Here is a 138,100-nt window from a genome sequence, read left to right as displayed (position 1 = left end):
TAAATTGTGCGTACCTTATGAGGCTGGAGGTGATGCCCTTATATAGGCGAGCTGTCGTAGGCCTCATAGAACACATTCGAGATCTCCGGCCCGCATAATCAGGAGTTCATTTCACGTCTGGATATGGACTTCGTGTGAGTTGATAAGGTTTATCGAATCTGTCCAATCCAGGTACGATAAGGATAAGAACCGCTAACGTGCGGCGTAATCCCAGAGAGATCGGAGACAGATGGCTAGCTTCTATAAGAGGGCTAGATGGCACCTTAGCAGGTCGGGACACCATAAGCTGCTCGGACCTCAGTCTTGTCCGAGGTGCCCGAGCTGACTGTCCTGTTGAGGTGTTCGGGAATGCTGAGTTGTCGTCTAATCATCAAGTCACTCCATGTGTCCGCATACTAACGAGTCGGGCCAAATTACCCCTCATCAATTATAACCCAAACGAATTTTATAAAACACCATCTCTTGCATACCAAGCATTAAATCAAAGTGCTTTTTACCCTTGGTAAACTTATTGATAATTTGCAAATCATCCACTTTCTTTTTCAAATCATTCATTTCATCATGCAAACCATTGTTTGTAGGTTTGGTCTGCAGTCAGAATTGGAATCGAAATCCTCCGGAATCAAAATCGGAATGGTCTATTCCCATAGTCTGTTTGGTTTAAACAGGAATAGGAATGATAATTAGAATCAGCAGGAATGGAATTTCATTCCCAAGGGAGGGGCAGGGAATGGCCATTCCCACAAATGGGGGAATCCCATTCAAGCAGGAATGGGAATGGGATTCTAATTCCGCCCAACCAAACAGTTGGAACCGGAATAGCCTATTCCAATTCTAGACCCCTATTCTTGCAAACCAAACGAGACCTAAAAAATTTTGCTTTTTTTTTATCTATCAATCTCAATTTTCAAATTATGACCAGATGATGCAAATGCAAGATTTTGTTGTTTTAAACATTCTACTTGCTTTTCAAGGGTAAGATTTCCAGCTTTTAAATTTTTGTTTTTCAAGACAATTGCATAGCTTTTTTAAGCAAATTTTGAAAAGTATTGTATAATTCATCAGAAGAGAATTCACATTCATTGTCACTATCACTAGATGAGTTAGAGTTACCCTCATCTTGGTTAGCCATGAATCAAATGTTTGCATTTTCCTCTTGGGATCGTTCACTTTCTCTTTCATTAGAATCATCCCAAGTTGCCACTTTAGCATGCTTCTTAGCTTTCTTAGAGTTTTTCTTTAATAGAAGACATATGGGTTTGAGATGTCCTTCTTCCTTATACTCATAGCATGCAACTCCATCTTTTTTTGTTCTTTTAACCTTTACTCTTCTTCATGACCATCTTGTTCTTTATGATCTTTATAAATATTTTGGAGAAGAGTGCCTTGTATTCACCATTAACATCACTTTCATCATTTTCCTCACCTACTCTTTCACTTTAATTTTGATTATAGCTTTTTAGTGCAATATTCTTTCTTGAAGTTGATGTTGATCCTATGTGTTTTGATGACAACAAATTCATTGCAAGTATGCAATTGTAATAACTAAATCCTCAGTTGAACTCAAGAGACTTAATGAAATAAATGACAATCTGAAGCACAAAGGAGCAATTAATTCAAATGATGGAATAAATATTGTGGGATGCTATATGAGAAAGAAGAAGAAGAAGAAGACATCAAACTCTAATGGTTCCTATTTGTTTTATTTACTTAAGAATTACCAAGACCTTAAAGACCAATGGTTAAATTAGATCAAAGGATTAGGCTTTCCCTAGACTTGATACCGAGCTAAACTACAAATTTTCAAGTATGGAGGCCTGAGTCAATTTCTAGACTCTAGGAGTCATCAACTAAAGTTTAATAATGTTGGTCATATCCTATAGAAGACTACCAACAAGGTAATAGTTAACTACCTATGACAACCGAGACTAGTGTCACTGAGTAGTCGACTACTTGTGACAATTGAGTATAGTGTTACACTGGCCCTGGCTAATAGTTGATTAATGAAAAAGGGGTATGTGACTATCCTTTATAGCCAAGAGCTAAAGTGTATCAAATAGTTGATTACCAAAGAGAAAAGATTCTCTCTTGTGAGTAGTAGTCAACTACCTAAAGCTATTAGTCGACTACAAACTCCTAACAAGGTTCAAGCAGTTGATTACTAGTTTAGTTCAATTGTATACTTCATACATGACAAATTTTAGGTAAGCGTTCTATAATGTTCGGAATAATCTCTAAACACTTCTAAGAATGGTTTAATACCTTCCCAACGGCTCTATAATGGTCATATGCTCTATAAGCATGATTCATGCCACGTATGTATAAGTTTGAGATGAAAATCTCAAGGAAAGTGAGTTGTGCTAAAGAGTAAAACATTCAAAGAGAGTAATCTTGTGAAAAAAGATTCTAAGCTAAAAAGAGTTTCATACTTGTAGAAAAGCTTGCAAAAGTTGTTTGTACTTTATTGATTATCTCTAAGAATCACTTAATCTCTTCCTATGTAGTGGCCTTTTAGTGTTTCTATTGTATTTGCATATTTTCCTTTCTAGAGGTTTTATACCTTAACCCTTCCTTCCTTAAATCCGAAAAGTTAACCCTTAAACCCTTTCTTAAAATGAATAGCTCACATTTCCCATCCTATTAGGCAACATGGCATACGCTTACCCTGAGCCATCCATGATCACATTGTAATCCCTTGCAAGGCACTTTGCACTTGGCCTTCTTTTTTTCTTAAACCTCCAATAGAATAAAGATAAAAAATATTTTCCTTTTTACACCCTTTCATCTTCCCTAAGGTCCTTTTGAGGAATACTCACCCACCTCCATCCAAACTATGGGGACATGGTAATGAAGAAAAGTTCAAAGTCAATTTAAGTCAAAGTTCTTTTTTTTTGGAAAAGTTCAAAAAATAGAAAACAATTTAAATAATGGAGAAAAATCAAACAGAAGTTAAGTCAAAGTTGTAATCCATCATGACCCCAATTGTCCAGTCACACAAGTAAAGTGATACAATGCACCCCTCAATAAGCCCCTAGGTGCCACTTTTAATTTGGGTTTTTCTATCCCTTTCTTTCTTCACGCAAGCCCTAAGCCATGTTTTGTCTTAAGGAAAAGCTCTCCGTAGACCCTCGGGTAACAAAAGCCTCAAGTCGAAAAAGATAGGCAGAACCACTATGAGAAACTCTCCCTTGCAAAAATAAAATAAAATAAATAAATAAATCTCTACAATTCTCGACAAGAAGGTGACCCTTGAACACTTAAACCACATTATCCTTTTCATAAATCCACAACCCTTCAAAGCAACTTTATATCCCATGTCTTTAAGCCTCTTTATCCCTTCTTTTCCAAACTTAAATCCTAAATCACATTTTGTACCAAATAAATCCTCTCTAAATCTCATCATTCTACCAACCACTTATGATCAAAATCAACCTCTTTGAGAACTACAGTGGCTTGATCCCATATCAGGTGTAGGTAGTCTACACCCTTGTTCTACACCCTACCAACCACTTATGCAATCATCAATCGCTTCATCTCTTACAATGAAAATCATGCATCTTTTCATTACAAGTGTACTTTCTCATCTTCACATCAGCATAATTGTCATCATTGCATTACATCTATCATACGAGTTCTAAGTCCCATACTCTCTTAATCGTCATATTAAGTGGCTAACCCAACCCCCAACATTAAAGCGTATTTTTTACTTCAAAACCAAATGCCCAAAGAATCATACATATTGATTTTTTTATGGCAAATATGCATGCTTTAGGTGTAGGAACCTGTTGGATGTCTTTTAATTATGCTTAACAAGGAATTATGTTGGAAAGATTTTTCCAAACTCAACAGTTTTTCTATGAAAAATATTTTCTCATTGAAAAAAAAAATCATCTTTCCTTTCTCATCATCTATTTATCAAATCATGCATCTTGGAAAATCTCAAGGAAATGAATAGTGAGAGATTTCATAATTCCTCTGTTGTATGGACAACTATAGTCTTAGACAGTCACACAAATGTGATGGGTGAGATATTCCATTTCAAAAACCCCTTCAAGAAGATCTGGGAATTATCCTATGTACGGAAATCCTTTGTCAATAGCCAAATGAGTGTTAGACAACTATAAGAGCATACCATAAGAGGAGATTCTAAGGGAATCCTTTTCAATCAAAAACAATAATCTTCTTTCAACCAACCTGCATTTCTATCATGAAAAGATTTTTTAGCAGCATTCTTTTGAAAACAATAAAGTCATTTCATCGCATTTCTACACAAAAATGGGTTATCTCCTTAAGCTTTATTGTTTGGATTATCATTCTTTTGAAAACAATAGACACCCCATTTTTGTGCCCTTTAGTTTTTTATAGCACTTCGAACTTTAAGCATGCTTTAACTAATTTTGTAACCGACCCAGGGGTATTTTTGAAATTTTACAAAAGTTTAGACATCTAGTTTAACAAATCCAACACCGCAGGCATGTAAAACCTAAACTTCCAAATCCAATGATACCAAGTTCACCCAAATCTAACGTTGTTTACCCCTTCATATTAAGACTTGAAACTAAAATTAATTATGATCATCCAATTAGAATTTTTTTATCATAAACCTTATCTCACAACAAGTTATAAATCCAACACCATAGGTACCAAGATCCAAAAATTCCATCGAAATTACTCAAATCTGACACCGTTTACCCCTTCATCTAAAGACCCAAAGCCGAAACTGATTCTAATCATCCGATTGGAATATTTTTTTATTATGAACCTTATCTCACTCTAAGTCAAAAATACAACACCATAGGTGCATAGAGTCCAAAATTCCAAATCCAACTATATTAAGATCGCCAAAACACAACATTATTTACCCCTTCATTTTAAGACATGAAATCAAAACCGATTTCAATCATTCGATTAAAATCTTTTCAATCCTAAACCTTATCCCACATTAAGTAAAAATATAACCCTATAAATACATAGATCTAATTCTAAGTCCAACAATGCCAAGATCATCCAATTTCGACACCATTAACCCCTTTGTCTTAAGACCCGAAACTGACTCGATCTGATCCCTTTGAAATCTTCTTCATTAAAAACTTTAAACTAAGGACCCACACGACCATATCTTGTTCCTAGTCTCTAGAACAATCTTCAAATTCAAAATTTACTACCAAATAAGTCTCCAATGAATCAAGCCAATCACCTAAACTTGGAAAATCAATTTTAAGCAAATTTATGCCTTTATTACTAAGACATTCCACATACTCTTTTGATTGATTTAGAGAATCTCTCACATAACTGCCTTGTCAACCCTCTTCCATAATTAATCTCCCTCCGAAAACACTTTAAAACCCATCCCTTGATTTCCTAACCAATAAACCCCAACTATAGATTCCTTTCTAGAATCCTTCTCAAAACTCTATAAATGCTTATGCTTTCTCACAAAAAAAAAAACACATTTAGACCTAAAAAGAGATTTCTCTAGACATTCTAATCTAGGGGAGAAATCCATGCAAACACACTCACGCAAACATTAACCACATCCAAAACATTTCCTGCTCACACTCCTTACATCCTTAGAATCCCTCCATATCAATTTAAAGTCAAGAAACCCATGGGATTGTGTGTACAAATCGAAGAAATGAAGACAAAAGCATTCTTGAAACAATAATAGTGCAACAAAAATGGTAATCCATCTAGCAACGTTTGCTATACCGCAAGGTACATATTACACCTAGTAAAAACTTAGAATAATTCAATAATATCTATGGAAGAAGACTCAAAGAACAAACAACAACAGGAGACACGCAAAAGATTGCATGAGGATAGCTCAAGCATGAGCAAGGTACATAGGTTGTAGGAGGTAACTTTTAGAGTTTCAGTCATTCTCATTTGTTGTTACATTCTCTAAGCATTATAATTTCTTTCTCTATTCCCATAATAGATGGAGATGATATTCTTCATTGATAGTGGTGCTTATTGCCAAACTGGTTTGCAAATCAACTTGTGTTTCATTTGTCACTACCTCTATTTAGTGTCATATGAATACTAAGTTGAATGTTTATCTTTGCAGTTTGTTAAATTAGAGTTTTAATAATATATATATATATATATGTATGTATGTATGTATGTATGTATTTGTGTGTTTCTACTTTCTTCTCAGTAGTCAACTAGGATCATCTTACCAACTATCCAAAGATGAATATGACATTATTAGAGTTCTTAATCGTTTATCGCATTTGCATTTTACATAGCTTTTACTAGTTTTTTTATTAATCTAGCAATCGTTTGGTGTTTCTTTCTTCTTTCTTTTTTGTTTTTCTTTTTCATTTATTCAATTTCAGATCAACTCTAGGCACAATTGTTGCATTAGATCCATTAAATTTTCGCACCAAGGAAAGCATCTACTATTATTAAAAAAAATGCATTAGAATAGATTTGTCACATGCCTTTTTTTTATTTTAGAGGATTAAATTCATTGTTTGTTTTGTAAAATCATGCATCCAAGTGGGTCCTTCTTTTACTATCATTACCACTGAACACCATATGCCTAATTAGTACTTGCTACATTTGGATGGTTAGGTAGTTGCATTGGTTTATAGTTATATCTACATTAGTATTGAATTATATTTACATTATCACCAAATACCATATATCTATATTTGCATTACCATTGAATAGCATATGGCATATTATGTTTGCATTTGTAGTTTATATAACCCCATTCTATTTTTCACCTATGGACCTTCTCATTCATCCATTTTTCTTTGTTGTTTACATTATTTGTCAAGTAACCATGTAGTCTGCCTCACTCCTTCCCATTTCAGCATATATCTTTGGCAATTATTTAGCATTTAGCCTCCATCATGGTATTCCCATTTCTTATTAATCCCTTTGGAATCAATTCTTCTATAGATAGCTTTCTATTCATTTAAAGATATGTTGGTTAATTATTCTATCGCTAACCTTTGTACTCTTAATACATGGATATAACAATTAGTTTTTTAAAACAATGTAGTGTGTGGTTATTTATTCTTTTATGCCCAAGATTGTTAACTTTTCCTTGAAATTTTAGTGAAATAGAGTTCAGTTCAATCGGGTACATGTGGAGTGCCTAACACCTTCCCACACCATACCTTAGTCCCCAAAATCGGGTACATGTGGATATAAATTGTTTTTCTTGTAAAAACCCAAGTTTCCATAAATTTTCAATTCCCAAAAATTTATCTAGCAACTCCATCATCATCTCCCTCCGGGTCAAGTAGCCACATCATCAACATAACACTCAATCTCCCTATGTATCACATCATGAAACACACATTTCATCGCTCTTTGGTACGTGGCTTGAACATTCTTAAGTCTGAAATCACTTTATAGTAAAAGTTCCCTATAGGTGTCCTACAAGTTGTATGTGGAGCATAAAGGTAATCATTCAATTTGATTGATTAAAAATTGAACTAAATAAACCAAAATTTTAAAAACTAAAATAAAAGAATGAAAACCGAATTGAAACTGAATTATAGGAAAATCAAAATAACCAAAACCAAAATTTTTAGTTCAAATTTTGGTTAAAACTAAATTTCATTAACATAAAGAGAGAGAGAGAGAGAGAGAGAGAGAGAGAGAGAAAGTATTAATGTATACAAATATATTATATATATTATAATATAATATAATATATGTTTTATATTATTACATGTTATACAACAAAATTGATTAATTCAGTTTTTTGATTAACCAATTTTCTAATTTTAAATTGAAATTGGAAATTCCAAAAACTGAATTAACTGGACCAAATTAATCAAAAATAAAAAAATAAAAAAAAACTGAAATGTCCGCTTCAATTTTTTCAGTTTTAACAGAATAATGCTCACCCTAGTAGAGTGTCTATGAATATCTAATTGTAGCCACTATAAGCATCTAGGAAAGAAAATTACTCATTTCTTTATCATTGCATCTATTAATATCTCCTTGTTTGCAAAGGGAATTCATTTTTTGTATAGGCTTTATTGAGATCTAGAAAGTCCACACAACACCTATAAGGGAGACAAAGACTTATTTGGAGAATAAAGATTTATAATTGAGAAAGTGAAGAGTAAAGTGTTGTGATTAACCTAAGTTGGTCATTCTTCTTCTTGACTAGGATGACAATGGCTACTTAGGATGTGCAATAGGTTTGATAAACTAACATTGAGGAGTTTTTATATTTCTTCTTTGATTTTAAGGGCTATTTCTAGCTTAAAAACAGGTTGGGAATGTTTCATTGGCTTGAGATTGGGATCTATGTATAGAAAATGCTTAACAAAACTAGGATCTAGCCCTAACATCTAGTAGTACGACCATGTGAAGATTTCTTGAAACTCTATGAGAAAAAGTGCTAGGTTTAGTGCAATGAGAAAGGGAAATGAATAGAAGATTCTGGGGAAAGATTGTATACATTTTATCAATTTTAATAAGCTAGTTTTGTGTTGCCCTTGCAACATAGTTGAAATGAGTAATGGATGCTTTTCACCCTCCCCTTCTATGATGTCAATTTCTTCTAAGGGTTCCTTTTAGTATTGTTCAAATCTTGCAAGTGTTTAGGGGAAAGTTCTATCTCATCATAATATTTTGTGAAATTGCTAGGCTTTAATTTGACCTATTGTGGGCATCTTTTATCTAGGTTAAATGTTGTACTGTAAAGTAAGGTTTCTTTTTGAAAGTTCAAAGTTGTTAAAGTTTACTTGGTTGATGTCAAATATCTTTTGTAGTTCTGTATTGTTTGTAGTTGTATGAGGGTGTAGCACAAAGATGCATTAATGCATGAATTGTATGCTATGATTCAATAAGTGATTATTGTAATAGTTAATTACCATGTATGAAGGGGAACAGGATGTAACATGCTAGAATTATCGGGAAATCATGGTGTGTGAATGTGTATATGTGTATGTGTATGTGTATATTATAATAATATTTTGGTGGACACAAGCAATTAATGTAATATGCAAAGAGAATTTGTCATATCAATGACTTTTTCTTTCTCTGGTTCATTAGTTGTATAGTCATCATCCTTCACCAAAGTGTAGTATGATTGGCCACTAGGATCAATCAACTTCACACACCTTATACTTTTCTTTTTCTCTACATAGGGGCTGCTTTCCCTCGGTTTGCATGATCCTAGCTTCTTCATCCTTGATAAGCTCAGTATAGTGGATGGAGTCATGTAGGTGTACCTCAGACTTCTCGAATGTCACCTTTGTCGCTAGAATCCACTCTACCCGTCCATTCTGTCTTGCCTTAATACATTGATGGTAAGTGGAAGGCATGAGTCAAAGCTAGTGAATGAGTGACTTGCCTAGTAGGATGTGGTACAAAGTATTTCCTTTAGCCACTTGGAATTTCTAATTTGTGAAGAAAGACCAAGGCTGAGAGTTAACATAATTAATTCCTTGGTGGTTAAAATGTTACCATTAAAATCTGTCACTTCCATGGGCAAACCAGTCACCAATTCATTTGTTAATCTCGTTAGGTAACATAAGGTTTACTAAACTCACCTAATAAATAAAGACCTGATGCATGTCAAACTCCTTCAACTTGGCTACAATGAAAAGTGGCTTGTACTACCACTGCCTCTAATGTTGTTATCATCCATAGAAAAATCAATTGTGCTTTTGCTACCAGTGTTGTTATGTACTAGGTTTTTGAAGACTTCTACCACTGCCTCTAATGTTGCTGCCCTCATTGTGTCATCCGCCTTTGCTTGATAATGAATTGCTACACTGGTTACTCAACTGAAATTGCGAAGCCAAGGTGTTAGGTGAGGCAGACATATAATTTACTGCACTTACCATGTTGATGCTTCCGCCTCACCAATGGTTGTAGGGGTTGCTTTTCACTTCTGTTGGCTTGCATTGGAGGTACTCTTTCAATTTTTCCTTGGCCATGAAGATTCTTCACAATATAAAGCATGTAAACTCATGTGTGGTGGCCTAGTGGATATCACACCATCTTGGTCCTTGATGGTCCCTATTTGGGTTTACATGGGGAGGGGATGGGGGCAATTCAATCACTCAATTTCCTATGAGTTTGTTCATTATTAAAATTACCTCACTCTTATTACATCCAAAGGAATGAGGGGTTGGGTAGGTCATGGGTTTTTATCTCTGTGTCGAGTATAGGGTCCTTGAGTAGCTCCAGTACCAATGCACTGACATTTTTCCACTACGTAGGCTTCTTGGTGTTAGAATCAAATCAAGAAGGATAGACAAAGAGAGAGAGAGAGAGAGAGAGAGAGAGAAGCTAGCAGTTTGTTGGGTGTGTCAAAATTGGTAGTCGACACCCAAAGAAATAATATTTATATTAAAGAAACATAAAAGGACAAATCTACCCATAGTATACAAAAGTTAATGTACAAGAAAGAAAGGTAAAAGTACAAAAATGGCCTTTGGCTAGTTTTCCTTGTTTCTACACTCCCCCTCAAACTGATTCCTAGGAATGAGCATCTGTTTGTCCATGAAAAATATATGCCAGGCCTAAGTTATTGCCTTTGTCAACAAGTCTACAAGTTGGAGGCCAAAGGACACTAAGGTAGAGAAATAGTACCCTTAAGAAGTAGATTGCAGATGAAGTGGCAATTAACTTCTATATGTTTGGTGCGCTCATGGAATACGGGGTTGGAAGAAATTTTGATTGCGCTCACAATGTCTGCATAGAGAGGAACAAATGGTGATGTCTCATTGAGGATGTCAAGTAGGAGAGCTCAGAGCCATATAATTTCACTACACACTAAGGGCATTGCTCTATATTCAGCTTCAGTGGAAGAATTGGACACAATAGGTTGTTTCTTTCGCTTCCATGAAATAAGGGAGTTACCTAACAATATACACCAACCTATAATGGATCATCAGGTGTCAAGGCATCCAACCTAATCAGCATCCGCATAGGTAGTGAGGCTAATGAGGGATGAAGAGGAGAAGAATATGCCATCTGATAAAGTCCCCCCCACACACACATACCTAATAATCCGATGGATTGGAGATAGATGTGGTTGCCTTGGGGAAGACACAAACTGGCTCACAAGTTGGACTGCATATGATATATCCGATTGAGTCATTGCGAGATAGATTAGGTTGCCTACTAGTTGATAATAAAGAGTAAGGTCTTCATGGGGAGAACCATCATCCTTAGAGATTTGTGAAAGAGGGATTGGAAAGGTCCTGTCTCTCTATTCTATTTCCCTTTACAAGGAAAAAGCTATCTCTCATTTTCTCCCATCTCCTAATTCACCCCCCTCTCCTTAAGTTGGGACTTTGGCCTTCGGAGAGGTTTGAGGGATGATGAACTTAACAGTGTTTCAGATATGTTGTCCCTTCTTGGCAGTGTCTTTGTAGGCCCTCTTAGTTTGGATGTGAGATTATGGTCCCCTCACCCAAAAGGCTACTTCACTTGTGCTTCCTTTTTTAAATCCCTTTGCTCTTCCCAGGGACAGTGGGGTTTTCCAATCAAGGAGATATGGCCTAAATCAGTTCCACCTAAAGTTATTATTTTCTGCTAGGAGGTGTTTTATAGAAAGATTAATACTTTGGACTGCTTGCAGAAGAAAAGGCCTTCTTTGTGTTTGTCCCCTAACTAGTGTGTATTTGCAGGGCTAGTGGTGAGGATTGCTCTCACTTGTATCTTGTTCCTTTTCTAGTGCTATTTGGAGTTGGATTTTCTCTTTGTTTGGGTGCAGGTGGAATCTATCCACAGATTTAAGTCAGCTTTTCAATCCTTCCTTTTTTGTGTGGCCTACAAAATAAGGAAAAATGATGTGGAGATGTATTAGAGCAGCCGCCTTGTGGACAATCTGGGAAGAAAGGAATGCAAGGGTATTCAAGGGAAAGGAAAGAAGCATTCAGGCTGTTGAGGACTGTATCTTGACTAGGGCCATTCTTGGTTAAGAACTGTGGACTTATTTCATACATTCTCCTTTGATGATATTTGGAGAAACTGGATAGCAGTGGCTAACGGCCATACAAGGAAGAACAGGGAATTCGCAGTGTGGGAGCCTCCGCCTAAAGGATGGGCAAAACTGAACTTTGATGGAAGCAACCAAGGAAACCCAGGCAGATCGGGGATAGGAGGGGTGTTGAGAGATAAGGAGAGCAACATATTAGCATTGTTTTCAGGCCCTGTGGGAATAGGAGACTTCAATAGAGCTGAGATGTTAGTGGCGGTACAAGATATTCAGATTGCAGAACAATTAGGAGTTCAACACTTGGTACTTGAAGGGGACTCTAAGATTGTTGTGGGATGGCTGATAGACCCAGCTTCAGCTATGTGGTGACACAAAGACCTGTTAAGGAAGTTCAACTGGCTCACAAGAAACATGACTATTACCTCTCTTTGGGTGGGAAGATCAGCAAATACCTTAGCAGATGGGTTAGCTAAGCAAGGGGATTCAAGGGAACATTTATTTTGGGCTGCTCTGTAATTTTATTTCTGGCTATTTTTGTTTTTTAATTTGATGTAATACTTGCTAGAAGAAGTAACAACTTGTGCTTCTTCTTGGGTCTCCTGTATTGCCTCATATTTCTGGTTTAATAAATTATAGTCATTCAGAAAAATATAAATTGCAAGAGGGGCGGCAGTTATTGATCCTCTCCTTTTCTAAATCTTTCCTTCGAATTCTTCTTCTCCTCTTCTCTTCTCTTATCCTCTTCTCCTTTCTCAATCTTTCTTTGTTAATTGAACATTAAAATCTAGGACTGATTGTAGTCCTATTCAACTACATGGTATCAGAGCCAACCTAGGAATTCTTATTATAGTCTAATATGGCCGATTACATAAGAGCTTCCTAGGGTTGGATGTTTCAGCAGCGTTTTGATCACCAACTAGTTCTTGGAGGTTGCTGACAGTAGAACCATGGAGATGTTCAGCAACTAGATCAGCAACGTTTTGATCACCAACTGATTGGAGGTTGCTGACAGTAAAACGCTGACAGCAGCGTTTTGATCACCAACTAGATCAGCAATTGATGCCCGAGGACTTGTAGAACCATGGAGATGTTCAGCAATCAGGAAGAATCAGAAGAGAAGAAATTTCAGTTTTAGGGTTCCAATCTTGGTTTGAAGGTGGTGGCTGATTTTTTCTGGGTAAGATAGTATCTTTTCTTGAGATCGAACCTAGGAAGTGTTTCTTTTTATTAGTCCAGGAGGTGCGGCTGGGTGATTTTGAGTTTTCTCCTCAGTTTTTTAGGGTTTCCTTCTGACCTACGACCAGTTTTTAGGGTTTCTAGGACTGAAACTCTACAGATTTGTTTGCTGCCAATTCTAGGGCATTCTCTTAGACCGTTTTTAGCTTTCAAGGGTGGGTTATTCTGCACTCTGAAGATTTATCAAGTATTTTCTCTTTTCTGGTTGGTGCCGAACCTACTAGGTCTGCTATTTTGACCTATTTGAGTTATAAGAGTTGTGTTTTGACCTATTAACTGAAAAAGGCTGATAGCAATGGAGTTTTAAGAACCAAGGGGAAAGTTTTTTGGGGGCTGGTGGTGCTGGTAGCATGCCTGAGAATAGTTTTCAGATTACCACTGTCAAGTTTGATGGATCAAACTAATTGGAGTGCCAATCAGCCATGATGGCCATTGAGGGTAGAGGAAAACTAAATTATTTGTTGGGGGGATGTGAAGGAACCAGCCAAGGAGGACCAAATATATGCCAAATGGGTTCAGGAGAACTATTTGGTAATGACATGGTTGTGCAACTCCGTGCAGCCACATATCAACCGAAACTATTTATGGGCAAAAACAACTAAGGAATTCATTAGAACACCTATTCATATACTCCACAACAAAATAGTGTAGCAGAAAGGAAGAGCAAACATATTGTGGAAGTGGCAAGAAGTATTATGGTAAGCTCCATGGTTCCAATTCGTTTTTGGGGTGATACAATTTCACGACAGTTTTCTTGATTAATTGGGTACCCTCTTGTGGTCTTGGATACACTGTTCCTTTTAGCCTTCTTTTACCCGAGGGGGAAATGTTTAATGTTTCTTGGATACATTATTCCTTTTATAGAAGTCTTTTTCCTAAAGTAAAGAGTTGATGGAAGCATAGAAAGGTACAAGGTAATGTTGGTTGCAAAAGGGTATACTTGGAGACTTTTGCACCAACGGCCAAAATGAGTTCAATTCAGATTCTCTTGTCTCTAGCAGCTACCTACTCTTGGCCTCTCTTCCAACTTGATGTAAAGAATGCTTTTCTCAATAGAGATTTGCAGGAAGAGGTATACATGGACCTTCTAGTTGGTTTTTATGGTGATGTAAGCAAAGGAAATGTATGCAAATTAAAGAAGTCCTTATATGGATTGAAACAGTCACCAAAGCTTGGTTTGACCAGTTTAGGGGTGCATTGATTGGTTTTGAATACACTCAAACCTAGTAGGATCATACCTTGTTTGTGAAGAGAAGGGGATCTTTGGTGTCAGTGCTAATAATATATATGGATGACATTGTAGTCATAGGGAATGACTTGGGTGAGATTGATGCTTTAAAGAGGAACCTACAGTAAGAGTTTGAGGTTAAGGACCTTGAGGAGGTAAGGTATTTTTTGGGTATTGAAGTGGCAAGGTCCAAACATAGGATCTTCATTTTCCAGTGAAAGTATGTGTCGGACCTATTACATTAGATAGGAAAACTTGGGGTTAAACCAACTGATACATCCATTGACAGAATCACAGAATTAATGCTTCAGATGGTGAGCTGGTAAAGGATGTTGGGAGGTATCAAAGATTGGTGAGCTAACTATTATAGTTGTGCATGACACAACCAGATAGATATCTCCTATGCAATTAGTGTGGTGAGCCAGTATATGCATGCCCTGTGAGCTAAACATTCCATTGACAGGATACTTCCCTATTTGATAAGACATCTAGGTAAAGGGATATTGTTTGTTGACCATAAACACTTGAAACTGGAAGCTTACACATATGCAGATTGGGCAAGGTGCCTAGATGACATGAGATCTACATTAGGAGTTTGCACTCTTGTTGGAGGTAATCTGATTTCATGGAAGAGTAAAAAGCAACTAGTTGTAGTCAGGTCAAATGCAGAAGCATAATATAGAACTATAACACATGGTGGTTCAGAGTTTCTTTGGGTTCAACCCTTACTAGGAATGCTTGGAGTTGATGCAGAGGAACCTATGATGTTGTACTCAACTACTCATAGTTTTTAAGGCACCAAGGCGAACCTAAGCAACAAGGGAGTGCTTAGTTGCCTAGTCAACTAAGTTCCTGCCTAGGGTGTTTCTTAATGTTTAAAAATGATAGAAAACAAGGGGCTGATCCCTTGTTTCTACTACAGGAAAAGAAGTGAAAAGATCGTAGCATGGAAAATATGGGGTGGAGCCCCTACTCTTTCCTTCCGAACATGAAAACACGAAAAAGAAGACTGAAAGATGGTGGATATCTGCCCTTGTTTTTAGTTCTAGAAATAGGAAGAAGAAGAAGAAGGGGTTGAGTCCCTGTTTTTTGTTCCAGAAGAAAGAGAAGGGGTGAGGACTCTGTTATTTTCCAGAAAAAGGAAGAAGAAGGGGTGGAGCCCATGTTTTCATTCTAGAAGAAAAATAAGAAGGGACAGAGCCCCTATTTTTTGGTGTTCTAAGAAGAAGAAGAAGACGGAGGAGGAGATGAAGAACATGCCTTCAAGGATTGGTTGGTGTTCTAAGATTTCAAACCTTGTATCACTTGAACTTTGTTAGTCTTCTTCAATTCTTTAACTTTTGAATATGTCAGGACCCTAATAAAATAAGCAACTAAAAATAAAAGATAATATTTTGTGAAAAAATAATAGAATGATATAGTGTATCATGCCTATATTAATATTATACACTAAAATATAAATAAGCATGAAAACATTACAAAACTTTGTATAAGTGGTACATAAACCACTTGGAGTTTGGGCGAGGCGAGCCCCAAAAAGTGACTAGACGCCTAGGTGTCGCCTTGACAACTATGGTTGTATTGTGATAATCAAGCAACAATTAACATTGCCCATAACCCAGTTCAGCATGATAGGACAAAGCATATAAAGTGGCCAGGCATTTCATAAAAGAAAGGGTGACATCTGGGGAAGTTTGTTTGCCATTTGCCATATGTTTCATTTGACTTACAACTTGTTTGCCATTTGCCATTTGAACATGATCTACACAAGTTGGGAATGCGTGACATTTTATTTGAGCAAAAGTATAATTATATTAATCAAAAGGTCCTTTGTACAATGAGAAGCTGTACAAAAAACTATCAGGAAGGATCTCAATAAAAGGCCATCCTCAAAAAATTACAATTAGATGTATCTTCTTTAAAATCTGTATGTATAGACAACCAACTTCTAACAAACCCTATTGCCATGTTGATGACCTTGGTTTTAGAGGAAGCTTTGTGTTAAAAAATCCTATTGTTCCTTTCTAGCCACTCAGCCCAAAGAATTGCCAAAGGAATGGAGGACCAGCAGACTTTTCCTTTGTCATCCCGGATACGTGCCATACCTCCAAGCATGCTTTCACTGAGGCAGGCATGCACCAATTTAAATTCAGGATCTTCAAAAAGTAGCTCCAAATTTTTGAGATAAACTTACAGTGTAAAAATAGATGATTAACTGATTCCATCTCCACACAACAAAGGCTGCATCTCAGGTCATTGTAGATAAAGCTTTTCTTCAGCAACATTTTTTTTGGAAAGGCATTTCTCTAAAGCTGCCACCCATACGCAAAAACTTTTGAGGGTGCCACTGTCCCCCAAATGGCCTGGCTAGGAAAAGGGATTTCATTCTCTTCCACTATAAAGCTGTAAAAGGATTTAACTAAGAACTCTCCTGACTTGTTCCACTTCTACACTCTTGCATCCCATGTTTGTAAATTTAAAGCCTGATTTTGGAGAAGATATAGGAGATTTCCTACCTGTTGAATCTCCCAATCATTAAATTCCCTTCTAAAAGGAGTCCAGCAAATGCTATTATCCCTCAGCACAAAGAGACAGCTACCAACACCTCTTGCACCTCTTTATCAATTGCCATATTGTACAAAGAAGGAAACAGCTCTTTGAGAGTCCTCTCCCCTGTCCAAGGATCTAACCAGATTCTGATCCTTCTGCCATCTTCTATTTTAAATCTGATTTATCTTCTGAAAAGGGTGGAAGCTCTATAGATTCCTTTCCACAAGCTGCACCCATTGGTCAAAGGGGGTGAATCACCATCCCAACCATTGCTGAAGGACTTTTCTTATCCTCAGATCCCCTTGTGATTGGGGTTTGCAAATCTGGCCCCAATTCTCAAAGTGATACTTGTGAGAGTCTTTCCAACCCAACCAAAGGAAATCTCTCATCTTTTTTTTTTTTTCTCTAAATTCTCCACTACCTCTGAGGGGATCAGAACGAGAGCCAAAAAATGAGTTGGAAGGCTTGCTAAAACACTTTTAATAAGAGTCACCTTCCCACCTTTGGAGAGGTACCTTGCTTTCCAAGTGGCCAGTTTTTTATCCATCCTTTCTAAGATTGGATTCCAAATGGCTTTTGATGTACATTTGGCACCAAGCGGCAGCCCCAAATAGTTTGTAAGTAGAATGTCAACTTTGCAGCCCAACAAATCAGCCAAACTCTGATATTTGAAACCTCTCCAACAGCTATCGTTTCACTTTTTGCTAGGTTCACCTTTAGCCCAACAAATCTGCATATTGCAGAATGGGAATAGTTGTACCATTAGTGATCACTTCAAAACCCTTCAACAGTTCCATCTCCACAACCTTGTCTACCATTTTACTAAGACCTTCCATCACTATTAAAAAGAGGAGTGGTGACAAGGGATCCCCTTGCCTTAAACCTCTCAAACTGTTGAAGTTGCCTCCTGCTTCACCATTAACAAGCACTGAAAATCTTGGTGTGGTTATGCATACTTTCATCCAGCTTCTCCACTTTGAACCAAAATGCATTCTTTCCAACAAATAGCTCATTGAGAGAACAAAAGCTCCTTGGTACTTGGAGATCAGAGAATCTATCACCTGTCTTATCTTGGTGGCCAGAATTTTGGACAAGATTTTGCATACACTGCCAACCAAACTGATTGGCCTAAAATCCTTCAGCTCAATAGCTCATTAGCTCCTTTCTTCTTAGGAATTAGGGATATTAAAGTTGCATTCAGTCTTCTTTCCAAGGCAGCACAATCATGAAATTCCTCTAGAACCTTTAACACATCAGCTTTAAGTAGCTCCTAGAATTTCTTAAAGAATAACATTGTGAACCCCATGTCTTCTAAAGCCTTCTTTACCTTTTCTTCTGAAAAGGGTTTTTCTAAATCTGAGGCCTGCTGATCTGACAGAAAATCAAACATTAAACCATCCACTTTTGGTCTTCTCTTGCAGGGTTCACTGAAGAGATCTTTATAAAAACCAACAAAGGAATCTGCCATGTCTTTTTCTTGTTCCACTGTTCGCCCACCAATTTCCAGCCTTTTTATGGAGTTGATCCTTCTTCTTGCATTGGCTACCTTATGGAAGAAAGCAATGTTATTATCTCCTGCTTTCAGCCACATAGCTCTTGATCTTTGTTTCCATTTAACTTCATTTTGGTACATTAGGGAGTCAAACACTTTCTTGGCTGTATTCATTTTTCTTATTTTCTCCTCTTCCATTAACCCACCCTCCTCCTCCACATCAATATCAGCAATAATTTTCTTTCATTCTTCCCTTTTTCCTTATCATTCTTCGATCTTTCCCATTGATAAGACTAAATTTTTCCTTTCAACCATTGGAGGTTTTTTAAAAAATACATGGCTTGCTGAACCTTCAAAGGATATTTCAGAGTTCAGACCACCAATTCTAGACATTTGCCACCAAATCCTCTGAATTGAACCAACAGTATTCCAATCTGAAAGAGTGAGGATTCTTTGTCAACCTTCCAGTGTCTAGTAAAAGAGGGACGTGATCAGATACTGCCCTTGGCAAGGCTTCCTGACTTAGAATAGGGGAAACTTCTTCCCATTCAGGAGAAATCAGGAATCTGTCCAGTCTGACTAGGGATGGCTTTTCCTGATTATTGGTCCATGTATACTTTGCTCTAGAAAGCACAAAGTTTATCAAATCCCACCTCTGAATAAACTCCACAAAACTTTCATGCTTCTATTAATTCTGAAACAGCCTTTTTTGTCTGCTGGAGTAACAATGGTATTTTCTCCCAACTTGAGGGGGAGTGTTGAGATTCAACAGTTCTTTGTTTCCCTTTTATTTAGTGTTATTGGTTAGAGTATTATTTTGCCCAAGGCCCAAAAGTTTATGTTTATTTTTTATGTTATTAGCAGCAGTCACCCTATTAAGGGCATATTGGTCATTGTATTCTCTTTTATTTTATACTTCTCCCATCTCTTCTTCTCCTTCTCCTCTTCTCTTCTCTCCAGGAAACTCTTTTCTGTCTTTCTTTTATTTCTGTTATCAAATTAGATTACAGTTCTGAATTTTCTACTGTTAACACTCCCCCTGAAGCCCCCAAAGAGGGAGCCACTGACCAACTAATGCCTCTAAGCCCCCAAAGAGGGAGCCACATTGTTTCTTGAATCATGACAATGTCTGGTCCTTCTGAACAAGTCCTTGATCAACCTCCTCCTTTTTGCACTCCCCAATCTTCTAAAATTCCAACTTACTAACTTCATGATACTTTAGACTACTAAACCCTAATCATGGGAAGGCTTCCTACTTTGTGCTCTTTCTCCTTTCCCCCCTTCCACTACAATATCACCTTCCACATCATATAACAACCTCTCCACTTCTGTTCTCTTCTTTCTTCTCCCTCTCTTTTTTTCCTCACTCTTCCTTGAGTAGACCTTCATCACCTCCTTCCCTTTCCTCAACCTCTCCTTCTCTTCCATTTCATTACCCATCGGAGTTAGCTCACACTCCTCAGTGATTTCATTCTTTACCAATCCTCCCTCTCCAACTTCCCTATCCTTTTTATAACCTGCCCCTTCTTCAGCTACTTCCTTTTCTTTAGCTCTTCAAACAGAACACTTTAAGTCCAGATTCTATCAACTTCTTCCCTTTCTTTCCCCTCTTTCTCCTACTTCCCCTTCCTCAATCACCAAACCTTCGTCCACCCCTTCTGGCAAAAGCAGGGCACCTGGATGGGTAACAGAAGTACCTGCGGTGGGCTCAACACCAAAACTGAACTTACACATGTACTTGGGTTTTGAGGCAAACAACAGGGGACCACAACCTTTATTTGGCTAAAGATTGAACAAGAAGGGTCAACCTGGTTACATGGAGGGGGTTTGTTGATCAGTTGACTCGGGAAAGGAAACAACTCATCACTGGAGTTGGCCCTTTTTAGCTCACCCTTCCCTGGACAGTCTGCAAAAAACCTCTGAGGAGAGAAAGGTTCTACTGTACCAACACCCATACTTTCGTTCAATACATGTAAAGGCTCCTCTGAGAAAGGGACGATGTCATGTTCAACTTTGGCTTCTGCTTCCTGTACTTTCATTGTGCTAATTGCTTTGTTTGGCCTATCCGGACTCATTTCCACTTCTTTACCAGAAGCAGCTTCAAAATCTTCCTTGAAGAGAACATCCGTGTGGAAACTATTGTCTTCTTTCTTAACCAGGGTGTTATCTTCATCAACACTGCCAATACTTGACAATTCATAGGAGTCTGAGTCAGAACTTTCATCACTTGAGTAAAATATGTGTTAGACCCAAAACCATATGGTATGAAAAAATAAGCATCGCATATTTTTCATAAGATGACATGTGTCAGATCTAAATTAGATTTATTTTAAATCCAGAATGACTCGTTTCCCCCAAAATACCTCCATATTCTATAATTGTATTTACTTTTGTTTGTTGTTTGTTGTTTGTTAGAGAACTCTATTAATTAAAAAAAAATTGTGAATTAATTAGTGACCAAGGCATTAATAATTTTAAAATGACTTCTTTAAGTGATTGCCTTTAGTCATATTTTATAATTTTTATAAAAATTGATAAAAATTTTGAGGGTCCATTAAGCCATAAGGAAAGAGTGGGCTGACATGGATCAGATCAAATATACCTTAATCCATAACTGATTTTTTTTTTATTTGAATCTGAATGTTATTCATCATATTTAGATTGCACTTGGACTGAATATGGAAATTGAACAACATTAATAAATTAAATAAAAATTATTAGAATAGTATATATTATTAAAATTAAACTAAATTCTTGGTACCATATATCATAAAATAAACTTGAAAATAATTTTATAAGACAAACTTACAACTCTCTTTAAAGAAATCAAGAAAAAAAGAGAAAAAAACTTACAACTCTTTTAATAAATATGCAACATTTAGACCAGCTTCACTGATACATTGATAATAATTTTATTTAGGCATAAGTACAAATAATGTTTAAATATAGTGCTGTCAGTGAGTTGGGTATGGTCTGGATTAGGATAGACCCAGACCTGACCTGATAAATGTAGAGAACACTGATGTGGTTCCCACTACTGTACTCGTATGACTATAGTCAGCAGTTAGTTGTTAGTTGGTAGTTATTCCAGTCAGTCTTTAATTATTAGTCTTTTATTTTTTGCCATGTAAGCAGTAAGAGTATTTCAGCCCTTTTATCTTTATTTGAGAATTAATATAAATAGTAAAGAGGGGGGTGGCAGATCTAATATCCTCCCTTTTTCTAATCTCCCCTTTGAACTCTTCTTCTCCTCCTCTCTTCTCTTCTCTTGTCCTCTACCTCTTGCTCATTTTTTCTTGTTAATTAAACACTAAAACTAGGACTGATTGTAGTCTTATTCGACTACAATAAATAAATGTACAAAACCAATTCCAAAATAGGGGTTGTAATTGAGACTACCAAATCTAACCTGACAACACTCAATTATGATTAACGGCTATACTTAACCTATAATTTGATAATTAACCTGCTTATTTGTTAAATTGACACATTTTTTTGATAGATAACTGGAAAAGATTTCATTCAAGAAAAAGGGAGCCCTGGAAATTGGCTCACTTTCTCCATGAAATTTCCGACATTTCAGCTTCTGTGAATTGCAGATTCAGATGGATTCCAAGAGTTCTTAATCAGATTGTTGATTCTTTAGTTAATTCAGGGATGAGGAGGTTTTTTTTGGTATGGTGCAACTGTGCAAGTAGCTTACCTGATATGTGATTTGCTATTTCTTTTTGATTTCTGTAGCAGTTCTGTTCATCTTCTCATGTACATCTCCTCCCCCACCCTTTGATTGAATGAATGTTTACTTCCCTCTTAAAAAGAAAAGAAAAGAATGACTGCATGGATAGTACAACAACAGCATTAAGCTGACACACAACAATACAACTAAATATAAGGAGACAATTTACACATCAATCCCTGGCCCTGGAGAACCTAATACAAATTCTTGCCTCAAGGAACCTGCTTTTGCTAAGGAATCAGCCAAACTATTTGCACTCTGAGGAACCCATTGTAACAAGCAACTCAAATGGAAAGCTAGAAGCTTTGCTTCTGTTACAGAAAAAAAAAGGGAATTTCCAAGGAGGATCAGCTTCAGTTGAAAGAGCTCAGATCTCCTACCCACAGCAATCCTACACACAGGACACTACAGCTGTACATTGGGAACATCTTCTGGGTTTACATGTTACTATTCATGGGGAGATGTTCCCAGTGTACGGCTGTAGTGTCCTGTGGGTAGGAGATCTGGATCCCTGTTGAAAGCCAAGAAATGACCACCTGGCAGCCCCTTTCTATAATTAAATCCTTCCAAGTGTGCTAGCTAATCAGTTTTAGACCTTGTATTACAGCTAGTATTTCTGCTCTCAATGAATTTCCAAATCCCACAGGTCCTGAAAACTTAGAAGTATTCTGCCTTCTTTGGATCTTATCATTCCTCCCACCCTGGATGCCCCCTGGTTGCCAAGACTGCAGCCATCAAAGTTAAACTTTAACCTTCCATCAGGTGGTGGTTCCCAGTTACCATTTCTTGTTACAGTCCTCTTACCTATATCTGTCATCACTGACCAGTCTCCCATGAGGCCTTCCATTCTGATGTCTTTAAATTAATCACAACTCATGACTCAATGAGCTATTCTCGCCTTGGTTTTTTCAATTAGGTCCTCGACCCTAATCTCTTTGTTGTCAAAGGTTCGTGCATTTCTTCCCTCCCAAATACTCCGAAGGATAGCTGCTCTTGTGCTTTGCCATAGCAACCTTGTTCTTTTTTATTTGCAGTCCATGACATTTTGCCCAAAAAGATCCACAGTGTTTTGAAGAGAATTGACAAAACAGAAACAGATGATTAGAATTCTCCACGTGGGGAAATGCACCAAGACTTTTGCTTCAATTTGAAGTCTGTCAGAAATGTTAACTATTAAAAGAGAAACTTCCCAAGAGAAAATCTTTACCTTTGGTGGAGGGGGAGGGGGCTGATCAGATTTCTTTATAAGGAAAAGGAGAGGTCAAAAGCATTTCATGAGAAGGCTCAAGAAATTTTAATAACTAGAGAAAAACCATTGGATGAAAGGGACCAAATTCTCTCATCCTTACCAGCTGTAGAGGAAGATGCTACAGGATGCTACCCTCTAATGATATCATTTTGTGAAGAGTGGGAAAATATGTCTAACATCTTAGTGTTTCGCCTTCACTAATATGGACTCTATTGTTGCTTCTTTGTTCTTTCTTTCCTTTTGAGTTGTAGTGCCTTTTCTTCTTATACATGATTTTCAGTTTTGTCACTGGATATATCTCTGTGGTGCAGATTATCCTGGTTACCCATCCAAAAACTGGTGATTTACAGGAACCGCTAAAGTACGTGTACAACTTATATGTGGAGTATGTTGTCAAGAATCCACTCTATGTTCCAGGAACCCCAATCAGGTGAATGCTTACTTCAGTGAACCTTGTTTTGGTGAATCCAAGTAAAATAAGTACACTGATAACAAAAACACAGAAGGTTTAACACATATGGGCTTTGGGAACCATGGTAATGCATGCTGCCTTTAAAATCTCCAGCTTAAATTGAACCTGATTGGATTAAATGTATATTTCATTTCTTGACATTCCATAAACAAGAAAAACAAGATTGGAAGATACTAGCAAACCTTCCAAAAGTATAGTCTGAAGAATGTGTTCTTGCATTATTCAGTGAGACTGATATTGGACATAGGAGGTCTCCTAAAACAGGATCAATCCTATCACTGCTCCTTCCCTGATGCAATGCTTAAGGAAGAAAATTCCTGAAATACTTCTTAACTAGTCTTTTTAGTTGTATCACATAGCTTCTGTGAAGATTTTGTGACTTGATGTATCTTATTAGTATAGTCCCTGTTGTACATTACATTTCTTGTATTCTTTATTCTTTTTTCTCTTTCAGCCCTATATGGGCATTCTTGTAATTGTGTATATCTTTTAATTTATAAGAGACTCTTTAAGGTGGGGGTCAATTATTCTAGACACCTCTAAGATTATTCTTGTTCTCTTCTCTATTCATTCAAGAGTGTTGACATGCTATTAGAGTAGGTTGCTCTCTGATCTATTTTCTCTTCTCTTGATCCTTAGGATTTACTTTGTTCTTTGAAAAAGATCAGGGCTGTTTTGATCAACCCTAATTGCTGTTCAGTCCACTTTGCACAACCAGCAGGAGAGATTCTATTAGATCTCTCTTGGAAGATCTTGGTTCAAGGCCAAACTTCAGATCTAGTGTCACCTAGACCTGATCCAGTCACTCTACAAATAGCAACTGATTTGGTGAAGTTTTTGGAGGAGTTTTGATCCTCTTCTTGGGGTGGCAATACTATATAGTTTCCTTTTTTTGGACTACAACAGCTTTGGACTTCAGACCTTCTACACCAGCTTGTGATCTAGGCTTTTCTCCCCAGTTTGAAGGGTTCTCTCAAGCCCGTTTTAACCCTACACTCAGTTTCTGGTTTGGAGTTTTCTGAGGACTGTTTCAATTAGCACAAGGTACCTCTTTGTTCTTGGAAAAGACGCCCGATATGTTGGTAAATCACAGTTTTCTCTCAATCAGCTGATTCAATCAACCTATAACCCTGGATCTGGTGTCCTCCTAGGGTTTTCTTGCTTTCCATTTAATTGTTTCAGATTTCAGATTGATATTTGAGAATTTTTGGATTCAACAATCCTAAAGCATGCCTTCTTTGGACTGTCAACTTTGGGTTCTTGATTGCTGAAGTTGTTTGTGGTATTTTTTTTGGAGTCCCTTAACTTCCTCTAGTGCTGGAATACTTCTCTATCCCCCTGGACTAGAGCTGACTGTTGCTGAATTTGGGTCTCTGATATTCTTGTGTCTGAACTATTGTTTCTTTGCTGAAATGGCCTCTGATAGAGTTGATATTTATTCCTATGAAACTGAATGGATCAACCTATGGGATTTACACGTTGTTGTAGCACATGGGAGTAAGAAATCTACTGGTGGTGATTCTTTTTTAAAGGTTATTCTCTGGCATCTATGGTTGATGAAAACATTCGACAACTAGTAACATTTGTTATTTCTTCTGCCTTTTCTGCTATTGGCTTATTTGGTAAGTTCTCTAGTTATTGTTCTTCTCCTTCTCATGTTTGGATCGTTGACTCTGAAGCTACCAACCATATGACAGGAGCCTACCCTAACCAACCAAGTAACCTTATTGAAATCCATGATAAGCATATTGTTACTGCCAATGGTGAACAACTAAACATCATTGGTAGTAGTGATCTGTCTCTTAAGCTTTCACCCACTGCGTCTTTCCCTCTTACCAAGACCTTTCTTGTTCCTAATCTCACTATAAATGTGATTTTTGTTGGCCAATTAGTTGAAGGTAACATTTTCACCTTTTCTCACGATGGATGTTTAATTTAGGATTAGAACACTGGGAAGGTGAAAGGAAGGGGCACAGGTTGGGTTGTTTGTTTGCATTGGAGTTCAGGAAGTCTTAAACAACAACATCATCAACTTATTTCAGTTCATCCACTTCTAGATCCTTTCTGAGTCACAAAAATAATGTTTAGGACTTATGGTAAAAACGTTTGGGTCATATACATGTTGAGAAATTAAAATTTTTGTTTGATTTAGGTCTTATTAAGAATAGAGTTCCTTCCTTGCAGACCTTTGATACATCTTGTGTTTCCTATTGTTTGAGCAAAAGTCATACTTAACCATTTCTTCACATGTTAGAGCATGCCACCTCTCCCTTTGAGCTACATAGTGATGTCTGGACTGCATCTGTCACTTCTCAACTTGGATACAAACATTTTGTATCATTCATTGATGATTGTACCAAGTACATGTGGATATACTTTCTTTGGCACAAATCAAAGGTGTTCTCAACATTTAGGTTGTTCCATGCTATGGTACAGGTTCAGTTTCAAGCACAAGTCCGTATTCTCCATTCAGATTTAGGGGGAGTATACATTGATGGAGGCTTTTTATCCTATTTGAAGAACCATGGAAAACAAATGCAACGAAGTTGTCTAGATACTCCTCAGCAAAACGGTGTGGCTGAACGCAAGAATGGGCATATCCTTAGTGTTGTGAGGATATTACTGCAGGAATCCCATACTCCATCTTCTTTTTGGGTAGAGGCAACCGCAACCAATACAACTGTGTTTTTGATCAATTATATTCCTTCCTTTTTTCTTGGTAATATGTCTCCCTTTCAGAAGTTGTTTGGTCATTCTTTGGATTTATTTATGCTTCATGTTTTTGGATGTGTGTGTGTTGTTCATCTTCCCTATCGTGAACGATCTAAATTTATGCCTCGCTCCTACCAGGAAGCCAGTAGTAGCCCTCATTGGAAGGAAGCCATGGATGCAGAAATTCATGCTTTACATGAGAATGACACTTAGGACCATGTGCCTGCTCTTCCAGATGCCTCTATTGTTGGGAGCCATTGGATTTACAACATTAAGCTGAAATCTGATGGTTGTCTTGATCAATACAAGGCTTGTTTAGTTGACCAGGGATATAGTCAAGAGTATGGCATCGACTATGAAGAAACCTTTGCTCTTGTTGCAAAGATCACCACAGTTAATGCTCTCTTAGCATTGTCTGCTGACCAATCTTGGACCATATGCTAGGTAGATGTGAATGATGCCTTTCTCCATGGTTAGTTGAAGGAGACAATCTACATGAAGCCTCCTCCTAGACACTGAAGTGATTCTTTTTTAGTAATTTGCCATAAAATCTCTATATGGTCTAAAACAAGTTCCCCGGGCATGGTTTGAATGCTTTTGAGATGTTGTAGCCAAAGTTCCTCTTATCACTCTCTCTTTGTTAGGCGGCAGCCTTAGGGTATTACCATTCTTCTATTGTATGTTGATGACATGCTATTAACTGGGAATGATGATGAAAGTATCCGTGAATTGAAGTTGTTACTTCATAATTCCTTTCACATGAAGGACTTGGGCCCTCTCACCTATTTCTTGGGTCTGGAAGTTCATCGTAGTGATCGCAGGTATTTTGTTTGTCAGCAAAAATATGCCTCTGACCTCGTTAAACTTACTAGTATTACTGATGAGAAACATGTTGATACACCTATGGAGGTGAATATTAAGTTATCTAAATCTGAAGGTCCATTGCTTCCAGATGCTACCTTGTATCTTGTGGGGTCTCTCATTTATCTCACTATGACTTGACCTAATATTTCTCATGCTGTTCAGATAGTTAGTCAATTTGTTTTTTCTCCTCGTCAGCCTCATATGACTGTTTTTCATTGCATCGTTTGGTATGTTAGAGGCACAACTTCTTAGGGATTGTTCTCCTCTTCCTCCTTTTTTTTTTTGAAAAGGTAAAGTATTGTATTTAATATCAAACAGTATAAGGTCTATACAAGAGGCTGTACAAAACAACATTAAAGCCCTCCAAAAAGAAATTCACCCTCAAAAAAGTACCAGAGAAAAATACATCTTTAAACACATTACAAATAGAGAACCAGCTCCTCAGCTCTTCCACTACAAAGTTAATAACCCCAGCCTCAGACTTGGCCTTCTGTTCAAAAATCCTGTTGTTCTTTTCTACCCAGGTTGCCCATAAAACTGCAGGTTGAACAACAAAACATACTAGCTTCCCTTCCTTGGACATTCCATGGACTCTCCACCCTTGTAAGACAGCAGGACTGATTCAGGCCGGCACCAACTCAGATTTATTGCTCTAAGGAAGTGCTGCCACACCACTGCTGTGAAACCACTGTATGAAAAGATGATTTGCTGATTCTGGTACCAAGTTGCACAAGGGATAATTCATATCTGATAAGCTGAAACCCTTATTGGCATTTCCTTGGTAAGATTTCTTTCTTTTGCAGCCACGCACTAGAAGAATTTAACTTTTAAAGGAGCTGAGGTCTCCTAAATGGCCTTGGATGGGAAGGGCTGGCTGTTACTCTCCAGCAACCCCAAATAAAAAGACTTGATGGTAAAACAACCAGATTTAGACCACAACCAGCATCTAGTATCCTCTGATAGCAGGTCTGGGTGTTGCTCTTGAATCACAGCATTTCAGCCACCTGATCCAACTCCCAATCATTGAAATTCCTTCTAAAGGCAGGAGACCAGACTATAACACCTCCCACCTGTGCAAAACAATCTGCAACTGACACCAAGTTGTCTTCAGCTGCATCATACAGTACAGGAAATCTCTCTTTCAGAGAGAAGTTGCCACACCAAGGATCCATCCAGAATTTCAATCTCCTACCATTTCCAGCTTTGTGAGAAATACCTCTAATGAAAAGAGAGTAAGTTTTATAAACACCTTTCTATGTGTGACACCCATAAGGTTGTTGTGACCCTCTTGCATCCCACCCATTCTCACTGAAACCATATTTTTCAGCAACTATTCCGTAACTCCTGAGTATCACTTGAGAATCTCCAGAACCAGCTTTCCAAGAAAGCTAGGTTGAAAAGTTTCACCTTCCTAATCCCAAGCCCACCTTGGGAAATGGGCTTACAAATTTTATCCCACTTTACCAAGTGGTATTTCGAGGAATCTTTCCACCCTTGTCACAGAAAATCCCTCATCTTTTTCTCAATCTTCACAGCCACCTCCGCGGGCATTAAGAGAAGAGACATAAAGTAGGTCGGCAGGCTAGATAGCACACTCTTAACCAAAACCAGTTTACCTCCTTTGGAGAGACATCAAGCTTTCCAAGAGGCTACTTTTCTATCAACTCTTTCCAGGATAGGATTCCAAATACTGCTTGAGTTACTCTTTGCCCCTAAGGGAAGACCAAGGCACAAGGAAGGGAAATTGCTTGTTTTACACTCCAAGACTTCAGCCAACTCTTGAAGATTAGAAATGGTCCCAACCAGTAGCATCTCACTTTTAGAGGAATTAACTTTTAACCCTGAAACCACATCAAACCAGCTCAGAAGAAATCGGAGATTAAGAACCTGATATGGGGAAGCCTCACAAAAAATAGAGTATCGTCAGCATACTGCAACATTGAGATTCTTGTACCCCCAGGACTGATCCCAAAACCCCAAATCAGCCCTAAATATGCTGCTCTCTCTGTCAATTTACTTGAGCCTTGCATAACTACCAAGAACAGCAAAGGTGACAGTGGGATCACCTTGTCTTAATCCTCTCAAACATCTGAACTTGCCCTCAGCTGCCCTGTTAATCAGGACTGAGAAACTAGGGGTGGTGATACAGACTTTCATCCAGTTTCTCCACTCCCACCCAAACTGCATTCTGTCCAACATGTAATTTAGATAAGCCCAGTTTACATTGATTGGGTGGATTGGACTTCTCATCCTTGGGTGCATCGATTTGTAAAACAAAGACCTGTTGGGTCTTATGCCTATGACCTGGCCCAAATTTCTCAGGGCAATTGCAACATAGGTTGAATTCGTGACAGGCCTGCATTTTGGCCCAACTAAGCTTTTAATTGGATCGTGGGCTGGGCATTGTTAGGTACTGGTCCAGGGCCTGGATTGGCATTCATAGTCAGTTTGCATTTGCCCGAGATACCGTCCTCCTTGGGATTAGTTTATAAATAGGGCCCATCATCTTGGTGACTCATCAGGTCCAACTGAGTTTCTCATGCAGCTTTGCAAGGCCGATGGCCACCATTACAGCAGTCAGTTGAAAGGCTTTTACCTCAAACTCGATACATCCTTCAAGCTGCTGACAAAGCAACCAACATGAGCTTTCCCTGGCCAGCTATGGATGCAATTCACCAGACATTCAAACTCGATTTGATATTCCCAAACATTGCCGATGTACTTCAGCTTGGTTAGGCTCTCGTCAAAATCTTCAAATCCTGTTGGGCTGAAATGGATACAGAATGCTTTGGTGAAATCTGTCCAGGTCAGGTGTGGATGTGACTGCTGATACCATTGGCACCATTGAATCGCCTCTCATCAAGATGAATCGAAGCACGAGTCACTGCAGTCCTGAAATCTCATTGAACTCAAAACATGCTCTGCAGAATAAATCCATGGAACTGGATTATCGCTACAGAAGAAGGAAACTCAAGCTTGATTTGTTGCCAGGTTCTTACTTCTGCCTGCTTAGATTTGCTCACACTTTGTCATCGTGGTAGACTGGGCTACCTTGATATCCTTCGTACTGGCTGAAACCTTGTGCAGCTCAACCTCGATCTTGTGCACCTGATCTTCCATGGTCAACGATCTGGTTATTTAATTGGACCAATTCTGGCTCTCATACAAGTCTGTTAGGTTTTCGATTTCTGCCCAACTCAGGGGAGCTTCGAGGGTCCCACCTCCAGAAGAGGAGAGAGAGGGGGGATAAAGGAAACTTTCTTCACTGACTGTCATTGATACCCCCTGCCTTTCATAGGCTTACATCATTTAGTTATAACTACCTGTCTGACCTGTGTACACATCACATGGTGCCTTAGTCCCCTGTCATAGACTTTGCTATAGTGCAGGAAGTTTGTCACTTTGGATGGCTTACCCACGTGGGCCTGGGCTGTGTCTGTGGGCTTAACATATTGCATCTACAGGTGGCAGTAAAGCCACAGTAGAGGGTAGAAGATAACTTCTATTTGATACTACCAAACTAAGAATCAGTTCTGTCTACTCCGTCTTGTTTTTTGTGCAGCATATATCTTACTACATTATAATTTTATTCTGTGCCCTATATCTTGAATGTCTCCTTTGTTTGGATTTTTATTTTATGCAGTACGATGATTTATTTCTGATATGCATGAATGTTGGTAAAATATAAAATGGCACCTGCTGAACAATTAAAAGTATGTAACAGATTTAGTTATAACATGGATAAAGGTAGCAACTCATGGCACCTTTGTGAAAGCACGTAAATGATGAATTTTAATTTTCTAATTTTGACTTATCTAGCTATATAAAAGATTTGAATGGAAAAGGATGTTCAGGCTGTATGTATTGCAAGATGCAATATTTTACTCCTTTTATCAGATAGTAAACTTTGTCAATATTTTCTTTTCTTTTCACTTAGAAGCCCCCCCCCCCCCCCCCCCCAAAAAAAAAAAAAAAAGAAAAAAAAAATTCCTAACCTAATAAATCTCTTATTACTTTATCTTTAGGTGTGACCTATTCAATACAGCTCTTGACCAATATGCCCGGAGCCTTGCATAATATACTGAGGTAATGCACAATTACTTTTATATGATTTTCACCATGTTCACCTTATAAGTGATTTCTGTACATAGATGACCTGTGTTTGTGTTTGTTGCAATGTATTCATATGCATGCATTTACTCATCTATTTACTTGCTCTGCTTGGATTTTAACTGACATTGTTGTCTTTTGTGGCATTTCCTATTGCAACTATTTTTAGCAATACATTCTGATTATTCTGTCCTACTTGAAGGTTAAATCTGAATCTGGTTGATCTAGTGCTCAGAATTTTGGTTTGTTGTGGCAGGATAATTACTCTCTTTCAAATTCCTCCAAGAATCAGGGATGCATCTTGTAAACACTAAAGGCTCCTTGATGTTCATCTTATTCAACGAACAGCTTTTTAAAATGACTTCATTGAGAAAAAAAAAAATCTTGATTATGGTTTCACTCTTGATGGGTCGTTGGGTTGTTTTTTATTCTGTGTGCACTTGCGCAGAATTCAATGGGTAACCATGGCCATATGGTTTACCAAATCTCACCCTCTTACGTAGGTATTCTTTTTTATTTGATTACTTCACTTTTTCACGATATTATTCCAAAGCATTTTTTAAACAAACTTAGTGTGATAAATGGAAATTATTGATTAAGAATGCAATAAAAGAGAAAAAGAGAAGAAAAGCCTGACGAATGACCCATTCAACAGGTCAAATGTTTTGGCGATTCAACCGGCTACTTGGTTATTGGGTTATTTGGGTCAGCACATTTTAATACTTGGCAGTTTACGGTTAAAACAGACCTGAAAATCTAGTTAGGGTGATGGTTCAACGGGCCTAGCTGGCCGGTTCAATTGTGGGTTGAAAGCATTGTTCCAAAGGCTGGGTTGGAGTAAGTTAGAATGAGCTGTAGATCCAGTTATGTCCACTTGGGTGTGGGTTTTGGTTAGCCCTCTAAACTTGGGTTTGGGCTTTGACTAGAACATCTTAATAGCTTATGTGGATTCCTTTCACAATGGATTTGATTGCTGTTTTTGGACCTTATCTCGCCAGAAAATAACCTACGTGGATAGTGTATGCTGTACCGAGGGATAAGGGACCACTTATTTGCCACATGGCAGGGAACTATTGGACAAGGATTTTACATCTATTTATCTATCTACACCAATGTGAAATGTTGGAATAGCTCCTCAAAGCTTCTGGACTTTTTCTTAATTGAAATACCCTTTTTGAATTTGGTCTATTTATTCTATTTTCTGTTTTTTAATTTCCATATTCACACTCCAATTCTGTCTTATTAAATCCTGTTTCTTATCATTAAGGCTCAGTTTGAGTTTGGAAAGAGTGCAAATACATACAAAATAATACAAAATACAAGGTTTGTACTCTTTCCAAACTGAGCCTAAGGCTCCATTTGGAAGGAGTACGGATACAAATATGTAGAATGTAAAATCTTATATTTTATATTATTTTATATGTATTTGTACTGTACATATTTGTATTTGTACTCCTTCCAAACTGATCCAATAATTAGATCTAATAGCATTAAAACCTATATTTTTTAAGACGAATTGGATTAAACTGGGTTGTTGAAGCAGCCTGGGCTAAGAAGGATTTGCGCCAATGAAAAACAGCCACAGATAAAAAAGAGTGACGGGTTCAGGCTTGAAAGGATGTGTAGGAGAAAGGATTGGCAATAGGTCAAAATATCTTGCACCAATAAGGCTGCATTTGGGCATTTGTTATTTTAAGGACTTATTCCCTTTCTACTGTTAAAAACTCAGTGTTCATAGGATGCATTTTAATCACAAAAAGGAGATAAGTCTTTAAAATAAAGAATGTCAAATGCAACCTAAGAGAGCTCCACGACCTGGATGGACTCTAACATAGACCTAAGAGGAATGAAGAATGATTAAAGCCTAACAGCAACCATCAGAAGGGATTGTGCCACACACATATTGGGCGAGACCATTGAAGAAGTTCAGATTTGTGCTCCACAAAGCGTGCCCTACATTCACATCTCAGCATGTATCAGGAACATCTCCCGTACTTGGGAGATGATTCCCATACACGGTCCAGATTTGTTGTAAGGAGCATGTGGGGTGTTCTCAATGGGGAGCAAATCTGAACTCTCGGAGAAGTTTCTATGTTTGGAACAAGTTTAAAATTTTGTGACGTATCGGCCTGTATCAGTCGATATGTATCATTCTAGTAAGTTTTCGGTACGGTACATGGTATCAAATTGAAGGTGCTATATCTATTCGTCATATCGGCCATATCATGCCCTTATCGTATCTGTATCGTTGAGTATCGGTGCGTTTTGGCACTGTATCGGTTGATATGCTATCGATACAGTAGCGTATCGGTCAATACAGTACGATTTTACTGTGGCGGAAACACAAATAAAACTGCCTTCAAAAGAGGGCTTCTAAACCCATTTCAGAAGTCCTCTTTTTTTTTCCAAACCCATCAAAAAGCTTTTTAACCTTTTTAAAGACTCAAATCTTGTAAAAATTTGCCAAAACATGTATAAATTTGCAAGATTCAACAAGTTTTTCAAGGTTGTGAAAAAATGAGTAAAACTAAATATGTTTTTTCAAATTTCTTTTACATTTTCAGTCAATGTTAGAAAAGATAAGGGGAAAGAAAGTGGTTTGCCCCCTACACCTTCGACTAGGGGGCTTCACCCCCCATCCCCCTTTTCATTGTAGCCTAATTTATTTTTTTGACTTAGGGGAGTCTTGCTCCGCTTCAATAAAACCCCCCTTTTAACAACTATTATGCATTTTTATTTTTCTTAATATACAAGTTTTTTATTAAAGATAAAAAAAAAAATGAAATCCCTCCTTCCTCTTTCCTCCTCTTAAGGAAGCTTACGCCTCTTGCATTCTGAACTACTTCATGCGTCTAGGTAGTGGAATGCCTCTATGTTTTAAAACATTGATATTTATTTATTTTTTTTATTTTTAGAATAAAATATGCAAAATAATTATTTCATCTATTATGTCTATAAATCCACTCAATTTTTTGTTACATATTTAGTTTTCTTAATTTTAATTTAATTTTTAGAATAAAACATGCAAAATAATTTCTTGATCTATTATGTCCATAACTAGATAGTATGTTTCTATTCCCAACTTCCCATTTATTGATTATAATATGTAAATGTGTTATTTTTATGCATAAATAGCTCATTTATGTCTATTTAGTGATATTGATATATATTTATGATTTATTAGAGTATTTATAGCATTTCCATGTGTTTTCATGCGTATTTTAATTATTCATCCGTATCCATGTGTATCCTGATACGTCTCTTAAATTTACCTTTCCAATACACAAAACGTTCCCGATACTTTGAACCTTGGTTTGAAAATTGATTAATTGGGATTGATTCAGTTTCAGGCCATCTAAGTCTAACATGGCATGTTAGGACACCCCACGGATAGCACACTAAGCTATATATTAGAAGCATCTCTTGTGCTCAATATCACCGATGGAGAGAAAGATCCAGACTCAGGAATGATTAGGTTGGATGGAGAGAAGGAAGAGAACGCAGGAAGAAATGTAATAAGGAATACAAGGGTAAAAGGTTTGAAGCAATAAATTCGAGAAGGAAACGTCAACCTAATTGATTGATTTGCATTTCTTTCCCTAGCAGCCTCACCCTTTGGCTTAGTAGCCTGACCTACAGAATTAGACATTTTGGCAACTCCAATAGGGAGGCTAGCTGTCTGATACGATGAAGGTTATTCACTGAGTACAGGCAAGAGCTTGGCATATATCAAACGGACGTTCAAGATGATGTTGAGTGTGGTGACAGCCCTCGAAGACAATTTCAATCCGTTCGCTATAGTTTTGAGGGCAAAAGACTTGAACCTTCCCCTCTCCCACGTCAGTAAAATGCCTGAAACCCTCTTTACCAGATCTGATTTTTTTGGGGCAATTTCAGGCATTTTCACTGTGCTCTCGCCGACGACACTCAGGTCAGCCATCCTCCTCTCTCGTCTTTGTTTTAAAACAATTTTTAGTGCAATATTTTGATTAAAACCGATTTTTTTATTTTCAAAGATAAATTCAAAATATTTGCTTGGGTTGTTTTTTGTTTGCATTGTCTATGTGATAGATTCCTATGCATGAAATTGTCATTTGTGAGGGCTAAAATTATCATGCGTGAAAAACATTGTATACATGTATGACTGAAGTGAAGGTTAAAATTGTCATTTGCATCAATATAAGCACTTAAGGGGAAAGTAGCTTACCAAACATCCCCACTCCAATAAATGCTTAAAAACATAATAAATGATTTTGTAAGTGGGTTACCAAACAGCTTTAAGTGATTGTTAAAATAAGTACTTCTAAAAAGTACTTTTAATAACCATTTAATCATCAAGCATGGCCTTAATTATTTTTTAAATTCTCAAAGAGAACCACCTAAACCAAAGGGGATTTCTATTTGCCTACACCTCGATGGGGAGCAATGTATAAAACTTAACCAAAAAGTCCCATCACTATAAAGGCAAAGGCGTTGAAGCTTTAACATAGGATCATAGCGATGTGGCGGGAGTGGTTTTAATTCATTTCAATAATCAATGAAGGGGCACAAATCATGTCCAAGGAATCCAAATGTTTAAAATATTCAATACAAAGACAGTACTAATAACATGAAAATAGAGCAATAAAACCTAAGCCTAGGCCTATAAATCAACTAAAAAGGTCGGAGGCAATAAAAAGATCAGTTTCAAAAATAGAAGCAAAACATTCAGGTAAATCAAAAACTTAAGCCACCTGATCACCCATAGCAGCTACATGGTGAGAGATTGATGATTACCACCACGCCCAACAAAAGAAAAAGGAAATTTTCTTTTTTTTTTTTTACCATCTAAAAAATGCTCATCAGTGCAAACCAACTCTCTGTCTTGCAATCTAACTTGTCTGAAGAAACATCAAAGATCAAATTCTTACAGCGGCAACAACATTCAAACTATGACTACAATGTAAAATCTGATTCAGATTTGAGACCACTTGCAGATAATCAATAAAAAATCTATTATCATACAAAATCTCAAATAATTAAGCTATCTGAAAAAGACAAGCGCACTCAACTCTTATTCCACAAAGAGAGAAAGTACTACTTATGCTAGAAGAAGCCTTGATGCAGTTGAGTTGTAGAGCTATGAAGCTGTTGTAGGCTTCTCCTAGTCATTGTTGATCAGTAGCTGATGTAGTGATTCTGCTGCTGTTTTCTACTTAATTTTTTTTACCAATGCGTAAAAGAGGCTCAGGGTTGTCTAGGCAAGTAAAGGTCTGCAATAGGAGAAGGCAGTTCATGGGTCAGAGTAGAACTAAAGTATACATTTGATTCCTTTATTTTCTACTTGAAACTTTGTGCTGTCAAGGAACCACTTGTCTTTTTTGCTCTTCCCTTTTCAACACACCTACAACAATAAAACATAAAACTTTCTTAGTGCTCTTTCATTTTATGGGTCCTTAGGGGGTTAGTCCTTGAAACCTTCACCTTACACCATTTTAGCATCATTTACAACTTTCCTATGCATGCATAAGATATATGACCATGTTTTCTACGCTCATAGCTTCTTCAATCTAGATGTTTTCATATGATATGAAGTTGATGCACTAGCATAAACATTAGATTCTTCACCTTGATAGCTAGATGATGCTTTCACAAAGTGGGTTTTCAAATATTGTTATTTCAAGGATTTATTATTCATGATGCGCGATTTGAACCCTCTCAGCTGGAAGGCAGCTCAGACGACAGACTAATACATGGCTGGTCGAACTGCAAAAAGAACAATATCAGAGGTCCCGAGTTGCTTTACCCGGTGTGGGCACTCCAATGCTTAAGTTAGCAAAGAATGTTATATCGAGTTGTAAGTATGAAAGTATGAGGGCTAAATTGTGCGTACCTTATGAGGCTGGAGGTGATGCCCTTATATAGGCGAGCTGTCGTAGGCCTCATAGAACACATTCGAGATCTCCGGCCCGCATAATCAGGAGTTCATTTCACGTCTGGATATGGACTTCGTGTGAGTTGATAAGGTTTATCGAATCTGTCCAATCCAGGTACGATAAGGATAAGAACCGCTAACGTGCGGCGTAATCCCAGAGAGATCGGAGACAGATGGCTAGCTTCTATAAGAGGGCTAGATGGCACCTTAGCAGGTCGGGACACCATAAGCTGCTCGGACCTCAGTCTTGTCCGAGGTGCCCGAGCTGACTGTCCTGTTGAGGTGTTCGGGAATGCTGAGTTGTCGTCTAATCATCAAGTCACTCCATGTGTCCGCATACTAACGAGTCGGGCCAAATTACCCCTCATCAATTATAACCCAAACGAATTTTATAAAACACCATCTCTTGCATACCAAGCATTAAATCAAAGTGCTTTTTACCCTTGGTAAACTTATTGATAATTTGCAAATCATCCACTTTCTTTTTCAAATCATTCATTTCATCATGCAAACCATTGTTTGTAGGTTTGGTCTGCAGTCAGAATTGGAATCGAAATCCTCCGGAATCAAAATCGGAATGGTCTATTCCCATAGTCTGTTTGGTTTAAACAGGAATAGGAATGATAATTAGAATCAGCAGGAATGGAATTTCATTCCCAAGGGAGGGGCAGGGAATGGCCATTCCCACAAATGGGGGAATCCCATTCAAGCAGGAATGGGAATGGGATTCTAATTCCGCCCAACCAAACAGTTGGAACCGGAATAGCCTATTCCAATTCTAGACCCCTATTCTTGCAAACCAAACGAGACCTAAAAAATTTTGCTTTTTTTTTATCTATCAATCTCAATTTTCAAATTATGACCAGATGATGCAAATGCAAGATTTTGTTGTTTTAAACATTCTACTTGCTTTTCAAGGGTAAGATTTCCAGCTTTTAAATTTTTGTTTTTCAAGACAATTGCATAGCTTTTTTAAGCAAATTTTGAAAAGTATTGTATAATTCATCAGAAGAGAATTCACATTCATTGTCACTATCACTAGATGAGTTAGAGTTACCCTCATCTTGGTTAGCCATGAATCAAATGTTTGCATTTTCCTCTTGGGATCGTTCACTTTCTCTTTCATTAGAATCATCCCAAGTTGCCACTTTAGCATGCTTCTTAGCTTTCTTAGAGTTTTTCTTTAATAGAAGACATATGGGTTTGAGATGTCCTTCTTCCTTATACTCATAGCATGCAACTCCATCTTTTTTTGTTCTTTTAACCTTTACTCTTCTTCATGACCATCTTGTTCTTTATGATCTTTATAAATATTTTGGAGAAGAGTGCCTTGTATTCACCATTAACATCACTTTCATCATTTTCCTCACCTACTCTTTCACTTTAATTTTGATTATAGCTTTTTAGTGCAATATTCTTTCTTGAAGTTGATGTTGATCCTATGTGTTTTGATGACAACAAATTCATTGCAAGTATGCAATTGTAATAACTAAATCCTCAGTTGAACTCAAGAGACTTAATGAAATAAATGACAATCTGAAGCACAAAGGAGCAATTAATTCAAATGATGGAATAAATATTGTGGGATGCTATATGAGAAAGAAGAAGAAGAAGAAGACATCAAACTCTAATGGTTCCTATTTGTTTTATTTACTTAAGAATTACCAAGACCTTAAAGACCAATGGTTAAATTAGATCAAAGGATTAGGCTTTCCCTAGACTTGATACCGAGCTAAACTACAAATTTTCAAGTATGGAGGCCTGAGTCAATTTCTAGACTCTAGGAGTCATCAACTAAAGTTTAATAATGTTGGTCATATCCTATAGAAGACTACCAACAAGGTAATAGTTAACTACCTATGACAACCGAGACTAGTGTCACTGAGTAGTCGACTACTTGTGACAATTGAGTATAGTGTTACACTGGCCCTGGCTAATAGTTGATTAATGAAAAAGGGGTATGTGACTATCCTTTATAGCCAAGAGCTAAAGTGTATCAAATAGTTGATTACCAAAGAGAAAAGATTCTCTCTTGTGAGTAGTAGTCAACTACCTAAAGCTATTAGTCGACTACAAACTCCTAACAAGGTTCAAGCAGTTGATTACTAGTTTAGTTCAATTGTATACTTCATACATGACAAATTTTAGGTAAGCGTTCTATAATGTTCGGAATAATCTCTAAACACTTCTAAGAATGGTTTAATACCTTCCCAACGGCTCTATAATGGTCATATGCTCTATAAGCATGATTCATGCCACGTATGTATAAGTTTGAGATGAAAATCTCAAGGAAAGTGAGTTGTGCTAAAGAGTAAAACATTCAAAGAGAGTAATCTTGTGAAAAAAGATTCTAAGCTAAAAAGAGTTTCATACTTGTAGAAAAGCTTGCAAAAGTTGTTTGTACTTTATTGATTATCTCTAAGAATCACTTAATCTCTTCCTATGTAGTGGCCTTTTAGTGTTTCTATTGTATTTGCATATTTTCCTTTCTAGAGGTTTTATACCTTAACCCTTCCTTCCTTAAATCCGAAAAGTTAACCCTTAAACCCTTTCTTAAAATGAATAGCTCACATTTCCCATCCTATTAGGCAACATGGCATACGCTTACCCTGAGCCATCCATGATCACATTGTAATCCCTTGCAAGGCACTTTGCACTTGGCCTTCTTTTTTTTCTTAAACCTCCAATAGAATAAAGATAAAAAATATTTTCCTTTTTACACCCTTTCATCTTCCCTAAGGTCCTTTTGAGGAATACTCACCCACCTCCATCCAAACTATGGGGACATGGTAATGAAGAAAAGTTCAAAGTCAATTTAAGTCAAAGTTCTTTTTTTTTGGAAAAGTTCAAAAAATAGAAAACAATTTAAATAATGGAGAAAAATCAAACAGAAGTTAAGTCAAAGTTGTAATCCATCATGACCCCAATTGTCCAGTCACACAAGTAAAGTGATACAATGCACCCCTCAATAAGCCCCTAGGTGCCACTTTTAATTTGGGTTTTTCTATCCCTTTCTTTCTTCACGCAAGCCCTAAGCCATGTTTTGTCTTAAGGAAAAGCTCTCCGTAGACCCTCGGGTAACAAAAGCCTCAAGTCGAAAAAGATAGGCAGAACCACTATGAGAAACTCTCCCTTGCAAAAATAAAATAAAATAAATAAATAAATCTCTACAATTCTCGACAAGAAGGTGACCCTTGAACACTTAAACCACATTATCCTTTTCATAAATCCACAACCCTTCAAAGCAACTTTATATCCCATGTCTTTAAGCCTCTTTATCCCTTCTTTTCCAAACTTAAATCCTAAATCACATTTTGTACCAAATAAATCCTCTCTAAATCTCATCATTCTACCAACCACTTATGATCAAAATCAACCTCTTTGAGAACTACAGTGGCTTGATCCCATATCAGGTGTAGGTAGTCTACACCCTTGTTCTACACCCTACCAACCACTTATGCAATCATCAATCGCTTCATCTCTTACAATGAAAATCATGCATCTTTTCATTACAAGTGTACTTTCTCATCTTCACATCAGCATAATTGTCATCATTGCATTACATCTATCATACGAGTTCTAAGTCCCATACTCTCTTAATCGTCATATTAAGTGGCTAACCCAACCCCCAACATTAAAGCGTATTTTTTACTTCAAAACCAAATGCCCAAAGAATCATACATATTGATTTTTTTATGGCAAATATGCATGCTTTAGGTGTAGGAACCTGTTGGATGTCTTTTAATTATGCTTAACAAGGAATTATGTTGGAAAGATTTTTCCAAACTCAACAGTTTTTCTATGAAAAATATTTTCTCATTGAAAAAAAAAATCATCTTTCCTTTCTCATCATCTATTTATCAAATCATGCATCTTGGAAAATCTCAAGGAAATGAATAGTGAGAGATTTCATAATTCCTCTGTTGTATGGACAACTATAGTCTTAGACAGTCACACAAATGTGATGGGTGAGATATTCCATTTCAAAAACCCCTTCAAGAAGATCTGGGAATTATCCTATGTACGGAAATCCTTTGTCAATAGCCAAATGAGTGTTAGACAACTATAAGAGCATACCATAAGAGGAGATTCTAAGGGAATCCTTTTCAATCAAAAACAATAATCTTCTTTCAACCAACCTGCATTTCTATCATGAAAAGATTTTTTAGCAGCATTCTTTTGAAAACAATAAAGTCATTTCATCGCATTTCTACACAAAAATGGGTTATCTCCTTAAGCTTTATTGTTTGGATTATCATTCTTTTGAAAACAATAGACACCCCATTTTTGTGCCCTTTAGTTTTTTATAGCACTTCGAACTTTAAGCATGCTTTAACTAATTTTGTAACCGACCCAGGGGTATTTTTGAAATTTTACAAAAGTTTAGACATCTAGTTTAACAAATCCAACACCGCAGGCATGTAAAACCTAAACTTCCAAATCCAATGATACCAAGTTCACCCAAATCTAACGTTGTTTACCCCTTCATATTAAGACTTGAAACTAAAATTAATTATGATCATCCAATTAGAATTTTTTTATCATAAACCTTATCTCACAACAAGTTATAAATCCAACACCATAGGTACCAAGATCCAAAAATTCCATCGAAATTACTCAAATCTGACACCGTTTACCCCTTCATCTAAAGACCCAAAGCCGAAACTGATTCTAATCATCCGATTGGAATATTTTTTTATTATGAACCTTATCTCACTCTAAGTCAAAAATACAACACCATAGGTGCATAGAGTCCAAAATTCCAAATCCAACTATATTAAGATCGCCAAAACACAACATTATTTACCCCTTCATTTTAAGACATGAAATCAAAACCGATTTCAATCATTCGATTAAAATCTTTTCAATCCTAAACCTTATCCCACATTAAGTAAAAATATAACCCTATAAATACATAGATCTAATTCTAAGTCCAACAATGCCAAGATCATCCAATTTCGACACCATTAACCCCTTTGTCTTAAGACCCGAAACTGACTCGATCTGATCCCTTTGAAATCTTCTTCATTAAAAACTTTAAACTAAGGACCCACACGACCATATCTTGTTCCTAGTCTCTAGAACAATCTTCAAATTCAAAATTTACTACCAAATAAGTCTCCAATGAATCAAGCCAATCACCTAAACTTGGAAAATCAATTTTAAGCAAATTTATGCCTTTATTACTAAGACATTCCACATACTCTTTTGATTGATTTAGAGAATCTCTCACATAACTGCCTTGTCAACCCTCTTCCATAATTAATCTCCCTCCGAAAACACTTTAAAACCCATCCCTTGATTTCCTAACCAATAAACCCCAACTATAGATTCCTTTCTAGAATCCTTCTCAAAACTCTATAAATGCTTATGCTTTCTCACAAAAAAAAAAACACATTTAGACCTAAAAAGAGATTTCTCTAGACATTCTAATCTAGGGGAGAAATCCATGCAAACACACTCACGCAAACATTAACCACATCCAAAACATTTCCTGCTCACACTCCTTACATCCTTAGAATCCCTCCATATCAATTTAAAGTCAAGAAACCCATGGGATTGTGTGTACAAATCGAAGAAATGAAGACAAAAGCATTCTTGAAACAATAATAGTGCAACAAAAATGGTAATCCATCTAGCAACGTTTGCTATACCGCAAGGTACATATTACACCTAGTAAAAACTTAGAATAATTCAATAATATCTATGGAAGAAGACTCAAAGAACAAACAACAACAGGAGACACGCAAAAGATTGCATGAGGATAGCTCAAGCATGAGCAAGGTACATAGGTTGTAGGAGGTAACTTTTAGAGTTTCAGTCATTCTCATTTGTTGTTACATTCTCTAAGCATTATAATTTCTTTCTCTATTCCCATAATAGATGGAGATGATATTCTTCATTGATAGTGGTGCTTATTGCCAAACTGGTTTGCAAATCAACTTGTGTTTCATTTGTCACTACCTCTATTTAGTGTCATATGAATACTAAGTTGAATGTTTATCTTTGCAGTTTGTTAAATTAGAGTTTTAATAATATATATATATATATATGTATGTATGTATGTATGTATGTATTTGTGTGTTTCTACTTTCTTCTCAGTAGTCAACTAGGATCATCTTACCAACTATCCAAAGATGAATATGACATTATTAGAGTTCTTAATCGTTTATCGCATTTGCATTTTACATAGCTTTTACTAGTTTTTTTATTAATCTAGCAATCGTTTGGTGTTTCTTTCTTCTTTCTTTTTTGTTTTTCTTTTTCATTTATTCAATTTCAGATCAACTCTAGGCACAATTGTTGCATTAGATCCATTAAATTTTCGCACCAAGGAAAGCATCTACTATTATTAAAAAAAATGCATTAGAATAGATTTGTCACATGCCTTTTTTTTATTTTAGAGGATTAAATTCATTGTTTGTTTTGTAAAATCATGCATCCAAGTGGGTCCTTCTTTTACTATCATTACCACTGAACACCATATGCCTAATTAGTACTTGCTACATTTGGATGGTTAGGTAGTTGCATTGGTTTATAGTTATATCTACATTAGTATTGAATTATATTTACATTATCACCAAATACCATATATCTATATTTGCATTACCATTGAATAGCATATGGCATATTATGTTTGCATTTGTAGTTTATATAACCCCATTCTATTTTTCACCTATGGACCTTCTCATTCATCCATTTTTCTTTGTTGTTTACATTATTTGTCAAGTAACCATGTAGTCTGCCTCACTCCTTCCCATTTCAGCATATATCTTTGGCAATTATTTAGCATTTAGCCTCCATCATGGTATTCCCATTTCTTATTAATCCCTTTGGAATCAATTCTTCTATAGATAGCTTTCTATTCATTTAAAGATATGTTGGTTAATTATTCTATCGCTAACCTTTGTACTCTTAATACATGGATATAACAATTAGTTTTTTAAAACAATGTAGTGTGTGGTTATTTATTCTTTTATGCCCAAGATTGTTAACTTTTCCTTGAAATTTTAGTGAAATAGAGTTCAGTTCAATCGGGTACATGTGGAGTGCCTAACACCTTCCCACACCATACCTTAGTCCCCAAAATCGGGTACATGTGGATATAAATTGTTTTTCTTGTAAAAACCCAAGTTTCCATAAATTTTCAATTCCCAAAAATTTATCTAGCAACTCCATCATCATCTCCCTCCGGGTCAAGTAGCCACATCATCAACATAACACTCAATCTCCCTATGTATCACATCATGAAACACACATTTCATCGCTCTTTGGTACGTGGCTTGAACATTCTTAAGTCTGAAATCACTTTATAGTAAAAGTTCCCTATAGGTGTCCTACAAGTTGTATGTGGAGCATAAAGGTAATCATTCAATTTGATTGATTAAAAATTGAACTAAATAAACCAAAATTTTAAAAACTAAAATAAAAGAATGAAAACCGAATTGAAACTGAATTATAGGAAAATCAAAATAACCAAAACCAAAATTTTTAGTTCAAATTTTGGTTAAAACTAAATTTCATTAACATAAAGAGAGAGAGAGAGAGAGAGAGAGAGAGAGAGAGAAAGTATTAATGTATACAAATATATTATATATATTATAATATAATATAATATATGTTTTATATTATTACATGTTATACAACAAAATTGATTAATTCAGTTTTTTGATTAACCAATTTTCTAATTTTAAATTGAAATTGGAAATTCCAAAAACTGAATTAACTGGACCAAATTAATCAAAAATAAAAAAATAAAAAAAAACTGAAATGTCCGCTTCAATTTTTTCAGTTTTAACAGAATAATGCTCACCCTAGTAGAGTGTCTATGAATATCTAATTGTAGCCACTATAAGCATCTAGGAAAGAAAATTACTCATTTCTTTATCATTGCATCTATTAATATCTCCTTGTTTGCAAAGGGAATTCATTTTTTGTATAGGCTTTATTGAGATCTAGAAAGTCCACACAACACCTATAAGGGAGACAAAGACTTATTTGGAGAATAAAGATTTATAATTGAGAAAGTGAAGAGTAAAGTGTTGTGATTAACCTAAGTTGGTCATTCTTCTTCTTGACTAGGATGACAATGGCTACTTAGGATGTGCAATAGGTTTGATAAACTAACATTGAGGAGTTTTTATATTTCTTCTTTGATTTTAAGGGCTATTTCTAGCTTAAAAACAGGTTGGGAATGTTTCATTGGCTTGAGATTGGGATCTATGTATAGAAAATGCTTAACAAAACTAGGATCTAGCCCTAACATCTAGTAGTACGACCATGTGAAGATTTCTTGAAACTCTATGAGAAAAAGTGCTAGGTTTAGTGCAATGAGAAAGGGAAATGAATAGAAGATTCTGGGGAAAGATTGTATACATTTTATCAATTTTAATAAGCTAGTTTTGTGTTGCCCTTGCAACATAGTTGAAATGAGTAATGGATGCTTTTCACCCTCCCCTTCTATGATGTCAATTTCTTCTAAGGGTTCCTTTTAGTATTGTTCAAATCTTGCAAGTGTTTAGGGGAAAGTTCTATCTCATCATAATATTTTGTGAAATTGCTAGGCTTTAATTTGACCTATTGTGGGCATCTTTTATCTAGGTTAAATGTTGTACTGTAAAGTAAGGTTTCTTTTTGAAAGTTCAAAGTTGTTAAAGTTTACTTGGTTGATGTCAAATATCTTTTGTAGTTCTGTATTGTTTGTAGTTGTATGAGGGTGTAGCACAAAGATGCATTAATGCATGAATTGTATGCTATGATTCAATAAGTGATTATTGTAATAGTTAATTACCATGTATGAAGGGGAACAGGATGTAACATGCTAGAATTATCGGGAAATCATGGTGTGTGAATGTGTATATGTGTATGTGTATGTGTATATTATAATAATATTTTGGTGGACACAAGCAATTAATGTAATATGCAAAGAGAATTTGTCATATCAATGACTTTTTCTTTCTCTGGTTCATTAGTTGTATAGTCATCATCCTTCACCAAAGTGTAGTATGATTGGCCACTAGGATCAATCAACTTCACACACCTTATACTTTTCTTTTTCTCTACATAGGGGCTGCTTTCCCTCGGTTTGCATGATCCTAGCTTCTTCATCCTTGATAAGCTCAGTATAGTGGATGGAGTCATGTAGGTGTACCTCAGACTTCTCGAATGTCACCTTTGTCGCTAGAATCCACTCTACCCGTCCATTCTGTCTTGCCTTAATACATTGATGGTAAGTGGAAGGCATGAGTCAAAGCTAGTGAATGAGTGACTTGCCTAGTAGGATGTGGTACAAAGTATTTCCTTTAGCCACTTGGAATTTCTAATTTGTGAAGAAAGACCAAGGCTGAGAGTTAACATAATTAATTCCTTGGTGGTTAAAATGTTACCATTAAAATCTGTCACTTCCATGGGCAAACCAGTCACCAATTCATTTGTTAATCTCGTTAGGTAACATAAGGTTTACTAAACTCACCTAATAAATAAAGACCTGATGCATGTCAAACTCCTTCAACTTGGCTACAATGAAAAGTGGCTTGTACTACCACTGCCTCTAATGTTGTTATCATCCATAGAAAAATCAATTGTGCTTTTGCTACCAGTGTTGTTATGTACTAGGTTTTTGAAGACTTCTACCACTGCCTCTAATGTTGCTGCCCTCATTGTGTCATCCGCCTTTGCTTGATAATGAATTGCTACACTGGTTACTCAACTGAAATTGCGAAGCCAAGGTGTTAGGTGAGGCAGACATATAATTTACTGCACTTACCATGTTGATGCTTCCGCCTCACCAATGGTTGTAGGGGTTGCTTTTCACTTCTGTTGGCTTGCATTGGAGGTACTCTTTCAATTTTTCCTTGGCCATGAAGATTCTTCACAATATAAAGCATGTAAACTCATGTGTGGTGGCCTAGTGGATATCACACCATCTTGGTCCTTGATGGTCCCTATTTGGGTTTACATGGGGAGGGGATGGGGGCAATTCAATCACTCAATTTCCTATGAGTTTGTTCATTATTAAAATTACCTCACTCTTATTACATCCAAAGGAATGAGGGGTTGGGTAGGTCATGGGTTTTTATCTCTGTGTCGAGTATAGGGTCCTTGAGTAGCTCCAGTACCAATGCACTGACATTTTTCCACTACGTAGGCTTCTTGGTGTTAGAATCAAATCAAGAAGGATAGACAAAGAGAGAGAGAGAGAGAGAGAGAGAGAGAAGCTAGCAGTTTGTTGGGTGTGTCAAAATTGGTAGTCGACACCCAAAGAAATAATATTTATATTAAAGAAACATAAAAGGACAAATCTACCCATAGTATACAAAAGTTAATGTACAAGAAAGAAAGGTAAAAGTACAAAAATGGCCTTTGGCTAGTTTTCCTTGTTTCTACACTCCCCCTCAAACTGATTCCTAGGAATGAGCATCTGTTTGTCCATGAAAAATATATGCCAGGCCTAAGTTATTGCCTTTGTCAACAAGTCTACAAGTTGGAGGCCAAAGGACACTAAGGTAGAGAAATAGTACCCTTAAGAAGTAGATTGCAGATGAAGTGGCAATTAACTTCTATATGTTTGGTGCGCTCATGGAATACGGGGTTGGAAGAAATTTTGATTGCGCTCACAATGTCTGCATAGAGAGGAACAAATGGTGATGTCTCATTGAGGATGTCAAGTAGGAGAGCTCAGAGCCATATAATTTCACTACACACTAAGGGCATTGCTCTATATTCAGCTTCAGTGGAAGAATTGGACACAATAGGTTGTTTCTTTCGCTTCCATGAAATAAGGGAGTTACCTAACAATATACACCAACCTATAATGGATCATCAGGTGTCAAGGCATCCAACCTAATCAGCATCCGCATAGGTAGTGAGGCTAATGAGGGATGAAGAGGAGAAGAATATGCCATCTGATAAAGTCCCCCCCACACACACATACCTAATAATCCGATGGATTGGAGATAGATGTGGTTGCCTTGGGGAAGACACAAACTGGCTCACAAGTTGGACTGCATATGATATATCCGATTGAGTCATTGCGAGATAGATTAGGTTGCCTACTAGTTGATAATAAAGAGTAAGGTCTTCATGGGGAGAACCATCATCCTTAGAGATTTGTGAAAGAGGGATTGGAAAGGAGAAGAGTTATTTAAGATAGATGAAGGAAGATAGTTTATGAGATACATAGCAGTGCCGACTGCCTCCACCCAAAACCAAGAGGGTACAAGGGAATTTTGTAGTAAAGTTATGACAACATTCAAAATATGCATATTCTTTATTTCTGCTACCCCATTTTGTTGTAGTGTGTTAGAGCAGGATTTTGGGAATAGAATTCTTTATTGCTTTAAGTAGGTTTGAAAATCCCCATCAAAGTACTCTCCCTTGAGTCCAACCGTAGCATTCATATTTTGGCATCAAATTGGGTAGCAACATAAGCATGAAATTCTTTGAATATAACTTCATATTTCTTAGTAAACCCAAGTAAACTGAGTGCAATTATCAATAAAAGTTACAAAATACTTGTATCTCAATCTAGAAATAACTGGAGATGACCAAACATCACTATGTATTAAATAAAAAGGAATTGTAGCATGTTTAAAAAAAGAAGGAAAAGGTAAATTATGATTCTTACATAAACCTTTCTTTATTGGAATTTTTAAGAGAAGTAATAGAAAAATGGTAAACTACCAAAAGTAAACAACTGATCAAGTTTCTTAGAAAAAGGATGACCAAGGTGCTTACGCTACAAATGCCAATCATTATTACAATTAAAAGACTCAAAATCAGAAGTAGTAGAAAGAAAACAAGAAGAAGAAATTGGATTAGCCTTCTTCTTCTTGAACTTCAGAGCAAATAACCAACCTAGTCTAATCCCCTTCCCCTTCACCTCCCCATTTTGTTGGTCTTGTATCAAACAAACCATGAGAAGAAAAAGAAATAGTGTTACCTTCTTCTACAAGTTTTCCAATAGAAATCAAATTGGTAATTAACTTGGGCATAAATAAGGTTTTGGATAAGTGAAAAGAAGAAGACTTAGAAGTAGATAAATATAAATCATAACAACCAAGTATATATAACTTTTCACTATTTGTAGTAACAATTTGTTTATTAGGAATATGGGGTTTGGGATACTAACCGAAGATGGCCCTTATCATATGGTTAGAGGTGCTAGAGTCAATAATCCAAAGGTGATTTGATGAAGGGTAGTAGGTCCAAGACTAACTAGACAAACCAATAGAAAAAAAGGCTAAAAAGATTACCGAGGACATAGGTAGCTAAATCCTTTCTTCAAACATACCACTAGAAGTATCATTTTGTCTAGCCACTTAAGCAACAAAAAAGGAGGCATCTAAACCCTCTATAGAAGTCTGATAGGCTTTGTAGGTTCCTTTCTTTTTGTTTGACCCACCACCTTTTTGGGGTCAAATAGGGCATTCTATAATGATATGTCTAGATTGTTTGTAATAAATAAATGTGTTCTTCTTCTTGCAATGTGATACAACATGCCCAAACTTCTTGCATTCATAGCATTGTACTCTAGAAAAGTCCTTGTTCCCCATTGGTTTTGTTGCAAGACAAACAATATCAATATTTGAATATTTCCTTCCATGAAAAGAGGTATGTATAACATCCTTGTTTCAACTCTCAATATTTCCCCAAGAATAGTGTCTAGATCTGGAAGTCCCTTAACTAAGAATATTAGATCTAACAACTTCAAATTTAGGTTTGAAATGCATTAGAAAATTCATAATCTTCCTTCTATCAAAATTCTCTTTCATATATTTTATACAACAACCTGAGGGATCCTTTCCCATATGCCCAGTTCATACTCCATTTAGAGATTAATAAAACCTACATAGTATTCTTGGAATTTTCCTTCTCCTTGGTAACATGAAAATACATCAACTTCGATTTGGTATTGTCTAGAAGTGTTAGATTGTTGATATTCCTTTTCAATATATTTATACATCTCATATGCAGTTTGATATCCCCTTATACGAATTGCAATTTCAGTCTTAACTAATCCTAGTATCCATGGTGCAATTTTTGCATTATCAATTTTCCATTGATTGAAAGCCTTGATGCCTGAATCATCAGGTTTAGCTACAAACCCATCCAAATATCATCAAAGTCCCTTTGCCTCAACATGGAATTGAAAATAAATTTCTACAAGGCATAGTTCGTACCATTGAACTTGATAGGGAGAACGTCCATTCAATTTGATGCCATTAAAGACAAAGAACAGTGATGCACACTTCAAATCATATGATAAAGAGAGGTACCTTTTAGTCGATGTCCAAAAAAGGAAACTATAACAGTCTACTGAACAAGAAATGGATCAAGTAGCCCTAGAGAGGGGGTTCAAATGCACTTGAAGGATTCCCAATATTATTAGAGATACTTCAAAAGTACAGAGAAAACAGAGGTCAAAAAAGAGTTTTATATAGGTCAGATCAAGACCTACTTAGATACCATGTCAAACTTAGATCGAGAAAGACAAATAGAGAGAGAGAAAGAGAGGCCAGTAGATTGGTGGGTGTGTCAAAAGTGGCAATCAACACCTAAAGAAATAATAATAAGATTGGTGGGTGACTGGGTGTGTCAAAAGGACAAATAGGCCTTTAGTATACAAAAGTTAATGTACAAGAAAGAAAGGTAAAAACAAAAAAATAGCCTTCGGCTAGTTCTCCTTGTCTCTACACTTGGCACTAGGACAACTATTGTTGTTGTTGCTACCATGGTCTATTTTGGCATAGTTGGGGTCTCCTAGTAGTCATAGTTGTGCACTTAGCACACTTCCACAACTACGAAAAGTTGGGCAACTCTAGATTCTCAATGGTAACGCAGTACCATGGTTGCATCCCTCTTAACGCTTTTCTCCACCAAGTTTTTTTGTCACGTGCTCGTTATGCAGGATGTAAGTGTCTTTCCTGAACTACGACATAATCAAATTGTCCCTCTCTAAATTTGTAGACAATGTTTCTCAAATCAGCCATTGTGACATGTTCTAGAGTAAACCACTTGGTAGCAAACTTTTCAACCAACTCCTCCCAAGTGTTGATGAACTAGGAATAGGACAATCTAGCGAGCAATTTAGAGAACTCCCATACCTTTGTGTCTCCATCCAATGTGAAGGGACCCATGAAATCCTCAAACTTGCTTATGTGCACTTGAGGGCTACCGTGTTGGCCATCATATAGGGACCATTACTGAGGTGGATGGTAGCCTAATGGGTAGGACTTGTGTAGGATACATTCAAATACGGTTTCTGGGGAATGGATGAGGACTTGACCCTCTATTGATTAGCTTCAATCAAATCTTGCACATACATGTGCAATTCTACTCAATTAATAGGCATCTTAAAAGATCCACCAACCTTCTTGATTATCATGGCTGGTGGCAATGGTGCTCAAACCGCAATGGGGGTGGCCTTGTCAGTGAAATAAGCTAATTTGAATGGTTGTGGTGTTTGGGATGCCAGGTCAGGTTTGGTATAAGGACTTGGGGTCAGTTCTGATGTCGTGACTGAGTTTGTTGGTGGGTATCCATCAACGGTTGGGCTTGGTAATGTAGCTTGGTTGCGGGTTACGGTTGCAATTCTAGGACCACTGAAGCAACTGCATCAGTATTCATTGATCTCGGTGTTGTTTAGACTACAAAACCCCACAAAGTCCAAACCTTGCTAGGGTTTCATGGCTAAAATTCAAAAATTTTGACAGCCCAAGCATGTAAGAATCGAATTCTCATTGAAGAATCCAATTATCCTAGGATTGATCCAGCCCTAGAAAGATCCTATTTTGATTTCAAAATTAAACTAAGTGTACTTGATAAGAAGACAACAAAGCGTTTCTCCTAGAGTGGTTGTCATGCCCAAAATTCAAGCCCAAACCTACTAAAGATTGCATAGCTATACTGAAAGCTCGATCTTGCAACAATACTAGAACCGAGTTGCAATCAACTACCTTGGATTATGTTTATCTATGAACCAGATTAAATCTTTAAGGAAAAAGGCTAGGTCAAACTAGGATTTTTTGGGGTGCAAGAGAGTACAAAGCAATTTGCAAAATATGCAAAATAAGGATGCATCGATTTCTACTTCTCATCTATCTTATATAGACTTGTTTTTCTAATGTGGTTAGGACTATCCAAATCTGATTTGGTTAAACTTCTAATCACATTAGTAATTAGAAAGATCCAAACCCAAACCCATATCCAAATTTGATCCAAAAGACAGATATGCATAACATAACTTTTCATGTGACAAATATAACTAGTTAATGGGCTGGGGCCCATTACTTAAGTGGCTTCTTAATTACATGAGTTGAGAGTTAATTAGGCCTGAATAATGTATGGCATGAGACCCACAAAACGCTTATATTAGTCCACAAGGGTTCGGAGTTCAGACCATGCATGGAAGCATGTGGGACAAATTCATTAAGTATACCTAGTGAACCCTTAAGCCAATCCAATTAGGCTTAGTATGGGCTTAACACTTCACTCTAAGTGACCCTTGGTTTCAACTGCCCTATAAAGCCCAAAGATAATGGATTCAATAAAGATAAAAGCCCATTGGGTTTCATCCCTAAATGATCTTTTGACCTTTCAACCCAAAAATATTTAAACACTGCTCACACAGAAGGACTGACCTCTTCTTTGATTGTATGGGGTGAAAATGAATCGATATTTTCACGAACTATTTGAGCTTGGCTCATGAAAAGCTTGATTCAGTTTGATTTGAATCAAGTTTCAAGCCAAGCTTGAGCCCAATATATAAGCTTGTTTGTTAATTAAGCCAAGCTTAAGCCCAATGAGGCTCAGCTTGTGAGGCTTACAAGCCTAATCGAGCCTAATACATACATACATACATATATAGATAATGATTGTTTTATTATATATATATATATATAATAAATAATTTTATAGTTCTTTTTTGTAAGTAAAAAATATTTTTTTATAATTCTTAATTTTTTGCATGTAAAATAAAAAAATAATATATATTATTTTTTATAGGAAACTTGGCTCATAGTCGAGCTCGAGCCGAACCTAGCTCAAAATCATAAGATTTTGAGTCTAGTTAAGTTCAAGCTAAAGTCTCTAGCTCAAATCGAGCTTAATCTTGAGCCTAACATTTGTTTTGCTGAGCCAAGATCATCGGCTTGGCTTGAATCCACTCCCATTGACTATTAAATGTAATGTCACACCCTTTGCTCAAATGGATCCCAGGACTAAAAATATTTTGCAAACATTTTTCACAAAATAACATGTTATAAATATAAATACATTTTGCAAGATGATTTCAAAAACACATTGAAATTCATTGCTAATAGTTCTAGGTTTCCATCAAAGAGAATGTAAACATGAACATTCTTAATGTTTGACAAAGGGGCTGATCCTATCATAATTGTCATCCACTCATGTAGTATTTCAAATTGTTCAAACACACCCAAGTATTAGACCCTTAAAGAATCTTATTGGTTGGCATATCAAAAACAGCCCAATAAAAAACATAGTGCAGTATTTGTTAAACAACGTATGCCCTTAGCTCTAATCAAATTGATGCATAGATACATTTATTGTAAATAAATAAAAATACATAATTGTTTCATATTATCATTAGTGTGTTTCTGTGTAATTACCCCTTAAACTGGACACTTGTGAGACTCGTGTTAGTTTAGAATGTTCTTAGTCATTGGATAGACTTGAAAAGTTTATCCTGCCAAGGATGACATTAATGTGCTACCAAAGATGTTGGGGCAACTTGTCTCGGCTGCTAGGGTTAAACCCAAAGCACATGTAGTATGTGCTTGTTTGAAGCATTGAACCCGGACCAATTTCTAGTTATGCCTTGGTCCATGGAGATTGATGGGCAAAATTAGAAAGTTACACATTACCCTTAGACTTAATTACGGTACTATACTAAGTGTCGGATCGGGCTGTCTTTGATATGTCAATCAGTGAGATCCATTATGGGTCAAAACTTGGGTATGTTGGGGCAATCTGAGAATTCACTTTAGTGGGTGATCATAATGATAAGATCAGCCTCTTTGTTGGACAAAGTGAATGATCGGGACTGCACTCTCTTTGATGGAAACCAAAACTGTCAACAGTTGATTTGAACCGTGTTTAAGATTGGTTTTGCAAAATATATTTATATGATATTTATATATTATGTTTTAAAGAAAAGTGTTTGCAAAAAGGTTTTTAATTCCCGGGACCATCCGAGTAAAGAGTGCGACACTGCACCTTGCAGTCAAGGAAGAGGTCCTTCCCTGTCGGGAAGTGTTTGATCATTGTGGGCTGAGAGGTTAAGTGTAAGAGACCATGAATGGTTGTTTACCTGATGGGCTATGTCTTACTTAAATCCATTATCCTTGGGCCTTCATATGATGGCTGGACTCAATGATCATTTAATAGTAAATGTTGGGCCCATTAAGAGCCCATACTGATGGACTCAGGGGTTCGCAATACTTGATAGTGAATTCAGCTAGGCTTTTTCTCAGAGGTCGGGCCAAACCCATGTGGGATTATGTAAGGTCATTGTTGGGGTCCCACGCCATACAAATTGAACCTAAATGGGCTATCAACTATCTTGGGATGTGAGCCACCTGCTTAATGGGCCTAAAGCCCATGATTAATAAGATTAATCAAGATGTCACACGACTGCTTAAGTTGTTATGTGACTTGGGCGAATATGAGTTTGGATATGGGTTTGGAGCACCCATTCTCATAAGTGGATAAGTCTTATCCATTTATAGAGTCCATATCCAAATAAAGATTTGGATTAAGAACCTCCTAATTCGATTAGGAGTGGTGCTCTTTTAAGGCTTATAAAAGGAGGGGGTGAACTGTTGTAGAACATAACTTCTGCTTTCAATTCTCTCTCTTTGCTCTTGTTGCGTTAGAAACCCTAATTCATTCTCACCTTTTGTAACTGATCTTGATCAATTTTGATGGAGGATGATTTGACCCAAGGCAATTTTGACAGGGGTTTGCCACAAGGAAATTTTAGCTCGTGAGCTAAGGTCATTAGCTCGCTCAAGCTCCCAAGCAGACGAGCCATCCCCAGGGCCAATTCTACTAAGGGTAACCTTGGAGTGTTCCAAGTTCACTACAGAATAGCTCGCGAATGAACCACACGAGCACTCCCCAGGAAGCTTTCGACTGACAGACCATACCGATCAGACTGCGCCATATCCCTTACTAATGGTGTAATCCCAGTCCTTTCGACAGTCTGCATCCACGACTCACAGCAAGCAAGGGCGTGCTTGTCACTCCGGAGACGTGTCATTCACCCGGGTGAGACGTACGCCACAATGGCCACCTGCGTAGACCTGGCAGGTAACGACTGTAGCAGAGCCCAGTGGCGGTTATGCCCGACCTGACGTAAATGTCCCTATAGAAGCCCTAAGGGCAGAAGAGAAACGACTTCTTCTTTGAGACCTCTAATCTCAAAAGTGTTGTAAGAATGCACTATCTGTAGTCTTAGCCTACGTCTCCTTCTTGCTTCTCCTACATAGTACTAACTTAAGCATCGGAGTATCCCCACCGGGTAAACTCCCTGGGGATTCTTCTTCTTCCTCATCTCAGGTACCTTCTAGGAGCCACGTGAGTGCTAGATAGGAGTGACCGAATCGCGCTACATCATTTGGTGTCGTTTGTGGGAAACGCTTTGAAAATCCTTTCTCTAAACTTTCACATCTTTTTACTCTCCAAAAACTCAACACTCATGGCTTTCTCTAGCAACATCGAATGAAGCACGGAGATGAATAACTCCACAGAACAGCCCCAGCTCCCTACTGTCTGTATCGGACAGTTCATCGCCCCCCTCTCAACGGACGGGATCCCTAGTTTGAACGTACCTCGTGCAGGGGCACCCATCATTGCTCCACTCCCTGCAACAGTCGGAACAACCTTCACTGAATCCTCGGTTGTGCCCCCAGCGGCCAGCCCGAACTAGCTAGAAGATTTGGTGCAGTGCATGCGGGCCATGCAGGCTCAAATGCAACGGTTTCAGCAGTTTTAGATCTATCAACAACACATGCTGCACCAGGTCTCTCAGTACCAGTATCAACAGCAATTTCCCCAGCTGCCGCAACCTCAGCTTCATCAATCGCAACTCCCTCCTCAGCACCCAGCCTCACAGCAGGCTAGGTCCCATCGTCAAGAGGAGCACCTTTCCTACCAAGGAAAAGCCCCCTGAAACCCTCCAAGGAGCCAGGCCTCCTCCCACAACAGACAGGAAAGGCCAGCCACTCCGACCTCGCCACGGGAGGTCAGGTCAGAAGGACCCCAGCTCGCCAAGCCCACATCATCTCAGCCCTCCAAGCCCAATACCCCATTCTTAGAGAACCGGTTCGAGATCCTGGCCACAGGCTCCAAGCAGGAGCCCTCTGTCTGTAGCCATCACCAGTGACCTGAGCTGCTTCCTACACACACCGTTCCTAATAGTACAGAGGTAAGCAGTACAAATGTCGAGCCCGCCAAGAAACAGAGACGATGACGCCGAGCTCGCCGGTCTACCACCCGCGACCAGTCAGAGCTTGGAGGCAAAGAAGAAGTAATCTTGGGTGAAGTCAAGGCCCCATCCTTTCAGTTCAATCCCCCTATCTCCCGAGCTCCTGGCAGTCCCAATGCCTAAAGACTTTAAGCTCCCCCCTCTTGACAAGTACGACGGGTCGTTCAACCCAAATGATCACGTAGATGCCTTCCAATCGCAGATGCACCTGGAAAGGGCCAGCGAGTCGTGCATGTGCATGGCCTTCTCCACCACTTTTAGAGGAGCAGCCCATACGTGGTACCGGAACCTGGCACCTGGGTCCGTGCAAGCCTTCACGTCCCACTTCGTCACCAGCAAGCGGTGTCCGCAAACTGAAGAGAGTCTCCTCAGCATAGTGCAGAGAGAGGGAGAGTCCATTCAGGGCTACATCAAGCGGTTCAACAACGCTTGTATGCAGATACCGAGCCTGGACCCCACCGTGTGCCTTGCAGCAGCCAAGAAAGGCATGATGCATAAGGATTTCAAGTGGCACGTGGCCGTCAACCAACCAACGACCATAACCGAATTTCTTAAGCTCGCGGACAGGATTATAGCCACCGAGGAAGAGATCAACCAGAAGGGCGAGGACGCGCCCAAAAAGAGGAAGATGAAAGGAGAGCCTTCCAGTCAAGCGGATAGCCGAAAGAAAATGGATGCAGCTCGGGGGGCCAAGGCGGGTCAGTCATCCCGAGCTCCTGTAGTGGACTGAACTGATTACATTCCGCTGAACGCAAAGCGGGCTGAAATCCTGATGGCGATCAAGGATGCGTCATATGTGAAATGACCACCTCGTTTGAGGGGGAATCCCAATGAAAGAAATAAGAATTTGTACTGTAGTTTTCATAGAGATCACGGTCATAGTACCGAAAATTGTGAAAACCTCTGCAATGAGATTGAACATCTCATCCGTCGCAAGTATTTAAGAAATTTTGTACATAATAGTAATAGTAATAACAAAGCAGGTCGGCAAGGGGAGCACGGTAAGGATGCTCCCGAATCTAGCAACAGGCCGGCCGAACAGCCATAGAGGTAGCCTCTGGAAGAGAGGCCGGTTCGGGGGACCATCCACATGATAGCGGGTTGTACTTTAGCAGCAAAACCCTCCAAAGCGGCCGATGACAGAAGAGCCAATTTTCTTCACAGAAGATGATGCGTGAGGGGTCCACTACCCCCACGATGATGCACTTGTGATAAAGCTGAGAATCAACGACTTCGAGGTCAGACGCATACTTGTCGATTCAGGCAGTTCGACCGACATCCTCTTTAAAGCTACGTTCGACCAACTTCAGCTACAGAGAAGCGACCTGAAGTCTGCGGACACTCCTTTGGTGAGCTTCAACAGAGAATAAGTCCGGCCCCTTGGGAAAATAACAGTACCTGTGGAAGTCGGCATGTGGCCTTGCATGGTCAGATTCAAACATGACTTCCTGGTGGTCACGACCCCCTCCCCCTACAATTCCATAATCGGTCGACCGATCACCCATGTCCTACGGGCGGTGGTCTCCTCCTACCATTTGGGTATGAAGTTCCCAACAGACTTCGGTGTGGGGGTAGCGCGGGGCGACCAGCTCGAGTCCCACAAGTGCTACATCGCCGCCCTAAAGGGAAAGACAAAGGTAGCCGATGACCTCGAACTGGACCGGCCTACGAAGCAAAGCGAGGAACGAGCCACGCCCATGGAAGAAACAGTCGCGGTCCCAACCTCGACAGCCGACCCGGCTTGGACGCTTCAGATCAGTGCTTCCGTCCAGAAACCCCTACGATCCGAACTGGTAAGCTTCTTACTCCAAAATTTAGATATTTTTTCATGGTCCACGGTAGAGATGCCCGATATAGACCCCGAACTCATAACTAACAAGCTGAATATTGATCCTGTAGTTAGGCCCGTTAGACAGAAGAAACACAACCTAGCCCCGAAGCGGTGGAAAGCGGTTGACGAGAAGGTCAAGAAGCTCCTCGCTAATGACTTCATAAGAGAAGTCCACTACCCTAGCTGGGTAGCCAACCCCGTCCTAGTGAAGAAGGCCAACGGCAAGTGGCGCATGTGCGTCGACTACACCGACCTAAACTGGGCCTGCCCAAAAGACTGCTTCCTGCTCCCCAGAATTGACCGCTTAGTAGACGTAACCTCAAGGCACGAGTTGCTAAGTTTCTTGAACGCCTATTCGGGCTATAACCAAGTCAGGATGGACCCGACAGACGAAGAAAATACTGCCTTGATCACAGAGTTCGGTCTATATTGTTACAAGGTTAAACCCTTCGGGTTGAAAAACGCAGGGGCAACCTTTCAAAGACTTGTAAATAAGTTGTTTGCGCCATTAATTGGCAGAAAAGTAGAATACTATGTAGACGACATGGTTGTCAAAACTCAATTCTCACATGAATTAATACAAGACTTGCATTCTGTTTTTGAAATTTTGCATAAGTTTAATATGAGACTGAACCCAAATAAGTGTGTATTCGGTGTGACCTCGGGCAAGCTCCTAGGATACATCATTAACCAATGCGGCATTGAGGCCAACCCGGATAAAATTAAGGCCATCTTAGATATGGGACCACCCCAGAAGTTGAAAGGTTCAGAGGTTGAATGGCCGCATAGCTGCCCTGAGCCGCTTCATGTCCAAATCGGCGGACCGCTGTCTGTCGTTCTTTAAGGCAATCAAAAGCAAAGGGTTCGAATGGACCCAAGACTGTCAACTCGCGTTTGACGAGCTCAAGAAATACCTCACTAGTGTGTCGATCTTAACCCGGCTCGAGGAGGGTGATATTTTAGAATTGTACCTCTTGGCAAGCGATGAAGAGGTCAGTTCGGTACTAATAAAAGAAGTAGATCGGGTTAAATGACCCATCTATTATGTTAGTAAAGTATTGCAGGGAGCAGAGACGAGATACCCAGAAATGGAAAAGCTGGCTTACGCAGTGGTAATTGCAGCCCGGAAGCACCGCCTATACTTCCAGGCTCACACTGTTATCGTTCTCACCGACAAACCTCTGAGGCAAGTCTTACTTAAGCCCGAGGTCTCTGGTCAGTTGACGAAGTGGGCCATTGAGCTCAGTGAGTATGACCTCTAGTACAAGCCACGAACTGCCATCAAGGCCCAAGCCTTAGCAGATTTTATAGCCGAATGCACATTCAGCCCCGAAGTCTCTAGGCCGGTTAAGCACAAGGCTCCCAACTCGGGTGAGCCCGAAGCTCCCAGGTCGGTCAAGTCTGAACCCCGTGAGGTAGCAGCCAGTGTGGCATCTCTCCTAGTTCGGCCAACCACGAGCTGGGATGAGGATCCCTGGATCCTTCACGTAGATGGCTCCTCGAACCAACAGTGCAGCAGAGCCGGAATAGTTCTGCATGGCCCAAGTGGCACAAAATTGGAGTACGCACTACGCTTCGAGTTCGCAGCATCTAACAATGAAGCGGAATACGAGGCATTGATAGCTGGACTAGCCCTGGCCAGAGATGTAAAAGCAAAGCACATCGTTATCTGCAGCGACTCCCAGCCCGTGGTCAACCAGGTCACTGGCGAGTACGAAGCTCGCGAGCCAACCATGATAGCTTACTTAGCTAAAGTCAGAGAGGCCCTGTTCAACTTCCAGTCACACTTTGTCAGGCAAATCCCAAGGTCGGAGAACACTGAGGCCGATGCCCCGTCCAGATTAGCTAGCGCCAGTGACATCACCATGGATTGAACCGCTCGCGAGCTTCTTGCTACACGGGACCCTCCTGTAAATCGCAATGCAGTCAGAAGGGTGCAGCGCTAGGCAGCCAAATATGTCATGATAGACGAACGGCTATACCAAAGATCTTACACACTCCCCTATCTGCGTTGCTTGTGGCCTATCGAAGCCAAGCTCATACTCCATGACACTCATGAGGGATTGTGCGGTAGACACTTGGGGGGCAGGACCCTCGCCCAGAAGGCACTTCGACAAGGGTATTATTGGCCAACAATGAAGGCAGACACCATTGAACTTGTTAAAAAATGCGACAAATGCCAAAAGCACACCAATATTCACCACCGACCTGCCGTCGATCACAAGTATCTCACTAGCCCGTGGCCTTTTGCACAGTGGGGCATCGATCTACTCGGACCATTCCCGCCAGCAACGGGTGGAAGGAAGTTCTTAGTAGTAGCAGTGGACTACTTTACCAAGTGGGTAAAAGCCAAACCCCTCGTAACGATCACAACCCGAAATGCTCAAAACTTCTTTTGGAAGAACATCGTGTGCTGCTTCGGATTACATCAGGTATTGATTTTTGACAACAACAAGCAACTTGAGGACATCAAATTCCAAGACTGGTGCCGAGACATGGGAATCCGATAGAATTTTACTTCAGTCACGCACCCTCAAGCAAACGGTCAGGTAGAAGTCACGAACAGAGCCATCCTCCGCAGACTAAAAGCACGGCTGGACCGGGCTAAAGGGTTGTGGATAGATGAGTTACCTAGCATCCTATGGGCTTACCGGACCACGGAGAAGACCACCACGGGAGAAACACCCTTCAATCTCACCTACAACACCGAAGCAGTGATCCCCGTAGAGATCGATGTACCTACGCTGCGACTAGAAGCATACAGTGATCAGACGAATGAAGATGAGCTCCGTACCAACCTCGATCTACTCGATGAAGTAAGGGACCTCACGTATATCAGGACTGTAGCCTACCAGCAGAGAGTAGCTTGGTACTATAACACCAGGGTCAAGAAGCGGAACCTCCGCGTTGGCGACCTGGTTCTTCGAAAGGTTATGGTACCTAAGCCCGATGCTAGCAAGCTTGGGTCTAACTAGGAAGGACCTTACCGAGTGAAACAAGTACTCGGGGAAGGAATGTATGAGCTCAAGACCCTTGAAGGGAAGCAAGTACCTTGGGCATGGAATATTGTCAATTTAAGACAATACTATCTGTAACAACTGAGTAGGCCATGAACCACTCCCAAAGCCTAAGGGCCAAAATGCCGAACTAACACGATCTCGGTGCGATAAGACCCGGTTGCCTTTGAGGCACGGGCGAACTTCAAAAGTGAACTATAAATCACTCCCAGAGCCTAAGGGCCAAAATGCCAAGTTAACATTAACTCGGCGCAATCAGACCTAGTTGTCTTCATGACATGGGCGAACTTCAAGAGAGGAGTGTAAACAGCTCGGGCTTAAACCCCACCAAGCATAGCTTGTTCTAGTATGACGATCGAACTAAAGAATAACCAACGAGCACATAGTTCAGGCACACATGGTAATTGATTTGTCGTGCACCATAGAGATGCCATACTTCGGGTATATAGCTCTAATAGCTTGGGTATCGAGATCGCCTTAGCAAAGATACAAAGAGCCCATCATACTTGGAAGAAGAAAGGAAGAACTTTCATTATCATTTCAAAAAAAAAAAAAAAAAGAGGAAGAGAAAAATAACAATGCAATAACCGAGCTAAACAGCTCAGGAAAGTCTGACTATCACAGGGCACAACCGCCCAACCAAAGACTTGTGAAAAACCGGGTTTACGGCACCTGGAAGCCACTAGAAGTCTAGAGAAACACTGCCTCAGGGATCAGCCTCCTCGTCCTCTGGGGAGTCAGACTCCTCTTCCTCTGCTTGGTCCACCGTCTCAAGAAACAGACCCTTCATAGTGATGCCGTCGAGGTTGAGTCCGGAGAACTTCTTCCGAACCAGCCATCGGTAAAGCTTAAACCTAGAGCCATATTCCACCTCGAGGTTTTGGAATTCCTGGGAGTCTTTAAAATCCCAGACCGCTTTCTCTCGTTCAACCTCCACCATCTGATCAAAGTTTCGAGTTCGATTTAGAAGAGTGGACTCTAAGTCCCGCACCTGCTGCCTGAGGAGCTCCCTCTCCGCCGCCATCCTCGACGATTCCTCCCTGTAACACACGCTCTCTTCAGAAAGCCGAGCGATTTGAGCCTCCTGGTCGTGGACGAGCAACTCTTGAGACTCGCTCCCCTTGCGAGTGTGATGGAGCTCGCCCTGGAGCTTCTTGTTAGCAGCCCACTGGTCGAGGGCGTCGACACAATGGACGTGCATCTAGAGAGCCATGGCATGGATGGCGGAATTCACCTACCGACAGAAGAGAATATTAGAGGACTGCAGAGAGGAGCAAAACGAGAGAAGAAAAGGGAAAGGAGTCACTTACCACCATGCAGTGGGCAGAGGCGAACGCGGCGAGGTCCCCGGGCTCCATATTGCCCCACTGAGCGACCTCATCATTAGTAATTGCCTTCTGGCTCCTCCAGCGAGCCACAAGGTAATCGATCACCCCTTCCCATTTCCCCACTGGGAACCGGGGGTAAGGGCGTGGCTGGAGGGGGTTACAGGGAGCCTCCTCCTGCTGAGGGAGCTCGTCCCCTCCGTAGTCAACCCCACTAGTTCCCTCGGGTGGGGGTGTTGGAATCTCGGGTGGAGGGGAGGATAAAACCGGCTTGGCAGATCTGAACTCAATACCACCTGAGGGGGGAGTCCGGTCGGGGCGCGTCCTCTTCGCATGGCATTGTTGGTTGCTCAAGAGAAGACGGCGCGAATCGGCACTGGACATAATGACTATCAAAAAGAGCATCAGTGTTAGTCCGACAAGAATGAAATACATGCATGTGAATGTGAGTACAATGCCGTTACAGAAACCACGCGACCTAAAAAGACAACCTACCCAGGCTCAGGCCGGCCTACACGAGCTTCTCCTCGGCCAAGTAGTATGAGCAAAGGAAGCCTAACAATGCATAGGACAACATCGTTTTTCGAACTTCGGGGTCCAGCTCGGCCCTGGGGTCCTGGATGGTGCCCCTCCAAGCAGTTGGAAAGGGCCATCCCTCAGGGTTACGGACCACAAAGTAATCCCGCTTCCAGGCAGGAATCTTGTTCGACAGCTCGTATAAGAGTTTATAGTCGCAACGGGGAGAGAGGTAGTAAAAGTGCCTCTCTGGAGGAACCCCAGGAGCAACATTTTTTATACAGGGGATAGAGACAAAAATATCGAGGTCCAGAGGAAGATAGTACTCATAACACAAAGATATAGTCCCAAGCATGTTTCGAATGGCATTGGGATGAAGTTGGTCAATGGTGACGTTAGAGTGATTTAACACCTCCACTATCAAAGGGTGTTGGGGGAGACACAAGCCAGCCTCGAGTTGTTCCTAGAAGATTATTATGTCATTGGGACCATGCTCCCAAGGGAAGTTGCCCGTAGGGAGGCTATAAAGTAGGTCCCTAGGGAGGCGAAAGTAGCGGATTAGAGATCTGAGTCTCTCCGCTGTCATCAAGGAAGGGCCAAAGGTGTCAGGTTCCCTCCCCTAGAAGTAGACGCTATGTCACCGAAGGCCTCCCGAGCCTCCGGGATCTGCTCCCAGGCTTCCCCCGAGCTCGACGGAGCATTGTCGTCCTAGCTATTGCCTCTGTAGGTGTGGTACGGGCACCCAGACATGGCTGACAGCGATTGAGACTCACCAGAAGAGACGAAGCGAAGCAAACTAAGGAATTCTGATAGACTAGATAAAGTGTGCGACCTCAGAATCCGAAGACAGCAAAATGGTGTGGGAGAAAGCGAGGCCCAAGGGACCCCCCTATTTATAGTCTCCACCCTTCCAAGTTGACGGTCCGGATCAAGGCAAATCCAACGGCCTGCGGGCGCCCTGACCGCACACCTCCTGAAAAATGAAGGTGATTGGCGGCACGTCTTCCGTAATTAAGGTAATCGCGGCCGCACGACATTCGGAGTTAAAAGCCACCCCAGCACATTTTTCGAAATCCGAAAAGACAGAAAAGTCAAAAAATCTCTTGATTCCCACAAATGCATTTAATGTGGGCAATCAATCAAGTTTGAATTTCGGTCAAATCAGTCCCTCGCGCTTCATAAACTCCTCGCGCTAAGGCAGTGCTCTTAGCCCGAGGAGTGGGGGGCAATTGATGGAGGATGATTTGACCCAACCTATGAAATGGTGACACATGGACACTGATTTAGCACGAGAAGCAGCTTAGCGTTGTAGCTTGGTACGACCAAGTGACGGGTCTACAAAGCAGCTCGCTACATTGTAGCTCGCGAAAGGGGTTCACTGCAACACGAACTCCGTGCCCCCCGGGTTACCTTTGAAGAGATACTCTGAGGCAATTTTAGCTCGCAAGCTAAGGTCATTAGCTCGCCCGAGCTCCCAAGCAGACGAACCATCCCCAAGGCCAATTCTACTAAGGATAACCCTGGAGTGTTCCAAGTTCACTACAGAATAGCTCGCGAATGAACCGCACGAGCACTCCCTAGGAAGCTTCCGATTGACAGACCGTACCGATCAGACTGCACCATATCCCTTACTGATGGTGCAGACCCTATCCTTTCGACAGTCTGCATCCATGTCTCACAGCAGGCAAGGGCGTGCCTGTCACTCCGGAGACGTGTCATTCACCCGAGTGAGACGTACACCACAACGGGTAAACTCCCCGGGGATTCTTCTTCTTCCTCATCTCAGGTACCTTCTAGGAGCCACGTGAGTGCCAGCTAGGAGTGACCGGATCGCGCTACATCAAATTTAGTTTCTGATTTTTGCAAGAAAATATCAGAAATAATTTGTACTCACCTCCCTTGTACGATCCAAAGAGTTGGATTGCAATTTTGTTGAAAACTGTGTTACTAAACCGGCCTCATTCCAAGCTGCGCCATCTTCAGTGGAGGATGATTATGGGATTTAGTTAGGGTGTAACTACCACTTTGGGAGTTACATTTGTGGAATTTGTATAAGGTATTCTTCTTCCTCTAGTTTGGTGTCAAATCTTGTCCGTTTTCGGTGCAAGAACAGTCCTTGAAAAGTGCAGTTTTTCTAAAACTGAAAATTCAATTCCTAGAAGGTAAAAGAAATTTTTTGAATTTTCGTCCAACCATCCAACATGGTTCGGTCATCCATATGATGGATTACACTTTCCTTCAGTATCATTATTCAATATGGGATTAAATGCAACTTTTTAGTTTTACCCATTTGTCTCTAAGGTTTAGGGCATAACTGAAGATTGATCCATGTTTAGTATTTTTCATAAACACCCACTTGTTGTACCTTGGATCTAGCCCTTGCAACTAAGACAAGTTACTCCACCATTTTAGTAGTACATTAGTATCAACCTTGTTAGGATAAACTCTCCAAGTTTATCCAATGACCGAGAACATTCTAAACTAACATAAGTCTCATAAATGTTTAATTTAAGGGGTAATACACAAAACATACCAATCACAAGTATGAAATAATAATGATCTAATTTTATTAAACATAAAATTCATAATACATCAATTTGATTGGAACTAAGGGCATACATTGTCTAACACTCGGCTTATTATTTTCCAAGTGGTCAATCCTCTCACTTTTTGGAATTTGGTTCTGACGGTACCCAAATGTCTCATAACCTCAATGATGCAATTGTTGAGGATGCAAACCTTATTACCTAGGATTTCTAACGCATCGCCATCTTTATACTCCAACGGTACTTCAAGGACTACTGGGTGTTTGTCTTCCGTCATGTCTTCAAGGATGAGAGATTGGTCATTCCTTATTATTGTCATCTTTATGTCCAGGATGACAATCAGAGATTCTTAATGTAAGTTTGAGGTGGGAAGCATTGAGGATATCTACCTAAAGTATGGTAGATGGCGGTGGTGGTGGTCTCTAAGGAGATTGAGGACAAGAAAGCATAAGGTTGAAAGAGGTAAGGGCTCTAGAGAGGCAGAGCTCACACAGGGTTTTAGTAATGGATTTATGTGAAGGTCCTCGGGAGTTCTAGGGATCTCCTAAAGGAGGAAAGTTTTCCTACTTTTGGAAAGGTAATCCCAAGTTAGTGCTAACATAGGCCATATATTGGAAAGTATATGACTGATGTACAAATACAAGGCTAAATCATGAGGCTATAAAGAGAGGTGTGTGGTCCATATCGCAAGGATGTGAGGGTTTGCAATGTGAAACTGGAATTCTATAGTGCATTTAATAAGTTTTGTTGTGATGTGACTTCTTACGAGAATGCGTTGGGAATCTACATTATTGATGCATTATTTTGTTGTGGCATCCCTCTATACTAAGAATTTGTAATGGCAAATTATTGTCTTATGGGGAATAGAACTTGGCATCGTTATAGTGAAGTCTTCTGTCCTTAAGCTGGTTGCTTATAGGAACTTTTTAGAGGTCCTGTCCTTAAGCTGGTTGCTTATAGGAACTTTTTAGAGGTCCCACCTTGCAAGTAGGGTGGAACCTAATCCCATGTACTTGCAAACCAATTTTTTTCCTAGTTGAGAGTCAATGGTTCAATTGTCTAAGTCAAGTGGGTCAATTCATAATGTTAGACAACAAAAATTAGAAATAGATAAAAATACAAATATTGTAGAAAATATAAAAATTTCTAGAAAAAAATTGGAGGCATCTGTAATATTGTACATTCACCATATTAAAAAAAATTGTGAAAGCAAGAGTTATATTTATATTAATGATGTAATATTATAAATTGCCAACAACATTTTACAAACAACTTTTTAAATTAAATGAAAATAACTCCACCAATACACTATGCTACAATTAATTGTCTTTGCTACAATGGTTTTTCACATGGAAACAAATTATTATTATTGTTGTTGTTGTTGCTATCCAAAATTACCAAGTGCAATGCATTTATACATTTAGGGCTTGTTCATTTGCTCTTAAGCCTGACATCTGAAAGTGTAATAATTACATTAAGAGGTATATTGGTATTGATGAACTTTTCTTTCCTTTGAACTTTGAATGCAGGGAATGTTGTTATAAATTATGTATTTTTTGGGGTATCATTAGAAAACAAAAAAATTGTATGATTGCACTTTAAGAGATAAGAGATAAGAGGAATTGAACAACCAATTTTCTCTTTAAGTTTAAAGATTCATCATAAGAGATAAGAGTTAAGAGGAAATGAATAGGCCCTTACTCATATCAGAAAAAAAAAGTGGGCATTACTTTGGAAGCTTTTTGTTGTTTATTGCAACATATCAAAGTATTGTGAAATCTCCTACAACAAACACGTACCCATGATTCATAAGTCATGACTATGTGCAATCAATGGTGCAACTTGAGTGGACTTGGGTTAAGCATTTAACAAAAATTGAATGGGTCGAACTTAAAAGCTTGAGCCTAAAGCAATGTAAAATACTAACTTGAGCCAACCCAAGTTGCACCTCAAGGTGTACGATGTAAGTTGGGCGAGTTATGCGGAATTTAAGCTCAATTGAGGCCAACCCTTATAATTGGGTTTAAAGCCTAAATATGGACTTAACTTGAGGTCAATACCCATTTGTCCAACCCAAGTCCAACCCATACTAAATTTTGATTCACTTGAATTGGGTTCACGCTTGGGTCAAGTTTGCGTTGGGTCAATCATCCCACACTAAAATATGACATAAATGTACTTGTTTATTTATGCATGTTTGTACACAAATATGCATCTTTATATGCACACTTGTATGTATATACAAGGATCAAAGTATTAGTATCGAGCATCGTATCAAACAACTTAGGGCCCATTTGGCAAGTCTTTTTTGCATAGTTTGCCGTTTGTTTAGAAGCCCGATAAACTAATTTTCGATCTTTTCCCGTTTGGTTCACAGTAGATTTAGCTGCCAAAAGCTTATGCATCGAGAAGACACGAGAAACCCATTTTGGGCTGATTTCAGGAATCTCCAACCATAGCTTCTGAGCTTTTACGCCCTCTCAGGGCTTCCTCGTACGTGTGCAAATGCTCACATGCACACCAAAATGAACAATAGCCTCTCGACAAATTCCCCAAAACCCTCAACCACTTGTATACCCTCACATGCACCCACTCTCTCATGTTACAACTCTCGCAAGTTCCTCTTCTCCTTCTCCTCTACTTCCTCCTCTTCCTCCTCCCCTTTCTTCTTCTTCTTCTTCTTTTCGCCATTGTTGTCCCTTCCTTTTACCTCCCTTGCTTCCTCTCTCTTCTACCGCCACTTCCACTACATCTTATTCCATTGATTTTTCAATTTTTTATAGGAGATTACAAATCATTCAGTACTCGGTTTTCTCACGGCGGTGATCGTCTGTCGGTCAGTTCGTGGTTTGTGTATGTACAACTCACATCACCATTTGGATTGTTAGTTTTTTTTTTTTTTTCATTCTTTGTGGCTTGATATGGATTAAAGTGAGCAGATCAATTCCATTTTCTTGTTAATCAAATTGTTTTCTGTTTGTGTTCTATATGGATTAATTTGAATGCATCCTTCCATTTTGTTGTGTTATGTATGGATTAATGTGAACACATCTGTTCCATTTTGTTGTGCTATGTATGGATTAAAGCAAATATGGTAGTGTGGTTTGTGGTTTGATATGGGAACCACTGGTTTTTTGTGTTTATACTCATCTGTATTGTTCTAAAAAATGAATGTCGACCTACGAGCTTGTGTATGTATCCTAAGAGCCTTGCCCCAACAATCCAAATGCAAAATCACTAATACCTGAGTAATTGTCATTTGGGCCATTGTGACCCAACCATGATGGGCCAAGTGACAAATATGCACTAAGTAGCCCACATCAGTAATGTGCATATCCGAGCAATGCCAATTGGTCTTCAGACTGATATGGTCTTTCAACAGCTCAATGAATAATCACTATTACCAAACAATCTTTGGGCTGCTTAGATCTTGAGTCAAAAGCTCAATGTGTCTTTTGTATGCTAGAGCTACTAGAAGATCTTCCTAGAAAGACTTGCCAAACAGGCCCTTAGTTATGGATATAAATACAAATACACTTCAGAAATGCGTGGATAGAAATGAAATATATGGAAACACTTGGATATGCTAGGCAAATGCTTACAAATCACATAAATATAGTTAGACTTGTTAATGGGCCAAGCTCGGGCTTGGCTTTTGCCAAAATTTGAATGGGGCCTAGTGCGAAGCCCAAACCTGACACAGTGTAAGTTAGGCTTGAAGCCCGGCCCGTGAATACCTATTAATAAGGTATAAACACATGAGAAATAAACACTTTAACAAATTGTATGAAGAGAGAAACATTACAATCAACAATACTAGGACTCTAGAGCATCGACACATCATACAATACCACTCTATTTCGATTTTTATACTTGTACTTTTCAATTATCATTCTATTTCGATAATCAATACGTTATCATGTTTAACAAATAATTGTTTTATTTTACGTATACTTGTAAAATAAATCATATAAATCATTTAAAGCTGATAAAATAAATTATTTTATAGTTTTTTGGGGAAACTTAATCTTACATTATGTTTTTATATAATAATTTTATTTTTTTCCATTTTAGTTTTTATAATTATAATTTTATATTTTCTATTAATTTTGTTGAAAATTTTATTTATTTAGTTTTTATATAATAATTTTATTTTTTTCCAAATAATAAATTTGTTTTCATTTTTAACATATAATTACATGTAAAATAAAACATATAAATCATTCAAGGTAGATCAAATATATTATTTTTATAATTTATAGTTTATATTAACATTTTGGGGAAAGCTAAAATTTAAATTATTTGTTCTATTTTTTTTAATTCTAATTTTTAATTTTTATTAAAATTGAAAGACAATCCAAAAGCAATCAATATGTAATTTTGTCAAACTAAGGGCCCGGTTGGCTTGTCTTTCCATGAGGTCTTTCGGTTATTTACAAGCCAAGCAAACCGGTTTTCGGTCTATTCCCATTTGGTTCACGAAAGATCTAATCGTCAAAAGCCGGAGCACCAAAAAGACGCGAGAAACACATTTTGGGCTGTTTTTGGGAAGTTCCAAATGAAGCTTTTCGTGTCTTTCGCATTTTATTCTCGCACAGAAAGACACAGAAAGACGTGTATATGCCAAACTAATTTCGGGCTGCTTAGATTTTCATGCAAAAGTTCAATGAATTTTTTGACTGTGAGAAGTAGAAAAGATCTTCCCAAAAAGATTTGCCAAATGGACCCTAAGTATTAATGCGTGTGGAACCATATGCCGATACACATGACTCATGAGATACAATACCTATTCGTGACGTATCCTATCCATGATCCCATGATCGTGGATATGGATGATTGATATTCGGTCTGGCCAGATTTGCACCGCTCTTGGCTACTAATGGTTAGGTCTGGGCTCAAACTAAAAATTAAAGAAAGCATACCTTTAGCCCCGGCCCCAGCCCGAGGACCGAAAACCCAAGCCTGTAAAATTGCGGGATGGATCGCTCCGGGCTCGGCTTGGCCCCCTCTCCGCTCCACCAAGTTGCACCCCTACCATGGCGCAAGCAACATGGAAATTTCCTCTTTTGGTTCTGGTTTATGCTAAAACTTCAACACTAGCAGTAGGGCATTTTAGTCATTATACAGAAGCCAATAAAATGTGTCTTGGGCAATTTATATAAGGTAAGACCGTAGCAGCAAGAAGAAACAACAGGGGAGACCGTGGACGAGAATCTGCAGTTCGAGCGGCTGAGCGAGCACCGAGGTGAGCTTCTCTTCCTCCTCAATTATGGCTCTGCGGTATTCTTCTATAGTGTTGTCTCTTCTCATGTTTGTTTCGCTCTTCATGGAAAACCCTAGTTCTCGTTAATTTTGTTTTTGTTTTTAGGCCATTTTAGATCCGATCATCTCATCCATGTAAACAAGAGACTACTTTTGCAAATTTTTAAGATTTTTGGTCCCTTTCTTCAATGTGGAAACTGATTCAGTTCTGCAAATTGTGTATTTTCTGTAATATATTTTAGTTTATTTTTTCGCCATTGATGTGGTTGCTTTAGTCTGTTGGTTCTGCAGTTTTTTCTTCTATCTTCTCTCTCTCTATAACTTTTAATACTTTTTTTTATTCTGAACTTCTTTATATGCTCATTTCCCTGTTACTAAGGATTCAGAAATGTGTTCACAAATTATTTTTTGTTAATCCATTTAATCCTATTAGCCTTGGCTGTGGAATTTGTGGTTGTCTGTAATTTGAGGTATTACCTTTTTGTCTGATGGTGTATTTTTTTTATCTATCTTTTCAGGCACTATTTAAAAAAATCCATAAAAGTTTTTTTTTTTTTTTCATTTGAATGTTAAGATGCCAACGTTTATGGCTCCTTGGTAACCCATTTGACTTGATGTTAACACGACGTAGTGTTTGCTATCACTACTTTTCTTGTTTTCTTTTTCTTTATTTTTGATGCATAAACAGCATGGTAGGATTTATACTAAGAAACTCCTGGATGTTTGATTGCATCTTGATTTTGATTTTCAGGTAGAAATTAGCAAATGTTTCTAAGACAAAAACTGATTAAGTTGTTACTTTGAGAACATTATGAGTGGTGCTCCCAAAAGATTGCATGAGGATGGAAGCCATCCTACTAATTCCAAACACCCACTTGAAGATAGCACCGTTTTTTCTAATTCCTCAGGGAAACTAACACAGTCAATTGCCATTGAATATCATCCACCCTTTGAACCAGGCCCAGATGGGCGGTTGGCAAAAGTCCCCCGGATTGAATCCTGTGAAGCAGATAAAAGATCACCTATTCTTCCAATTTATAGGATGCCGTCATCCTCTAATGAATTAGCTATGGACCATTCACTCACTTCAGAGAACAGGATGGAATCTAGAGACTCCAAGGACAACAGAGATTCCAAGGTTGAGAACAGAGATATTAAGGCAGAAGGAAGGGAATCATACACTGAAGGAAGGGTGGATTTTCAATCTTCCAAAGGTGAAAAAGATGTAAGGATAGAAGGTAGAGGAGATGATAATAAAGAATCAAAACATGATAGGGAAGCTCATGCAGGTTTTAAGGGTGAAATTAAGATTGAAAAGGATAGTTTCACTGCAGGAAGTTCTCACTTGATTTGGAAAGAACCTAAGGAACACCATAGAGTAAAAAGACATCCTGAAGCACTAGATGATGGTTTAGATCCATGGCGTATGTCACGGACTAATCTTCATGGTCCAAATGAGATCAGAAAAGAAGCTTTAACAAATGAAGAGCGGGATTATTTAGAAACACATGACACTGTTGGGGAGAACAAGGTCGATCTGAAATCTGAGGAAAAATTCAAAGAGAAGGAAAGGAAAAGAAAGGATGAAAAACACAGAGATTGGGGAGAAAGGGACAAGGACAGAAATGATCGTCGAAACAACTTGCAAGTAGGTAATAGTGGTAATGAACGGCCAACAAGAGAAGAAAGAGAAACAGAGAGGTGGGAGAGGGAGAGAAAGGATATTCCAAAAGACAAGGAGCGACCAAAGGAGAGGGAAAAAGATCATATTAAGAGGGAAACATTGAGTGGAGCTGAGAAGGAGGGCTTGCACAATGAGAAGGATTTGATGGATGGATCCATCAAAATACCTGAACAAGAAAATCCAGTACTAGAACAGAAAAGACACAAAGAATTTGATGGCTGGAAAGGTGCTGATAGGGATGCTAAAGAAAGGAGAAAAGAAAGGGAGGCAGATGTAGAAGGAGATAGGCATGAAAAGCGCACTAGGTGTTATGATAAGGAACCAGATGATGGGTGCATGGAGGGTGATGGAGGTACTGAAAGAGAAAGAGAAGTTTTTGGTTATGGTGTCCAACAGCGTAAGAGAATGCTTCGGCCAAGGGGTACAACACAAGCAGCTAATCGAGAACCTCGCTTTCGATCTCGTTCTCGGGATAATGAAGGGTATGTTCTAACATTTACCATGTTTCTAGGTTTTTGTTTTATTGAAAGCATATTTGTTATTCTAATGTATTATTGCTTGTTATACATGCATTGTCACTTTTTCAAACAATAATTATATATGCTTTATCTAGATTAATGTTTTATATTAACCACACATGATACATCAATGTATGGAAAACCGAGTCTTCCCAATCTTATGTTCTGTTATCATGCTGGTTGGATTTGTGATAATGTTTTAGGCAGGGATTTTCTTGTAATTAGAGCTTGCCATTAGAAAGTGCGGACTGGTGATTAAGTTAAATTTGTACAATATGAATTTGAAAGATTATGATAACAGTTCACCCCAATCAAATGAAATTCCATTTGTACAAAGATATTACTTTGTTTTTTCTTTTCTTTTTTTTTTTTTGGTTGTGGGGGCTGAGGCAGGGTTTTGCCCAGAGTTGTACATGCTTGTATCAATAATGCTTGGTAAACATAAAATTTATCTTTTTGCCACCAATAAAGAAGTTATAAATTGTACTCTTCATGTGGGAGTTCTGCTAAGTTGTATTTGGTTCATTTATGGATTTAAGAGGTGTTACAGACACCTGCATTTTGTTCATCTTCATTGCCATTACTTTCATTAATTTTCTTAATGAAAGTTTCAGTTATTGATGAAAAAATCTTCACTTTCTTAATCAAAGCAACAATAGTCTTCACTGCTGATGAAAAAAAAAAACACCACTTACCGAGCAAAGAAATTTACCTTGGCTAGTTATACCAGCTTTTAGTCTAAGGCAAGAAAAATGAATTCTAGCAATAAATTTGTTTTTGTGTCAGAAATCTTCCTTCTTGTTCTTATTCTTCTAACTACCATCTAGTAAATAATACAAGATGGGATACCTCCAAAATTGTCATATTAACACCTCCTAAGTGAAGCAATCTTCCCTACTAGCCATAAACAACCATAGTTTTCAAGGCGCCAAGGCGAGGCTAGGCGACTGGGGGGCGCCTTTTCGCCTAGTCGCTTGGGCGGGTGCCTAGGCGATGGATTTTTTTTATGTTAAAAACATAGATTCTAGGGTAGTTTCCTAGGTACCATAACCATATTTCTTTAATAATTATTCATGATATTCATAAGAAAAGTATAAATTTCATATTAAAGTATAGAAAATCAACATATTCATGAGAAGAAAAGGAAGAAGGAAAATAAAATTCAAAAAATATAGGGGCTGAACCCTTATTTTTGTTATAGGAAAAGAAGAAAATAAAAAGTATTGGTAGTAGTAGTAGTAGTAGTAGAAGAAGAAGAAGAATATATGGAAGAGGAAAATATGCTCTGGTTAGATAAAATTTTAAGTTCTTCCTTACTTATTGGTTCAGGTTTTTAAGTCTTTGAGGGTTCAATACAGAATTTAGCAATGTTTGTGTTGATTAAACCCTAATAAATAAGAAAATAATAAAAATAAATAAGTATATAAACACTCAAAATGATTATTTTAGTTTAATAAAGTCTATTTTATAATTATAATCTCAAAAAGAATGAATAAAAAAGTATTTTATAGTATAAAGTCCATTCTCAGGCTTACTGTTCTTGTAAAGATATTGGCTAATTCTCATATAATGTCACAACCTCCAGAATATTGCTTGACATTTATTCTCATTCTTAATCATGGTTGCCTTGTGGAAAATGTTGGATACGAATGAATGAAATATCCTATACTTGATTCCTTTAGTGAATTGGGGGTAGGCCTTACAGATACCCTCTCCACACACTATAAAATGTGAGACTCCTCTGCCTTCCTTTCATTTCTATGGCATCCATACTTTTTCAACAATTAGATTTCTCCACAGTCCTTATGATTCTGACAAGAAATGCAAAAGTGACTTTCCAAGAAGAGAGATGCAATGTTCAGAGAACCTGATCAGGCATAAAACCGAAGAAGGGAGAGGTTCACGGGTCGGAGGTTCAACCGGGGTCGAACCGTGATGACATGGCATATATGTATATATACTATGGGTTATATAAATACTATATATAATATCGTATTTATATTATTACCTTACCTTTGCTGGAGCCCCTTTTATTCTCTGATTCAGTTAATAAAATTACCTTACCTTTTTCAAAAAAAAGTACTATATATAATATATTTTACTACTTTTAATATACTTAAATATGGTGGATGGATGGAAAGTTCCTTTATTTTTAAAGCAAATGACCAGGGTTCAAGTTTTATAATTTGCATTTTCTTTAAAATACGAGTGTAATAAAGTGATATATACAATAAGAGTCATTAAATAACACAAGTAAAGAGGTGGGCTAGTAGTAGTAAAGTAATATATAAAAATAAGAGGTCATGGGCTCAAGTCTTCTCAAACTCATTTTAAAATTTCAAGTACTTAATGGCTGGTGGTTTCGTGAAACCAGCACCGGTTCATCGGTTTTCCGGTTAAACTGCTGGGTCAGCCAGTTTTCACTAGTTTTTTAGTAAATACGGTTATTGGGGTGTGACCGAAATGGTTAGGGCCCTGAGTCACAATTCAACTGGTCTAACTGGCCAGTCCAGTCTGGTTTTCTAAACACTTGAGAGATGTTGGACTGCTTCACCTTTCTTATGCCAAGACCCCCTAAGCCTAGCAGTTGGCAAACCTGGTCCAACTTAACCAAATGAATTTTGGAGGAGTCCTTCCAACTCGGCCAAAAAAACTCCCTCATGGTTTTTTTCCAATCTTTTAGCCACAACTACTAGAATGGGAAACATTGACATATAATAAGCAGGAAGGCTTGCAAAGACACTTTTAATAAGGACAAACACCTTTATATGGATACTTTGCCTTCCATGAAGCCAATTTCCCTTCCATCCTCTCAACCACAGGATCCAAAATGCTTTTGGAAGTGCACTTGGCCCCTAATGACATTATCAAGTACTTAAGACGGCAATTTTCTTCCATGAAGCCAATTTCTTTTCCATCCTCTCTACCACAGGATCCAAAATCTTTTGGAATTGCACTTGGCCCTATTGACATTATCAAGTACTTAAGACGGCAGGAAACCAATGCCACAACCGAACTCCTTGGCCGAGAGTCTAAGTTAGCAACATTTCCAATTGGAAGAAGTTCACTTTTGGCTAGATTAACTTTCAACCTAAACACAACTTCAAACCAATAGAGAAGGAATCTGAGGTGCTGCACTTGCTCTGCCTTAGCATCACAAAAGAAGAGGGTATTATCAACAAATTGGAACAAAGAGATCTTCCTTCCACCATTTCTTACATCAAAGCCTTCTGTTAGACCTTCATCAGAAGCTTTGGTTGTCATTCTACCCAAACTTCCCATCACAATAAGAAAGAGAAGGGGTGGCAACAAACCTCTAGAGATAGGAAAGTTACCCCTAGCTGGGACATTGACTAAAACCAAGAGTCTTGGATTGAAGATGCAAACCTTCATCCAATTCCTCCATTCTTGCCCAAACTACATCGTTTTAACAAGTAGTCCAAGAAATCCCAGTTGATGTGATCATAAGCCTTTTCTAGGTCCACCTTGCGTGCAATATATCTGTCTTGCTGCTTCTCAATCTTGAACCAATGCACTGGTGATAAGAATTCCTTGGATGTGCCAATTGTGGACAAAAGAAGCTTTCTGTTGTGAAATTAGAAAACTCATAACCTTTCTCAATGTTAAGTCTAATAACTTCACAATAATTTTATATACACTTCCAATCAGGCTGATCAGCTTGATATCCTTGAGGTGTTCTGCCTCATCCTTCTTTGGAATTAGAGAGATGAAGGTAGCATTAAGGCTTCTTCACAGGGTGGTCAATTCATGGAACTCCTCGATTACCTTTATTAAATATTCTTTAATAAATTCTCAGCGCTTCTTATAGAACAAGATGGTAAAACCATCGGGCTTGGAGTTGATGAAGATGGAAGTAACCAGCTGGTTTTCGAAATCTGTCTGAAAAAACTTGGAGTTGATGAAGATGAATTAAGTTCTATTCCAGTGACTTCTAAGACTCGTGGTAGCTCAAATAAATCTCACATTGTGCATGTCACTAAGGTGTTTTTGTGGCTAACAAGTACAAAAAATTGTATAAAAGAAGGGAAGCAAAGCAAAGAGTTTCTGGCCGTGGGGCTCATGATGGAGAGGAGGTTGTCCAGTTTAGCTTTGGCTGTAAGAACAGGCAGGTGATGGGTTCGCTTGTAGGGGAGGTGGAGACAAAGTTTCGGAGGAGAAGAATAGGGAGGGTGGCAATGAAGTTGAAAAAGGAATTTTTGAGGTGTCCTCAGAGGGACGGGGGAAGGAACAAGGTTGTATAGAGATCGAAAAGTTGGTTGACAGGGATGTCAAGGTTGACAAATCCTTAGGCTTGTTTTTCTTAGGAGTTGAGGTTTTTCCTAGGAGAGCTTTTGAAAAGTTTGAGTGGAACAATAGGGAAGAAAAGCTAAAGAAAGTCCTTGTTGAAGAAGGGGAAATTTGGAATGAGGGTGGACAAGGGTAGTTACTTGATGGGGAGGATTGACGTTGGAGTTTAGTAGGGGGTGGGGCTGTGAGACTTGATTTTGGGGAAGACTTTTTTGTTTGTGTCCGGTTTGGCATGTTTGTCCAAAGCAGAGTATGTTTTGTGAGTATTTATTTTTTGAAATGGGGAGAGGGTGCCAAGTATGTAGTAGGTGGTAGTCCTTTGGCTTTTTTTTTGGTGGTGGTTTCATAGCACCCAATTGTGGTTGTATGTTGTCTTCTTTTATTTTTTAATAAAAAATTTCTTTTACTATAGAAAAAGGGATCATACTAGTGTTTTAAAAGCGTGGGAAGGGCCCGGAGGCGTACGCCGCCGCGCCTCCAAGCGAGGCGCTCCCAAAACGCCTTGAGGCGTATGCCAGAGGCACTGACACCTCTGAGGCGTACGCCTCATGCACATCTGATGTAAAAAGACAGAAAAAAAAGAAAAAAGAAAGGGAAGGGAAAGAAAAAGAAAGAGAAGAAAAAAGGAGAAAAGGATAGGAAAGGAAAGGGAAGAAGAGATAAGGGGAAAGAAAGTGGTTTGCCCCCTGCCCCTTCGGTTCGCCCCCTTTTCAATGCAGCCCTATTTGTTTTTTTTTTTGAGTTAGGGGGGTCTTGCTTCGCTCGCTCGCCTCCGCTTCGACAAGACACCCCCCCCCCCCCTTTCAACTAATGTTATGCATTTTTATTCTTCTTAATATAAAAGATTTTTATTAAAATAAAGAAAAAATGAGATCCCCCTTCCTCTTCATCCTCCTCCTAACCCTCCTCCCCTTAAGGAGGCTTACACCTCCTTGTGTTTGAGAGGCTTATGCCTGTCGCGTTCTGAACTACGCCTCTAGGTAGTGGAATGCCTCGCGTCACGCCTCCGCGTTTAAAACATTGGCTCAGACGCTTTGTCATCTTCCATAACCCTCACAGGATAAGGGTTCTCTGTACTGTGTTGTGCACCACTATATGATATGTGGTCCCATTACTCTTCCTACTTGGACAATGATAGGGTTGTATCTAATGATAAAAAAATTATGAGGTTCTATCTCTCTGTTTTCTCTTCTAGCTTAACAATCTTTGATATGTTTTTGATAAGGAAAAAGGAAAACCCTCAAGTGGAAAATGGTTTTTGTGGTTCTTTTTCACTGTCAAAATTACTAATTGTGGTTCTCCTTAGTTACCAATTTAAGTGGCTTGTAAGACATTGTCACACTATCTTCTAAACCTTTATGGCTTTTTACTCATTATTATATGTTAACTGTCATATATACTTGATTATGCATTTTGTTTGGACCTGCAAGATTACATTATAAACAAAAATAAAAGTAACGTGGTGGTGTTAAGATTGTCTTTGTTTAACACTTGTTATTCAGGGATTTGAATCAAGCAACATTTGTTTAGTCTACAGTGGTTAGGAGTTGGTAATTTGAGAACATGCTATGCAGTTTTTTGAACAGTTTTCTCTTTTTATGATGGTATATGCTTTTGATATATTCTTGTGGCTTAAACCATGCTAATTATTTCTTTTTCTTTATTTGCAGATCTCAAGGTCAGCCATGATATTCTTATATTTGTTGATAATTTATTCAAGTTGCAGCCAGTGAGAACATCTTTTAACTGTGCATAGCAGCCTTTTCTTATTCCATTGACTTGGCCTTGTTTTTCCATATATTGATGTCTTTATGTTAATTCTATTTTATTTGTACTTCAAGATGATTATCGTTGGTAGAAGTATTTCGTTGTAAGATTTTGAAATTTGAAGTCTTCTAGTCAATATTGTTGATTTATAGTTATTAGGAGGCTGTTTATTCATAACTAGACCTGTTCACGAGTGGTCTGTTGGGCCCAACTTTACACTGTTTTGGACTTGGGCATTGGACCTGGTCTATTCAAATTTTGTCAAAAGCCTAGCCCATAATAAGTCTATTCTTACAAATGTGTGCAGAGAAAGGCACCTAGATCAGATGGTTTCACTTTGGCTTCTTCAGGGGTTTTGGGAAATTATAAAAGTTGATCTAAAGGAAGCATTTGAAGAATTCTATGATAGTGACATTATTATGTAGGGACCAATGGAACTTTTGTGGCTTTGATCCCTACGAACCTTGAAGTGGCCCATTCCAAAGACTTCAGAGCAATCAATTTGGTTGGAGGTTTCTACAAAATAATTTCCAAGATCCTGTTCATAAGGTTTAAGGACATGTTGCCTTCCATCATCTCCCAATCTCAAGGGCCATTTGTACAAGGAAGGCAAATTATTGACAAAATATTGGTGGCCAATGAATGTGTACAAGACACAAAGAGAAGGAGGAAGAAAGGTTTGATGTGTAAGCTAGAGTGCTAGACCTAGAAGAAGCCTATGATATGGTAGATTGGTCTTTTTGGGATTTGGCCTTAGAGAGGTGGCTTTGGTGAGAAGTGGAAGAAATGTGTAATGGGGTGCCTAAAATCATGCCAGTACTTGATTATGGTGAAGGGGACTTAGACAAGGGGACCCCCCTTTTACCTTTTCTCTTCACCAGTATTAGTAATGTTTTTAGTAGATGATCTCTAGAGCGGATAGACTAGAGTTGGTATTTGGGTGGAGGATAGGGAAGGAGAATGCTATTTCTCACATTTGGAGTTCATTGACAATATCCTAAGTTTTTGTGAAGATAGAAGTGTGGAAGGAGCAGAATCTACATTGCTTTATCAGGTGTTTTTAAGGATTGCCAAATTTAAGAATTGCTGTATGGTGGGAGTCAACACTGAAGAGACAATAGTGGGAAGATATGCTAATGGATAGGTGTGCGAGGGGAGAGTGTCCTGTGAAATACCTAGATTTACCTTTGGGAGGAAAATCCTTAAGCCTACAACTTTTAGAATCCAAACGTGGATAGATTCTGAAGCTTCAACTGGAAAATGAACTATATTTCTTTGCAAGGGTAGTATTACTTTGACAACTCTATTGTTGTTAATCTACCTGTTTGTTTCCTGTAAGTATTTAAAATCCTGATCATGGTTGTGAGAATATTATGAGGGATTTTCTTTGGGAGCCTGGGAAATTTCAAATAGCAAAGACAAAAGGATAGGAGATTAGTAAGTGTAAGACAGTCTCACAATTCACTTTGCAAAGGACACATATTAGGAGAGATGCACTAATTCAGAATTTTCTTTTGAAGATTATCCCAAGTGATGATTTTCTCATGTACCACCTCCTAGATCACATTTCTTTTGGGGGCTGGTTCCACGGGGAACATGGTGTAAAATATGTTGAGGTAGGCAGTGAATGATATCCTACAACTGACCAGATGACATTGTAAATCTGTAAACCATTCTTGTTACAAATTAATAGAACTCCTTGATTGTTACTAATAATAAAATAATGTGGATGTGCACAACTTGTAATTTGTCCTTCGTTTCTTATGACTATCATGTACTGTATAAAATGCTTTTTTTCAATGGAGTAGCTATAAGACAAAGGAGGTTTCATGTGATGAACGTTGCATTGATTACGAACTATATCTCCCCAGTATTCATAAAAAAACTATGCCCCCCAGTAAACACATAGAGACATAAATAGCAGTGTTAATAATGGTACGAGGCGATTACTAGTCATTGTGGCCTCTCTATCTCTAGTCAATGCAATGGCTAATTGGTATTTAGTCTTTGTCTAGTCAAATAATCAACAGAAAAATTTATGTTCTAAATTTAACATATTGATGCAATCTCTAAATTACTATAAACTGTAAATATCCAATAATAGAATGATATAGAACATTTAATTTATAGTTTCTGTTTTGTAAACATAAAAAAGAAAGGCCAGGTGCTAGGGAGTTAAAGCCTCTGTTTTTGAAAGAAGAGTTTGACCTTGACCATTTGATTCACCCATTGTTTGTGCATGTGGAAATCTTGTACCAGTACAATACAAATTGTGAGAAAATTTAAAAGAACCTGGCTACTGTCTTCTTTTATCTTATGCCTTTATTTGTATTTTATACACCATCAAACAACCATATGCCATCACAATTACTTGAGTAGAATGCATATAACAAAATCAAAGCATTTATTGTATTATTTCAAATAATTAGAGATAAAATCATAAAAACAATCAAATAGGATTTTAAAGTAAGATTGTGGTTGACTACATTGACTAGTTAATGCTTTCTCATCCTAGGTGACTGTGTCATGAGTATCGACTGATTAGTTTGTGGTTTAGTCAATCTGGCCGTCAACTGACTAGTAAATGCTTTGTGGACATTGATAAATAGATAGGAAATGATTCCTTGTGGATCTCTTAAATTATTTAAACTTCATTTAGAAATTCTCTTAGTTATTCAAAAGTGGAACATTTAACATTTTGGGATATTGAAACTATATATGCAGATAGTAGTGTGGTTTCCCCTTACCTTTTCCTTTTGGTGGTAGAGGTTCTGAGCAGATTGATTTCTAGGTCTAGCCAGTTGCATCTCTTTAAAGGATGGGAGGTGGAAACACTGGGAAGGAATAGCGTGGTGGTATCCCATCTCCAGTTTGTAGATGACATCTTGATCTTTTGTGAGGGGGAAAATACTAATGGGGTAGAAGTCTTGAAGCTAGTGGTTAGCCTCTTTGAAAGAATGTCTAACTTAAGAAACAATGGGAATAAGAGTGCGGTGGTGGGTATAAATGTTATCGAAGAGGAGTTGTGTTCATTTGTGGAGATCTTGGGGTGTGAGAGAGGTGTGTGGCCTTTAAAATATTTAGGCTTACCTCTTGGTGGCAATCCGAGGTCTATCAGCTTTTGGAACCCTGTGGTGGAGAGAATTGAGAAAATGCTTGCTGGTTGGAAAAGGAATTACATCCCTGTAGGGGGGAGAATTACTTTGATCAAATCCACCTTGGCTAACCTCCCTGTCTATTACATGTCTGTTTTTAGGATGCTTCAAGCATTTGTAAAGTGAATAGAAAAATTGAGAGACTTCTTGTGGGAGACTGGAGATAGAAGAAAAGATCATTTGGTTAGGTGGGAGAAGGTGGTCAAAAGGAAGGAGGAGGGTGGGTGGTCTGGGAAACATTAGGAAGGAAAACACTGCACTTTTAAGCAAGTGCTTGTGGCGTTTCCCCCTGGAGAATGGCAGATTGTGGCATAAAGTTGTCTCAAGCTAACAATGCTGGTATTCATGGGCTTTCTAGGAATGGCTGGGATGCTGGTATTCTGCATATAGTTGGCAATGCTACATTGCAGAAAGCAGTGCGTGGTATTCATCCTCGAGTCCTTGAGCACATCAGGTATGACTTGGTCTCTGGTTTTAGGATCAAATTTTGGGAAGATGTGTGGGTTGGGGATCTTCCCTTGAAAGTGGTATTCCCTTCATTGTATGCTCTCTCAAGCCTTGAAGATAATCCCGTTTCTAATTTCTTTGGGTCTTCTTCTTCCCCTTGGGAGGGTTGGGACTTAGGGTTTGTGAGAAACCTTAGAGAATCTGAAATTCTTGTTGTGTTAAACCTTTTGAATATCTTGGATAACTTGGTTTTTGATGAGTCTAGGGAAGATAAACGAGTGTGGAATCTCAGTCCCTTTGGATCTTTCACTTGTAAATATTTCTTCTCTTCACTAGTGGCCTCTCCTCCTCCCCATCCTTTCTCTATTAAAGAAGTCTGGTGTGCCCCTGTCCCCCAAAAAGTCGGTGCTTTTTACTGGGAAGCTTATCATGAGAGCATCAACATGGGTGATCTGTTGCAAAAGAAAAGGCCAAATTGGTGTTTGCTCCCAATTGGTGCATTTTGTGTAAGTTGAATGGTGAGAGTGCTATCCATCTCCTTATTTCCCGCCCTTTTGCTTGTATTTGTGATTGGTTCTGCTCTCTATTTGGTTGCAGGTGGAGCCCTCCCATTAGTTTGGAATTGGAAGTGCATGAGAGCAGAAATTGTGTGGACTGTGTGGGAAGAAAGGAACTTAAGAATTTTTGGGGATAAAGAAAGAAACAAGGAAGTAATCTTGGAGACTATTACTGTTAGAGTTGCTCATTGGGTGAGGACTTTGAAGCTTTTCTCTGATTTTTCAGTGGAGGATTTTTTCCGAAACTGGAGGTCGATTGTTTTTTCTTCTAGGAATCAAAAGGTCTTGGAGGTTTGGTCTCTCCCAAGTGAAGGCTGGATGAAACTTAACTTTGATGGAAGTAGTTTTGGTAATGCATGTCACTCCAGAATTGGATTAATTTGGGATGGGAATGGGATCATTTGTGGCTTGTTTTTGGGGCCTATTGGGCAGGATGACTCTGTGAGAGCTGAGCTCTTGGCGGCTATTGTTGCGGTGCAAAAGGCCAAGGAAATGGGGATTGCAAGATTAATAGGAGATTCTAAAATAGTCATTGGATGGCTTAAAAAAAGAGAAGGGGTATTATGGCAATTCAGAAATGATCTCAGACGGTTGAAGCTGCTGTCAAGACATATGCAAGTCCAGTTAAGATGGGTGAGGAGGTCTGCTAATGGTTTGGTGGATGGCTTGTCTAAACAAGGGGTGAATAGACATCATTTGTTTTGGGCTCAATGTTAGCTGGGTAGTGGGGCTCCCTGCTGTCTTGGGTGGTATCTCTAACAACTTCTTGTTGTACTATTCTCTTTTTAAGTTCTAATAAATCTCTTTAAGTTGCTGATAAAAAAAGCAGTGTGGTTTCTCTAAATTGATCTCTTGGCCAACTTAAACCAATTAAGAATGTTCTCTAGCAGATTATATTAGTAATTAGTTTTTTAAACTTCTAAAACCTCCTAAATCCATTCTATGAATGATTTGTCTCAAAAAATGGACCCACTATCAAATTAAGGGGCCACTTATTTAATAATAATGATTGAACTGAAAATTGCTTTTTCTTTAGTCGATTTAAATTGCCATATAATAAAATATGTGTGGGCATAGGTTTTGAGACCACATGATCACTATGTAAGTACTATTTGACCTATTGTGCAGCTATTGGGAATCTTGTCATTCTTGAATATTGTTTTGACAGAGAGAAAATTCATAAGGTTTAATTTGAAAGCAGTAGCCTTGGGAATCTGTGGCCTAAAAAGGGGTGGGAGAGCTTTTTAGAGATCAAGAGGGTTATGTGGTTGCAATTTTCTTGGGTGCAATTTGAGTGGGAGATTTATCAAGGGCAGAACTGATGGCTGTAATTCAAGGATTGTAGAGAGCTATTGGAATGAATAAGAAGAAAAATAAAACAGCAGTAAAAAGAATTTAATCAAAGAATATTAGGAAGAAAATAAGAGAATATGCAGAACAAGAGGAAGAAGAAGAAGAAGCTAGGGGAAGAGTGGAGAAGGAGATGAGAGTTCGATGATCTCTCTCTAGTCCCCTAATTACTTTTATTAATTCTAATGAATGTATGGTATAATTACAGTGATACCCTTAGTGGGGCGACCAGCTCATAGACATAAAAGAAAGCTTAACAGGTCCATATAATCAAGGGCCATTAACACAAAAGCATGGTTTGCAATATCTGAAATATCCCCTTTTGCTAGGTGTCGATATGGAATTTTTTGGCAATCTTTTTTTCCCAAATATGTCTGATACTCTGATATTTTACCGGTATGCCAATGATATTGCAAACCACTGATGTTTAAGGTTTAAAATTTTAGAATACTATTAAAAACTTTTTGATATCCTGTCCGTTGGCTTGCTGTATTTGGAATTGGTTTACTGCCCTCTTTGGATGCAGGTGGGCTCCTACTAGCTTGGGTAGATTGTTTGATGTTTCCTTGATCAGGTGCTCAAAGAAAAAAGGATGGTTAATGTGGAAGTGCACAAGGGATTTATCAAAAAAAATTGTGGAAGTGCACTAGGGCTGTAGTGTCATGGACCTTGTGGGAGGAAAGGAACACAAGAATATTTAAAGAAAAAGAAAGGAGCGTAGAGGTGTTGACAGAAAACATTACTATAAGAGTAGCACAATGGGTGAGGACGGTGGAATTGTTTGTAGATTTTACACTGATTGACATACTCAATAATTGGTTGGGGGGGGGGGTAGTTGCATCTTCTTCCAAAAAACCAAAATGTATTATGAGTGGACAGCACCAGGTAGAGGTAGGTGGAAGTTAAACTTTGATGGTAGCAGTGTAGGCAATCCCAGGCCATCTGGAGATGGGGGAGTAATTAGGTATGGGAGTGGAAATATTCTTGCAATGTATTCATGTACGATAGGTGAAAGGGATTCGGTAACGGCAGAAATGAAAACAACAACTGTTGGAGTGCAAAAAGCTAGGGAGTTGGGAGCACAAAGTCTGATTGTGGAAGGTGATTCTAAAGTGGTAATTGGTTGGTTGTTAGATGGGATGAAGACAGCTGGGTGTTTCAGAAATGAAAGTAGGTGTTTTAAATGGTTCTCAAAGGATATGCAGGTTGAGGTTCATTGGGTACAAAGATTAGTCAATAGCCTGACTGGTGGTTTGGCCAAGCAGGGAGTTAATAGACAACAATTTTTTTGGGCTATGCTGTAGCCGTTGTAAAATACTAGGGGTGCTACTTGGACGGGCCCAACCTGAGCCCGAACCGGCCCAACCTGAGCCCGAACCGGCCCAACCTGAAATTTTACATTGGTTGGGCTTGGATTTTCGGTTCTCAGGCTTTTTTATTTTTCGGGCCAGGCATGGGCCTAGAACTTAGGTAGCTCGAGTCCGGCCCGAGCCCGACCCAACTATATAAATTCATACATACATATGTGTATATGTGAATTTTTGCATACATATTTACATATATACATATATGTTTTACCAAAAGAAATACATATATGTATATATATTTGCATAAATGCATACATACATGTATAATTTTAGAGTGGGTTCATCGGGTTTGGGCCTTAAGCCCAAATTTCAGGGTTGGGCTTGGGTTGACCATAAACTTGGCCCGACCTGCCCGACTTGTATCCCTATAAATACAAGGGATGGGTGGGATAGCAGAGGATAATTGATTTCTATTTGATTGTAATCACAACTTCTTGTTGTATCTTTTGTTTTTTCTAATTAATGATTGTATCTCTTTTCTTGTTGCAAATAAAAAAAATCAACATATTTTTCTTAAAAATATCTTCTTATAAGAACAATGGGGAGTTGGTAGCTGTGTAATTCATAATTGGCTTACTATTTTGCTATGATTCACTTACTAAGTCACCATAATTCTAAAGAAAAAGTAAAATGCATATAGCTAGAAAAGAGTATTCTCAAACTAACCAAAAATTATAGTAACAAAAAAGACAAAAGTCAAAATGGCAAGTAATTGACATATTTAATGATGAGAAGATAGCTAAAAAACCTAAAAGGAGACATAGAGTAAGATATCTATTCTCTCAATTTTCTCTTATTTGACTTATATAGTTCTGTTCTTATGGTTCTTTGAGCCTTAAATGTGCAATTATGTATTTTGTAATGATTCCTTGAAGGTTTATCAACTAATTACATGTCTCTAGAAATCTTTTTAAAATTTTTAGACTTTCCAAATATCTTAGCGAATTGAGTGAAGTATCTCTAAAATTTTCCGTCTCTACATGGTGAAATGTCCATTGATATCAAAATTAAGAATCATGCATAAAAGATAACTAATAATAAAGGACAAGTAATAAAAGATAGTTTAGGACCCATTTGGCCCAATATTTCTATACTCCTGCTCAAGCTGATTATAGATGCCAATCATACCTAGCTTGTTTACATAATGTTGTAGCTTTGCCTTAGGAACTACCTTTGTCAAGGCATTTGCTAATTGTTCTTCAAAGGCAATAAATGGCAGACACACTCCCCTTGATGCTACTTTCTTTCATATGAAACGTCTATCTACGTCAATATGCTTTGTTTTGTTATGCTCGATTGGATTATGAGCAATGCTGATAGCTGCTTGATTATCACAGTATAACATCATTGGCTTTCATAGACAATGCCCGATTCCTCTAGGAGAGATCTAAACCACAAAAGCTTTGATACACCATGGGCCATAACCCTGTACTCTGCCTTATTTGATGATCTAGCCACTACAGATTGCTTCTTACTCCAAGAAACAATGTTACTTGCAATTAGTATACAATAATAAGAAGTAGATCTCCTATTATCAATGCAACCCAACCAATTTGCATCTATGTGTTTTTAGGAGGATGCATAAATTGATTGATCACGCTTACAATATAAGAGATATCGGGTTGTGTCATGCAAAGATATAATAACTTCCCAAGAAGTCTTTGAAACACTTCCCTATATGCCAATAATTCACTGCCATTGGTTGAAAGCTTGTGCTTCAGATTTGTAGGTGATGATGTAGGTTTAGCTTCAAGTTTACTAGTTTTAGAAAGAAAGTCAAGGGCAACTTTTGTTGGGAAAGAATATACCTTTTTTGGACCGAGCAACTTCTATTCCCAAGAAATATTTCAACCCCCCCTCCCCCCCTCCAAAGTCCTTAATCTCAACCTTAGTATTAAGGAACCACTCGAGGCTTTGAGCTTCTTGTAAACGTTTCCAGAAACAACAATATCATCAACATAAACAATGTGAAAAGTAGGGGTGTACAATATTGATAAAAAAAGTAGGGGTGTACAATCGGTCAGTTCGGTTTGGTTAGAATTGAGGACCTAATTGACTATTCGGTTTGACCATTTTCTCCAATCGAACCGAACCAAACTAGAGTTCAGAATTGAACCGACTCTAACCGAATTAGTTTTGGTTTGGTTCGGTTTTTGGTTCGTTTGGGCCCAATTCCACATAAATGACAAACATCGATCAACAACTAATAAATAATTTATAATTAATAAGTGTTATTAATTAAAAGCTAAAATGGCCCCAAAACCCAATGGTTTTAATTAATTGACTATTATTATTAATTGAAAGTTAGATTATCCCAAAGCCCAATGGTTCTAATTAATTTTCTATTATTAATTAAAAGCTATGCCCAAAGCCCTATGGCAATGGGGAATTGGCGAATTGGGCATTTTTCAAAAAAAAAAAATAATGAACAATTAATGATTAGTCTAGGTTTTAATTAACAATTATTAATTAATAGTTATTCACAAACAGTTAAAGCCCATTGGGAAATATAATAATTAATTAGCATAAAGTATTAAATAGATCACATTAAATATTTAATATACTTCATTAAATAAACACTAATTCGGTTTTCGATTCAGTTCAGTTGAAAATCTCAACCAAATCGAACCGAAACCAAAAGTCGATTTTTTTTAAAACAAAATCGAACCGAACCGATATTCGAATTAACCAAACCGAACTTGCTTACTTGGTTTGGTTTTCGTTTGATTGAACACCCCTAGTGAAAAGTCACCAAAGAATCTCTCCTCTTAATAGAGGGTAAGTAAAAAAACTAACAATAGTAGCATGAGACTTCTCAAACCATGCTCTAGGGGATTGTTTAAGTCCATAAAGAGACTTCTTTAATTTGCAAACCTTTCCCTGCATATCCTTACCATGCATACCAAGAGGAAGAAACATATAAACTTCTTCATGTAGATCCTCATTTAAGAGAGTATTCTTAACGTCAAACTAATTGGGGGCCCAATCAAAACTAGCTACCAAGGACAAGAGAATCCTAATGGAAGCCATCTTATCTATTGGAGTAAAGGGCTCCAAGTAGTCTATGCCATATTTGAGTATACCCCTTGGCCACCAAGTGAGCCTTAAATCTCTCAATAGTACCAGCAACATGGTACTTAATAGTATAAACCCACTTACAACCAATTGGTTCCTTCCCTTCTAGCAAGTCGACAATCTCCTAGGCATTGTTTTTGTGCAATGTTTCTATCTCAATTGTCATAACGTCCTTCCATTCTGGTTTAGACAAGACTTTTGATACAGATTTAGGGATGGGTTGAGAAGAAACAAAGGCTAGAAAGCAATAATAGGATGGAGAAGTCAAGCTATAAGAGAGCTTGGAGATATTGTGAGTTGCACATTTACTTTTACCTTCTCTTATAGCATTGAGTAGGTCAAGGTCTGGAAAGGTGTAAGATGGGGCTGGAGTAATGGATGCTTATTTTGTCATCCTTCAGTAATTGGTGGTGCAAGAGGCTGAATTGATGATATGGGAACAACTTATTCTTGCCTGTGTCTTTTCCTTTGGTACCACCTCTAAATGATGTAAGGGGTAATAAACGATGCTTTAAAAGGTGTGCCCAGGTGCCCAGGTGAGGCACATTTTATGGTATGCGCCTTGCACTTCAGCCAAGTTGTGCGGCTTTTGTAAATCTATGCTTTTTTTTTCTATTTTTTGTGCTTTTTTTTGAAAACCCCATATTTGCTAATGTTGCTCATTGATTTATCCTAATACATGATATTTTTAAAAGACACTTAAAAGTTATAAATCCTTTTCTTTTATAGGGATTACAATTTAAAAATTTAAGACCCTGATATGGACTTGTTTAGGCTTGCCTCAAGGGACTTGGTACAAAGGCGGCTTGTAGAATTTGGAATGCATAATGTTTAACATCACATTAGCTATTTGAAGTAATCCAATTGTAAAAGAATAAAGAGATTTAAGAGTCTACATAATTGATATGTTCTATATGTTATGCTTGATTTTATTTTTAGATTTTCATTTAAATATGTTTTACATGTTATGTTTATGTATTTTAATTTGAGGTAATAGGTTTTTTTAAAAACATTTATTTTTTAATTAATAATGTGCTTTACTATTTTCAATATTTTGCATTTTTTAAAATTTTTTGGCATTTTTGTATCTTGCTTCAAAAAAGGCATGGGCCTCACGTCTCAGGCGCAAAATGTGCTTTAATATGTATTTTGCATTTAATAATGTGCTTTATTTTTAAATTTTCATTTAAATATGTTTTTCATGTAATGTTTCTATATTTTAATTTGTGGTAATAGTTTTTTTATAAACATTTATTTTTTAATTAATAATGTGCTTTACTATTTTTCAATTCAATATTTTGCATTTTTTAAAAAGAATTTGGATTTTTTTTTGCATTTATTCACCTTGCTTAAAAAAGGAACGCGCCTCATCTTGTGCCTCGCGCCTTTGGCCGAAAATTCCCCTTGCACTTTTTTTTGCACCTTGCGCTTTTAAAGCACTGGTAATGAAGGTAGGAGGAGTAAGAGGAGGAGGTGGAGCAAGAATAGAAGGTGAAGACTCAACAAGAGTAGTAGAAGAGTGATTAGGGGACTAAACTAAGGTGGGAGTAAGAAGAGGGAGATCAAATAATTCAATGGAATGCTCCCCCTTAGGGGGAAGACTATAGAAAGGAACAGAGTCTGCAAAAATGACAACCATAGGAGAATACCGAGTTTCATTGACAGAATTATAACAATAGCCCTTCTTTGTGGATTCATAACCCAAGAAAATGCATTTATGGGCTGTAGGTTTGAATTTATGCCTTTGAGATCCAAGGATGTGGACATAGTAACTACACCCAAAGACATGAAGAGGAAGAGAGAAAGATCACCACTATGAAAAAGGAGGCTGAAGAGAGACTTGAAACCCAAAACCTAGTAAGGCATATGATTGATTAGATAGGTGGCAGTACACCCCCCCAAAACATCATTGGAACTTGGGATACGAAGAGAATGCTCTAGGTGACTCTAACAATATGATGGTTTTTCCTTTTTGTACTCCATTTTGTTGTAGAGTATAAGTATAGGAACTAGGTAAGAACAAATTCATGAAAATGTTGCACAATTTTTTGAATTTCATCATGAGAATGTATTAGATAAATCCAAGTATATTTGTAAAAATTGTCAATAAATAGTATGAAATACATATGGCCACCTAATGCAATAAATGATATGGCCCCCACACATTAGAATGAATAGTATGAAGAGGAAAAGATCTTTTGTTACTTAATGGATATGGATTTCTATTGAAATAGACTTCAAAGCAAATTGTTGAGGTTGTACTAAGCTATTTTGAGGCACATTTAGCAAGTATATCCCATTCGCCTCATGGCCAAGGTTCAAAATTTCGATACCTTACGCCCTGTATCGGGCGTATCCTATCATATCAGTGGCTTAACGATACACCCCTACAGGGGTCGTATTAGGGTCTGACCTGATTTAGGGGGTAGACCATCCTTAAACCGACCCCTCTGAACCAGTTTCAAAGAAAAAAAAGGAGAGAGAGCTTCAATACAGGCCAATACTCTCCTACCGACATATTGACCTGTATTGATATTTTGAACCTTGCTCATGGCCACTTTCAATATTTTTCCTAGACTTTAGGTCCTAAAAAACATAATAAATGGAAAAGAAAGTTATGATGCAATTCAAGGATTTTGTTAAGTTATTAATAGAAAGAAGATTAGTGTTAAGCTTGGAAACATGAAGGATAGAAGATGGGGTAAGGGAGTCTGAGGTCCTGATGTTTCCCTTGCCAGAAATAGGGGCAAGAGAACCATCAACAAGGGATATTGTCGCGACCTAACAGAAGTTGGTAAGAGTTAAAAAGGTTAGATATGTTGGTCATATGATTATAAGCACTGGAAGCTTTAGTTGTTGATGGACCATTTGGGAGGAAAGAAATGATAGGATATTTGAAAGTAAAGAAAAATGCAAGGAAGCTTTAGTTGAAACAATAACATTGAGGGTGGCGCATTGGGTAAAAATCTTGAAGCTGTTTTCAGCTTTTAAGGTCGAAGACTTTTTCAGGGTTTGGGGACTTATTGCTGCTTCATCATCTACAAGACGACAGTTTTTTGAGACTTGGTCCCCTCCAAAAGATGGTTGGAAGAAACTGAACTTTGATGGGAGTTGTGTGGGTAACCCAGGCCCTTCAGGTATTGGAGGGGCCCTTAGAGATGAAAATGGATTTATTATTGCTCTGTACTCCAGTCCTGTGGAGGAGGTTGATGTGGCAAGGGCAGAGTTTCTAGCTGCAGCATATGGGGTTGAGAAGGTTAAAGAGTTGGGGATTAATAGAGTGATCATCGAGGGAGACTCAAAAACTGTGATAAAATGGTTGCAGAAAGGGGAAGGGGTGACATGGCAGTTGAAGAATGATTTCAGAAGATTTAAATGGATGTCAAGGAACATGTCAATCCAGGTGGGATGGGTTAGGAGATCTGCCAACAGTTTGGCAGATGGCTTAGCAAAGCAAGGGGTTCAAAGAACATATATGTTTTGGGCACATTTGTAATTCTGTTCTGGGTCAGCTTACTAAGCTGATTTCTTTTGCAACTTCTTGTTGTATCCTAAAGCATTTTAATTAATGAAATTCTTTCAAAGTTATTGATCAATAAAAAGGGATTCTATGATTATCTGAAATAGTTGCATGATTTGCAAAGGTGTGAATACTTGTGTGAGCAATGGTGGATGAAGAGGCATTACCTGAAAAGTTGGAAGCTGCAACTACGGATTCCATATGATCAATAAGTCCATATTTCTAAAGTTTTTCTTTTACAATTGCAAGTTACTCTATATCTGATTTCTCATCAGAAGATCCTTTTCACCCTTTGGTATAGTAGCCACATTAGCATTCCCACTCTTCCCAGTCATTTTACTATTATTGTTGTTCCTAAATCTTACCAAAAAAAGTTGTGGATGTAACTTCCAGAAAGTGTTCTTTGTATGCTTGGTCTTCATACACTATTCACATACCTCTTTCTTCTCATTGGCCCCCTTGGACTTCACCCCAGCATGCGAAGTGATCAATAGGTGGCCCTTGCAACTGTACTTGCTACCTATTCTCTTCACTACTAACCATTACAGATGCCTGAGATAGTGTCACCTCATCCTTTGTCAATATATCTATCTAATAATGTCATATTCAGGGTTGTGTCCAATAAGAAACTCAAAGACCTTGTTCCTCTCTACCTGCTTTCTATAAGTCTTAATATCTTTCATCCTTTTTCACACAATAGTTTCCTTCGCATCAATCTCCTGCTAAAGGGACTTCAACATAGAATAATACACAGCTATATCCTATAGTTTTTCTCCCCCTTTCTTAGACCATTCACATCTTTCTTCAACTTGTAGGCTCTGGCCACATTCTATTTTCGAGAGCAAGTTTCTGTTATGTTGTCCCAGATTTCCTTAGTTGAATCCATCCACAACTAGTGCCGACTGATATGAGGTTGCATGGTGTAAACTAACCAACCAATAACACTATGATTTTCATGCATCCATTTCTCATAGGTGGAATCCGTTGGATTCTTATTACTACCTGTAAGATAGCCCAACTTCCCTCTATTGCAAACATGAACCCACAGATTGTGACTAAGCAAGGTAGTTGGTTCCATTCAGCTTAATTGTAGTCACAGCATTTAGTTAAGTATCTAAAGACCTTGCTGGATCAACTCTAAACTCTGGTTATTTCATCACTACTCCAAACTGCTCCATTAATTTAACCTCTTAAACAATCTTTTGGAAACGAACTGATTAAAGTAATCCAACACTACAGGTTTCCAGGCAGCAAAACACAAGAAACTAGAATTTTCACCAACCCTGCAATTTGGGAGAAGAGGAGAAAAGACAGCCACTTCTACCAGCCTTGTCAGAATCCTTCCTTACCTGAATCAATCTCCAAGAGCCAAACACTAAGCTGGATCAACCTCCTTGACCTTTAAGTTGATTCCTTCTCTAGCCAGCTAGAGTTCTTAGGCTGAATCTCCGATTACCTTCTTGGGCTTCAGGATAGATTCTATATGTTTCCAAAAACCTCTACCAATCAGTCTTCAATCATCCAAAAACATTCAGCAATCCAACTCTCCATACACATCCAATGGAAGGGTGTATGGGATTAAGAGAAAAAACAAAAAGGTTGGGGTTGCTCTGATAAAAAGAAGAAAAACAGAAAGCAGAAAAAAGTATTTAATCAAAGAATAGTAAGAAGAAAATAAGAAAATATGCAGAACAAGAGGAAGAATAAAGTAAGAGAAGAAGGGAGAAAGAGATGAGAGTTTGATGATCTCTCTCCAGTCCCCTAATTAGTTTTCTTAATTCTTATGAATGAATGTATAATTACAAAAATACCCTTAATAAGGTGGTCAGCTTATAAACACATAAAAGAAAGGTTAACAGGCCTGTATAATCAAAGAATATGAACAAACTACTTGTTGGATGTGACTCAAAGGTGGTAATTGGTTGGCTGCAGATAGTGAGAGAGTATTTTGGTCCTGTAGAAATGAACTCAAGAAATTAAGATGCATAAGTGTTTGGAACATACAAGTGAAAAGCAAATAGTTTGGCTGATGCATTATCCAAACAAAGGGTATCAAGAAATCGATTTTTTTTTTGGCTCAATTGTAATATACACTTTATGGGAAGAGATAGTAATGATCATGAATAATGAGCCTTGTAAATCTTTGTTATTTATATTTAATAAAATCGATTGTTAACTATAAAGAAACGGATATTTGATATATACTGGTGAAAATGAAGTTCTTGGTGAGAGGATGGCTGCTGAATAATGAAGAAGCTATGTGGACTTAACAGAGATGAAATTAAAAGCATTAAATGGATGACAAGGAGCATGACAGTTTCAGTACAATGTGTACAGAGGTCAGCCAATTCAATGGTTGACTGATTAGCAAAAGAAGGGGTTACGAGGAATCATTTGTTTTGGGCCAAGTTGTAATCTGCATGATTGGAGAGAGGTGTAGGTCTATGTAAAATCTGAATGTACAATTGGATGGTTAGTTGAGGCTGACGATCCTTCTGCTACTCATGTACTCTTTAATTCCTAGTAATCAATAATATTTTTACTGTTGCTGATAGAAAATGAGTTTTTTGTTTCCCTAATTGTTTTGCTTTATCAGTATTTTTGTATAGTTGAAATTGTTCCATTCCTATTGCAGGTAAACCAGAAGTATCAATTGTCACTTACAAAGTGGGTGAATGCATGCAAGAACTGAAAAAATTATGGAAGGAGTTTGAGTCATCCCAAGAAAATAAAACTGATGACAGCTCTCATAATGGTCCAACTCTGGAAATTCGAATACCGGCAGAATATGTTACTGCCACAAATCGCCAAGTAAGCACAAATTACGAAGTTTATATATCCAAGGGATCTTAGATTGATCTTTAGAGTGATTGATTGTTTCATGTGGTTTATACCTTTGCTTGGTTAGGCTTTTAGTTGTTGCTGTTCTGTTTTTGCCCAGTTAATTAAGGGCATTGTGTCCTTAACAATTTATGCACATCCTTGTGTCATGATATGGATGATCTTCAAATATTGCTAACCTGGCAGAAGAATTTATTTAAAATTTCCAATCAGTTGACTAATTGATAAGTAATTTAGGACTACTGCTTAAAACATGTTTGACAAGATGGCTGATAATAGTGTTTAGGCAATACTTGTACAAAATCTAGGGCTGCTAAAAGTTTATAGCTTATAAATTAGTTGAATATGTCTTGTCAATACTCGTATCATAGAGTACTGGTTCATAGACTGAAAGAATAAGGAGGATGCAAACTCAATTTTGTTCTTTCTTGGATGAACTTGAGTCTTAATAACTAGTATGAATTATTTTTTTTTTTGACTTAAAACTCTTTGCAAGAAGTTCAATCTCCCTGAATGCAAATCTATATTTCTAGGGTACTGAGCTTATTTGCTTAACCCAAGAAATGACCAAAAGTTAGTCTCCTACTACTTCCAATTCTCTAACTTCTAATTGTACTGCTAGTCTCAAGCCTTGTAAAAATGCCATACTTTCTGCCTGAACTGATTCTCCATAACCAATTGGTCCTGAGAACAGAGCCACAACTTCTCCTTGATGATTTCTAAAGACTCCCCATACTTGCCCTCCCCGGATTGACAAAAGATCTGCTATCAATGTTCAGCTTCCTTTTATTTGGCTCCAGATGTTTCCATTTCATCTTGACAATTTCTTCATGTGTATCTTTTTGTGCAACTTCCCTCCAATTCCTTATCATGTCATTTGTAGAGACATCTTTGAAGATTTCCATTGTTTTTACCCAATGTGCATATATGACTTTTATGGTTTCAATCACTTTCTCTTTGGATTTACTCTTCTCATTGAAAATCCTTCAATTTCTTTCTTCCGAAATGGTCCATACCAAATCTGTTCTTGTTGCCCTCCACAAACATCTTCCCTTTTTTTTTTCTGTTGCCTCAAGAAGTCGGAGTTGAACAATCTAACCACATCCTATTGGAGAGCCCATTTGCAACCAAAGAGTGAACAAAAGTATTCCAAATACAAGACACTAAAGAGCAGGAGATTACCAAATGAGGAAGGGTCTCACCATTAGCCATACAAAGGATACACACATGAAGAGAGTGGCATTTATTTGGTCTTCTTTTTTGTAGCATGTCGCGGGTGTTAACCTTTTCAAGGAACACTTCCCAACAAAGAGTTTGCACTTTAGGGGGGATTGGGTTGCACTAAATTTCTTTCATCAGAAAAATCTCTCATAGGTTCTGAGCAGATAAGAAGGTTAAAAAAGGAAGCGCAAGAGAAAGGCCATTAGGGGAGGGAGACTAAACTCTACTGTCCAAGGAGTTTGATCCTAGAAAACCATTTCCAAGTTTGGAAGTGGGAGAATTAGGGAGTCACATTCATTGACCCTCAAACCCCTTCTGAAACCAAAGTTCCCATTTAAACCAAGTTCTGAGGACAAGCCAAACTTGGAAATCAGCCTTATAGTTTGACAACAAGTAAACTATCTTCCCAAAATAAGACTTTGTTCCCACATCCCACATCAAAATGAATGAAATTAAGAAAGGTTGGCAATACCTCAAAAATTGCTTTCCACGGAAAGTTTGAAGCTACATGAGGTGCTAGTTTTGCATCCCAACCATTGTTGCTACATTGTTAATGCTTCCAATTAGTGGTGATCATGCTTGGCCCAACCCGAAAACCTAGCCTGACCCATCCTGCAAATTTTTGGGCCTGGGCCAAGGTTTTTGTTTTCCCACATCAAGCCTGAAAAATTTTGGGCCGGGCTTGGGCCCAACACTTTAACCCCAACCTGGGCCCGACCTAGCCCGTAATATAATATAACATATATTTATATATTATAACATTAAATAAATATTAATTAGTTGACAGGTCAATATCTGTGAACACTTAGCCAACTCAAGTATGTAAGTTGTCCTCCTAGACAAGGCCTTATATAGATGAAGATGAGGCCTTCATTCTCATTGCCTAAGTTATAAAAATGTTTATTATTTTTATAAGATATAAAAAATTTAAGTTTTAACATATAAATAAATATTAATTAGTTGACACATGTCAATATCTGTGAACACTTGAGCCAACTCAAGTATGTAAATTGTCCTCCTAGACAAGGTCTTGTATAGATGAAGATGAGGCCTTGATTCTCATTGCCTAAGCAATGTGGGAATTGGAAAAACACTCAATGGTAGCACTCACTATTTAGTGTTGTTCCAAGTCCCGCATTGCTCAAGAATGGGAATGAAGGCCTTGGCTTCATCTATAAAAGGGTAGGTAAGACAAGCCAAACCAACTATAAGAATTAAATGAAGCCCATGCCTATTTATGTGCATAGGCCCAAAGCTTAGCACCTTAGCCAAGCCCAATTTACCTTGGGCTTGTGCCATATTTTTTGCATATATTACATTTTATTTTATTTTATTTAGAATAAAAAATTTAAATGATTAAAGTTTTATTATTGGATGCCATAGGCCTAGAAAAGCTCGTAAGCACAGCTCGGGCCTATATAGGGCTGGGCTTGGGCTTGCAAACTAGGACCGGGGTGCGAGCCAGGCCAAGCCTGGGCCTAGGTTAAAGCATTTATCATTAGTGCTAAATCTGACTCGGCCCATGACACCCCTACTTCCAATGACCCTATGCCACAACCTATCTCCATTTGGGGAAAATGCCCAAAACCACTTTCCTAGAAGAGTTGTATTCCTCATAATCAGATTCCCTATGTCTAGTCCTCCTTGTTCCTTAGATGTACACACCTGTTCCCGCTTTATTGGATGATCTTTCTTTTCATCTCCTAGCTCCCACAAGAAGTCCTCATTATTTTTTCTAGTTGTCTTGCTATTTTTTTCGGGATTCTAAAGGTGGACAAGTAATAGGTAGGCAAGTTGGCTAGAGTGGATCTGATCAAGGTGATTCCCCCCATTAGAGATGTAGCTCATTTTCCACATGGCTAACTTTTTAGCAAATCTTTCTACAATTGGTTTCCAAAAGTTATCTACTCTCGAGTTTTCGCCAATAGCCATTCGTCTTCCTCTAGGGGCTAACATTTTACCTCACAACTTAGTATTCCCACCAATAGCCAGTCGTCTTCCTCTCCCATGTTGGCTCCTACCACATAACTCTTTTCTCAATTGGCTTTTAAATTTGAAATCCTTTGGAAATGATTGACTAAAGATTTTATTTTCTTAAACTGAGCTCAGTATAGTCCTCACAAAAAATGGTTATATCATCTAAAAATTGCAAGTGAGTCACAACAACCTCGTTTCTATCTATCCTCTAACCTCTAAACCGGTCTTCTAGGTCAACCTAATAATCAACTTGCTTAACACCTAAGCCATAAGGGTGAATAGGAAGTAGTGTTAGGCAAGGCACTCCCAAAATGTCATGAGGCGTATGCTAGAGGCGCTGACACCTCTAACTTTTTTTATGAAGTGTGCTAGAGGCGTACACCTCATGCACCTCATGCACATCTTATATAAAAAGATAGAAAAAAAAAGAAAAAATAAAAAAAGGAAAGGAAAGGGAAAGAAAGGGAAGGGAAAGAAAAACAAAAACAAAAAAAGAGAAAAGAAAAGAAAAGAAAAGGGAAGGGAAAAAAAGATAAGGGGAAAGAAAGTGGTTTGTCCCCTGTCCCTTCGGCTGGGGGTCGCTCGCCTCCACTTCGACAAGACCCCCTCCCCTTTCAACTAATGTTATACATCTTTATTCTTCTTAATATAAAAGATTTTTATTAAAAATAAAGAAAAACTGAGATCTCCCCTTCCTTCCCTTCCTCCTTTTAACCCCCCCCCTCTTCTTAAGGAGGCTTACTCCTCCTTGTGTTCAGGAGGCTTACACCTCTTGCATTCTAAACTACGTCTCACGCCTCTAGGTAGTGGAACGCCTCGTGTCATGCCTCCGCGTTTTAAAACATTGATAGAAAGGAGAAATGGGATCTCCTTCCCTTAGACCTCTTTTAGGTGGGAACAAATCTTTAGCTACTCCACTGATTAGTATTGAGAAATGTGCCGAACTAGTACATCCTTTGATCCACTTTCACCATTTCTCTCCCAGGCCAGTTTTTTCCAACAATCCCAAAAGAAAGGACCAATTAACTATTATCATAGGCTTTCTCTAGATCCAATTTGTAGATTAAACCTTCTTCTACTTGCTTTTGCTTTTCTGCCATACACTCATTTTCCACAATAATGTGGTTAATTATTTGTCTCCCTTCTATAAAGGCTCATTGATTTTGGGATATTACCAAAGGCAGAATATTCTTAAATCTTCCAGCCAGGACTTAAACAATGATTTTGTACAAGCTACACACAAGGCTTAGGGCCTATAATCCTTTGGAGTTTTGACTTCTTCCTTATTAGGCACCTGGGCAAGAAAGGTTGCATGTGCTCCTAGTGAAATTTCCCCCATATTATTGATAAAAAAAATTTCCACCATATTGTGGAATTCAATAAAACCTCCATCAAATCAAATTTTATGATTTTCCAGCAGCCTTGATAGAAAGCCATTGAAAAACCATCATGTCCAGGGCAGTGATTTAAAAGGCACGCCTAGGCGCATAGGTGAGGTGCATTCCCAGGCACAACACTTTCAAAAGGTGTGCTTGTTGTGCCTTGTGCTTCAGTCCATGCTTGCCTTGAGGGGCTTGATACAAGGTGGCTCATAGAAACAGGAATTCATAATGTTTAGCATCACATTTTTTTGATAAGTAATGTTTAACATCACATTAATGCAATTGGGGAAAAATAAGGAGATTAAGAGTTTACATGCTTGAATATGTTTAATATGTTATGTATTTTAATTTGAGATAATAGGTTTTTTAAGCATTTATTTTAAAATTTAAGTTTATACTTTTAATTAATATTGTGTTTAATATTTTAGTATTTTGTGCTGAGGGTTTTTGCTGTTATTGGATCGATTTCTCCCTTGATATCTTTATTTCTTTTTTTTCATTTAATTAGTTAGCCGGGACGACAATTTATTTGTTAGGAGTTATTAGAGTAGCAGTTTTGTTTTTTTTTTAGGTTGTGAGCACTGGCCACCCGATTAAGGGAATTTTTGTCTTTGTACACACTTTTTATTTAAAGCATAAAGTTATGAAACCATGAAAATTTGAGAGTTGCTCCAAATATGAAAAATTTGGCGGCACAATAGGTTCAATGAAAATTTTACAAATTATTCATGACACATCATAAAATTATGAAACCATTTTCATTGTGCTCCAAATATGATTCAGGTCAAGTATAAGTGATCCCATTCAGAAAAATTCACATTTGAAAGTGTATGAGTCACTAAAATCAAATCTGTATTATTTTTTTTAATTTTCTTGGTATAAAATCAATAAAATATAGCAGATGAATTCGTCAGGCCTGCAACCTGCTCCAAAATAACCCTAAAATCAAAATGGGCTGCAGGTTGACTGTTCGACTACTGATGTCATCGATATGATGGTGATGTCCGTTGTGCTCCAGGAAGTGTGCAATCAATCTGCTCTAATATTTCAGAATAGAGGTTTAGAGTAAATCCATTGGTTTTATTTTTCTAAACAGCAACTTATGCAACCAAATTCACACTTTTACATCTCACTTCAAGTCTTTTTCCCTATTCATTTCTACATTTATAGGGGTAGTATATCTAGTGCTAAACTATAATCATAAGAAAATGGAAACCTTAATTGGATCTCACACCCTCATTGGACATACCTAAGGCCATGCTATATAATTCCAGTGTTCCCTATACAGACTTGTACCTCCATGAAAGAGAAAAGCATGGTGTATTCTTCTAGCTACTAATACCTTAGCATTTTGAGAGTTGTTGCTAATGTCTAAAGGAATTAGTGTGATTCCTATTAGTCTGCGCTATTTGCAACTTTAACTCAATGATAGGAGGTGTTTTAAAGCTGATATTCTCCTTGGAATTCTTGCCCATAACAAATCTAAGTATGAGAAATTTTTGTAATAAAAATAAAATGAATTACAGAGACCTTGGGTTTAAAGGTTATAAAATTTGTTCTTTTTGTTTGTTGTTCAACCAACAGTACTGGACTAGTAAATGTTCTTCCGAATATCTCTATTCTGAGTACTAATTTAATGTTCTTCCAAATATGTTATAGAGTCTAACATATATATATATATATATATATGTATATTCAAATGTCTACTTTATATACTGATTTGGTTTTATATGTGCAGGTTAGAGGTGGCCAATTATGGGGGACAGATATTTACACAGATGATTCGGATCTTGTAGCTGGTAGGCAATTTTATGCAGAAGAATATAGAATATTTGGATGGTCTATAGGTTGCAAACTTGATAGCCTGCATTCTACTGATGGATCCAATATTGATCTTTTATGTGTGTTTGTCAGTTCTTATGCACACAGGATACTGTCGCCCAACAGCATGCCCTCCTCCATCTGCCATTCATGAGTTACGGGCAACCATTCGAGTGCTACCGCCACAAGATTGTAAGTTCACAGATTTAAGTGCATCTCATAGTCTGTTTTCTACTTATTGAATTGAGAAAATGGTTTATTTGTGGGATTTATTCCTTGAAATTCCATAATTGGTAATTGCATTTAATTTTTATCGATATAGATTGTAGATCTATGTAGTGCAAAATTTTCATCATTTCTTTCTCTAGAAAAAATGCTAATTCCATGCATGTAAACCCAGTCCTGTTTTGTCATTTGGAAGTTTAAACCCTACATTGCAAGGGGTTTTCTACAACATGGATTGTTGACAATGGCAGATCATACCATGCATCGGTGCACATTGATCACAAATTATATTATTTATTGGATTCGTTTCCATTAGTAGTTTTCGAAGGCAAAAACTTCGGAGCATAGTTGTCAAGGTTATACAACACCTAGGTGACAAGGTGTCCATTGGAGGATCACCTCATTTCAAGTGACTTTCTACTTTTTACTATTAGACAGTGTATTGCCTTAGCTCCAATCAGATTGATGTATAAATACATTTATTGTAAATGAATAAAAGTACATTATTGTTTTATGTTGATATTGGTATGTTACTGTGAAATTACCCATTAAATTGGACACTTGTGAGACTCGTGTTAGTTTAGAATGTTCTTTGCCATTGGATAGACTTAGGGAGTTTATTCTACCAAGGTTGACACTGATGTGCAAAATATGTTTATGATATGTATATAGTAATGTTTTATGAAAATACTTGCAAAAATGTTTTAATTCTCAACATCCGAGTAGAGAGTGTTACACTGCACCTTGCAAGCAGGGGTGAGGTCCTTCTCTGTCGGGTGTTGTTTGATCATTATGGGCCGAGAGGTTAAGTGTAAGAGACCATTAAGGGTTGATAACTTAATGGGCTTTGTCTAAGTTCATTATCCTTGGGTCTTCATAGGATGACTCAATTCAAGGATCATTTAAGTGTATGTTGGGCCCATATTGAGCCCATAGTGATTTGCTCAAGGGTTCATTGCGTTTAGTAGTGAATTTGGCCAAGCTTTTTCGTAGAGACTAGGCCAAACCTATGTGGACTTATGTAAGGTCTTTGTGGGGTCCCACGCCATACAAATCAGGCCTCAGTTGGCCATGCAACACCCTTGGGTCATGAGCCTTGTAGCTGATGGGCCTGAGGCCTATAATTGATATGATTAATTAAGCTGGCACATGATAAGGATGAATTTGGAGAGTCATCGGGAATCTCTGGTCCAAGGGACAAAGTTCAAAGCCACCCCAAGTGGAACAACCGAAGGTAGTGCCTCTTGTCTTGGCCACCAAGGAGGAAGCTGGAGAGTCATTGGAGGGGGCTAGTGTGGACCATCTAATTTTTAGGAGCTTCAATGGTCACAATTTGACCTTTGTGGTTATGCCTGCTTGTGGTGAAGTTCAAATTTTAAATTTTGAAAATATGGTGGAGACTTTGACTTTAGACCGTCTCAAGTTAGTGACTAAGGATTGTTTGAAAGAACTCTATGTGGTGCCTAATCCCATTGGGGAGAGAGACACATGGCAAGGAGACAACCCAGGAGACATGAGATTGAAAGAAGGGGGCTTCTTGGTTTCAGGAAAAGAGGTTTAACTTTTTGGTGTCTCAATTAGCAAGTTGAATCAGAAAACCCCAGGGCAACCACTCTCTTCTGGGAACCCAAATGGGCAAAGGCCGAAGGCAGCTAGTAAACCCAAAGGACTAGTCCACAGTCTGGATGCAAGTAGCCCGTTTCTCTTTGGTTTAAACTAGTTAAGCCATCTGTGTAAGAGAACTATTGTGAGCTCTTTTTTTTTTTGACACTTCCTAGAAACTATGCTTCTAAAGAAGGGGTTGCGGGACCTAATAGGTCAAGGGGGGTGAGCAAGGATCAATGTTGAACTAGAAGGTGACATCAAAAGAGAATGTGCCAGATCCAGTTGTTGAACAATCTTTCTTGCTTGTCCAGATTGATGGGGAACTAGTGGATGTGGTGCCGATTATCATGGTGAGTAGTGATTTTCTCAGTGGCACTTTGCAAGTTGAGAGAGAGGAAGTTAAGTGCAAACTAACCTAAAACTTGGTGGGTGCTGGTGCGGGTGCAAATAATACAATGATAAAGGAGATGATGTTTCTTGCCAAGCTTAGAGGTAAGTCGGGCAAAGAACCTTTGTCTTCTTCGTAGGTCACTTACAAACTTTTTGGGTTGGGGGAAACGGTTAAATATCTGGAGGAGGTTGAACAAAGAATTCTATTAGAATGAGGGAAGGTAACAATAAGGTAGGGAGCTATGAGGGAGTGTTGAGGGAGGGAAGAAATTTTAAAGAAGGAGATTGTAGTTTTCCCTTTTCAAAGATCTCTGATGGAGTAGAAAATCTTTCCATGGAATGTTAGTGGCCTAGGTTAGGGGAGGAGGCAGTTGCTAGTGTGTGATATCCTTAAGAGATTTAACTCTCAAATCATGTTGTTGTAGTCGAGGTTTGGGAATTTCATTATCTTGGTGGTGTTTGAGTTCTTAAGAGGGAAATTTGTCAAGTTGCAAATGTCTATGGTCCAATGGAAGATGGGCAAAGAGGTGATTTCTAGGTTAGTTGGTGGAGGCTAGAGGCTCGCTTGGGTGCTTGGGCCCTAGGGAGAATTTTAATGTGTATTTATCCATTGAAGAAAAGAACATGAGAGGGTGCATAACTAGGGCAATAAGTATGTTTGCGTAGTTTATCAACAGTTTTGAGTTGATCGACCTTCCTCTAGTTGGGGGCCCAATGTACTTGGACAATAATTAAGTTTCCCCAACGTTGGTGAGACTGGACAAGTTCTTAATCTCTATAGGTTGGAATGAATGGTTTCCTGCTTCTATGCAATTGGTTCTTCCTAAACCAATGCTTGACCATAGTCCACTCCAGTTTATTTGTGTTGAGCAAGAGAGAACCAAGGCTCCTTTCACACTTGAAAATGCTTGGTTTGAAGAGCAAGGATTCCTTTCCCTTATAGTTTCTACTTGGGAAAATATTCAGATTGAAGGCTCTAGCTCTTCATTCTTGCAAAAAAGATTGTGTGTAGTAAAAGAAAAGCTGAAAATTTGGAATTTGGAAAATAGGCTAATCTCTAAGACCAAGAAGAAATCTTGTCTAAGTGTGATTGAGGAAGTAGATAGAGTGGAAGAGTTAGGGCCTATCTTGAACGAAGAGAGATTGAAAAGAAGATAGGTGAAGGCCACTTTCAATAGGCTGGCTTATAAAGATGAGATTAGATGGGGCAGGGGCAAAAGTTAATTGATTAAAGGTGGGAGATAGGAAAACCATTTTTTTTTTCCATAGAATGGCCAATGCCCGAAGCAAGGTCAACACAATTTGTAAGTTAGAGAATGAGGGTGTGCTAGGGGAAACTTTTACTAAAATTAAATCAATTGCAACTTCTTTCTGCAAAAACTTGTCCGAGGAACCTTGGGCGGCCCCTCCCCTCTAATACCCCCTTCAAACAAATTACTGAGGAGCAAAAATCTTTCTTAGGATTGGATGGTTTGACAAATCTTTTCTTTGTTGAATGTTGGGATTTCACCAAGCAAGATGTGTTGAATGTCTTCTAGGATTTTCATAGAAATGCTTCGCTCCAAGAACCCCCTATTTTGCTAATGTTGTTCATTCATTCATCCTAATAAAATATCTTCTTAAAAGGCAATTAAAATTATAAAATCATCTTTTTGTGTAGGGATTAAGAATTTAATACCCTAACATGGACTTATTTGGGCTTGCCTCGAGGGGCTTGGTACAAACAAGACTCGTAGAATTAGGAATGCAATATGTTTTACATCGCATTAGCTATTTGAAGTAATGCACTTGAGGAAATAAAAAGATTGTGGGTTTTACATGCTTGAAAATGTTTTTTATGTTTGATTTTTTTTATCTGAATACGCTTTACATGTTATATTTATGTATTTTAATTTTAGATAATAGGTTTTTTAAAGCTTTTATTTTAAAATTTAAGTTTATTTTTTAATATAATGTTTAATATTTTTTATGAATCTTTTTGAAAATTTCACAATTTTTTGAATTCTTTTACCTTTTTTTTTTGTATTTTTGCAACTTGCTTCAAAAAGGTTTGTGCCTTGCCTCGCGCCTTGGGCACAATTTCCCCCTTGCGCTTTTTTTGTTTTTTTTTTGCGCCTTGTGGCTAGCTTGAGGATCAAACTTCAAGCAATATATGGATTTGGTTTTTTACAAGTTATCCCAGAACTATGCCCTATTCACCCCTTGCCTAACCATTCATCAGTTAGCGCATCTGCATTTTTTTATGTTCAACTAAAACTTGCATTCATTTCAGTTTCCAATTTTCTCCACTCCTTCAAGTAGCTCCAAAATTTCCTTGGGCCTTATTTTATGTTGTAGCCATTACACCACAACCTCTGTTCCCCCTCCATTACTAGGTTCTGCAAACTTAATGTCCTTGCCATTCATAAACCTTGCAGTTCTGTTATCAACTCAGCCCTGATTGAGTTTTCTTCCTCCATTGGTCTAGAGAATATTGTGAAGCAATGTTTTAAAATGTGGCATGACGTGAGGATTCCACTACCCAGAGGAGGATGAGAGGAGGAATAGGAAGATAGAGTAGAAGAATACATATTTTAATTTTTTATAATAAAATTTGTTTATTATATTACAATGAACAAATTTGGAAGGTTTCACCCTCTGTATTATGTTAGTATATAATGGAGAGCATGATAAAATGGTTCTCCTAATTTTATCTATATCATTTTTATTATAAAAACTTTAAATGTAAAAGAATTTGAGGCATATGCCTTGTACACCTCAAGTTTCTATATGCCTCTAGGTGTATGCCTCTAGCACCTTTTTAAAAGACTGATGCCTAGATGTTCCTGTTGTGGTCTCTAAAAGCACCTCACAGCAATTTAAAAGGCGCGCCTAGGCACACAAGCGAGGTGCATTTTAGGGTAGGCGCCTCGCCCAGGTCCTAGGCGCAGCCCTTTCAAAAGGCACATACCTGGTGCGCCTTGCGCCTCAGCCCATGCATGCACCTTTTGAAAATTTGACACTTTTTGCTTTTTGTTTTTTCGAGAACCCCCTATTTGGTAATGTTGTTCATTAATTCATCCTAATAAAATATCTTCTTAAAAAGCAATTAAAATTATAAAGTCATTATATTTTTGTGCTAGAACTAAGAATTTAAGACCCTAATATGGACTTGTTTAGGCTTGCCTCGAGGGCCGTGGCACAAAGGCGGCTCGTAGAAGTAGGAATGTAATATGTTTAACATCACATTAGCTACTTGAAGTAATGCAATTGAGAAAAAAAGAGATTTTGGGTTTTGCATGCTTGAAAATGTTGTTTGATTTTATTTTTGAATTCTCATTTAAATATGCTTTACATCTTATGTTTATGTATTTTAATTTTAGATAATAGGTTTTTTAAAACATTTATTTTAAAATTTAAGTTTATATTTTTTATTAATATTATGTTTAATATTTTTTCATTTTTTTATTTTTGTGCATTGCTTCAAAAAGGCGTGCACCCCGCCTTGCGGCTTGTGCCTCGGGCGCAAATTGATTCCTGTGCCTTTTTTGCACCTTGTGCTTTTAAAACACTGGCACCTCCTATGCTGGTTGCTCCAGAGTTTCCTATACTGCTTCCATCAAAGTTTAATTTGATTTCACCTTCTATTGGTGGAGCCCATGACATGGAGGCCACACTGCCATAAGGCAGAAGCACTGCTATTGCAGTCCAAGTTCTTAGTACATCTTAAATCGTAAATTCTTCAAAAGGTTTTGTTATTTTGATCCATTGAACAGCTTTGACTTGTCTGCTTTCCCTGGCTCTTGGCCTTTGAAATATCTTTGGTTGCCACTAAATCCAAAGGGGCTTTTGAGATCCTGTAGTGGACAAATTTTCCAAGAAATTGACTGTTTGAAAGATGAACTACATGTCCCTTGGAGGTAGAATAACAGACAGTAAGGCATTGGAGAGAGCCTGCTCACCACAGGAGTCTCTTCGAGGGAGACTCTGCCTCCTGAAATCAGAAAATAGGGAGAGAGAGAGAGAGAGAGAGAGAGAGAGTCTGAAAATGGCTTGATGTTGGTTACCCCCTTTTCAGCCATACTGGGCCATCTTGCGAGGTCCCTGGGTATACACTTGTTTAATGGGCCTAAATGGGCCATTCACAGTTCTGTTATTATTAACAACTCCATCAAGCATCTGTTACTAATCCGGTAGTTCTACTTTGTTTTGGTTTTTTTGTGCTTCAATTTAGGCCATCATGTTTTTTGAATAAACTTGGTGTGAAATCCAAGAAAACTCATTATTTGGCTCTAGAATTGAAACTTGCCATTTGGGCACCCAAAGCAACATAACTGGTTCTGATTTCCACAGGACTGATGACCAATCCATGCAAACAATAAAAAGGCCATTGTCCAATTTCAGGCCAATTTTTTTTCCATCAAACTGAGTAATGGCCCCTAACCCATAAAACAATACAAAATGAAAAAAAAGCTTCTGTGTATCTGGACTTACTAAGAGATTTAGAAAATCTCTTAGTAATAAACAACTTTCATTCATTGAAAAGGAGAAGAAGAAAACCCAACATCAATAAATACAGGTAATATTGAAAACATATTAATTCATTGAAAAGATAAAAAATAAAAACAGATAATATCCACCCCAGGGCCTATTATCCCCTAAACAAAAATTCCTCAGTCACCCTTGCCTTAGAGAGTCTGCCAGGCCATTGGTAGAGCTTGGAATCCATGTGAATGAGCACTTAATGGACACCTATTACCAAGGCGTTGGGTTCTATTAACCAAGGTTTAAAATGTCGATGTCGATGGAAATGTCGCTTACCAAAACATAGGACATATGTCAGAAATGTCGGAAATGTCAAAGGGAAATATTGTAAAAATTAGAGACATTGTGGAAATATTATGAAATATGTGGAAATATGCAATGATATTTTGTAAAATGATAAAATAAGCATTAATACATATTTATAAACTATTATTCTTATTCCCAACCATTATATAATGTTAAGAAACTAAGATCAATAACAAATTAGTAAATGACAATTTACTGATTTATTATGCATTTTGATGTTTTTACAAGGTTATCTGATATTTTCTTTTCTTATTTTTAATTCTGATTTATTATACATTCTAATATATTTATTTCACATTAGTAAATAGAAATACATTTATTCTGATTTTTTAAATATTAAAGTTATAATACATTATGTTTTATTATAAATTTAATAAACTGATTCTCCTTTTTGTAGTATTAAGATTATGATAAATTCTGAATTCTTATAAAACTTAATGAATTTATTATGATTTTTAATACTAAATTTATAATAAATAATGTTTTTTTATTAAATTTAATAAATTTATTCTGATTTTTATATTAAATGTAGAATATGATTTATTATAAAATTTAATAAACATCTTCTGATTTTAATAAATATTTTAAAAAATACTAACTAGTTAATATTTTATTACTTGAAAAATATTTTATGTTTTATATTATAAAGTAATTAATGGAATATTAAATAGAAATTATTAATGGAATAATTTATATTAATATACCGTATTATATTAATATAATATACTAATATATTATATTATTAATATACATTAGTCGACATCCTATCGACATTAGTTGGCATCCTGCTGACATAATAGGAAAAACTGTCATTTTTTGGGTTATTTGGATTGATTTGGTCGACATTTCCGAAATATAGGAAATGTCGACCGAAATAATGTAATTTTTATATTACTATCCATTTTCATGTCGGTAAGCCTCGACATCAACATATGTCAGGCGGCATTTGAAACCATGCTATTAACAAATGTCTCAAACCAAGGGTCATTGCATCTGGATGAGCGCCAAATTGACCACCACCTGGAAGTATCCTTCAACAATCACATTGTCTATCCTGAATCCTGATGAAGAAGTAAACTTCAATCCTCAAGGGAGAGCAAGCAGCTCAGCCCTCAAAGAGGTCCCTTGACAATGTTGCATGGAAGGGGACATGGGACTTGGAATCTGATGCAAGATGAGGAAACATGAACATATGGAAACACACCTATGGGAAAGTGTATACTATTAAAATAGTTCATATTATTTGAATTTCCAACATTATATTACATGCAAACAAGGTTCGAAGTATCAATACATCCAATACACATGAACAGGCGTATAGGGTGTTTCAATGCTTAATAACAATTTTTTAGTTTTTATTTATTTTTTTCAAAATTGCTTCAGGTGGTTGGTTTTAGGCATGCCTATCTGCTGAAACCACTCAAAATCTGAAACACCCCTTATTTGAGGTATCAGAGACTTGGCGATATGATACATTATGCCTGATACGGGGCGTGTCAATTTGAAATTTTGAACCTTGCCTGCAAAAAATGTGGTCTTAAATGTTTCCTTTATTACCAAGTAATATTTGACATGAAAAATGACATTCTTCTTGTACATTAGCTGTGCATTTATGCCAAATAAGCTAAGTGATGAGATGTCAAATAGAAGTATCCCCCGGAGTCTGTGGAGTGTCAGACTCCAATGTGAGCCTGACTCTCTACTTGGGTCTGAATCACTCAACAAGATACTGTCAACCAGATCACTAAAGGCTTTTCCAATCCGAAACTTACATGGGTTACCAAGAAAGCATCCATCAAAATATAAATTTTCCCATCCCTCCTTGGGTGCCACCCAATTAATCCTAAAATTATTGTAGGCCAAGATCGTACCCACATCACATGTTCCAAGTTTCAAACTTAATATCATTATCATCACCATCCATGCCTTGTCCCAATTATATGGGGTTGGCTACATGAATCCTGTTTTGCCAATTCGTTCTATTTAAAGCCATATCCATTGTTAAAGTGCTAAAATCAATTCTTACTACTAGCCATGTCCTCTGTGGTTTACCCTAGCTTTTCTATCCCCTTCAATGTGTAAAAGGCCATATTCTCAGTTGATGGAAGGTTTTAGAGCTTCATTTTAACTTGTGAATCATGTGAGTATTGAGTACACTAGCAAGTAGTCGATATGAGGGGAGCTTCTTCCTTGTATTTTGGTTTGTATATGCTTGTTAATCATACTAAAAGTCTAAGTTTTATATTTCATTTGTAGGCTATACATCCACTTTGAGAAACAATGTACGTTCTCGTGCGTGGGGTGCTGCAATTGGTTGTAGTTATCGTGTTGAAAGATGCTGCATTGTTAAGGTAATTTTAACATAAAATGTATTATGCTAGGCTAAGCAATGTATTGTCAGCACTGATATTGGGCTTCTTACTTTTCCTGTTTTATCTTTTTTTTTTTTTCTTTTGGTTGGGGGGGGGTTGAGATAAGTTGTTGATGCAAAAGAGAATGAATTGGTTCAAATTAAGATATGAAACTTCATGTTTCTAAAAGTAAAGCTTTAATATGTGTTTTACCATTTTATACATGCATTATATTGATACCTCTATATCTTATTTTATTTAGAATTTTGAGAAATGTATCCTTATCTAGTCACCCATGTGATGCTTGGCCTTGACAGCTGAAAATGCTTATGTATCAGCTAACACGTTGACTATGCTTTTGAGCTTTTCTACATATATCGTCTCTCCTGCAATGGTTGGATTTTCAATACTGACAGTGCTTTTTCATTTTAGTTGGAGATTCTATAACCATTTTCTCTGCTTTCGTTTTTTCAAATATTGATGTTCTTGGGATTAGCATCATGTCTTTCCAGTTTCCTGGTGGCTGTTAGGGGGAGCAGGGACTTGTTGGAGGTTCAGCTCTTGGGGGTCTTGAGCAAGTAGAAGTTTGAGTTTGGGTGTGATAGTATTTCTTCATTTTAGTTGGATTTGATATGGGGGCTTGAGGGCTTCTAATGGTATCACATTAGTTGGTTCTATGTTTCTTTCCCAGTCTTCTATTCTTTCTTCTAACTTTTTTTCTCTATGGACCTTGTGGCCCAGCTCTTGTATCTCACTTTATTATTCTTTTTTGAGAAGAGGTAAAAAAAACTCACTTTATTTCAGAACCTTTATGAATGAATCATCTTGTTTGTTATCAATAATAAAGGGGGGGGGGGGAATAGAATTTTCCTACCGCCTGTCTTTTCTTTTATTCATGTCTATTTATTTTAAGAAACCTTGTAAATTTCTGCCCTCAACATCATCATCTATCTTTTGTTGTGTCTTTTTTCTGATGCTTAATCTAACCCTTGCTAGTTTAATGCTTTTCTACAGAAGGGTGGTGGTACCATTGATCTTGAACCTTGTTTAACTCATACATCAGCCGTGGAGCCTACTTTGGCTCCAGTAGCTGTTGAACGGACAATGACTACAAGAGCTGCTGCATCGGTATGGCTTGCATCTTTTTCTTACCATTTCTGATCTTGGTTTGCATTCATTTTTTTTTTTTTAATTCTGACTGTTTACCCTCTCAACCATGTTCTGTTACAAGAGCCTAGTGTTGCGGCAGAGAAATGCCACTCGTTTTCTCATGAGCCATTGCTGTGTGCTATTAGGCAATGCCAATTAAACACTTGGTCAGCAGCATATTGCCATGTGGGCAACTGGACATGTTGTAGATACGCAGTTGTCAGTTGTCATAAGTCATAACCCTAGATTTAAACAGGAAATGGGAAAAAGGGTAGATTAGATAAACAGTAAGCATCATATTTAACTTGATTGTTGCACTAATGATGTGGGGTTCTGATATAAACTTCATATAGAATAGCTTTAGAGATGATCAAATCTCTTACAGATAATGAAATAGGATAGAATAAGGCAGAAATAAGATAGTCAGAGGAGTCCCATCCCTCATCTTGAACAAGTATGGAGTTGCAAGCTCAATACAGAACCATCAGTGGCATTGAACCAAAGAAGTAAAATTCTTGAGCATAACACCCAAGGAAAAGTAGCTGAAAAATTCTTCATTCCATTCTCACCTTTCTCTTTTATACTACAGTACTGTATACCAAGGATTAAAGTATTGGTATTGGGTATCGTATTGGACTGCCTGGATATGGATACGGATACGCTTTGGAAACACATGGATGCGAATGAAAAAAAAATGTATATGCTTGGATAAGCTGGAAAATGCATGCCAATTTTATAAATATATTTGAAAAAAAAAACTGGAGTTCTAATGCATGCATAGGAAGAAGAAAAAAAAATCAGGAGTTCCCTTATTATAGAAAGAGATATACTGATTTAGATAACTGCCATGGGAGAATTCGTGGAGAAAGTGGAGGGAGGTTTCGTGGAGAAAGTAAAATGGAGGTCAGCTCTGAGGATAGAGGCCAAAGAGTTTCTCTTCGAAGAGATACGGATCAAAGGAAGAATGGGTTTGAAAGTAAGAGAACAGAAGAGAACCACGATCCTTGTGGAAGGCTCAGAAATGATTGAGTGGGGTGAAAGAGTTTGTCTCTGATGCAGCTGCTAAAGGGAAGCAGAAATATCGGAAAGAAAATTTCTCAGGATCGGGTAGGAGGTATGTGCTGGAGAACAAGAGGAATGCAAAAGGTGCATTTATGGTGTTTTTTGTCTTCCTCAAGGGAAGAATGATCAAGGGTGGAGAAGGATTGCTGGGACACTAACAAATTTTCTCAATAGAAGGAGAATGGAGAATAAAGAGAATATGAATGTTGATGAAAGGGGATAATGACCAGAAACCAGAAGCCAGTTTTTGTGTAAAAGAGGATAAATACAAAAATTTTGTTGTCATGGCAAATAGTAGGAGGGACCCTTCATTGGTAGCAGAGGGGACAAAAGGAAAATGGGATGGAATGCTAGTGGTTGAAGCTAGAGGGGTGGTGACAGACTGGTGGAAAGTTGCAGAAATGTTGAAGAGCAAGATGGAGCTAAGAAGCACCTTTATTGTGACCCTGTTCGGTCCTGCTAAGGCAGTGTTGGACCCTCTTGAAAAACAGGTAAATGTTAGAGCCCTAAGTATCCAAGATGATCTGGGAACCTTCTCAGTTTTTAAATGGTCGTTTTTATCAAATTCAAAAGTGTTCTCAGTGGAAGATAATGCAATTGTTCGAGTGCTTGGGTTGCCATTCTATCTCTGGAATAAAAAAACAAACAACTCAATTGCTTTGTTGTGTGGAGCTCGCCTTGATGGTGTTTTTTGGGGAGATTTGCGAAGTGCAGCCATTCTACTTGCTAGTGTAAAACCAGAAGATATACCGAGGAAGGTGAATGTAGCTGTGGAGGGTTTGTTCTTCCCAGTGTGGTTACTGTCTTCCATTGAAGCTACCCTGTGGAGAGAAGCAAGGCAGGAGGAAGACGAAGTGGTGGAGGAGCTGCAGCTACGTGGCAGTCTGAAAGTGGCTGTAAAAAAGAAACAAGGAGTTTTCACAAGAATGGAAGCAAACCTTTAGGCAGGCCAAAAGACTCGGATCAGGAAACCATTAGAAGTGTTAGACGTGTTACACAAGGCAACAGTGGGAAAACCAATGTTTCTTTTGCTCAGTGATGAGTGCACAAATTACACATTTTATGGGGCTTTATGCATGGTTTTTATGCTAGTTTGTGTGAGTTTTACCCCAATTCAGCTTAATTTCAGGAAATCTTCAAGGGAAACCAATTCAGGAGAAAGAAAGCATAAAACAGGGAAAAAAGAGCTAAATTGAAGGTAATTCAGCCCAGTTGGAACAAAAGCCCAGCTGAGGGGTCATTCGTCCTATGAAGCCCATGCTGCACTCTTTGGGAAGGCTCAAAGAGAGAGCCCAACTGCAGCCTTCCAAGGGAGCCGATTCAGCCCAGCAAGGAGGAGGCCCATTGGCAGCCCATTAGCAGCCCAAGAGAAGCTAGGGGCGGCAACTTCTAGAAAGTTCAAGAGAAGTTAGGGGCAGCAACTTCTAGAAGGTTCAAGAGAGGCTAGGGGCGGCAACTTCTAGAATTCTTGGAGAGATGAAGGAAAAACTATTTAAGGAGGTTTCTTGGAGGAAAAAAGGGGTTCAAACACTTTGAGACTTCAGCCCTTTGGGGAGATTCAAACCTTGAGTTTGAATTCTTGGAGGGAGAAGAGAGAGATAGGCGCAAGAGAGGAGAAGAAAGGAGATTCAAGCAACTTCAAGAGAAGAAGTTGAATTCGAAAGGAGAAGAAGCCATTGGAGATCTAGGTTATTTCTTCCTTGATTTCTGCACATTTGGTAATCGAATTCAGCTAGGAATTATGTGTAATTTCTCCATTAAATTTTCTTTCTTGCTGTAATTGAAGCATTTATTCAGTAATTTCATATCTATAATTAGTTTTTGAGGTTCATTCGAATAGATTAGATGCAATCTTGATATTTCTTGATTAGAAATTTATTTGTAGAACTGCTAGCCGAATTGATTTTGATCTTTGTAATGTCTGAATTGCTTGAGAAAGAATTCAGACACTCTTAATTCTGTTTGGCTGAATTGTTCTTTATTCTTGGAAGTTCTGGAGTGCTTGAGAAAGACTCTAGAATTTCGGATATGCTAATCAAGAACCGAATTGTGTGAGTTTAGAGATAACTTGAACAATTCGGTTGGTGTTCATTCAGCTAAAATATTCATTCAGCTGAAATGATGTCCTAGAATTGCTAGATCTTAATGCATGCATGAGGATTAGATCCTTGATAGAGATATAAGGACCATCACTCATGCATACATTGAACATGCGCTTGAGAGAGGCTGTTCATTTCCTTGGGGTTCACCAAACCAAGGCTGAATCTTAATTTAGTCGAGTAACCTAGGAAACTAATTGCTGAATCAATTATGTGCATATTTAGCTTGTCTTCTCAACTTGCATGTAAGGTGTTTGATCCAATTTCTTAGCTAGGAATTTAGTTTTAGGTTGGATATACATTTCGGATTCTCAGATAATAGTAGGCTGATATACTACTAGTTGTTGCTGCATAAATCCTCGTGGGAAACGATACTCTATTCATCACTCTATTACTCGTGCGGCTAGTGCACTTGCTAGTGTAGCAATTACGCATCAAGTTTTTGGCGCCGTTGCCGAGGACTTATTGCAGCAATATTAGGAACTATTAGCTACTGTTAATTTGATTTCTAACTCTGTGCATTGTAGTTCAGATTTGTGTGCATTAACCTTTGTTGTTGATTTAGGTAGTTTTCTTTGTTATAGCCGATCGTCTCTAACATAGGTTGTTGTTCTAGTTCAGTAGTATAGCTGATCTTTAGTTCTATACATTACAGTTCGGATCTGCACACACTAACCTACATTACTGATTTAGGTAATCTCTTTTTTCTTGCCGAATATTTGTAATTCTGTACTAGGTAATCTGATTTTTTTTTTCTGTATATTAGGTTCAGATCTGTAGATAGAGTAACTTTCCTTGCTGATAGAAGTAGTTTTCTTGCTTATTGTTAATTGCCTTTATCTTAGTTTGTTGTTCTAGTTTCAGTAGTGTAGCTAGTTTTAGATTTCTTTATCCTTGCCGAATGCATCTAAGCTTAGGTTGTTGTTGTTTCTGCAGAATGTAGCTTCTTGATTTTATAGGTTATTTTGCTAATGTGGTAGATTTCAGATCTGTGTTTTGTAGGAAGAACTCTATATCTTGTTGTTATAGATTTCATTTCTGATTTGATAGATTTCTGACTTGAGAGATTTCTGATCTGTAGTAGGATTCAGATTTGTATATAGTAACCTTCAGTACTAATATCAGTAGTTTTCTTTCCTATTGCTGATTTGCTTAGTTTTTTGTTGTTGTTCTAGTCTTGGTAGTGTAGCTGAATTTTTGTTCTATGTACTTTATAAAAATAGTGTAGTTCAGATTTGTACACATTAACCTTCATTGTTGAAATTAGAAGTCAGATTTGTGCACCCACAAAAATAGTTGTTCTTGTTGCGGTAGAGTGTAGTTTCTTGAGTCTATAGGTCATTCTCTTATTTGATAGAATTTTGTAGGTTTTTTTTTTTTTTTTCTTTTGGTGTGAGTGCATTTTATGATCCATCTCACACTGGTCATAGGCTTGAGGCAGATAACAATACTCATATTCCAAGTTGCTAGTTTTACTATTCAGCTCGGAATAGTGGAGTCAGTTCTTTTGTTGTTGTTGAACCTCATGCATTAACAGTTCAGATGTGACTAGCTCGACTGATCATTAATAATGCAATCAAGTGCTTCATACATATGAAGGTAGTTAGGGCTGGTCATGACGAAAGTCATATTCAACTCCCTTAACCTCATGCATTGTGCTAAGTTGGATTATTCACAAGAATAAAAATTGACACATACAGTGGTCTCCCTCCACTCATTGTATTCCCTCTTTGAATTCACCTAATAAACAACAATTATCTTAAGGAGATTTCTAGTTTATTTGGCTTATCAATGCATGTATGTAAGTGTTGGGATGATTGAGGTGCATAGCCTCAGCCTAACTCCCCCACACTTAAGATGACCATTGTCCTCAATGTTCCTAGTGTTAGGGAGCACAATAAATAAATCCAGCAATGAAGGTAATAACATGAAGAACATTATCAAATAAGGAGAGGGGTTTAGAGGACTTCCCTAAAGATCGTTCTCAAATTTTGCAATAGTTCTTTTGATGGGAAGCCTCTAGCTGCTAAGAATCACATTAAGCTAGAAAGAGAGATCAACAACTTTATGCAATTAACATCCTTAAAAAAAAAACTAAGCTCAAATGCTATGAATGAGAAAAGCAGAAAGCAAGTAAGACAGTTTATGACTAAGCATCTGAATTGGGATATCTCCCAACAACCTTTTGTTCTCTTGGGTTCACAGCGGTGTTGTTCGGTAGAGTGCCCGGTACCCTTGCTGAAATCATTTGTGCCAACTACCCAATTTGATTCTCCAAGTTCCTTATCGATGTTTCGTTATTCTGAAATCTTGTTTTAGCACTAGCTATGAACTTGGTCATCAGCTCCTCGAGGTTAAATTTATGTTCCGACTGATGGAAGTTTTGGTGGAAGGGATTCGGTACATGCTGATTTGGCCATGGCTGGTTCGGGTGGCCTCTCTATTCGGGGTTGAAGGCATGATGGCTCTGACTGTATTGCTGCCTTGCAAAGTTGCCAACAAAGTCTATCTGTTCTGTGAACTGTATAAACTGATTGCCCACTTGGCATTCAGTACTGATATGGCCTCCCCCACACTTATCACAAGTCATGGACTACACATGCATGGCTGCCATCTGCATCTCATCAATTTTCTTGCTAAGTGCACCTATTTGCGCAGATAGAGCTGTGTATGTGTCCACATTGTGAAGACCTTACTGTTTCCTCACTTGTATTCTCTCTAAATGCCATTGGTAATTATTGGCTTCCATCTCCTCTATAAGTGCATGGGCCACTTCAGGGGTCTTATTGTTGATGGAGCCTCCGGCTGCCGCATCTAGGATGGTCTTATTGGCTTCGGTTAGACCATTGTAGAAGGTTTGCACTTGCAGCCATATAGGAAGTCCTTGATGAGGGACCTTCCTTAAAAGCTCCTTATAACGCTCCCATGACTCATATAGAGATTCTCCATCTTGTTGGAAGAAAATGGTGATGTTATTTCTCATCTTTGCCGTCTTGGATGGAGGGAAGTACTTGGAGAGGAATTGGCTAGCCATCTCATCCCAAGTGGCTATAGATCCGGCCGGTAATGAATTCAGCCAAGCCTTGGCCTTGTCTTTCAATGAAAATGGGAATAACCTCAGCGTAACAGCATCATTACTCACCCCATTGTGCTTGAAAGTGTCACAAATCTCGAAGAAGTTGGCTATGTGAGAGTTTGAATCTTCATGAGCCATACCACAGAACTGAACTGTGTTTTGGATCATCTGAATTATGGCTGGTTTGATCTCAAAATTATTTGCAGCAATGGCTGGTCTTACAATGCTTCAAGCAGCCCCGGTTAGGGTTGGTTTGGCATAGTCCATCATAGTCCTCGGTTCGGTCATCTCTTCAATTTCATCTCTAACTTGTCTAGCAACTCTTAAGTGGATGCGGAGGGTTCTTTCAATCTCCGGATCGTAAGGGACTTCCTCCGGTTTAGGTATGCTTGTCATAAGCTGTACAAGTCAAAGCAATAAAAGACTAATGTACACCAATTAGAAATGTAAATAATCAAACAATCAACAATCCTAATAAGAAGTACTGTTAACCACTACTGTAGTAGCAATTTACAAGGCAAAGACTGAATGCTATCTAAAAAGAAAAACCTCAAGAAAAAGAACAATCAACCGGCTGGAAACTAATGTGGACAGATCTGAAATCTAATATACACGATTGGAATCAGAAAAGTAGTCTATCAAATCAAGAAAACTTGACACTACTGAAACTATAACAACAACATAATATAAAGCCAATCGGCAAGAAGAACAATCAGCTATCTACAAAACACAGAAGCTAGCTAAAAAGGAAAAAAAAAGCCTACAAAATTCTGTCAAATCAAAGAAATGACCTATAGATTCAAGAAACTACACTCTATCGCAACAAGAACAACTATTTTTGTGCATGCACAGATCTGATTTTTTATTTCAACAATAAAGGTTAATGTGTACAGATCTGAACTACACTATTTTTATAGAGTATACAGAACAAAAATTTAGTTACACTACCAAGACTAGAACAACAACCAAAAACTAAGCAAATCAGCAATAGGGAAGAAAACTACTGATATTAGTACTAAAGGTTATTATATACAAATCTGAATCCTACTACAGATCATAAATCTATCAAATCATAAATGAAATCTATAACAACAAGCTATAGAGTTCTTCCTACAAAACACAGATCTGAAATCTACCAAATCAGCAAAATAACCTATAGAATCAAGAAGCTACATTCTACAGAAACAAGAACAACAACCTAAGCTAGATGCATTCGGCAAGGAGAAAGAAATTTAAAACTAGCTACATTATTGAAACTAGAACAACAAACTAAGATAACGGCAATTAACAATAAGCATGAAAACTACTTATATCAGCAAGGGAAGTTACTCTATCTACAGATCTGAACCTAATATACAGAAAAAAAATCAGATTACCTAATACAGAATTACAAACATTCGGCAAGAAAAAAGAGATTACCTAAATCAGTAATGTAGGTTACTGTGTGCATATCTAAACTGTAATGTATAGAACTAAAGATCAGCTACACTACTGAACTAGAACAACAACCTATGTTAGAGACAATCGGCTATAAGAAAGAAAACTACCTAAATCAGCAACAGAGGTTAATGCACACAAATCTGAACTACAATGCACAAAGTTAGAAATCAGATTAACAGTGGTTAATAGTTCCTAATATTGTTGCAATAAGCCCTCGACAATGGCGCCAAAAACTTGATGCGTATTTGCTACACTAGCAAGTGCACTAGCCGCTCAAGTAATAAAGTGATGAATAGAGTATCGTTTCCCACGAGGACTTATGCAGCAACTACTAGTAATACATTAGCCTTCTCTTATCTGATAAACCGAAATGTATATCTAATCCCAAAATTGAAATCCTAACTAACAAACTATCTCTAAGAAATTGGATCAAACACCTTGCATGCAAGCTGAGAAGACAAGCTAAATATGCACAGAATTGATTAAGCAATTAGTTCTCTAGGTCATTCGAGTAGATTAAGATTCAGCCTTGGTTTGGTAAAACCCCAAGGCAATGAACAGCCTCTCTCAAGCGCATGTTCAACTTATGCATTAAGATCTAGCAATTCTAGGGCATCATTTCAACTGAATGAACACCAACCGAATTGTGCAAGTTATCTCTAAACTCACACTCAATTTGGTTCTTGATTAGCAGATCCGAAATTCTAGAGTATTTCTCAAGCACTCTAGAACTTCCAAGAATGAAGAACAGTTCGGCCAAACCGAATTAATGTTGCCTGAATTCTTTCTCAAGCAATTCATACATTATAAAATCAAGATCTGAAATTACAAAACAACAGTTCGGCTAGCAGTTCTACAATCAAATTCCTAATCAAGAAACATCAAGATTGCATCTACTCTATTCGAAATTACATAGAAAGCTAATTATAGATTTGAAATTACAGAATTCATGCTTCAATTACAGCAAGAAAGAAAAATTAATGGAGAAAAATACATATCATCCCTAGCTGAATTCGATTACCAAATGTGCAGAACTCAAGGAAGAAGACCCTCTCTTGACCTCTCAACTGGACTGAATTACCTTCAATTTAGCTCCTTTTTCCTTGTTTTATGCTTTCTTTCTCCTGAATTGGTTTCCTTTGAAGATTTCCTGAAATTAAGCTGAATTGGGGTAAAACTCACACAAACTAGCATAAAAACCATGCATAAAGCCTCATAAAATGTGTAATTTGTGCACTCATCACTCAAGCAGTTGCTTGTGGACCTAAGCAATTTACTCTAGTGGAGATGAATTGTCCGAGTGCAATACAGGAGGAGGGAAGTGATTCATCGGGTCGGGTAGAGGTATTGGTAGCCTCAGGAATATGCACAAGGGTCCAACCAGTAGGCCCATCTCTAAATTGTAATTCTGGGCCCAGTAGGCCCGAAAAGTTAAGTAGGTTATGCTTAAAAGACCCAAGAGTGAGGGGGGCGCGTGACAACTTAAAGGAGCACGTGAAAAGGTTGGCTCCTCAGGTAGACAGTAAAATCTGTATACCATCGTCTTCCTCAAGCCCTTTCTCTCGTTCGAACAATTCAGTGAAGGTCTCTAGCTCGTTACAGTGGAGACCCTTGAAGAAGATGCCGCATAAGGAACAGGAATGTTGTAACCTCAGGAGTGTGAAGAGTAGTGAAGTTTTCGACTCTGATTCGGAAAGATTGACAGACGATGAAGAACTTTCTGATTCCGATTCAGATTTGGAAGAAACCATTAGCTTGGAAGGTATCAACCTTCAAAAACAAAGAGATATATTGGAAGAGGGTAGCCTAAACACTGAACTGTTATTCTTAGAGGAGGAAACGAATTCACAAGATTCTGTTTATCAAAACGCAAAGAAGAGTGAGCCTTAGTAGCGGAGAACAGATCTTTCCCAAATTGGGTATGCTATACAAAAGACAGGTGGAGTTGGGAACACTTAAAGAGGTAAGGCAAAGTGCATCCCAGCCAATAAACGAGTCCATTCCATATGTGCAGCCTAGTTAGGACATCAGGCCAGAGAGATAGGAATCAGACTTGGAGCCTTACCTAAGGATTCACGCAGAGGGAAAGAGAAGTGAAGTTTCTATGACTGTAGAGGGTGAGGAAGTATTTGTTTTACCTAGTCCGCTTCCATGGCTGAGTCCAGAAAAGGGGAAGGGCCTAGTCCTGACTCCAAGAATTGATACCCAACAATCGGTCCACATGCAACCATCTATGCTAATTCCAGGTAAGCCTGTCCATTTGGTTTTAGATACTAACTTGGATTCTCTGCCTGTAATAGATGTCTTGGAATCCCAACCAGACCAACCAATTGGTAGCAGGGAAGTGGCGATTGATAATGATGGAGTTCGATCAGAGAAGGGAATTGGGTTGTTAGAAAGGAAACAAGAGGAGTTAGAATGGATTTGGGAGTAGATTTGTGCACTGCTGGAGGAATATAAACAAAAGGAGGAAATGATAGAGGCGGCTCCAAAAAACCCTGAATCAAAGGCAATAACCAATAGATTGGGGCAGGAATTAGGAAATAAAGGGCAGAATAGGAAGTCAATGGGAAATAAGGGTAGGAAAAAGAAGAAAAAGTCTGAAGTAGAGAGACTAATTACAACTAGTATGAGGAAGTTCAACGACTTCATAAATTCCTGTGAGTTACGGGAGCTTCTTTTACTATAGGCTACCTACACTTGGTCCAACTTCCAAGAAAACCCAACTTGCTCAAAGCTTGATAGATTCTTATTTAATGGGGGGGTTTGGAGAGCCACTGGAGAGGTTTGGTGGCTAAGGCCCTACCTAGGATAACCTTTGATCACTACCCTATAGAAGTAGGACAAGAACCTCTTGGTAATGGACCTAGACCATTCAGGTTTGAAAATATGTGGCTGACACTCGGACTTTTTGCCTAAGGTTAAGGAATGGTGGAGTGAAGAGATGAGAAGTGAAATGGGACGGGGTTAGATTCCACAAAGATTTAAAAAGATTGAGAGGCAAAATAAAAGAATGGAATAAGGATCAATTTGGAAGAGTGGAGGAGGTAAAAGCTAGATTATTGGTTCAGATTGAGGAGTTAGATGCAAAAGAATCCCAAGGGATGATGGATGAGCAAGACAGAGAAATGAGGAGGAAACTGAAAAAGGAGTTAAAGGAGACTTTGTTGAGGGAGGAGATCTCTTGGAGACAAAAATCCAGACATAAGTGGATCAAGGAAGGGAATAGGAATACCAAATTCTTTCATGCTTTGGCTAATGGGAGGAGGAAAATTTTTATACTAAAGCTTGAGGTTGATGGTGTGGAGATAACCTCTCAAGAGGAGATTGTTAGTAGGATTGTGGATCACTTCAAATCCATCTTTCAAAGACCCTTAGAGAATCGGTTAATAGTGGGGGAGGAGAATTGGCCAACTTTGAACCAAACAGATAAGGGATGGTTGGAAAGAATGATTGAGGGAGAGGAAATTAAACAAGTTGTTTTTTCTATGGATAGGGCTAAGGCACCGGGTCCTGACGGATTTACAATGGCATTTTATTAGGACTGTTGGGACATAGTCAAAGAAGACTTAATTGGAGTATTTAGAGAATTTGAGGATAAACATTTTGTGAGTCCTGGAATCAATGCCACCTTTATAGCCTTAATTCCCAAAAAGAATGATGCCAGACACCCCAAAGATTTTCAGCCAATTAGCCTAGTGACAAGCATCTATAAGATTCTGGCAAAAGTGCTCTCTAGGAGGATCAAAGCAGTTCCCCCCTCTCTTGTTATCCAAGTACAAGGAGCCTTTATACAGGACAGACAAATTACAAATCAGATCCTTATTGCAAACAAGAGTGTGGAAGAGATAAGGAGATCGGGCAAGAAAGGATTTGTTTGCAAACTGGGCTTGGAGAAAGCCTATGACTTAGTGGATTGGAGTTTCCTGCTGGAGATGTCAAGAAGACGTGGATTTGGGGATAAATGGTGTAATTGGATAAGAGGATGCTTAAACTCTTGTTGTTATTCAGTGTTGGTGAATGGGGTGGTTAAGGACTTTTTTCCAGCCAATAGACTCTTAAGACAAGGGGATCCACTCTCCCCTTTCCTCTTTACACTTCTTGCTGATGTCTTTAGTAGGATGATCTCCAAAGCAGATGAGGAGGGCCAAATAAAGGGATGGAGAATAGGGAGTAGAGGCATTCCAGTAACTCACCTTCAGTTTGTTGATGATATTGCTATTTTCTGTGAAAGGAATGAGTTGAACAAAGTGGAGAACCTTAAGATTTTAATAAGTACTTTTGAGAGGGTCTCCAACTTGAAGGTAAATTTTGATAAAAGTTGCGTGGTTGGAGTAAACTTGGAGAATAAGGAGATTGAATCCATTGCATAATGCTTAGGTTGCAATATTACTTCTTGGCCTTTGACATACTTATGGCTACCCTTAGGAGCCAACCCTAAAGAAAGTAGTTTCTGGGCCCCTATTGTGGAGAAATTTGATAAGTGCTTGGCGGCTTGGAAAAAGAATTACAATTCAATAGGGGGTAGGCTGACTTTAATTAAGGCTACACTTGCCAACCTTCCAACTTACTTCCTTTCAGTGTTCAGGATTCCTCCAAGGGAGGCTTGGAAAAGACAATGAGGGACTTTCTATGGGAATCAGGAGAGGTGAAAAAGGATCACTTGATCATATGGGAGATAGTTAACAAACCAAAGGAAGAAGGGGGTTTAGGGATAGGGAACATAGTGCTGAAGAAAAACGGATGCGCGCGCTAGCGCTCAATCCGTTGCTTGTTGCCTGAGATCAGGACCCGGGATAGGAGGAGGGAGCAGATAACTGATTCATGCACCACCTTGAAAGTCCGCTCACATTCCACTCCTGATCCAGCTAGCCCTTCTAGGGAAGTGGCTATGGAGATGGCCTCGAGAGAGAGATTATGGCATGAGGTGGTGGCAAGCATTCATGGTTGTGTAGGAAATGGTTGGGATTCCGGGATATCTCGCCGAGCTACCCTTACTACACCTTGGAAGGCTATACATGGTATTCTCCCTCACTTCCTCAGATTCATCAGGTATGATGCTTGTTCAGGTAATGCTATTCTGTTCTGGGAGGATATTTGGGTGGGTACTCAACTCCTCAAAGATTGTTTCCCCTCGCTCTATTCCCTTTCCCTTCACAAACATGAGCCAACTTTTCTCCCAAGCCCGTTAAACCCCTTATCTTTAAATTGGGACTTTGGTTTTCGTAGAGGGTTAAGGGATGGTGAGTCGAGTTGTGTTATTGACCTAATTCATTTTCTAGAATCTGTTTGCTTGGACCCCACTTCTTCTGATCAAAGGGTTTGGACTCCTCTTCCAAAAGGTACTTTTACTTGCTCTTCTTTTCTAAAATCCCTCAGTTCTAACCCCATTTCCCAAGGATTCCCTATCAAAGAAGTATGGTCGCGACCTATTCCCCCAAAAATTGTTGTATTCTGTTGGGAAGTCTTCTATGGGAAAATCAGTACTTTGGAAAACTTATAGAAAAAGAGACCCTCGCTTTGTCTTTCCCCAAATTGGTGTTCCTTGTGTAAGGCTAAGAATGTGGACTGTTTCCATTTGCTGATCTCCTGTTCCTTTGCTACATCTATATGGAGGTGGAGCCTTTGTTTATTTATAGGTAGGTGGTCTATGCCTTCTGATTTAAGCTTGTTATTCAACCCATCTGTGTTTGTTTGGCACACTAGAAGAGGTAAGGTCATGTGGAAATGTGTTAGGGCAGCCACTCTATGGACTCTTTGGGAGGAAAGGAATGCTAGAATTTTCTTAGAGAAGGAAAGAGGGTTAGATGAAATGAAGGATTGTATCCTAACAAGAGAAATCCATTGACTAAAAATTGTGGATATCTTTGATGGCTTATGGAGGAATTGGCTAGTAATAGGCAACCCCGAGCCTTCAAGTATAGGGGGTATCCTGATAAATAAGGACAACAACATAATTTCCCTGTTCTCAGGACTAGTGGGAGTGGGGGGTTCCACAAGGGCAGAAATCCTTGCTGCAGTACAAGGAATTCAGATCGCTAACCAGCTTGGGGTGGAGAATCTCCTAGTTGAAGGGGACTCTCAAGTGGTAACAAGGTGGCTCCTAAACTTGGATACCACCATTTGGGGCTACAAAGATCTCATAAAAAAAGTAAAGTGGTTAACCAGCAATATGAGAATTGAGGTAAAATGGGTTAGTAGGTCTGCTAATTCTTTGGCTGATGCTTTAGCCAAACAGGGGGTTTCTAGGGAAGATCTTTTTTGTGTTTCTTTGTAAGTTGTTATTAATTTGGAAATCTGTACTTAACTAGCCCGGAGAGGTTGCAACTCGTGCCTTTCCTTGGGGACTTTGTACTATTGTCTATTGCTGATTAATAAAATTATTTCAATTATAAAAAAGAACATTATATTTAAGGTCAAAATAGCCATAATTAATGTATAAATACTTAGGAAATGTATATTCTAATGGTATTTGTGAAGAAATATATTGCAATTAATATAGCGAGATGCATAGAAATCACACAATTTTATTGATAATGTATCAATCAAGAGTCCTAGAACATATTATATATATTTTTATAAATGAATACATATATAAAGCTATTATTATATTATTTTCTATTGAAGTTCAAGGCACAAAACATATGCAAATATTATATGTGGATTATTATATCAATTATTTTTTATTTTTATCATTAACAAAAAAGTAAACTAAAAGTAACTATCAAATGTTTGGTAAATAACACTTTTATTTTTATAAACAATAAACATGTTATTAAGATATCAATTAATAATTTATACAAATATATAATCTTAATTTAAAATATATCAAATATGTTAAAATTTCTAGGATACATATCATATGCAAATTCTTAAATTTTAATTACTAAAATAATTATTTCATTATTAATATTTTATTTTATAAATTTTATGAAATAAAAATCATTCTTTGATATAAAAAGTAGATTAGTGAATTTGACAAATTTAATTTATTTTTATAAATAATATTTTATTTTTATAAATAATATATATGTTTTTATTTAATTCAAATTAAAATATTAATTAATAATTTATAAAATTTTAAGATACATATTATGTTCAAATTTATAAATATTAAGTAATAAAATAATTGTTCTATTAAGTTCCAATACATATTATCTTTATTTGTATAAATTTCTTGAGATTAGAAACCATTTTTTGATATAAATGTGGAGTTGAGAAATTATTTATTCTATTAGTTTACGAAATACTAGTGTTGAATATTATCTTTTTTATTTAGTTAGATTTGTTGAACACAAATGTGGACATTGGAATTGATAAAATATTATTTTGTTTCATTTATCAACAGAAGGTGAAAGGTGGCCTAATGGATCAAGGGTTTGTTCAAAGCTTTAGTGCTGGGTGGTGTGGGTTCGAATTATTGCATTTGCGTTTTTTACGTGTAAACATGCAAGTGCATTGATCTGTATCGTCCCGTATCAGTGCGGTCGACTGATATGCGTATCGATTCGGCACGCACGACCCAGATGATATAGGCATAGTTATAGCATTTCCTGTATCACCCTTGGTCAATACTGATATGATACCCCTGTATCGGATGTATCATATCGATATTTAAGTCCTTGTTCTATGCTAACATAGACTTGCTTCCCTACAGCCAACACCTGTATATTTTATTTCCTAAAAATAACCATCTTAAAATTTCGAATGCCAAACCAGAAATGTAATCATCATCATCATCATCATCATCAATCATGTTTCACCATTCCATTCTGTTCAGTGACACATCTATCGTTAATGATTTCTTTTTACCTCCAACCAAGCCCTTTTTTTCGATGAATTCCAAGTCCTTTTTGTATTTTTGCTCATTCTTTTGTCAATGTTAAAATTCACAGTTGAATGCATAGAAATTTGAATTTTGGTAAGCTTTTTTCTCATTTTTCTCAATTTGGAAGTTTACAATTGAAACTCAGCTAATACATTCTCTTATGTAGAATGCATTGCGACAGCAAAGATTTGTTCGAGAGGTCACCATACAGTACAACCTATGCAATGAACCTTGGTATACTTCAACTCTTCTCCAATAGTTTTGTTTTGTTCACTTTTCATTTTTTTGTTTATATTTATGGGTGGGGGTGGGGATTGTTCTAATGAATGTGGTTTCCTTAAACAACTTTGGTTCCAGGTCTTGCTAGAATGCACCATCCTGGCCTTCTGATCTCATCTATATTTGGGCAGTCTGAAAGTTTTTACAACACCAATCAATTGGATGGTTTTAGTCTTCTTAACTTTTGTTTCTGGATCTATGGCCCAAGGGATGCTCTATAACTAGAAGGTCTAGAGTGGACAGTTACCTAGCTTACAATTGTGGATATGGTGTTTTTTTTTTCCCACAGATCTTGGGTGCTTCGTTTTGTTACAGTTTTTGTTCATGAAAAAAGTTGGTTTTCAAGAGGGAGAAGCAAGGGGCACATGGCTCTCTTTTAGATTGCAGGTAGGTGGGACTTGGTAGGGTCTGTAATTGGGTTCTCCTTGCCAGTTTGGAATTCCTTGGTTATTGGAAGCTATGATCTCTTGTGGTTGTTTTCATGCTTCTTGTTTGGGGCTTCATGGGCTGAATTTAGTTGGGTTTCTCTTGTCTATTCTAGGCTTTTAGGCCTTACTTGAATGTTGGGGCCCAGGGTCAGAGGATTTTACTTTTTTTTTTTTTTGCAGTCTCATCCTTTCTTGCACATCTTGTATACATACTCTCTTACACTTCCAACGAGTATAATATCTGCCACTGATCTAGAAAAGAAATGTTTTCATGAACTCACTTTTTGTGGTATTGAGGTCTGTTTCAGGATTAAATACAGTATAAGCATAGTTGCTGATAAAGGATTGAAGAAGCCCCTCTATACTTCTGCACGCTTGAAGAAGGGAGAAGTTTTGTACTTAGAAACACATTCAAACAGGTTTTTATATATCATTGTTTTCAATATATGGCTAATGACTGTATTTGTTATTTTGAGGTTTTTTTTTTGTATGCAACAAACTACATAACCAGTGACTGTTAGCTATTTGTTGTAGTATGAAGTTTAGGATTAGATTGTTGCTTGCATACCAATGCAAAGAACAAAGTGACTTGGCCAGCATAGTCATGAGGCTCAGAAAACTATCATTTCAAAATTTTACATTAATTTTACAAGGGGTTCAATCAATCCCTCTGGTGTGACCAGTGATCAGCTCCAACCCATTTGGTTAGACATATATTTGATATATAGCTTGAAGCCATATGCATATAAAAGGCCATAAAGGCCCATTACCCAATGTTGGTCCCAGCCATCTGGGGTCTGGGGAGGGGTAGATTGGGTACAGTCCTAACCTATATGGCATATGCATATTGGTGCACATAAATACGTGCCTTTCAATCAGATTGTCTGATGTTTTTGCTCTCATACTTCCTTGCTTCTCTAAACCATCGTCCCATATACCTAATTTGTGCCCGTGCCTTTGTAATCTGTGCCTGTTAGCTCTCTCTCTCTCTCTCTCTCTCGCTAAGGCTTATTCTGTTGTTTCTTGGACTGATTCGGACAAATTAAAGTGACCATTTGCTCTACAAGGTCCTAGACAACTAGAGGTGAAACAGTTCCAAGTTTCACAGGCCTAGGTCAATTCTCAAACCTAGCAAAGAAACATGTGTTAAGAAACTGTTCAAAATGCCTCTTCTGTTCAGATGCTTTCCATCCACATTATTTGGTCCACCACAAAATCTAGTTTTACAGGCCTGGGTCAATTCTCAAACCAAGTTGAATGTTCTTACTGAGCAAAATGTCTGGTCAGCTTAGATGCTTTTTGTTGCTGTTCCATCGTTTTTACCTGTTTATCTTATGCATTATATGGTAATTCTAAGCAATATTTCTTGCAACTTGTTGGTTAATGGTAACAATGAGTAATATTTCTCGCAATTTGGCAGTTTTCTTATATGGATTCTTTTGTTTTAATTTGATGTTGCTAAACTAAAGAAATAGTTAAAAGCTCAATTAAAGTTTTGAAACATCAATATTATGCAACAACTATATAATAAATGAGCACACCAAAATAAAACTCAGTTCAAATAGTACTTTTATATAGCATTTACAATCTGTCAAATCCATGAGATTTGCTTCACATTTTTGCTCTTCCATAAATTTGTGCTAATCTCTCTTTCTCTCTCTCATTTGCCCATCAACTTCTTTTTGGATGGCTGAAGGTACGAGCTTTGTTTCAATGGGGAGAAAATGATCAGTGCAAACTCCCAGGCAATGGAAGGAGAGACAGAAAAACATCAAACTCATAATTCACATGCCCAAAATGGTGAAAGAAGTGTAGACCGTGAAACAATGACTGTCAATGTATTTCGGTGGTCTCGCTGTAAGAAACCCCTTCCCCAAAAAGTCATGAGAACAATCGGTATCCCACTGCCCCTTGAACATCTGGAGGTACTCTCTCTTGATCCTTCAATCCTGACACTTATCCTGAGCATATGGGACTTTAAACACACACATATTCAGATGTACAAAAGAGAAATCATTTTTATAATGTATGGAGAAAATGCATCCTTTTTGTGGAGATGGGAGGTTCTGTCATGACAAGTCGAAACTTAAGCTGCCTCTCAGACCAGCTGGTCATTCATCTGGCTTACATGCAGGATGCAGTCGTATGTGTTTTGAACCAAACTAGTGCTTAACCTGCCTAGGTGGATTGCCTTGGCCAAAAATCAGCCCTCCTTGGTGAACTATCTTCATTATCAAGTCAAATTTTTGTCGAGTAAACAGTAGGGGAATTTCATGTTGTCAGATTGACCAGTTCATTTGTTTGGATGGTGGTGACTTTGCCATTTGTACTTCATCATTGAATGTTGTAAACCCAGCCAACAGAAAAAATGGAAATTTATTGGAGTGCATTATTAAGGGAAAATGTAAGGGGACGAAAAGAGTTGCTATTAACTCTGTATTAGCCATCCAGTTTGCCTTGTGGGGTGACTATGGTCCAGTGCTTTTCACTAAACCTACTGATACTTACAATCAAGTTAGATCAGGTTGACAGTTGTTTTGCCAAGTGTTCTGTTTCGTTGGCCTGGCCGGTCCTGAACTTTTTCTTTTGACAGGTATTGGAGGAGAATCTCGACTGGGAAGATGTGCAATGGTCACAAACTGGTGTTTGGATAGCTGGAAAAGAATACCCACTTGCACGGGTGCATTTTCTTTCCCCAAATTAGACCAAGTTGTGATACTTATGTATGTACAAGTAATTATGTATAATGCATATGTTGACGCCCTTTTCTGTCTTCTTTATCCTGTTTTTTTTTTCTTTTTTTGTTCTATGGATGCCAGGGGGGGGGGGGGGTTGTGTTATGTTTTATTACTTATTATTACTAATATTTGAAGTTGAAATTTCAGAAAATTAATTTAAGTGTTGTGATGTACTAATTTAATAATTGACATATCTAACAGCTAAGAACACTCATCAGGTGTAAATGAGTCGAGCCAAGACAAACTCAAGGCATGTTTTGAGGTTTTTTTTTTTTTTTTTTTTGCAATTAAAATTTCAAGTGTTAAAAAAGTCGAGGAGTACATCAGGAGAAACCCAAACAGATTCATGTTGAATTCCCCTAAACCTTGTAGCGAAAGTATGAGAAATCAAATTTAAATCATCAAAACAAGTAGCAGCGTTCATATAATGTCCGATATAACTGGTTGGGCAGCCCATGTAGAAGAGAGCAGTGTCCCTTGCAAGGCAGTAATTACGTTGAGATTGGCATTTACCACAGATTTTTTTATGATGAAATGCCGAGCGATGCTTTAAAGCAGACAGAATAATCCATGCTTCCACACCTTCAACATCACAAAGAGATGGAGTAACTCCTGCCTTGATGAACATATTATTTACGTCAGTAATTACCCATGTAGCGGAATTGGATTCATCTCTGATAGCAACATCAGTGTAAATAATGACATCCGCCTCAGTAGAGACAGCTTGATTCTTTACTCCTACGTGTGTTGAACTCCCACATCCTCATGTATTGTTGTTTGTAGAATATTACCTCATTCACTACAGAAACAATACACACGCTGAAGTACCTTCATTGGTTGAGCCAAATACCCTTGGAAAATGCATTTGTTACGTGTCTTAAATCTTCCACAACAGTCGTGAAAATTAGGTCAGACATCGTCTCCATGATAAAGAAGATCCAAACCAAACAGTTCTACAAAATGAATAACATCAAAATAAATGCTTTGATGATTCAATGTGGTTACACCCAAAAGGGCATAACGCTCAGGCTTTACACCAAAAAGCTTATCCTATGCATGCAGTCCTCCATGTAAGAATTTCCATAAAAATAATAAAATCGTTGGGTAAATCTTCAATTTCCAGAACCTCAAAAAATCTATGAAAAAGACCCAATCTCCATCATTGGTTAGAGCCAAGATCACAAACCATACAAATGCCATCTGGAACACTAATAGGTGGGATTTGTAATTTGAAATTTGGTTGAAAGGGGACCCATGGATCACCCTATATACATACAAAATGTCCATTGAGAGATAAATGCCTTTTCACACCCAACAGTCATTTTGTTTAGGATCACAATGCAGAAACACATTATTGACAAGTGAAATAAGTTACTCAAGCAAAATGATTATTAAGATACTATTCCAAGCTTTCAACCAATCTATTGGACTATACAACCTAGGGGTGTAAATGAACCGAGACAAACCGAACTTAGGCATGCCTTGGTCAGATTAAAATACCATTATATTTGAGTTCTAAGCTCGAATTCTATTTTCTGGTTTGAAGTCGGTTCAATTAAACATAGGATGAATTTGAATACAAATTGAAAGTTTGAAAAATTAATATATTTCTATATTTTATTAATCTGTACTATATATATACATAAACCAAGTCAGTCCAACATGTGTCTTTTTTCAAATCCCCTTTCCTGTTTCTTCATTAAGTCTTCTTCTTCCTTCTCAGGTTTCACTAAGCCAAGCCAACACCCTTCTCTCCATTCCTCTCCCTTCCCATTGGACTCTCTCTCTTTCTCTCACTCACGAAATCTTTATCTCTATGCACATGACTTCTTAATTAGCTCAATATATGTTTTGCTGTAATATCTCTCCTAAATTATCTCTAACTCCTATTTATCCTTTCTATTTTTATTTCCAACTCTGCTCTATTCTTTATACTTTACTATAAAGATAGGGCCCTAGCTTAGTAAGATTTGGCTCCCCAAATCAAACAATATCTATATCTCTACTACTATCGAATGAGGAGGTATTGGCTTTTAGAAAATTTCTTTACTAAAATACCCCTCCTCTTGAATTTAGTTCATCTCCATTGAAAGGGTAGAAAATGTAATTAAAAGAATACTATTAAGTACATTCAATTACCTCTCATTAAGTCTCACATTTAAGTCATTAAATAAATCAAATTCTCTCTCATTGAATCAAAGATTTATACTTTTGTTTATCATCATTAAATTTCACTAATAAATCCATATACAATAAGTATTAATAGAATGAAATTTCATATTTTTGAAATAAATATAGAAATGAAATCATATTTTTCATCTAGGTGGTGGGTAAGTAGTTTTAAATGGATAATTTCATATTGTTATAAATAAATGATACACATTTAGAAATATAAAAAATACTTTTGTTTATCATCATTAAATTCCACTAATAAATCCATACATAATAATTATTAATAGAATAAAATTTATATTTTTAAAATAAAGCTAGAAATGAAATCATATTTTCCATCTAGGTGCTGGATAAGTACTTCAACCATTTGGGTCAAATGAATAATTTCATGATATCATAAATAAATAATATAAATTTATAAATATAAAAAAATATATATTAAAAAAAAGAAAATTTGAAAAAAAAAACTGGACACATTTCTATTATTATATATTTGTCATATTAAAAAATAAGTATGCTAAAATAGACATAATTTTATTAATTAATGACATCAAACATACAACTTAAAACCAATGGGAAATTAATATATAATAATATGTTAACCCATGATGTATAATTAAAAATAATTTTTTAAAATAGAATAGTACAAAAAATATAAAACAATTTTGGGCACATCTATAATATTATATACTAATAATATAAACAAAAATAAGTATGAAAAACAATAATTATTTTATCAATGATATAAATGAAATACAAAATTTAAAACCAGTTTGAAAATGAAACAATTTCCATATCTAGTTGGTAAGTAGGTCAATGATCTAACATTCTGGGTCAAATGGGTCAATCTATGATGTCATAACTAAGTAACTAATATTAAATCAACATACATACATACATGCATGCATGCGTACATACATACATACATAACATACATATATACATACATACATACATACATAAACTCAAAGAAAAATATAAGCTTTGTATAAAGCATTTTGATACAGTTCTATTGTTATGTATTCACTATATTAAACAACAATAAATGTGAAAAGAAGAATTACTTTTGTCGATGATGAAAATGTAATACATGATTTAAAATCAACCGAAAAAGCAAAATGGTTTTTCCATCCAAGTTTTGGGTTAGTTGTTAAAATATCCATGTCAAATGGATAAACACATGATGTTATTAATAAATAATAAAATAGATAAAATTCTAGATAACGTAGAAATGTGTTAATTATTTTGGGTATATTCTATAATATCATATCTTCATCATATAAAAAAGTGTGATTAATGAGAATTATTTTCATTAACGGTAGAAATTGGATAAAAATTATGATAAAAAATAAAGAGCATTAATGTCTAACACATTACCCGACTAACCATGCCAAATGGTTCACTAATTTATTTAGCTAGGTCATCGTAGGCAAGTGGCTTGGTAGGGATGCAAATAGATCATATCAGATTTGAATCAGGGTATATTCTAATATGATTTGATCCAAAGATTCGACCGGATCTAATAAATATTGATTTGAATCCAAATTCGATCGAGATGTCAAATATTTGAATATGATACGATCCGATTTGTTTTTTGTAAAAAATAATAAATTATTAAAATAAAAAGAAAATATAATTGTTGAAATAAACAAACAAAAAATATAAGTATTTTTTCAACTATTTCCATCATAGAAAAAGTTTACAAAAATGCAATATAAATAAATTATTTATAAATAAATAATAAATAACACATATATTATTTATAAATAACATATATATATATAAATAATTAATTTGACCACAATATTAAAAACTAGTGTTCAAACAATATATTGGATTTGCATTTCCTTTTGGTAAATAAGTAATTTTTATTATCTCATAAGTTAAATAATAAAAAATAAAATATAGAATTTTTATAAATATTTTAAAAATTTTGAGCATACATTTTCTTCATATTAAACAAAAATATGTTTGAAAAATGAGAGTTATTGTTAGTAAAGATAGAAATGGCTAAAATACAATGAATAAAAATGAATTAATGTCTTAATCATAGTCCATTTTCTTGGTTAAACAGGGTAACAGTTCAACCAATAAGGTCATTTGGTTATTGATTGTTATCATCATTATCATCATTTGATACTATCACGTGCAAAAATAAATGTGAAAATAAGAATTACCTTTATTGATGATGAAAATGGAATGCATGATTTAAAACCAACCGAAAAAGAAAATTGGTTTTTCCATCCAAGTGGTGGGTTAGTGGTTCAACTATCCATGTCAAATGAATCAACATATGGTGTTATTGTTAAATAATAAAGTACGTAAAATTATAAAAAATATAAAAATTTGTAGATAATTTTAGGTACATTCTATAATATTATATATTCATCATATAAAAAAGTGTGATTAATGAGAATTATTTTCATTAACGATAGAAATGGGATAAAAATTATGATAAAAAATAAAGAGCATTAATGTCTAACACAAAACCCGACTAACCATGCCAAATGGTTCAATAATTTAATTAGCTAGGTCATCATAGGCAAGTGGCTTGGTAGGTATACAAATAGATCATTATCAGATTTGAATCAAGGTATATTCTAATATGATCTGATCCAAAGATTCGATTGGATCTAATAAATATTGATTTCAATTCAAATCCAATCGAGATGTCGGACATTTGAATATGATACGATCTAATTTGTTTTTGTAAAAAATAATAAATTATTAAAATAAAAAGAAAATACAAAAGTTGAAATAAAGAAAAACAAAAAATACAAGTATTTTTTCAACTATTGTCATCATATAAGAAATATTCTTCATATTAAACAAAAATATGTTTGAAAAATAAGAATTATTGTTAGTAAAGATACAAATGACTAAAATACAAAGAAAAAAATGAATTAATGTCTTAATTATAGTCTGTTTTCCTAATTAAGTAGGTTAATGGTTCAATCATTAAGGTCATTTGATTGCTGACTATTATCATCATCATCATTTGATATTGCCACGTACAATGCACATGCACTTTTACTAGTTTATAGATGTGATCTTAAGAAGAGAGTGGGAAACAAGAGGAATTTGATGTTTCCTTTTCTTAATGTCTTCATGACATCTTTTTATTCAAAAATGTTTCCTATTCCCAAGATACACTTATTCCATATTTATGTTTCAATATTTCTTGAATTCTTGAATCCTTCACTGTGACAAAGGCCTTCATAATGGCTCCTTAGTAGTACAATGCTAGGATTCTAGGATACTTTATAGATAATGCGAATCATATTGCCAAAGAGCTCTACGGAGAGGTGGATGGAATCGAGAGATCATGGAAGTAGGAACAGAGAGGAATCATGTTCCTCTACATTCAAGTAAATATGTATGTAGTTACATTTGTTGTTATGGTCATTTGGCTAATTACGAGAACAATTGATGGTTTGCATACCATGTTCAATACAAAACCGGTATTAAAACTATAGAAGGTAGAATAAGGTTTTAAGTTTTTTTTTTTTCTTTTTGGCTTGAAGCTTCTATTCGAGTTTATTGTCGACTAAAGTACAATGTCCAGCATAATCTCTATCTTTTCTTGGCTTATTCATTTGCTAGCAAGAGCAACTTTGTACAAGTTGAAATGGCAAAAAAGAAGCTGTGGAAACAGAACGGGCAAGGTTTTCAACCCGTTGTTGATCTGGACAATTGAATCATTCGAACCATCACCCGGTTGACTTTTTGGGTTTGGTTCTTATAAACTTGGCATTCCCCCAAAAACCATTGAAAAGTAAAAAAATAAAATAATTGATCCAGATGATTGAACCATTAAACCAGATGACCCGGTTAGCGGGCGATGAATCTCATGTCGACCTATGTTTTTATTTCCATATTTTAGGTTTTAAAGATTTAAAAATTCCCCAAAAGTCCCAACATTAGCCTGACCCTCTTTCT

The 138,100-nt window shown here is 37.6% G+C and overlaps 1 protein-coding gene, 1 long non-coding RNA gene and 1 other non-coding gene across 5 annotated transcripts; all 3 read left to right on the top strand.

The window, feature by feature from the left end:
• Positions 1–23,718: 23,718 nt before the first annotated feature.
• On the top strand, positions 23,719–32,166 carry LOC148874258 (uncharacterized). The gene is made up of 3 exons (XR_016104785.1): positions 23,719–23,850; positions 31,494–31,554; positions 31,835–32,166. It is a non-coding gene; the product is annotated as an uncharacterized LOC148874258 (long non-coding RNA).
• Positions 32,167–71,169: 39,003 nt separating this feature from the next.
• LOC148874256 (zinc finger CCCH domain protein) lies at positions 71,170–132,149 on the top strand. Of its 3 annotated transcripts, none has more exons than XR_016100094.1 (12): positions 71,170–71,482; positions 72,251–73,665; positions 79,680–79,738; positions 95,883–96,058; positions 102,407–102,467; positions 102,583–102,681; positions 111,796–111,890; positions 112,905–113,018; positions 128,711–128,778; positions 129,560–129,670; positions 130,948–131,176; positions 131,845–132,149. XR_016100094.1 is itself a non-coding variant. In XM_088947929.1 (12 exons), the coding sequence occupies exons 2-12, from the start codon at positions 73,473–73,475 to the stop codon at positions 131,953–131,955; spliced, it is 1,335 nt and encodes a 444-aa protein (XP_088804055.1). In that variant the 5' UTR covers positions 71,238–71,482; positions 72,251–73,472; the 3' UTR covers positions 131,956–132,149. The 3 variants fall into 3 exon arrangements, 1 of the variants encoding a protein (XP_088804055.1); XM_088947929.1 differs by having other exon boundaries at positions 71,238–71,482; positions 79,680–79,757; XR_016100100.1 differs by lacking the exons at positions 102,407–102,467; positions 102,583–102,681; positions 111,796–111,890; ... (3 more) ...; positions 130,948–131,176; positions 131,845–132,149 and having other exon boundaries at positions 79,680–79,757; positions 95,883–95,944.
• LOC148874257 (small nucleolar RNA R71) lies at positions 119,080–119,186 on the top strand. Its single transcript, XR_016106240.1, has one exon. It is a non-coding gene; the product is annotated as a small nucleolar RNA R71 (small nucleolar RNA).
• Positions 132,150–138,100: the final 5,951 nt, after the last annotated feature.

The sequence above is a fragment of the Nelumbo lutea genome, chromosome 1 (assembly GCF_056320005.1).
Source record: "Nelumbo lutea isolate HS-2025 chromosome 1, American lotus-T2T, whole genome shotgun sequence".
Classification (NCBI taxonomy): Eukaryota; Viridiplantae; Streptophyta; class Magnoliopsida; order Proteales; family Nelumbonaceae; genus Nelumbo; species Nelumbo lutea.
The sequence above is the reverse complement of the archived record's forward strand: the minus strand, read 5'-3'. Positions and strand labels throughout refer to the sequence as shown.

Excerpts from the sequence above, each read along its gene's own strand:
- LOC148874256 (XM_088947929.1), top strand. The coding sequence starts at position 73,473 with ATGAAAAGCGCACTAGGTGTTATGATAAGGAACCAGATGATGGGTGCA. Across the intron at positions 96,059-102,406 it reads TTACTGCCACAAATCGCCAA|GTTAGAGGTGGCCAATTATG; the intron begins GTAAGCACAAAT and ends TTATATGTGCAG. Across the intron at positions 113,019-128,710 it reads CTACAAGAGCTGCTGCATCG|AATGCATTGCGACAGCAAAG; the intron begins GTATGGCTTGCA and ends TCTCTTATGTAG.